Source organism: Mixophyes fleayi, chromosome 1, assembly GCF_038048845.1.
Source record: "Mixophyes fleayi isolate aMixFle1 chromosome 1, aMixFle1.hap1, whole genome shotgun sequence".
In the NCBI taxonomy this organism is placed as follows: domain Eukaryota; kingdom Metazoa; phylum Chordata; class Amphibia; order Anura; family Limnodynastidae; genus Mixophyes; species Mixophyes fleayi.
Window position 1 is genome coordinate 193,551,922 of NC_134402.1, and position 144,179 is coordinate 193,696,100.

General features: G+C 41.2%; 2 protein-coding genes across 4 annotated transcripts; one reads left to right on the forward strand and one right to left on the reverse strand.

Moving 5' to 3' along the window:
- The first annotated feature begins 728 nt into the window (after nt 1-728).
- Nucleotides 729-87,435, forward strand: IL12RB1 (interleukin 12 receptor subunit beta 1). 2 transcript variants are annotated; one of them, XM_075204703.1, is made up of 15 exons: nt 729-1,085; nt 2,347-2,473; nt 5,101-5,270; nt 16,302-16,453; nt 17,124-17,202; nt 32,042-32,152; nt 36,255-36,337; nt 39,367-39,571; nt 40,930-41,103; nt 50,044-50,133; nt 50,742-50,897; nt 51,546-51,692; nt 53,806-53,902; nt 78,301-78,376; nt 86,361-87,435. In XM_075204703.1, the coding sequence occupies exons 1-15, from the start codon at nt 974-976 to the stop codon at nt 86,736-86,738; spliced, it is 2,157 nt and encodes a 718-aa protein (XP_075060804.1). In that variant the 5' UTR covers nt 729-973; the 3' UTR covers nt 86,739-87,435. The 2 variants fall into 2 exon arrangements, with proteins under 2 accessions (XP_075060804.1, XP_075060805.1); XM_075204704.1 differs by lacking the exon at nt 50,044-50,133.
- A 29,963-nt stretch (nt 87,436-117,398) lies between these two features.
- MKNK2 (MAPK interacting serine/threonine kinase 2) lies at nt 117,399-137,769 on the reverse strand. 2 transcript variants are annotated; one of them, XM_075204706.1, is made up of 14 exons: nt 137,672-137,769; nt 133,860-134,037; nt 131,140-131,227; nt 130,850-130,951; nt 130,612-130,709; nt 128,618-128,697; nt 128,458-128,531; nt 128,193-128,297; nt 127,895-127,950; nt 127,095-127,190; nt 124,713-124,907; nt 124,457-124,621; nt 123,789-123,832; nt 117,399-123,377 (listed from the first exon to the last, which is right to left on the reverse strand). In XM_075204706.1, the coding sequence occupies exons 2-14, from the start codon at nt 133,908-133,910 to the stop codon at nt 123,131-123,133; spliced, it is 1,401 nt and encodes a 466-aa protein (XP_075060807.1). In that variant the 5' UTR covers nt 133,911-134,037; nt 137,672-137,769; the 3' UTR covers nt 117,399-123,130. The 2 variants fall into 2 exon arrangements, with proteins under 2 accessions (XP_075060807.1, XP_075060806.1); XM_075204705.1 differs by having other exon boundaries at nt 117,399-123,383.
- Nucleotides 137,770-144,179: the final 6,410 nt, after the last annotated feature.

The window sequence follows — 144,179 nt, forward strand, 5'->3', positions numbered from 1 at the left end:
TAAAAAGCAAGTAAAGCACCTTTTAAGTACACATTGGATATTCTTTTCAATTCTTTGATCATCATGTTTGTTAGCTGTCCTTCTACAAATCATTACCTCCTTTTCAAAATCTCTCTGGGATTTGCAAGAAATATAGTAATAAAGTACAGCTGCCAGTTACACAGACACAGAGGGACATTCCAAAGTCTCTCTGCTCCCTACATCATATGCCATGTGACTGTGGGTTCTGTGGTAGTCCATGACACTGTGTAGAATTATAAATCATTAATAGCAGTTTGAATAAATAAGCAAAAGAAAATGGTAATTTCCAACAGTCCTGCCAGTGTGATCTGTGTAAAAAAACAAACCTAATTTATTCATGGGATTGCTGCTTTAATGCAAATTGGACTGTGATTTAGTTGAATTTCTTTTATCTTCCTCTAGATAAACTGAATAAAAATTTTGATTCAGGATTGATCTTTTATGGTATGTCTCATTTTAACTTAAATTACTAAGAAACAATGTAAAATCATGATAGAGCAGTACTACTAACTGAATATTCTTGTAACTGTAAGCTTCAAATATAAGTACAAGTATAAAAGTACTACAACTATCATGTGATTAACAAGCAGTAGTGACTTAAGACACTTTCCTTTCACATCCTTGTCCCACAGTTTCATAAACCGACAGTTCTCTTGTAAGTGTCCCATATGTGGCTTGGCTGTGGTTTCAGTATGTCACAGCTGCTCTACATACACCTCCTCACAATGCAGTGACATTTTATTGCAGACCACAGCTGTGGCCACCGTCACTTTGTCAACTACATTCTGAATTGTATTATTGGAGGCATAGTTTATGAGAAACCCTATAGTAGTGAAGTGATGAGCTTCTGTTCTGGCTCTGTCAGCTCATTTTCTGCTTTTAAACATGTTTTCAGTCAAAAAGCACACAACGGCATGGTGACCCATACTATTACAGTGCTTGACTGTACACCATGAAGATGAGGATGTCAACACTGACCTGTTATGGTTCCATGACGACAGCTGTGATTAAAACAGTATGCTGGATACTGCTTTTCATTTTTACTAGTGCGGATCTACAGACGGGTAAGTCTGTGTAATGAATCTGGTGCTTATTTTTCCTATTTTTAGCAAAAAGTGATATATGAAATTCATATATAAATAACATGTTCTATTTTAGAGTGTGATATTTTTTCATTCAAAGTGATAAGGTACTATAAGGGAAATTCAGAAGTTCTAACACAATATAGAACATGTGGAGCACTGAGTCAATTCCCTTCTCTACGTGTGCACTATTGGCATTGAAGAACAGTTGTTCTCACTTTAAGCAACCTGTAGGGGCAAGCAGTAACAATTCCACATGTCGCATAGCTTACGTGTGTCCTAAAATTGATATGTTTTAATCACTTCTTTACAAACAAACAAATCATTGGAATAATGTCTGAGCAGGCTGTGGAAAAGCAACTGTCCGAAATCGACATATTCTCCTTCCTCAGCCTAAACCAGGGTGGCAGAAAACAGTCCATAAAGTAGTAAAGAATGTCCTTGAGAAACAGTGGCTTACAGCAATCATGCAAACATGGAGTAAAGTGACAGCAAGTGACTTTGGCTTTAAATACATAAAAAATACTGTTTAATTATATTTAAAAAATGCAACCACTTGTTGAATGTAATCCACCTTCTAGTTACTGCAGAGCATGGTGAAAAGTTAATACTTTGCATGCATAGTATGGCATCGTAACGACTGTACACAGCCCTGTACCTGACAATATTGCCTCAGGTCCACCATCGAATGATGTGTGCTTAGCAACACAGCCACATGCCCACTACTGCCTCATGGCAACTATATTCCCATGCCCATCATATAATGCCATGAAGGTGTCATGCCCTGCCATACACATCCTGTTGTCCAGCATGATAGCAACACAGTCACCACAGTCCAATGCCTACCATATAGGTATTGCTCCAGTTCACTAATTGAACAGCTCTGTTCTAAAGCATTCAACAGGCTTGTGCTTAGGGGCACCCCCTAAATAGGTTGGAAACAGTTACCTCATTGGTGATGCACCACGGGCAGAGACATTGTCTGCACAGCATCCTGACATGCATGAAAGTTCTGAAAGACAGGTCATATCTTTGAGCTTGTTTGTATACCTGCTGGAAATAGAAATATAGTCTATAGTCTCCCTAAATCTGATCAGTTGTTAGATTGTCTTTGATATCACAAATTAAACTTAACTCACTTACAAACTTAAAGGTAAAGGAAGGAACATTTACAAAAAAGTCAAAAATACAGGACCGCATCAGATATGCCTTTTTGTTATTTTTCTAACTTATATTTTTACAGGTATGCACAAGAAATACCCTACAGATCTCATGTGCTACCAGAACTACACCTCGACCGAGAACTTTTGCTATTGTAGCTGGAGAGCTGGAGAAGACTCAGTAAATGCTATTTATACTTTATATTACTTGTAAGTGTCAATCGCAGAGTAACTACTTCCTTGTAAAAATCCCCACCCTTAACAGATTCTATTCAGAGTTCTGTCTTTTTATTTTTAAGTTTAATTTTATTTCAAGAAGCTACGGAAGTTATGCATTTAATTTCCCTCTGCTCTGAAACTTTTTCTGTCTAAGGTAATTTAAACACAGGCTATTTTCATGAGCCCCTTCTCTTGTGTTCAGGTGCGCTCCAGTGTTTGTTAAGTGTTGCTTGGATGCATCTCAGAGTAAGATCCAATGCATGCATTAGTGCTGGAAACACAATGGATGCATGAAGAAATCACATCATGGGGTAAATGTATTAATGTCCGGATTCTTCAACTCCAGCGTGTTCAGCGTCTTCGGCAATTAAATTTAAAGCGGCGCTGCATTGTAAAGGGAAGTTTCCCTTTACAATGCAGCGCCGCTTTAAATTTAATCGCCGAAGACGCTGAACATGCCGGAGTTGAAGAATCCGGACATTAATACATTTACCCCCATATCTGTAGGTACTTTGGATCATTTCTGAATACAATTAGTTATCCTGATTCTAAAATGCACAGAGGCTACAAACAATTAAGTTAGCTACCTATTGCCACTTACACAAAAGATTCCTGAGTTATAATATTTAAAACAGTCTATAGCGTGACTTAAGAGCATATATGGCTGACTGTAGCAGACAGGTAGATGTTATACAAATAGTTTATGGTATCTGAGAGGAAGTGGTTAAATGATTAACAATTCAGTTTTTTTCATTGTTCTCATTGTTTATACCTATGTTTCTGAGAACAACCTTCACACATCTGCAGCCAGACTAACTGACAGTGACTATACTCTGCAACATGAAGAGCACTTTGAGGTCTATAGCATTTAATAACATGTTTTTAGAAGTATGACAATAGGGCATGGCTGGCCTAATATTAAACTATTATGCCACCCCATTCTTTTACTATAATCACCATGCTAAAATGAGTACTAACAGAGAATATTATAGGGAACACTGGAGGTTTTCTAAAAATAATGTGCTTACCCACTGACTTTTAGGGGTATATTTATAAACTGTGGGTTTGAAAAGATGGAGATGTTGCCTGTAGCAACTAATCAGGTTCCAGATATAATTTATTTAGTACATTCAACAAAATGACAGCTAGAATCTGATTGGTTGCTATAGGCAACATCTCCACTATTTCAAACACGCAATTTAGTAAATATACCCCTTAGAGTTTGAATGACAGGTATGCTGCTTTTTCTGTTATCCGTAATTCTTTCTGTAAAAAGTCAGGCATGCATGTACACTATGGCATAGGATCACTGATCGATCCATTTACATTCTATACAACGTACTGTCAATGGAGTGCAGTGCAGCAAAGGCAGGCGGTATACAAATTTCTCGTATGAGCACAGTTTAGGAAAGCCATGCATGTTATAATCCACCGGATCCATCAGGTCTCCCAATGTTTGTTAGAGTAGGCAGGAGCTATGAGAGAATCACTGAACTACAGCTGACATTGAGAGACTCTCCTCACTCCTGCTGAGGCTAGGTTTTTTCGCACAGACTGCTTACTGTAGATAACATGCTGCTGGTAGGAATGGGGGATACGGAAATCTGAATTTATTATTAACAGAATGAGTTTTCTTTAAAAAAGAAAGAGCCAAATACTGGTCCCAGTGGTACTCTACTAATAACTTAAATTATAGTCTGAATATGTTCGGTTTACTACATTTTTGTCATTTATCCTTTAGCCAGTTCTCTACCTAGGTACATATTTTATTACCTAGACCTAGTAGAGTTATGTTATGTACCAAACTATTATGTGGAACAGTATTGAATTCTTATGCAAAATCCAATTATTTTACAATTGCACAATGAAGCTACTAATCCTACTGGTTTTGCATTGGCCTTTTATGACACTGTGAAATAGCTGTGTAATATACAGCTTGCAATGGGTGGAGGAACTCTATGCAATATTAACTTATATTTACATTTTAAACAAGTCAAAATATAAAACTAGCAAATGTTTTCAAGTATTGGGAAAGAACATTTTTAAATTAACTTTTGATACATTTTTCTTGGTTACGTATATGTATAGGGAGTAGACAAAATGATGGGAAAAATCTGAATATTTACTTGCAAAAGTAAGATTGAATTTAGTAGGATAATCTGATACATTTCAATGAGTGAAGGCGATCTCCATTTAGACCACAGAACCTTTTTCTGTCACACAAAGCGACCTGATTTTTGCATGTCTGGTGAGGTAGCAGTGGTGTGGTGCCAGCCATTAATGTCAGTGGGACACCTTTTGTACCATGTAGGCCAATCTTAAATGGGAATGCACATCTGTAACCACTGTAATAAAACAAAAAAACATGACATAAAAGCAGTCTATGTTTCCTTCGATTTGCGGCTCTTTATATACATAACAGACAATTTTTCTTTCACACAAGAATATGCTGCACCTCTCCATTTTTTTCCAGCTTGGTAACAATCCCCAATATCTCTAGGAATAAAAATATTGACTAAAACATGCCAAACTACAGTGCAAAGTGTGATCACTGTATGCAATTATAAATCTGGAAGACATAGCATTTGTTAAGATAACAGACATATTCTCTCATCCAGCAACCAAGAGCAGTTAAAATGGGACGGTTATGATGCAGGAAATCGCACATATCACATCTTTAAAAGTTATGAAGTGCATATGAAGAAAAACATCTCTGTGTCAGTAGCAGCAAAGGAAGAAGGAAAAGAATATTGGTCTGCTAATTTCACTGTACTTCTGGACAAAGCAGGTGAGTAATATCTTTTACTATGTTGCTCTCAGCAATTACAGTTAGTGAGGTGACATCTGTGTCAGTATTATTTTATAAAAAAATGTTTTATATTATATTGGAAGACAACTTCATACTGAATGGGGAAGCAGGAACGTGGAACTACCAGTATGATCAGGGGAAGTCTGGGTTTGGACATGGCAAACTATGACCTACACTCCTTTACCAAATTGTATAAAAACTCATTAAAATTGAATGAGTAACTTTGCCATTCTTTAAACTCCAAACTATGTACCTTTATCTACCCCACTTACCATAAATTGAAGAAATTAGATTTTAATGTAATTACTTTGTAATTAATTTGACATTTTGCAGCTCAAAAAGGTTTATAAAGTTACATTAACTTTGGCAAAGTAAAAATGAGAGATGGACATGTCTCTTCCTAAACGGTAACATTCACTTTTTTTCATTATAACTCAGCAGTAATAATATGGAAAGTTGTAACAGGGCAGATGGTTGGCACCCTAAAAGTAGTGTAAGGAAGGATTCTACAGGCCCGGTGGTATGGCAGAGAGGCGAAGGTCCCCCCAGTAGTGTTGGAATACAACAAGGAACACAGGGCTAAAACTGCATAAACTTGTGGGTTTATTATCTTTGTTTGTGGCCTAAGGCTTTACCACAGCAGCAGATAAGTGGTGGTAGTGTAGAAAAGTAATAGCACTATACTATCAACATGCAATGTTATTCAACATGTCATAAACTAAACAACATTTTAGAAATCTTGGTTCAACAATATGCAAACATAAATTGACACAACCCATAGGTCACTGAATAAATATATCCCACTTTAAACTTAGGCACTGTGCATCAGTGAAATGGATTTCACTGGATAGATACTTTTAGTGCAGTTATACAGATCATACTTATCACACAAAAATCAGTAGAGATGCAAAAAGGAGTTGTATCTGTTATAATCCACTGGTTTAAGCAAAGCATCAGCTGACACATGAAGCTAGTTTACTTGTACAAGTTAAAATCAGTAGCTACATTAATGCATGTATGACTCCTAAGCTCTGTAACCAACAGCAATACTGCACAATAAACGATTTCCAGTGTAAAGGACAGTTTTCACTTAGCAATCCATCTAATGGACAAAGCAACTCTCTCCCAGCCACTGTAGGGTTAAACAACTTGCAATTCTCTCCTCAGCATCCATTTTAGGCAGTGTCAGTCAGCTTGCAGATAACTTTAAATACAGCAGATTTGGCTGGAACAAACTCTTCCTTTAGCCAGTGCTATAACACCTCTCAATAGCAATATTACAGTCTCCGTCAGAGGTTTTAATAACAGTTTGATGTCTCACTTAAATAACTTGAACATAGCAAAGCAAAAGAAACTTATCTGTCTTTATATGAGTCCTGCTGACATCTCATGGGCAGTAGCACGTTAGGTCTTTTCCTATACTACAAAGGTGCTTACTTCTGGGCTGGCTGCAAATATCCCTCAGAACAACAGTTCAGCCATAGCATTTAGTGGCTCTTGGTGGGAAGATCCTCCCTTATCTCCTCCCCCTTTTCCCAACAATCTCCTAAAGCCTTCTAGTACATTCTTGGGCTCCAGAGAGCAGCCTGGGCTGTAGTTTGCAGTCTGTCCACCGAAAAATGTCTGACACAATTTGCATTTAACTTCCTAGATGCACTCTGGGGAACTATAGTTTTCTGAATGAGTCCATACAGTAATATACCTGTGATTTCAGGGTATTACATTAAACACAGCAAGTCTTTCTTGGTTAAACAAGGTGCAAGAAATATTAGGCCATTAATGGAAGTGTAAAATTTCAGTATATGTGCTACTTAAAGTACAATTGTGTAAATTGCAACCTATTGATTAAACAATGTCATTTAAAATTGTGCTGCTCCACAGTAGCAGGACATCTACTCCAGTGATAGGCAACCTGATACACTTCAAGGGCCCTCCAACCTTCTACAGGGCCGTATATTATCCTTAATATCAATAACAAATGAAATATACAAAATATTAAATCAAAGAAATATAATAAACAAATATAATAATCCAATGTGACTCCACCTACTTATGACTAATAAAACTCTGTCTAAACATGCAGTTCATTATCACAAAGGAAGGAGGGAGACCACATGGTACGGACTTTATGTCCCTCCTCCTCTGATCTCAGATGTGCTCTTGGTCTTCCATGACTTATCTGCGCTGTGTACAAAGGATTTGGAGAAGTTCATGTGATGCAGAAGTTGCAAATTCAGTCTTATTTTCTGCTTTATGACCCATCAAGCATCACCCGCGGCCCAAGCTTTTATTCAATAAGAGCTGGGGCCCCAGATAAAGCTTTCTGGCGCCTAAATTAGAGAATAAAAGCTGGGGCTAATGGGGCATAAAGCAGGAAAAGTACTGATGGAGCATGTCGTGAAGTATTCCATAGCAAGGAAGGACGACAATAATATATGAAATATACAATATTATAAATGACTACTCATCCCAATATAAATAGTTTTAACAGGTAAACCTAGTGTGTGTCAGTACCCTCCATGGAGTACTTAGATAAAGCTACAACAAAGACCCAGCATGTGTATATTATAGACATTTGTTGTCACCTAGAGTGTACGTGCCCACACAGCTCGGTTTCCTGTCTCTATTCACCCAGCCAGAGAATCTCTCAGGAACAAAGATTAAAATCAGGATTTCAAGATGAGACTATAAACCTGCATCAAATGGATGTTTCAATAGCATCATGTGTTAATTACAAAGAACTCAAATTTCCATCAAATTGGCCCAACATGTTATAGTTACACTAAATATGAGTCAACATTGAATGCATTGCACCAAATATTGCTTGACACCATATATTGCTCAGCATATTACACTTGGCTCCAGCTACGGCTTATTATAGTTGGCAGTGTATAAACCTCAGCATACTGCAGCTTCTAACTTTTGTACAAATGAATGCCTCATTATATGGTGGTAGTTAGATTTAGGACAAGTTTGTTGAGGTCTGCTTACACTGTAAGTGACCCTGCCTTGCTGCTTACTGTACTGTGATTATACCCATATGCTGATACAAAGTGATACAAAGACATGCAGTCAGCCGGTTTAGTGAAGGAAATGGGCAAGCATAGATAGTAACAGAAAACAGCAAATTTTTTGATGCAGCAATGCAACTTTCCTGTTGCATTGGAGGATGGGAAATACAGTAGTGTATATATATATGTATATATATATATATATATATATATATATATATATGTGTGTGTGTGTGTGTGTGTGCAGGGGTCTATGCAATAGGTTGGTTGTGCATTGGGATTAATATGATGGAGAGGTGCACCATATACAGATTTGTAAGTTGGCTTGACAAAGGCTCTCCCTTTTGGTGTACGCCTTTCATAATGACATCTGCTTCCTGGGAACCCTTGATAATATCGTGGCTGGGCAGGATCATTATGATCAAAAAGAATATCCTCTCCAAGTTATTACTGCTTTCAAACCCTCCCAATAGCTGACCCACTTTTGATGCTTACTGAGACACCTTCTCTAAATTTATATAGAATGGGAAGCCTCCAGGACTTAAACAACCAATGCTAAAAAATTTAATTCTAGCAGGAGGTGGGGTGGAGGGGTACTATGGTTTTCAGATACCAAACTTTACTATTGGGCTACCCATTTAGCACAAATCGCGGCAACATTTACTCTCTTCGGCACTACTTCATGGTTAGAATAAATATTTAGCTTTTTATCCCCTCTCCTCCCTGTGAGGACTTTCCAAATCACGTGAGCTAATTCTATTTATCTGCCAAACCTTGAATTTGCACTGAAGTTATGAGAAATATGATCTTCAGAAATTAATCACTCAACCAAAATCTCCCCAATCACACCCATATGAGACAACCCTCATTTTTCTCTTGGACAGTTACCTGGTCTTTCTGAACACAAGGCTCTTTGAGTACCTTGCCCATTCCCTTCCAATTTAAGACATTTTTCACACACTTACCCCATTTGAAAAATTATGTTTGTATGCTCCTCTTGGACGGGGGACGATTTCCATATATATTTATAAAATGCTCCTAGATGCAACATCTAACCCTATCAGAGACATGAATTAGAATTGGAATCGTATCTAGGTCAACTACCTGAAGAGGATGAATGGCAGGAAATCAGGAAGAGCACATCCCATGCTTCCATATCCACACTGATTATTACCATTGGTCTATACCCCCGACAATTTAAGTAAAATGTTTCTTACAGCTGTAAGCCGCGGTTGAAACTGCGGCCACAGACCTATGGCTATTCCTCCTCTCTTATCCCCTACAAGATCTTTCTATACACTACATAAAACTAGTCTCACACATCTTTGACGCAGCAAAATGTTCTATTGCTTCTCAATGGAAGCAGATACATCCTCCTCCCCTTACTCATGTCAAAAACTGTATCTGGCATATTGCATGCATGGAAAAAATTACCTATTACCTCCATGATATACTAGATTTTTTAATAAAGTTTGGGGCTCCACAGCATTTTAGAAAAGATAGGAACAGCACCTGTCACATCTAGAATATTCTTCAGAGTGGCTGCGTCTACCATTTCCGTCCGACCCTGACAATTCCAATGGTCTAGAAAATAAATATCTTCTTGGTTTTTTCTTCTGTCTCAATTTTCAATTATCTGTGATCCCCCACCTGCTCCTTTCCCACCAAGCCCCCTTCCCCTTTTTTGTTCTTCTTTTTTTATTCCTGTTCATATTTTGAAACAAAATGGACCTTGTACTTTGTATTTTCTTCTCTTGTTGTATCAGCAAAATATATGTAACTGTTACTTGTGTCTATTAAAAATAAAAGGTATAAAAGATGAACAGATAAGAAGACCATCACACTTATCAGATCATAGGGACTCAGGGAAGGTCAGCTCAGAGTCAAAAAAAATCTTTATTACTAATAATAGATACTAAAATTAGACAATGCAGCACATCCAGACATGAAACTACTGCTAGTCCATTTTAATTTCTACCCAGGGACAAGTAATACTTTCTTTTTAAATGCTAATGATTGCAAAAAGTTGATTCTTTTAGTGAGAGACTTAACAGATTACATAAATATACTAAACTCTAACGTGAATTTTCATGTTGGAGATTTTCCCCTCTTTCATGTACGTTATTAGGCTTTCTGTTTTGCTTAGAATAGTCAATTCTGTTTTAATTATATTGTTTTATAGGTAAAACTGAAAATGAAACCCAGCAGCTTCAAAGTTGTTAAGGAAATGTAAATATTAGTCACAAGTACAACATGCGTAGGAATGAGAGACTTCGTCACTTCTCCTCATTCTTAAAAGATGCAACAAAAAAGTTATCTTATGTCAACAGGTTCAATGAGAAAGACATGATCTTACTCTTTACATTTTTGCAAAAGGAAAATGCATTAGCCTGTTCTTTTCCCCCATATATTGATAGCATTACATATTAATGTTTCCTAGATGTTATCCTTCATTTTCAGAAAAATTAAAAACTAATAGTTATTTGTACAAAAACCTGTAAATTTTCTTGGTATCAATATATTTGCAGAAATTGTCATAAATTACAGTATTCTATTAACATATTTAGGGCCTGAGTCATTAAGGCAAGTTACCAAGCGCATCGTGCAATTGTTTTAAACTGCATGTAAATTGGCTCTGCATAGTCCCCAAGTCAAAAAGGGACAGATCTAAAATCACCTGTAGTGTTGACTACGAGTGTATGTTTACTCTGCTGTACTAGACCAGACACTGCAGGATGTGTACAATACCTATGTGGAATATAAAATCTCAAAAGAACGCACAGAAAAATATATAGATTTATTAGATTAATGTTACCTGTTAATATTATAGTCATTTATACATTTATACATGGAAATTTTTAAAAAAAAGTTTTTCTTTTCTTTAAAAACATTTATTAGTTCTGCGTGTGCCTGAGTTTGACTTGGACATGGCTGCACGAGAATGCCCTTACTGAACATTGCCTACGAGCATCCACCCTTTGCCCACACCGTTCACTTCCTGCAATTGTAGGCTGTAGTAAGTGTCGTTTGCGCTCGGAGATCATTTGGACGTGGCTGCGTTCTGTTGTGTATTGTCTAGTTCTGAGCATGCACAGATTGATTTTGCAGACGATATGCACAAAATCAGCAGATACATTCCTTAATGACTCAGGCCCTTAGAGTTTAATAAGACCTCAGATCATTAGATTAAAGCAGGAAGATATGTTTTCTTAAATGACAGTCATAGAAACATAAAATTTCACTGCAAATAACAATTACTTGGCCCGCCCAGTCTGCCCATGTATCATCCTATGTTAACCTCAAACCCTACTTGATCCTTAGTTCTTTGTAAGGACACCCTTATGTCTATCCAAAGAAAATTTTAATTGTATTACTATATTAGCCTCTACAACATCTGATCGGAGGCTATTTCACTTATCCACTACCCTTTCGGTGAGGTAATTTTCCCTCAGACGTCCTCTGAACTTATATCCCTCCAGTCTCAGTGCATGTCCTCGTGTTCTAAAATTTCTCTTCCTTTGAAGAATATTTTCCTCCTGTACCTTATTCAAACCCGTGATATATTTGAAAGTTTTGATCATTTCCCCCCTTTTCCTTTTCGGCTCCAAACTATACATATTAAGATATTTGAGTCTTTCCGGGAAAGTTTTGTGCTGTAGGCCATGCACCATTTTAGACGCCCATCTTTGTGCAGTCTCTAATATATTTATATCCTTCTGGAGATATGGCCTCCACAATTGAACACAGTATTCTAGATGAGGCTGTACCAATGACCTATACAGTGGCATTATTACGTCTTTCTTTCTGCTACTGATTCCTCTCCCTATGCAACTAAGCATTTAATTTGCCTCATTTCTCATTACTTTCTTACATTGCTTACCTGCCTTAAAGTCACCTAAAATAGTGACGCCTAGATCCATTTCCTCCTCAGCACTTTCCATTATAGTGCAGTTATTACTGTATTTAGCCTTTCGGTTTTTGAGATCCAAGTACATGAATTTGCAATTCATGTCATTAAAATGTAGTTGCCACTCTCTTGACCATTCCTCTAGTCTACCTAGATGATCAATCCTTTGTCATACCCCTCCCTCCTGGTGTGTTTACCCTGTCGCATATCTTTATGGCATCTGCAAAAAGGCATATATTCCCTTCAATGGCATTTGCAATGTCACCAATAAAGATATTAAAAAGCAATGGTCCAAATACGGATGCCTAGGGTACACCACTGGTAACCTTTCCCTCCTATGAATGCGCTCCATTTACTACAACTCTCTGGTTTCTATCCTGCAACCAAGGCTTTTTCCATTCAGCCATCTTGGAATACAATCCCAAGCTTTCGAGTTTATTTAGCAGTCTGTGATGTGGGACAGTGCCAGAAGCCTTGATCTATTATCTTGATCTATTACTATAGTCACTCAGTCAAAAAAGTCAATAAGACTTTGACATGAGTAAATCCAGTAAATCCATGCTGTTTGGGATTCTGTAAGTTACTGGATTTTAGATATTCTTCAACTCTTTCTTTTAAGAGTGTCTACATCAATTTCTCCTACTACTGATATAAGGTTCACTGGTCTGTAATTTCTTGCCTTATCCTTGATTCCACTTTTATGAGAGTTCTGTTAGGACATTCTTGTCTCTAAATCTACTTGTATCTACTTCATTTTTATGAAAATACTTGCAACTTAACTGTGGCCCCTTCCCCTCTTTTTCTGTAGTGAACACTGAGCCAAAATAGATATTAAGATGATCTGCTATTACCTTGTTTCTCTCAATAAGACTCTCAATCTATGTCTTTAGTTTTATTATTCCTCCTTTTGTTTTTCTCCTTTCACTCATATACCTAAAAAAAGTTTTGTCTCCTTTACCTATTAACTAGGCCATTTTCTCTTCAGCTTGTGCCTTTACACATCTGATTACCTTCTTATCCTTCTTCTGTCTAACAAGATACACCTCTTTGCCTTCATTATTCTGAGTCTGCTTATATATCCTAAAGGCCATCTTTTTTTGTTATCACAATATCTGCTACTTATTTTGCAAACCACACTGGCTTCCTTTTTCTTGTGCTTTTCCTAACCCTTTTGATACAAAGCTCTGTTGTTTATAGTATGGCACTTTTTATTTTTTCCCACCTCTCCTGCACTCCTTTCAAGTTCTTCCACTCTGCCAAAGAGTCACTTATACATTTTCCCATCTCTACAAAGTCAGCCATACTAAACTTTAGCACCTTTGTTTTAGTGTGGTATGAGTCTGCTATCATACTGCTTGATGGCCACTGGATCGTAGGTTCTCACCCAAATTTACACCAGATATTCTGTCACCATTTGCAAGAATTAAGTCTAATGTTGCATCTTTGCGATTGGGCTTCCTCACCATTTGCTTGAAGGATGGCCCCTGCAAGGAATTCAGAAGGTCCCAACTTCTAGTGGAAAAGTCTTCTGCCAGTTCACATCAGGTAGATTAAAGACATTCATGATTATGACCTGGTGGACTAGTATTTAAGCTTTGTTTTTGTATATATTGTTACTCCTCCTCTGATTCTTCCCACTCTGTCCTTCCTAAAGAAAGTATATCCGGTTATAGCTATGTCGCAGTCATGATTTTCATTGCACCATGACTCCGTAATAGCCAGATCATCCATTGTCATTATCGCACTTAATTCTGGGATTTTATTTATTTCTTGTTTGTGCATCTCCTATTCTTAGCTATGTTCATCTCTCTGGCTATGTTTATTCTTTTTTGATCTGTATTGTCTTTTGTTGCTGTGGATATGTTTCCTGTTCCATTAGTCTGCAGAAAGAATACCTCTTGGCTGAGGGAGCAGATTACTTTATTCCTATTTAGTTCACTGATCCATCTGCTAGTTTTAATAGTTCCTGGTAAAGCTTCCAAACTCCTGATTTAGGATTCTGGTTCCCATTGAATATGGGTCACTTTTGTATAAGCCCGTACATTTTCAGATTACATGACTACGGTCTATCAATCCAAATCTCTCCTCATTACACCACTTCCTTAGCCACACATTGAAGTTTCTGATACAATGAATCTGTCTTCACCTTTGTAAATGGCAATACTCCTGAAAAAATTATAGTGGTTGCCATCTGCTCCAGAACAGTCCCTAACTTTTTAAATTCATCTTTTATGACAATGCCTACAGCCAGGGCCGTAACTAGGGCTGTGTGACAGGGGCGACTGAAGGGGGGTGCAATTTAGGATTATTTTAGGTTAATTTGGTTAAAATTGAGGGCTAGGGCGACGGCATTTGTCTTTCTCGCCCAGGGCACTAGAATTCTAAGTTACGGCTCTGCCTACAGCATTAGCCAGGTAAATTTTCCTTAGGTAGACAATGACATCCACCTCCTCAGCTTTTCTTGCTGCTTTCCAAATTCTTAACCTGCGCTTTTTATTCCTTGGAGCTGTGGCTCCAGGTAAGCACCTTACTTGTTTTTATACTTCAGTAGCTTTTCCCAGATGTATGCCTCTTATAATGGAACCCCCCAAGAGAAGTTTTCTGTCTGACGTTTAGAACGCGCATGCGTGGAAGGAGCCGTTTCCCCGCTGCTAGGCAACGGGACGTTCCACGGCTTGTCTGTTAGTGGTCAGCTACGTCCTGACCGCCGAATTACTTTTCTGCTAATCATGGCTAACCTACCTTTATATAAAGTAGTAGTAGTAGTATTATTGTATCACTTCCTGCTCCAGCGTTCCTTGTTGTACCTGCATTCTATTAACATTAACATGCTATTAATATTAACATTAAGACTATTAACATGCTAGTGTTATTGGCTCCTGACTTGGCTTGTTCATTTCCTTTGGATCCTGTTCTGGTGCCTGTTTGTTTGTTCTGGTTTGACTTCTGGCTTGCCATAACAATACTCTGTATCCCCCCTGTGTATCTTGTTACCGGCTGGTTTTGAACTTGGATCGTTTGATTACTCCTGTCTTCACCTGTCACTATGCTGGTGACTGTCTCAAAGAATTGCGCACCCTTTGCAGCTAATTCCATACTCCCTTGCATGGGTCCTTGGTGAATACCTGGGGTGCGTTACGACTCTGCGACTCCATTATTAGTTGTGCTAATTCCAGCTAGTGGCTACTTCAGTCTCGCTAATCGTGACAAGTACCTACATTATTTGTACATTCTAGCCCTGCAAGAGCAGCATATGTGATTTCCACTGTCATAGCTTGTGGGATGTGTCTGTGTTGTTCTGGAAATCTCCCCCATTCAGAGTACACAGTAGTCCAGGCAGAATGTCTTCTGGAGGCACTCTAAAGCAGTGGTGGCCTCAAGGATACAGACATTCTACATATCTCAGCCTGTAGTTTACCTATCCCTTCCTGCAACAATAAAAAAGCCAGAACATTTTTGGAAGTGGAATAAAGAAAAAATGAAGAAAATAGTGATGTCCCCCATTATATAGATTTCTTTTATTCATGTTATGGTGGATGGTCAGCACCGTGACAGGCATAATAATAGCCACGGGAGCACATGCAATTCCTATGGGTTAAACACCATTATTGGCCATAAATCCAGAGAAATAATTGCCTGTAAGGGCCCTATTGATCTTGCTGCATAATGTTTTGTTCAATTGAATTCAGTATTTACAGAGCATGAAAAAATATATCTAGCTCAGGAAACTTGTTGGATCAGTAAAAATATAATAGTGTGATTAAGTATTGGATATTTAATGGCATATGTTGGATATAGTTAATCATGTTACAAAGGTGCACTGCAAAGTTTATATAAATATATTTCATATGTCTCACATATGTCATACAATAAAAACACAATGTTTTACAGTATCTGATTAATTCATCTTTAATATCAAAGGGCAATACAAGTAACTATTTCTTTGGATATTAAAATGCTATTGGGGGTTGCTTGGATTTGGGGCTCACAAGAGGATTCTTTGGTGATTTTAATCATCATTTTGGGCCTGAGCATAAAATTCTGTACGTGGGTTGCCATAATGTAATGTTTATTAAAATTGTATTTTATCAGTGAAGCTAGATCCACCAGACCAGAAAAATTTCACCATTAAAAAAAAAGACGGCTATGTGAGCATTCACTGGACAAGGATTGATCGCTTTTCAGACTCCATGAAAACCATAAAGGAAGTTCAATGCAAAATAAATGAACATTCATTTAGGATGGTAAGATAAAGAATATCTATGTATTTGAAAAATGGATCTATGAATTGTAGTTGTCAACTTCATTAAAAAATATGTTTATTCTAAAAAATATAAATTCAACTATGTACTATTTTCAAAAGGTCTTATGTGACTTCAGTTGTAGTTGCTTGTTCTTAATACAGATGGTAAGAGTGGCACTGTGGTTAGCACTGCTGCCTCACAGCACTGGGTTCGATTCCAACTAGCTAGCTGTGTGAAACTTATGTTTTCACTATGTTTTATTGGGTTTCCTCTTGCAGCCCAAACATATACTGGTAAGTTTATTGGCTTCTGACCAAATGCACCCAGTGTGAGCAGATTGATTTACAATATCCATTTGCCAATAATGAACTCTCTCTGCTGTTTCATATCTATTTACCTCTATTGGGGACTGTGGTGCCCAGAGGCAAGACCAATGCAAGAGAACTCTTGAAGGACAGTAGTTTGTATACATATATTCAATTCAGAAAATATTTGTGATTTTTTTTGTCTCTTTTATGGTTTTATGTTTATAATGGATTACCTTGCACTGTTTCATATGACAATTGTTTATTATAAAAGCCCAGTGTATATTTTCTACATATTTCCTTCTGATTATTTCTAGAGATTATTGAACTTCTACATTTCTATCAGATTTTTATTGCTTTCCTAGGATCGTTGTTTGCTCTACAAAACTAGCAATCCACCCAACTGCATTCTAGAGGCCGAGATTGAATTACCCATTTGCCAAGGTACTGCTATGATTAATGTCAGGTGATCTAATGATATTGTTACTGCAATAGAATGTCCGAAGGCTGTTTGAAAATGCCTAAGTTCTGTGTCTACTGTTCCTGTGTTTGGAATAGGTGTTATACTGTCATGGAGCAACTATCATAGGTTAAAGGGGTATTTAATTATGTTGAAGGCACCATCAAAAACACTTTTTCCAGAACTTGTGCAAAAAATATTTGTAATTGAGTTTTCTAAGCAGATTCAGGCCCCTTGCCCACTGACATCAAAACTCATGCATATACCCTTACAAATTACTAATAACTGCTTGTGACTAGCTGAACCAAAGAGCCTTTGCTGCTCAGCCAATCTCAAGCAACTTTCCCAGTGGCTGAGTGGGTATTCACCCTCCCAGTCTATTCAGTTCAATGTAATTTTGAGATGGGGCTCCATAAGGACAGCACGGTTGCTTAGTGGTTAGCACTTCTGCCTCACATCACTGGGGTCATGAGTTTGATTCTCGACCACAGCCTAATCTGCGTGGAATTTGTATGTTCGCCCCATGTTTGCGTGGGTTTTCCTCTGGGTGCTCCGGATTCCTCCCACACTCCAAAAACATACTAGTAGGTTAATTGGCTGCTATTAAATTGGCCCTAGTCTGTGTTTCTGTGTGTGTGTTAGGGAATTTAGACTGTAAGCTCCAATGCAGCAGGGACTGATGTGAAAGAGTTCTCTGTACAGTGCTGCTGAATTATTGGCGCTATATAAATAAATAGATGATGATGATGATGATAATGATGATGATAAGGAGCATTTGCGTTAGTACCAGCGTAGTATGAGGATAATTATTCCATTTGGACTGTTTAATAAAGTGGTAAAGAAGGTTTTTTCCCTCATCCATCCTGACCACGTGGGTTTCATTCCAGGGCATCAAGCCCCTTATAATACTAGAAGGGTTATTGGTCTGATACATGCGATACATAGTGATTAATTTCCCTCCCTACTTATGGTGCTCAACGCTGAAAAGTTGTTCTACCACATTTCCTGGTCTTTTATGGATGGTGTGCTCGGAGCAATGGGATTCTCTGGCAGGTTACTGAAGGGCAACTCGGCCCTATACTGCTCTCCATCTCCATGCTATGATATCTGTGAATGGTCTGACCTTGGTTCCCTTTGCTATCTTAATTGGCACGCATCAAGGTTGCCCCCTTTCCCGACTTATATTTGCTTTTGTCATCAAGCATGCCAACCAAGAGATAACTGGCATTTCCGTGGGCACCTCTACCCATAATATTGCACTCTACGCTGATGACGTCCTATTGTCCATCACTCATCCGACTACTTATTTACCTCACCTCTTGGTTGAACTGGGCCTATATGGCCACTTTTTGGGCTCAAGATCAACTCAAAAAGACAGTTGTCAGCACTTATCCTTTACACTGCATATCTGTGTGTTTCTAGCAAAATGAAAACATGAGGTATTAGTTTATATTTTGATCAAAACATTTAAGCCTGCCGCCCAGCGTCAAGGGCTCCTCATTATATGCAGGTCCTACACTGACCTATATGCTTATAGGTGAGGTGAGTGCATTTGATTTTAAATGCATTTTAATGGTCTCCTGGACAAAACCATGTTACAATGCAAGCGGTGCAAACTAGTTTTCTCTTTTGCACATAAGCATGAAAAAACAGACAGTATTTAACTTATGTGCAAAAGAGAAAACTAGTTTGCACCCCTTGCATTGCAACATGGTTTTGTCCAGGAGACTGAAATAAGATACGTCTTCATTTAAGATCCTTAATGAATCAGGCCCCAGATTTCTTCTGTGGCCATTATCGCACTGCAGCATTTACACATTGGAATGGAACTATATTCATTGACTTTTCACATCATATAGGGGGCAGATCGTTTAGTTTTTCTTGAGCCTTGCTGGGATCCCATGGACTGTTGTTTTATCACGGTTGCCCATCTTTATTATCTTGAATGGGTTCTCTGATTCTTTTTATCTATGTAGATCATTTTAGTTCTGGCCAGAACTAAGCACTGTTGTTTTATTTGTGAATAAATTTATATTAGATTTTTATACATATTTATTGTGATACTCATTGCGCAGAGGGAGTTATTTGTGTATTAAGACTTAGGTTCTGAACCTCAATATTTTTGCCCCTGACAAGATACTTATTCTTGAGTGTTCTTTCCCATTTCAGTGGCGCCTTCAAAAATCAAGTACCTCAGGGTTTTTATTACTAAACACTACCACCACCTTTTCATTGCTTTATCTCTTCGAGACCTTCCTTATCCACCCGCCATATGTTTTTAAATTAGTCCAAATTCACATCTCTAAATTTATTTGGTCAGGTAAATGCCCCCAGATCTGACTTAAAGTCCTTCAGAGGTCCTTGCGGAGATGGGGGCAGGGGATTCCAGATTTCCAGTGATACCATCTTTCAGCCCAACTTGTCAATGTGTCCTGTGGTGTGGTTCGGCAACTTCTAGAGTCTGGTCTAAAATTGAGGCTGAGGGTCTGAGACTGCTCTCGCGTCTGCTCTCTTATGGCTCCCAATGGCTTGCCGCCCATAACACTCCCTACTCCAGCCAGTCATCTCACATTCTCTATCCATCTGGAACGCCTCCTCTCAAAAACATGGCTTTTCGCCTCATCCCTCTCCTGTGATACCATTATTAACTCCCCAGATTTTTCTCTGGAAATTATCCTTAAAGCATTTCAGCCGTGGCACTCGTGGGAAATCAGATATCTTATTCATCTAATTTCTTCCATGATTTTACCTCAATTTTCTGACATTCAATCTCGCTTTCACATCCCCTCACAGTTCTACCAATTTCTACAGCTATGCCACTTCCATAATACAGTAAAAGCTCACATTTCCTCCTGCCCACCTACTACTTTTGAATCTCTTTATCTACGTCAATCCTATCCAAAAGGTCTCATCTCTATATTATATCGCCTACTTGCTCCCCCTACTTCAGGCTTCCGGGACCCCCATGAACTAGCCTGGGAAGGTGACCTTGGCGAAACACTGTTAGATGAGGAATGGTCTGAGATCCCTGAGAATACTGCCTCCAGATCTATCTGTGTCAGAATAAAAGAACGTCTATAAGGTTTTGGTTCACTGGTACTATGTGCCTTTGACTCCACTGACCGGTGTTGGTAGGGGTGCTCTCATGAGGGCTCTTTCCTCCATATCTGGTGGACGTGCCCAAAATTGACACATTTCTGGATGGAGATCAAACATTTGATTCAATCAATTTTCCAGGTGGATGTGTCCCTGGAGCCAACATTTTTTCTTCTTCCTCTGGGAGCCCCCTTGCCGTCCTGACATCAGAACAAGTTAGAAATTCTCTCGGCAGCCACCTGCCAAATAGCAGCTGACTGGCGGCAGCAAACTCCCCCATCCCTTCAGAGTGTAATTAATAGAGTCTTGCAGACGTAGTGGGGGGTATTCAATTGTTCCTCCGAGCGCGTTAAAACTATTACCGTTTATACGGTAAACTTGCGCGTAAAAAACGTTATTACGGTAGTTTACTCGCTGAATTTCAGCTGCGAGATGAAATTCAGCAAGTAATTACCGTATAAACGGTAATAGTTTTAACGCGCTCATTCCGGCAGCGCCCGGAGGAACAATTGAATACCCCCCCAGTGAATGGGATATATGACCAGAATCATTTACAACTCATTCAAAGCTTTCGCAAAGGTATGGGACCGGTGTCCTTCTTTCAGGCTCAATCACCATTCACATAACTTTGTACTGCAATCTACCCCCCCCCCTCCCTCCCTCCTGCTTTTTTTGCTAGCTTCTTGCATCTCCTAACTTGGAACTAGCCACTCCTCCTTTCTTTTCTCTCTTTCTTCTCTTTGTCTTTTTTCTGCCCCCTTTTACTCTATAAGAAAAACTCTTGGTCATTCTTTCTAGTCATCTATAATCCTTTGCTGATGTAAAAAGTTTTACGCCTACGCTGGTCGTAGACACTGTTTGATTATTTCTGTAACTAGTATTTGTGAACTCTTACCATCAACTGTAAACTATTTCTCATTTAACATTGCAAAAATAGAACTTTAATAATAATCAAATGCAACAGTGCAGTGAATAGTAATAACTAACAAACAAGATGGCGGCCTCACGTGCATTCACTGGCGTCCAAACTCACATACACAGAGTGTGAAAAAAATAAATCAACAAAGATTCCACACAATAATCACAGTCCTACCAATGTTAAATAGATTGTGAGATTAACTAGTTAACGTTGTCGCACTTATAGAAATGTTGGTAACTTGCAATAGATCTCTGATACTTGGAATGTATGTATATATCTGACAGGTAACACAGTCTCTCATATATGTACACATTTATGTAACTTATGAAAGTAGAGGTATAGTGTTCTTTTCTTAATGCAGCATTAATGGTGTTACAGTGTTTGGTGTGTTATTAGTTATATCTCTCCCTTCTGGATGGCAATGATGGTCTCAGCAAATGTTGGGTTGTAGACTAACTGCAAGCCAGACCTTGCTAGCTGTCCCTCTCTGCTCACACACAATTTGCTCATAGTGGGAGTCACCCTCTCCGCACACTTTGCTGTGTAATCTCTCTCAGGCTGCTTGATAGTTGATTACCTGCAGGGATACAGCTACAAGTCTTTTCTGTTGAAAGCTACACCCAATATCTCTTTTGATAGCTCTGATGTCTATCTCTTTGTTTGTACTGTTCCCTCCTGCAGATTTTCCTATCCAACCTCTCTCCTTCCCCTGCTGCTGTCACACACCTCTCAGGCTGCCCGTTGCTCTTCCTGTCAGTATTCTACTTCCTTCCTGTCTCTCCTCCCAGATCAGACTCACTGGCAGGGCTGACCTCTGCTTGACCCTGCATTTCCATAGCAATATGAGCTCCTGTTCAGCATAAGACAGCCTGGTTACAGGTGAGATGTTGCCAGCAGCCATAACAAAGAGCAGGGAAAGAAAAAGGACATGTGAGTATTGATTTTGCTTATGTAGCCTGGCGAGTGTGGTGGGTGAAGGAAACAAAACTGCTCATGGGTGCAGACTTGTGAGGTGCAAAATTATAAAAGGTGAAGAAGGAATAGGATGCTGAAGAGAAAAGAGTTGTAAGGAGAGAAGTGTGATGAAAGTGAATAGGAGAAAGAGAGAAGGTAAATACAGGTGTTGGAGTGATTTGAAAAATGTGGATTAGCTAGGTTAGGTAATGAGAGAGTGGTGAGGAACAATTGCTCCAAGTTGTGGAGGGCAGTTGAGCAACAGATGACTGCTACTTACCTCACCTGTGGAACTGCAATTCTTTATTTTCTTTCTTCTCTGCTAGAACATTGCAGTTCTCCTCTGTGGTTAGAGATAGTACTAAAATTGGTACAGATAGATCTTTCTATATCAGTTGTACCTTATTCTCAGCATGTTACTAGCTTGTCCTTCACCGAAAATCACTGACCCTGCTATACTATACCAGTGACTGTGACATTGCTGCCCTCGTGTGGTCATTTATGAAACTGTTACCCTTCACTTAGCCAGTTTCAAACACATTTACATCAGACTCTCTGGGCCTGATTCATTAAGGATCTTAACTTGAGAAACTTCTTATTTCAGTCTCCTGGACAAAACCATGTTACAATGCAAGCTGTGCAAATTAGTATTCTGTTTTGCATATAAGTTAAATACTGACTGTTTTTCATGTAGCACACAAATACTTGATAGCTTATTTGTACACTGAAATTTAAAGTTGATATTTGTGTGCTACATGAAAAAACAGTCAGTATTTAACTTATGTGCAAAACAAAATACTAATTTGCACCCCTTGCATTGTAACAAGGTTTTGTCCAGGAGACTTAAATAAGAAGTTTCTCAAGTTAAGATCCTTAATGAATCAGGCCCTCTGTCTTTAAATTTTACACTTTAACTTATCAATGGATTCATTTGATACAACCTATTTACACTGCAGTTATGAATTATCCATTATAAATACCTGCAAGCTCTCTATGTTCACGACACCTTCCCTTTTTAAGAGATGGCATGGGGATTGACTCAGGTCATTGCCCAAGCCATCTCCCACAGATCCCACCTGGTTCAAATGGAATAGCTGTTAACTGGGTCTTAATAGGTTCTCTGGGGAGAAGGGTTAAGAAGGGGTTAAACATCTCATTTAGCTGGGACTTCTGGTCCTACAATAGCTGTGGGCTAACCTCTGCATTCTTACCTACACTCTCTGTACCTCTCACTGACCGTGTCTCTTTGTGGGTGCTGCTTGAGAGAACGCGTCTCTCCCACAAAAACTCCTGTAAGTGGGAAACCCTTAATCCTGGCACAGCGGAATACCTACGTCTACTCTGCCCTGCTTACCCGCTACAAGTGGGATACACTATGTGATTCTGATCTGCGGGTCTAAGGAACAGGACACTCCCCTCCCCCTTGGACTCATCTATCAGTTTCACAGTTTTGAAAATAACTGTACTCTGTATAATATAAGGAAACCACTTTAAACCTATCTCTGACATAATATTCCCAGGTTGACACTAACATTTGTTTATTCTTCTCTCTCTGCTGACCCGGGTAGTCCTTCAACCTGAGCAATGATTCATTTTCAATAGTCCTCCCCCAGGCCCAGACACAAAAAATCTATTCTACTCTCCCTCATCTCATATTCTACTCTCCCTCAGCTCTCTAAATAGAGTGAACCAACTTATATACTGCAACTCTCTGTCACTAAACACCACATACTTGTGATTTTATCTGTGCCGCATAAAACCAAAAAATTTGCACCTTTCACACTGTTATGTTCGAAAAACGAGACAAACTGACTCACATATTTTCACCTGCACAGTCTGCACCAGTCTCAGACTTGGACGCTGAAAAACCAACCACCCGCGGAGTGATTATGCTCCACTCCCGAACTCATAAAACTGATTCATACCACGATCCAATCAGAAATGTGAGCTGTAGTACAAGATCTCAGAACTGAGATAACATCTATGGGCTCATGCACTTACGCGCTAGAACATAGAGTGGACTACATATGTAACTACCAGGAACCTGTCAAGCGTGAGCTCTTAGCTGTTGGAACGGAGCACAATAAAAGAGCACCTTGAAGATGTTGAAAATTGCACTAGACGGAACAATGTCTGTTTCACAAACATTCCCAAATCTGTTGATGAACTAACTAGAAGGTCTATTTCATCAATGTCTTTCCGACATCCCAACAGAAAGCTTCCAGTTGGTCAGAGCTCACAGTGCACATAGAGCAAAACCTCCATCCGATCAACCTCATAGAGATGTAACAGTAAGCTTGTACTATTTTAAAGTGAAAAATCACCTTCTAGCAGCAATCGACAATGCTCCAGTAATTCCTTACTCAGGCGACAATCTACAAATTTACCAAGATATTGCACCTTCCACTCTACAAAAGCAAAGGAATTTAATCAACATCACTCAAGCACTATGAAGCTACAAGATACGCTATCACTGGCACACCTCTAAGTAACACACAAAGACACCCACTATAGGATCAAAACACCCGAAGAAGGACTTAATGCACTCAAAGACATTGGAATTTCTCCTGCTTCAGCTACATAGACAACCTCCTCCCCCAGGAGACCTCTTCAATCTGAGTGGTCCAAACTGTAATCAATTTCTGGGACCAGTATGAGACTTGTTATATAATGAGACAAATACAACCTCTCTGCCCATTTATTTGTGGTGTATCTACCTCTTCCTGTTTCTTTTCTCTCCTTTTCTCTTTTCCCTTACAGAAACCATAGAACTTCACAGTGACTGTAACAACACTTGGACATTGATTAACAATTTACAGGTTTCCTTATCTCGTTGATAACTCTTTACAATGGTTTTTGCGGTATGCTCCTCCTTCTCCTAGTTTCTGGTGCCTCAATCATGTTGTTACACAACTACATCATTTTAGCTTCACTGGACCTGGGGAGATGGAGTGGCAATACCGAGTACCACTATCTTGCCATAGCTCTCTGCTGTCCTTTGATAGAGGATTCCTAGGTTCTGTCCTCTCCCCTTTTTCCCCCATCTTCTTCCTCTAAAAAACTATTTTCTTCCTGTTTCTGTCCCCTTGAGCTGTTAGGTCTCAGGTTCTCCCACTTCTCCATTTATCTTCTCAGGTAATATTTACATTTGTAACTTGAATTTTCCAGTTATTGTTTATTGTTATATACATATAGCATTAGTTGTTAATGTTACAAACTTGTTTATTCGACTGTTAGATTCATTCTTGAACAAGTTTTCCTTATGCATTAAGTATTTCTAAACCCATTTTATAACTCCTGCTAGACCAGCTGTCGATCGGTCAGCCTTCATATCTTAATTCCTGTCCCCCACTCACCCTCTCTGTGTTTGTTTCCCATTATGATTCTTTGCTACATAGTTACCCATTGTGCCTGGCCCTCCCAGGCCCAATTCAGTCATTTACCCAACAACACAATCCCCCCTTTCATTCTTGTACCCGCAGCCCGCACTACACCCCCAGCACACAGGAGGTGACTGCAAACTTGCATTAAACCTGGTTTCCATCAATCGGTTACCTGCCTTTACCTTCCCCCAACCCCTTTTCCCATACTGAGTAGCCTGGCCTTTCATGCTTCACACCCTATGGGAAATGGGCTTTTCTGGACCCTTCCTTAGTGGCGTCTCGGCACTTTACAATTACCCCGTGGCATCAATTCTTGCTAATGGATGCTTTTCATCTCCCATTTACATCAAAAATTGCACCAGACAGGGATGTCCTTTGTCTACCCTTCTATTTGCCCTAACAATGGAACCCTTCATAATAATCCAGATATCACAGGTATCGAGAAAGGCGTCCATGACCATAAATTAGCCCTCTATGCTGAGGACACCCTCCTTACTTTAATCAATCCTCATATCATTGTTCCTATTGTGTTAGATGTGATTGATAAATATGGCCAACTCTCGAGCTTTAAAATTAACCCTAATAAGACTGAAGCACTCCCCCTTAACATCCCCCAGCATCTCTTACATGTACTGAAATCTAATTTCCAATTTCGTAGGCAACCACAAAAATTGAAATATCTAGAAATCCATCTCACCAAGCATTACAATCAATTGTTCACACCAAATTTCCCACGCCCTTAAAAAAATCTTCACTCCTGGATTGGTGGAGTGTCAGCAGTTTAGATAAATGTCCTCCCCAGACTTCTCTTCCGTTTTTAAACCCTCCTGATCAGAGTCACTTCCAACATCCTCCAGAGCAGTATAATACGCCTTTTCTGGGTTTCAAGGAGACCTTGAGTCTGCCTCACAGTCCTTTTTGGAGGATTGGGCCTTCCCTCCCTCCATAAATATTATTTGTCTACACATTTTATGCAAGCAGTGCTAGCTCACTCATACACCCACACTAGACTTTGGGTGGACATTGAAGGTCACTTGCTCCACATGCACTCCTACCTACTCTCTTTTTTGGATAGATCCTAAGAATCTCCCTAATCTTCAGAACTCCCTCTAACTCTGCAATTCTTGTCAGATTGGAACTTATGTACACGTGCTTTTTGTCACGCGCCGTCCCTGTGTCTCATCCTCCGCACAGGGACGGGCGCTCCCTTCTGATATCAGACGGCCGGTTGCTAGGCAACCAATCCTCATTTCCGGGTCCCGGCAGCCGCGCGTCCGATCCACAGTATCCGGCGGTGGTGTTCAGCGTCACCACCACCGTAGGCAGCCCTGCCCCCTGTCTCCCCCTATAAAAGGCTGACTCTGACACATGATGGGTGCCAGAGTATTAGGTCCCATCCTTGCTCCAGCGTTCCTGTTGTTTGCTATCTGTGACTCCAGTGTATTACCCGGCTTGTCCTGACCATTCCTCCTCTGTGCTCCCTGTGAATTGTCCTCGGCTTGTTATTGACCATTCTCCTGCGCTCCTGATACCTGACCCGGCTAGCTCCTGACTACGAACATTGGATTCTCCCCGTGGCATCTATTTATATCTCGGTTCTGACCCGGCCTGCCTGACACCGCTTCCATCCTTGCTTCACTGGTTGCTCCCTCTGAGGACCGCGACCTGCGGGTTCCCGCAGCTAAGACTATACTTCCTTGCAGGGGTTCCTGGTGAAGACCTGGAACACGTTAGACTCCGCGCCTCTTTGATGAGTAGTGCCAATAACCAGTAAGAAATACTCCTGAATCGTGACACTTTTGATCTAGTATTAGACTGCCCCTGTACTAGGTATGTCTAATAAATAACAAGACTGTGATTCCACCTAGTAACAAAGAAGTCAGAACCGGTTATAACTGCATATGTAGTAACCTTGAACCTGTCTGAATCTGCATGACAAGCTGCAACACTCTATGACGTTCAGTTGATTGTGAGTCGCCATTTAGTTTGGTTGTGTTTCTATAGAGTGACAAAAAAAATGCTAAGTTTAAAAGTTGAACAACGTGTCAATTTGAAATTTTTAGTAAAATTGCACAAAACACCAACAGAATGTTTTCAAATGCTTACTACGGCCTATGGAAATTACTGCCTGTCTCATGTTTGAGTGGCACAAAAGATTTAGCGAGGGACGTGAGAATGTCGAAGATGATGAACGCTCTGGACGACCTTTCACTTCAAGAACCAAAGAAAATGTAGAAAAAATCAGTCAGATTGTTTGAAAAGACCGCTGACTCAGTGTTCGAATGATAGCTGAATGCGTGAGGTTCTTAACATGACAAAAGTTTGTGCAAAGATGGTCCCAAGGGTTCTCACACCAGAGCAAAGGAACATCGCAAGGAATGTTGTGTTGACATTCTGCAGCAACTTGATACCGATACAAACCTGTTTCATAAAGTAATCACTTGGGATGAGACCTGGATCTTCCAGTATGATCCTGAAACCAAAAGACAGTCAATGCACTGCAAAACACAGTCATCACCAAGAATGCAAAAAGCTTCTCAAGGCAAGTCAAAATTCAAAGCAATGCTCATTGTTTTCTTCGATATCAAGGGTGTAATTTTGGAACAATGGGTTCCAGAAGGCACTACAGTTATTCAGCATTATTACAAGGAAGTTCCTCAAAAGCTGAGAGAAAGAGTAAGAAAGAAACAGTGGAAAAATGGTTTCTTTCTTCACCAGGACAATGTGCCTGCTCACACAGCACTTTCTTGGAAGCAGTTTGACCAACAAACACATTACTACACTTGAACATACTCCATATTCGCCCGATTTAGCACCTTGCGATTTTTATTTTTCCCAAAAGTTAAATCAGTGCTTAAAGGGACACATTTTGAGTCAGTTAATGCTGTGAAGAAGAAAACGGCAGATATGTTGAAACAAGTGACAGAAATTGATTTGCTCCATGCCTTCGACCAGTGGAAAACAAGACTACAGCGATGTATTAGTGCAAATGGAGAGTATATTGGAGGGGACACACATTAAATTTGTAATACCAAGGAATAAAGGTGAGTTATTTAATCAGTCTCATTATTTAACACACACACCTCGTATGTCCCCTCTTTGGAATAACCCGAATTTTCTCCAGGACTTGTCCCCTGCACCTTTAAATGCTGGTCGACTCACAGCATTCAATTTTTCCATGACATTGTGCCTACAAATTCCTTCCCCAAGTTCTCTGGACTCCGGAATCGCATTGGACTAACATCATCGGCTTTCTATCAGTATTTACAGATCTGTCATTTTTCTCACAATAATATCAAATGCAGGAATCCACATCTCCCTTCCATGCTAGAAGCTTTTTGCCTTGGTAGATCCTTCTCCTGTGGCCTCATCTCAACTTTTAACTATCTTTTCATTGAGCATGTCCAACTGACCAAGGAGCTACATGAGCGTAAATAGGAATAAGACATGGGTGAATCTCTCAACCCTAAGGATTGGTCCCGAATACTTGAAGGGGTCGCTGAAAGCTCCATTTGTACACAATTCAAGGGAAGTTCATATAAATTCCTTTTCCGATGGTACCATAAAGGCTTGGAGCCATATACCCCAATACTTCCAGTTCCTATTGGCCAGGATGTGGAGCAGAAGGCACTCTGTCCCATATATCCCACATATGTGGCGGCATTGTTCCAAAATTCCAAAAATTGTACACTTCTGTAAAGAGGTCCGCCACCTGATTGCCGAGTGCCCTTATCACGCATGTTTACCTTCCACATAGCATATCTTAGCATCTCCTCCCACGCTCAGATGTGAAGCGATTCAATGTGTATGAGTTCTGCTTTTGTGAATGACAGTCTGCACATCTTTTGTAGATTCAATTTTATAGTCTAAAACAGTGGTTCCCAAACTTTTGCAGTTCGCTGCACCCTTAGAGTCTCCATAATTTTTTCAAGGCACCCCTCCAAAATAATTACTGAGCAGTCCTGTTTTAGAAGTAGTTGGGTCAAAAAAACGTATTAAGTATTTAGGTCAGGACAGAAATACTTATTTAGTTGTATGCAAAAATAATGCGCATAGATCCAAGGAACAAATATTTTTATATATTTTTTTCAATTATATTTCAGTCAAAGAATAATTGACAACTAACTCACACTGTGACCTCCTTCATTTCCACACACTCTGCCCCCTCTGCATCCAGTCACGCTGCCCCCTCTCACACTGCCCCATCTGCCCTCTCTCACGCTGCCCCGTCTGCCCTCTCACTCTGCCCTCTCACGCTGCCTCCGCTCACTCTGCCCTCTCATGCTGCCTCCTCTCACTCTGCCCTCTCACGCATCCTCTCACTCTGTCCTCTCTCACGCTGCCTCCTCTGGCTCTGCCCTCTCACGCTGCCCCATCTGCCCTCTCACTCTGCCCTCTCACGCTGCCCCGTCTGCCCTCTCTCATGCTGCCCCTTCTGCCCTCTCTCACGCTGCCCCGTCTGCCCTCTCTCACGCTGCCCCGTCTGCCCTCTCTCACGCTGCCCCTCTGCCCTCTCTCACGCTGCCCCTCTGCCCTCTCTCACGCTGCCCCTCTGCCTCCTCTCACGCTGCCCCTCTGCCCTCTCTCACGCTGCCCTTCTGCCCCTCTCACGCTGCCTCTCTGCCTTCTCTCACGCTGCCCCTTCTGTCCTCTCTCACGGTGCCCTTTCTGCCCTCTCACTCTGCCCTCTCTCACGCTGCCCCTTCTGCCCTCTCACTCTGCCCTCTCTCATGCTGCCCCTCTGCCCTCTCACTCTGCCCTCTCTCACGCTGCCCCTCTGCCCTCTCTCATGCTGCCTCCTCTCACTCTGCCCCTCTGCCCTCTCTCACACTGCCCCCTCTCAGCGGCCCTCTCTCACTCTGCCCCCTTTCACGCTGTCCCCACTGCCCCCTCTCACTTTGCCACTCTCTCTGCCACTTTCACTCTGCCCCTCTCACTCTGCCTCTGCCTCTCTGTCCCTCTCTCTCTGCCACCGTCTCTCACTCTGCTCCCCTCTCACTCTGCCACTCTCTCTCTCTCTCACAGTCTCTGGCCCTTTCTCTATGCTCCTCTCTCACTCTGCCCCCCCCTCCGCCACACTGCCCCCCCTCCGCCGCAGCCAGCCAAAGGAAAAATTAAAAAATAAATAAAAAAAGCTTACCAATCCGGGCTGCGCAAAACACAGACAGTGCAAGTGTTCATTCAGTGCCAGAAATGGCAGCCCAATGGTTTCTCTTTAAATTGGAATTTAAAGTTTGGTCTTAAGAAGGGACCTGTACTACATTTTTAAGCATTATTCTGCAGTGCGGCACATCACATATAATACAAAAAAACTTCATAGTGCATGAAAGGGTTAAAGCAGCGGCCACGACCAGCCAGAGGAAAAAGAAAAAAACTTACCAATCCGCGCGGCATCGGGACCCAGCATCATCCTCCTCTCCCGCTGCTTGTCACTGATTGTTGGGCTCACTGCAGGAGAGAGGAGGATGCTGGGTCCCGGCGCCGCGCGGATTGGTAAGGTTTTGGGTTTTTTTCTTTTCCCTCTGGCTGGTCGCGGCACCCCAGTGACAGCGCCGCGGCACCCCTGGGTGCTGCGGTGCACACTTTGGGAACCGCTGCTCTAAAAATAGAAAATAGAGCTTGGGTAACAACTGTGTCAATTCATTCTACTCTGGTTTGTTTGTTTATGGTAGAGAGTTTGAAATTTTATGCAGAACACTTAGATCCAAATTTTTCAAATTTACCTAAGTATTATGTTAAGTATTAAGTATTATGGGAAACCCTTCTTTACAAATCCTGAGTTTGCCCCTGGTTCAATGTAGAAAAATATAAAGTAATGCTTTTAGCACTTGGTAACTTGTACTACCTGTATAGTAAATAAACCTATGTACAAGAAATACATAGAAAAACTTGAAAGAGTTGGGTCTTATCAATAAAATGATAAAATTAAAAACTGGGGTTCTTTTCTTTGGGGAGAAAAGGTGCATTAGAGACAACCTACTGACTGTCTGCAGATATTTTCTTGTCCAGCAAGCCCTTCACACCCAATCCTCTACAGATGACAAGGGGCCCCAAATGCCATAATGTTTTCACAGTATAGAAAGCGATTTCTCACTGTGGAAGTAACAATAAATGTGGATGTGGATTTAAAAATTGATTGGATGTCTTAGATGTATTAGTATTAATAGTTATAATGAGCAAATTAAGCAACTATGCCGACTTATTCAGGAAAGGACTTCATGAGGTCTGTGAGATTAATCTGGCATATATCTGGTGGTTTGTTTTAGATTCCTCTGAATCAACATGTATAAATGGTTGAACTTGACAGACTTTTGTCTTTTTCAATTTCCCTAACTTTGCAAATGATATATATGTTATATTCTTGCATTGTGCAAGATACTTTGGAAAAATATATATATTGTTCTTATCTCTAAAGTATGCCAAAAATAAAATTAAGTGTCAATTTACAATATAAAAATTGACTTTCCACAGAATCTTGCACCTTGGTACTTGATGGTCATAAAGGGCACCACATTCAGATCCGACAGAAGTATGAAGAAGGTGTATGGAGTGAATGGAGTGACTCAGTGTTTGTACCTGCAGGTGAGCTCAACCCCCCATAACAGATAATTTTCCAGCCACAGGAGAATTTTACATTTCAACACCACATCACTTCACATGTCAACATCATAGCTTGAATGGCTGCTGCAATAGCAACATTGCCATTACAAGACTCCACTAGGAGCCCCACAAACTATTAAAGTGGTGAAATAACAATGGAGCAGAATACAAATAATAAATAAAGCAAGTTGGATGTGTGAAAATAATTTCTTATATAGGTGCTTTGTGCGCATTTATTGATTCCCTCCTTATCAAAAGAAGTTCAGGGTTTCATATTCTATCATGACAAAGTAGTTTAAAAGCACTTTACAAATGCAGTTGCGGTTTTGTAAAACATCTTTAGGGCTTCAGTCAGGGAAGGGCTGGCAGACTTTGGCCCGGGGGGGCAAGCACACCGCACTGGCCCATAAGTTGCGGCCCATCCTTAAAGGGTGGTTTTTGGTACAATATATATTTATCTATATAAAAAGAGGCTATTTTAGTGTTACTTAATCAGGCGCGGGCTTGGAGAGGGAAGCCCGGGGGGCACACAGGCGGCTGCATCACATGACACGCGATGCGGCCGCGTCATTGAAAACAGAATATATTGCATCAGGGGGGTGGCCGGCCTACCCCCCGGCCCTAATAACGGCAAGAATGGGCTCCTCAGGGTAAGTCCTCTATTTGCCTATTACAAACTTTATTGCTGGATTGAGCGCATCTGCTCCATTGGATCGGCTATGGATGCCCATGCTATATTTCGGATCCACCCTTCCTAAGGCTACTAAGAGACATTATCTCTTTGGACATTTGACACATCCTTGTATTCCTACCAGAGTACCAGGTAGTCCACTTTTTTCCTTGACTGTGGTAATCCTCTAATATGGATGACTTTTATGTTTATTATATATAACCTCACGGGTTATCTAAATGTATGTTACCATTGCTATGGAATACTCTCAGCAAGGTACCTGCTGAGCTATTGTTTGAATACACTGAGAAATAAATGCTGATTATATCATACTATAATTTATTCAGCATTTCACTCTGAGACCATTTGTCAAGGAAACGCTCGTTGAGCTTCATACCTATTGTCACGCACTTCCATTGTTACCATTACTACACCTCTGGTTTTATCATTTATTATTGCTTTTTATTTTTGAATTTTTTATTTATTTTTTGTGCCATAGGGGACTACTCCTTCCATATTACTTACTATTTGATAAATAGACCTATTTCCCTCCAACTAACCCTGACATTAAATTTAATAGTATTCCCATTTAATAAATAAACCTATTTTCCTCCCTCCAAACAGCCCCAGCAATAAATTAAATAGCATTTACATTTAATAAATATAACCATTTCCCACAACCATACCAGGCATTAAATAATTCATAATCACTTTAAATAAATAGACCTAATTTTCCCCAAACAGCGCTAAATTCAATTAATAGATCACAAACCACCCCAGCAATAAATTAAAGGTCCAATCACACCATCTTAACCTCATAGCCACTATTAAATTAAATTGCCGCATCATCAACACAAATAAAATAGCAATACACACACACACACACACAATACACTGGCCCCTCACACACACACACACACACAGTATATATGCCCCTCACATGCACACACAGTATATATGCCTCTCACACACACACACACAGACAGTATATATGCCCCTCACACACACACAGACAGTATATATGCTCCTCACACACACAGACAGTATATATGTCACTCACACACACACACACAGACAGACAGTATATATGCTCCTCAGGGCCGGATTAACCATAGGGCTAACTGGGCTACAGCCCAGGGGCCTCGGGCATCCAGGGGGCCCTTTTAAGTGCTCAGCAGCAGTATTGATCGGTCGGGGGCAGGGGCGCCCCCAGCACGATCAATGCTGCTGAGCACTTTCACTGCAGTCCTTCCCCGGCGTGCTGTAGTCTCCTTACTGAGGAGATCTCGTGAGTCTCACTCTCACGAGCTCTCCTCAGTAAAGAGAATACAGCGCGCCGGAGAAGGACTGCAGTGAAGAGAAGGAGGTAAGTGCCATGGGGGCGGCTCGGCTCACCGGGGGGGAACCCTCACAGGGGAATGGAGGCCCCCTTAGCCCAGAGGCTTCCATTCCCTTAATCCGGCCCTGCTCCTCACACACACACAGACAGTATATATGCTCCTCACACACAGACAGTATATATGTTCCTTAAACACACAGACAGTATATATGCTCCTGACACACACAGACAGTATATATGCTCCTCACACACACACAGACAGTATATATGCTCCTCACACACACAGACAGTATATATGCCACACACACACACACACACACACACACACAGACAGTATATATGCTCCTCACACAAACAGACAGTATATATGCTCCTCAAACACACAGACAGTACATATGCTCCTCACACACACAGACAGTATATATGCTCCTCAAACACACAGACAGTACATATGCTCCTCACACACACAGACAGTATATATGCTCCTCAAACACACAGACAGTACATATGCTCCTCACACACACAGACAGTATATATGCCACACAGACAGTATATATGCTCCTCACACACACACACAGACAGTATATATGCTCCTCACACACACAGACAGTATATATGCTGCTCACACACACAGACAGTATATATGCCACACACACACACACACACAGCATATACGCCCCTAACGCACACAGACAATATATATGCTCCTCTCACACACACACAGTATATATGCCCCTCACACACACACTATTAATATAGCCCCCCACCGCACTTACCTTTCTCCATCCGCGCCGCGCGCTCTGCACTTCTCATTCTTCCGACATGGGACGGCACCAATCACATGGTGCGCATCCCATGTGACAGAAGAATTCTCAGTGATAGGCAGAATGCTTGGCCTATCACTGAGCGGGAGGGGGACCGGCCCAAAACACACTTTTTCTGACTGGCCCAGGGGACACATGCCCCCCTGCCCCCCGGGCCAGCCCGCCTTGGCTTCAGTTATTTAAATTGATTATGCTCAACAACTAAAACACAATCCACAAATGTGATTTTAAGTAGTGGAGTGTTTAAGACTATTGATTTGAATGGATTCCTTTTCAAATAGGAACTGACAACCTAGGGCAATGATTCATAAAATATATGGCATACTACAATGTAGTACATTTCCTTTAATATCCTTAGCCACCCAATTGCTATAAGGGGTGTCCCTTTTTTGATAATCTCCCCATTAGCTTGTGAAGCTGGAGGGCTCAAACCATCCCTGCACTAGAACTACATACTTAAACTAGGGTTCCAAATATTTTTAATTTTAGTTTAGAAAGTTTAGTAAAGCTGGAATATCGCGTCCATATTTCCTTGAAGATTCCAAATAAGGAAAATGGTTATGAACCTAACCACCATGTCCTATTTATTTATGAAATCATGGGGGAAAAAATAAGTAAATTGGTGGCCTCATTAGATTAATAATGATAAATCTTTGTGGATTGCTAATTTTGATGGAAAACTGCCATGCCACAATATACAGTCTCAATGACCATCATATTCAGTTACATATCTAGCATAATATAACATTGCCCTCCCCCCAATATACAGGTACATACCACCATATATCCAAATAATGACACTGTATAGCCTAATTAGGTCAACATAAAGCACCCATCATACCACCATTCACACTCACCATATGCCATCACACAGCCACATGCTCAGACAGTGCTCACGTAGCAATGCAGTTAATATGAAAACATGAAGCTTTAATGCCATCATTGGTTACAGAGATAAGGTTTGATTTCCGATATGGAATTTTAGCAAATTAGAGTTCACTATACAATATAGTGAACTCTGAATTTACCTGTAGGAAAATCAACCTCATTACTGTAACCAATGACACAGAGAAGATTTCTGTTGGCAGGTGAAACCTGTTTACCATGTAACCGCTAAGTGTGTATCCCACAGTGTGTCAAACATTGGGACTTTTTTAGCTTGTTTGACTATTTTGCTGTCCAATGCTAACTAACAGATTATAATGCCTGGTAATCATCAGCTCTGAGTTCAACATCGCTGAACTTTTTCAGATATTGGTTATACCTTGGAGCCAAGTTACGTACATGGGAAATTAGACAACACTGGTATGAGAAACATCAAATTAAAGTGGAAGGTACGTGTGAGTTGGTATGGCTTTTATTATACAGTAGAATCTATACAACTATAAATCTATCTTGCACTGCTCACAAAAGCAAACACACAAGATTTGATATTCATTTGTTTGTTGTTAGGTAGTGTTCTATCGTCTCTCTTACTATATTTGCATGTTAGTGCTTTTATGTATTGGTTAGTATGACTTTGTTAGTGTTTATTTCTAGATGCCAGTCTACACTACATGGCCAAAAGTATGTGGACACCGTTTCTAATTAGTGTGTTTGGCCATTTCAACCAAACCCTGTGCAAATAGATGCACACCATTAAGCATAGACCCATGCAATTTCCATAGTCAAACATTACAGTAAAATGAGTCATACTGAAGAGATCAGTGACTTTCAATGTGGCACTGTCATAAGGTGCCATCTTGCAACAAGTCAGTTTGTCAAATTTCTGCCCTGCTAAAGTTGCTCCTGTCCACAACAAAAGTGCTGAAGTGGAAACATCTAGGAGCAACAGCTCAGCCACGAAGAGTTAGGCCACACAAAAAAAAAAACATCTTTCCATTGCTGTGAAGCCACACGCAAGTCTCAGATTACATTCCGCAATGCCAAACATAGACATGGAGTGGTGTAAAGCACACTGCCATTGGACTTTGGAGCAGTAGAAGTGTGTTCTTTGGAGTGAAAAATCATGCTTCACCATCTGGCAGTCTGATGGACCAGTTTGAGTTTGGCGGATGCCAGGAAAATGGTGTGGAACAATTTAACTAGGATTGTGGTGAAGATAGTTCACTCAAATTTCTTAGATAGATAGCAACAAATTTAGTTGCTATCTATCTAACTATCCAGCAATGCATACATTTTATGGGGTTTTAAGCCAGGTAAATGGGACAGCTTTACAGACCACAGTTGGGAACCATGCAAGGCAACTCTTACTTCACATGCAGCAACTCAAAGCAATTCACACAGTGTTAGAATAAATGGTAGGACATGGCTTCACATAAAATAAACTATAGGCATCAAACACTATTGAAGAAAGAGCTACGTTAAGAATTTGTTGAGATCTGCTACTGTTTATCTGGTGCATTCATTTCCTTCGCCATGTATGGTATTTCTACATCAGAAATCGAACAGTAAAACACACATTCCTTTCACTTAATCTGTATATGCTGGTCCAGCCATACCTGGTGTATAATATTTTGAGACATGTCTGGTGCCAATTACAATATGTAGAGTCATATCTGGTGCAAACTACACAAAGGGCTATTACTAAGCTGCGGGTTTGAAAAAGTGGGGATGTTGCCTATAGCAACCAATCAGATTCTAGCTATCATTTTGTAGAAGGTACTAAATAAGTGAAAGCTAGAATCTGATTGGTTGCTATAGGCAACATCCCCACTTTTTCAAACCTGCAGCTTAGTAAATCTAGCCCAAAGAGTTATATATGATATCAAGTAAAATTTGGGGACTCATGTCTCTTTCTAAGTATAATGTGCTTAGTCTGATCTGGTGCCAAGTATAACATGATGATCCTTTTGAAGTAAAAGCTGTTCTTACCGACCCTCCGGGGTCCCACCAGAGCAGCCTTCAGCCTGCTGGCTGATAGTGTTGTTTCATACCGTGCACTGAATTTTGACAACGAATCAGAGTTCAGTGCAGGGTCGGAACCTGATAAGGCTGTCAGCTACCTAGAAATCTAAAAGAAGGAATTGTTTTAAGTGCGTGTTCGGGGATGATCAGTAGCCGGAGCTGTTAATAACATTATCTTTGAAATAATAAATAATAGAGGCTGGGCGGCAATGTTCCTTCTAATTTTTGAAATGCATGAATGGAATGTTTTTGCAGTGAGCAAAACTTTTTTCAGGCATTACTAACTTTTTGTTGTAACTTCTATGTCATATAGCTGTGTTCTTGGTATATAACTATATTCTTATGATAGCTAATGAACATACTGTATATTTAAACTGATGTTTTACATTTTTCAAGGGATCGAAACTTGTGTAAAACTAATGAATGCTGCAATGTGTTAAACAGGTTGTTCTAGTATGTAAAATATCTACACATTGCAAGCTTTATATGAATACCCATCTGTACAATAATTAGATGTGAACAATTTTAAAAGATTTTGGGCCTGATTCATGATGCTGTATCTAGCATGAAATAGCTCTGCACATGCTCAGAAACAGACCTTACTCCAATTATATGCAATTCATGTCCAAGTGCAAATGACACTTTTATGACTTTCCGCAACTTGTAGGGTAGAATGGGGATGTGAAGGAGTGGATGAACGTAGGCATTGTACAGTAAGAGTTTGCCTAGGGCGTTCCAAATCAGATGAGGATGATTCAGGTCCTGGGTTTCTCTAGAGTACATTTTTTTTAGCCGTATAATTTGCACCAGCTACAGAGTAGGTGTAAGTGATGGCTGATAGTGATGACTGTCACGGCACCATCTTTGTATTAAAAACTATATAGTATTATGAGTAGTTAAAATATTTTATAACATTTTTTGTTTTTTTTAATGCGTTCTGATGGGACTTTATATTGCACATATGCATGTCTATATCCTGCACTGTCTTACCAGATTCAGCATACTTACCAGATTCAAATTGAAACGTATCTTGAGATCTGCTTGGATTTGAATACGGTCGGAACTATACACAAGTTCTGTGCTCTTTTTTAAAATGGAAGTTGTGTGCAGGTTGCATCCAAACATACATCAGGCCCCTTATCTTTATTGCTACCTTACCTAAAATATACAATCAATTTATAGAACATTTCTCTTATCTGGCAAAACCCCAAGTCTAAACTTGGGTTTTTGCCAGAGTCAAATCATGGGACCACTGTACAATACAGACCCTATTCTCCTAGCGCACAATACAGACTCAATTTGAGTATTAGCTAATGTACAATATAGATCCCTTTGCCTGGTGATGTGCATTTGCACCAACACATGTATAAACTGTTTAATGACAGGTATTGAGTATTACTGATAGTGGTTATGGACACTAATCCATGAATACATTTGCGTAATTTCATATTTACAGCCTAGTACTGAAGAGCAAGGCGATATGAAGTATGACATCAGCTTTACCTTGCTCCCATGCCCTTATGCAACAGTACGCCACCAGACAAAAGTCAATTGGTTTAATTCAAGCATATCTGGAGCATCTTATAATGTTACTGTTACATCTTCTAATCAAGCTGAAGAGGCACCTACATGGTCATCACTGATTAAAGAGGATTGGAAAGGTATGTAGATTGTACAAATTTTTTATGTAAAAGGATATCTTTTGTGTTTTGATGTGAAATGGGTCTCCAATCAACAAAGACTTTTTTTTAAACATAATATTAAAGTAATTCTATCGTTTTCAAATAAGCATTGTCTAAGCGATTGTGTTGTGTTTCCAAAGCACAAAGTAATTTATTTTAGCACATGCAAATTTAGCAGTTCAATACATAATTCTAATTACAGTACAGCCAATACCAAAAGATACATACATATCGCTCCCGCATGCGCTCGCTAAGCTGCGCTCCACTGGCACCTGCTTACAGTACTTCACTCCAGAATACTGTGGTCAGAGAAGACTTGGCTAATACCAGCTAGAGCTGTATTATATACACTCAGTGTTACAGAGAGAACAATGCAGATGACGTGGCTTGCTTCTATAGGTTCAGGCTTCAGGAGGGTCCAATGTAAACAGGTCATAGGCTAGTTCAAACAACCCCCTCCAAGGGTGAGGGTCAACATTCCAGATGATTCTCCCACCCAGAAACCAGTCTATTTACATATTACAGTCAGTATCACTTTAGACATTTATTTCCCTAACATCGCTAACTAGAGTATGCAATGTGCGATCTCTTCGGCGAATGAACCGGACAACTGCTGATGAATAGAGGATTAAAATGATACCAGACATGGCACATTTTCTATAACCTGAACCTCAAATAACACTAACGTGTACATATAATCATAATATATAAACTAATAATAAACTAAATACTATCTGCTCATAAATCACTGTAGAACGGAACCAATATGAATATGAAATATATAAATAACTAAATGTTAGAGTGCGAGTGTGTGTGTGCGTATTTTACCGTGCGATCGCGCTATGCCACGTACTATGTGGCATACTGATCGCAATCGCATGGCAAAACAATATTAACCAATATACTTTCGTTCATCCAATTATACGACTTCGACAATAAAAATCTTTTAATGCTTTATTGTACAATAACACTGTTTCACTTTCTGAGTTGGCTCTCTCCTAAGAGCAGTGTCTTCACAGGGCTCCTGCCACTTACAGGACACACAATGGGCCCTCTCTTCAGCTCCTCTCTGAGCTCTACGTACAGATAGGTGTGGTCACATACTTATTTAATCCTGTGGGTGAAGGATTCCATACTCAAAGACATGACAGGTGGCAAATTAGCCGGTAACCACCACAACATGATATCCCAATTGTAAATTTGTGTTGCAGGTCTGCGTTGCCATACATGAATACTCTCCATGAACGTCCGAGAGTTTCCCAAATTTGTAGGCAACTATGGTATTTTTGTAGTTTTGTAATTGTCCCTTAATGTGCTTAATATGATTCATATTTTAGGAATACCTTTTAAAAGTGTCAATTTATCAGGAAAAAATTTAACAATGAAGTGGAAATGGAAGACTTCAGAAAAAGCAAGTTTATGCATTGAGTGGAGGTCTGTTACTGGGAAGGAACATATTTTTAGCAACCTCGCAGGAATTTATGAGAGCAATCAAGCAACTATACCTACAGGTAAAACTTTATAAGTAGTTCCACAGCATGAAAAAGCAAAGGGTGATCGAATTCCAAAAGTACCTTACATTACAATATTCTTATTGTATGTCTAGGTATAGACATAGAATAGGTATATAGGGGAGTGAAGCTGAAAGGTTTCGGCCAGGAGGTGGTATAAACATAACATGGTACAATTCCTGCATGTTACAACAAGACTGCAAGTCTCAAAGTGTCTCATACATTCAAGTAGGAATAGACTATACATTTTACATTATGTTGCTACAGAAATTAATGGTAACTATTAGAGATAAGCAGTTTGGATTCAGAGAGATATGACAGATCCACATTTTGGGGTACCGAGACAAACTGAGTCTCGACTTGGTTTTTTGCACTAAATTTGATTCTGAAAATGAGGCAAAACGGAATTGTATTTAATTATATTGTGGAGCAGTGTCTGAAGAATTGCAAGGTAACAGTCATTCTTTCCCTATCTCATTGGGTGTTCACCTTTTGTAGTGGGAGCTACAAGTAGCTCCAACTTCATGTAGCTTTACTCCTGTTGTCAATCATGAATCAGTCTACAGATCAAGAGCATCCCAGTACTAGTTCTGGTAATAGTAATGCTTTTATAACTTCTACTAGCAAAAATCAGCATTTGATGCATGAATTAAGGGAAAAGTTACTGATAATTGTTGCGATTTGTCTAAAAAAAATTGAAAATTGCTAACATTCCATACACTGCCTGCAATGGCAAGAAAATTTGCAGACCATGGCCACTTCTTGCTAGCAGTGATCCTGTTACTCCACTTACATACTTACATGCACTAGAATGCCCATTGAAAAAGTGTGTGCCCAACACAGTCATGAATCTTCTGTAACTTCCCCACATTCTTACTGTGAGTGTAGGTCTGTCACCTCAAAAACAGCCACATCAGTGCGTGAAAAGGCACTGAGGCTGGAGAACAAATTGGCCATTCACAGAGTCCTGATGAGAGTCAAAGGGTGTCCATAAGTGCTCTATGTGATTCTGGCATTTCAGATTCTGACACTGTAATTATAGAGCAGGTTCTCCCCAAGATGTATCAACCATTTTTGTAAATGTGATGATTAATAGTAATGATGATGATAAAGACATAGAATTTGAGGATGCTACTTTGAAAGTTGTTAATGTGCAACAGGATAAGGGGGGTATTTGTGATCTGACAATGATGATCATATTGTACTTCAGAGATGGATTAAGGTTTCGGGGGGCCCGGGGCACTTAAGACAGGGGGGGCCCCTAAGATCTAAAATTAAGGGCATAGTGACACATCCTGCATTACATCACCTACAGCCCACAGTATGACACTTACAGCTCTCCCAGAGGGCTCGCTTAGGTTGTCTGCATAAGAAAAATCATTGCTTCCACAGACTAAAATACTGTACATTAAAACAATCATCAAAACACCACATTAAAATGGGTATTGACACCACACATTAAAACTAGCATTGATATCGTACATTAAAAATACCATTGATAACGTACATTAAAACTAGCAATGATACCGCACTTTAAAAATAAAATGTATAATGCACATTAAAACTAGCAATGATACCGCAAATTAAAAATACCATTGATAATGCATCATTGGGCGTGGCCAGGCCACCCTCCTACAGACAAAAAACCTGCATTGTTGTGTGCACCATTGAACAGTCACCAAAAATTGGGATTGTCCCACTAGAATCACAACATTTCACAGACTTTGCTGTTCTTCTCACTTTCACCACATGTGCTGCAGGTTTCTTTAGTTGCGGCTTGTCTGGATCCTGGAATACTAGGGGACGTATTTGGAAAACAAAATGGGTACATTTAGAAAATTACAGCCACCCCTGGCGTTAAATCAGTACCACACATGATTAATAATTAGGCCTTCCTCCAGCCCCAACATTAAAATAATAGTATTCACATTTAATAAATAAACCTATTTCCCTCCCTACAAACAGCCCCAGCAATAAATTAATAGTATTTACATTTCAGAAATATACCTATTTACCGCAACCGTCACTGCCATTAAATAATTCATAGGCACATTTAATAAAGGAACCTCATTCTCCCCAAACTCACCCCCACATTCAGTAGCGCCCAAACCACCCCATCTTAAATTAATTAATTGTCCCCACTATTGTGCCCCCCTTTTTTGCTCATGCTGTGTCTCTCACCCTTTTTCTTACTGTGCCTCTCTTCCCCCCTATTTTCTTACTGTGCCTCTCTTCTCCCCCTTTTTTCTTACTGTGCCTCTCTCCCCCCCCTTTTTTCTTACTGTGCCTCTCTTCCCCCTTTTTTTTTCTTACTGTGCCTCTTCTCCCCATTTTTTCTTACTGTGCCTCTCTTCTTTCCCTTTTTTCTTACTGTGCTTCTCTTCTCCCCCTTTTTTCTTACTGTGCCTCTCTTCCCCCCCTTTTTCTTACTATGCCTCCCTTCTCCCCCTTTTTCTTACTGTGCCTCTTCTCCCCCATTCTTCACCATCAACAACTATATCATTAACCTCCCCATTATTAGTATGTAGTCCGGCATCCAATTCTCAAATGCAAACTGACTCCACTAATGCAATCCATGATTCCCAAGTAGAAACCTTGCACCCTAGAGCTTCTCCTGTTGAGGGTGAAAATGTTATACAGAAGAAGAAGGAGTATAGTTTTAAATAACAATTGTCTGCGAAACAATGGTTTGCAAGAGGAATAAAGTAAAAGAGCCAGCATCCTGTTGCACAGCAGATCACTAAAGCCATGACAGCTCTGTTAGCATTGTATGTGCATCCATTTTCAGGCATCATTAATCAAGTTTTAGCAGATTAGTTGAGGTCATGTATCCATGCTACTAAATTCTATTTTGATTCCATTTTTCCCAAACTGCAATTATCAGCTGTAGCAGCAGGTTAAACAGAAAGTTAATTCCTAAAGAAAGTTAAACCCTAAAGTCAATCCCTAAAAATGCCATTTAACTATGGATATGTAGACCAGCGGTACTGGTCAAACAAAAGACTATATATGACCATGACAGTCCACCACGTAGGTGTCTCCCTTTCAGCAGCAGCAGCAACTGTAACATCATCATTATCACCCTCATCTATTCAGAATAGTTGTGCCTGGTCATTGACAGCAAGATACTCTCTGTATTGCTGGCTTCTGTAAGAAACAGTGTTTTCTGTTGGAAAATCTCAGGCATGTCATAGCAAAATGGCTCACCCCACTAAGACTCTCCTCAGGAATCCTCATTGCTGATAATGGAGCGAACATTGTGTGTGCATTATGACTGGGTGAAATTCAACATGTACCATGCTTTGCACACACAATAAACGGTGGTGTTCAGAATTTCTTTAAAAATGAGAAGTCAGTGCAGGAGGTTCTGTCTATGGCCCATAACATTTTTGGCATTCAGTAGAATATTGCAGCAGCTGCAAATATATTGTCATGCCACCAACTGAAGCAAGATGTACTAACAATGTAGAATTTCACACTTTATGTGCTTCATCAAATGGAGGAACAGCAAGTCCTACACTTAAATCCATGAAATAGGAAGAGGTAGATGGACGTGTTACCTTACTCCACCATACTGGAGAATCATTTTGGCTTTATGCAAGCTACTCAACTCATTTGAAATTGTAACAAATAAAGTAAGTTCAGACACAACCAGCCTGAGTCATATCCATAATCAAACTACTGGAAAAGCAGCTAGAGAAGCTGAAGGAGAATATGGAAGTAAGTGATTCTGCTAAGTATGTTGGCCTTGTAGGTCAAGTTCTTTATTCGCTTTTACAGAAGCCAGGTTTGCAGCATCTTGAAATTGGATCACTACATTTTGGCTTGATCTTAGTTTTAAGTCATATGTGATGTCTTTCTTTACAACTGACCCAAATCTTCCCAGATGCAAACAGATTCTTGTGAGCAAGTGTTAGGATCTGTTGCAGCTCTCTGCATTGCATGGTGCTTTGCTTTGCAGCCCCTGCCTTCTGGACTTTGGACTTTATTATTATGTGCATTGTATATATTATAGAAGTACCTCTATTTACCAGAGGTGCTGCTATTGTGCTTTTCCTTTGTTAGTACTAGGGGTTAACCTGTCTCATTTATTATGTCCTGCACCTGGGTGTTCCCTACTTATACCTGCCTCTCTCTCTCTCCTGTGCTGGTCATTGTTGTTTTGCTGCCTTCCCCTTTGGTTTGTCTCCTGGTTCCCCTGTGTTTTTGGACTTCATATTTCTTCGGATCCCTCTTTATCTCACCATTCCTCCTGTATCCACAGTACTCCTTGTAACCAGTATTCAGTAATCTCTGATATTCCTGTGCAGTTTCAGCATTATTTGGTTTGTACTATTTATCTGCATTTTGATCAATAAACAACTATATTCTTTATCACATCCTGGGTTCCATAACTTTTACTTACTTTGAAGAGTGACAGTATGACCAGCCTAAAAAACAGCTTTGGAGCCGTGTGAAGATCCTGTTTCAGGTTTTCTCCTGGAACTTTTTTGCAATTGTTTTTGCAAAAAACAATTCCCTGGTTTTTCAATTGTTTCCTATTGCAACATGTCTGCCTCACTTACTACTGAACTACCATTGCTACAGACTCTACAAGCAGACATAATTTTACTATGAAGTCAGCTGGCTCAGTTTTCTGCCTTACTTATGGACCCACTAAGGAGACTGTCAGATTTTGTTTCACACAATTCAAATACTGCTGATTTCCCTTATTCAACTTTCTCTGCAACTGAGTCTTTGCAAACTGCACCTCTTAATAATGCTATTACTAATTTGCAGTTTACCCAGAACTACGGAGTAATAAACTCCAGGTTCACAGGTGGTCCATGCCTTCCCCGACTGAAAGGGAACGGCGGCGCAGAAAAACTAACAAATTATGTCTCTACTGTGCCAGTAGTGTTCACTTCTTACAAAACTGTCCTCTTTGCAGACCACGACAGCCTTGAGAACCGTCTTCTGTTTTTTCCCCTCCGCATTCTGGATTTGTTTGCTCTTCATTTCCCGTTGCCACATTTCAGCCTGTTCTGTTGCCTGGAATGAGGGCAAATCTGGTAAACCTATTTACTTGTCTCGAGATGCCAGTTCCTGCCGCCTGATCTGAGGTGCCAGTTCCTGCCGCCTTCCTTGAGGTGCCAGTTCCTGTCGCCAGTCCCGAGGTTCCAGTTTCTGCCTCCAGTCCCGAGATTCCAGTTTCTGCCGTCAATCCCGAGGCACCAGCTTCTGCCGCCAGTCCCGAGGCACCAGCTTCTGCCGCCAGTCCAGAGGCGCCAGTTCCAGCCTGCAGTCCAGAGGTCCCAGTCTCTGCCTCCTGTTCCGAGGTCCCAGTCTCTGCCTCCTGTTCCCAGCTTCTGCCTCCTGCTCCAAGGTTCCAGCTTCTGCCTCCTGTTCTGAGGTCCCAGCCGCTGCATCCAGTTCCGAGTCGTCAACCACTGCCTCCAGTTCCGAGTCACCAGCCGCTGCCTCCTTTCCTGAGCTGCTCCAGAGAGGGCCTTGCCCCTACAGCCTGCTCCAGAGACTTTGCCAGTCAGTATGATTGAGCCTGAGTTTCCACTTAATTCGGTTTCAGTCCGAGTTGCACTTAATTCAGTTCCACCCGAGTTGCCACTTAATTCGATTCAGCCCAAGTTGCCACTTAATTCAGTTCAGCCCGAGTTGCCACTTACTTCAGTTCAGTCCGAGTTGACACTTAATTCAGTTCAGCCCGAGTTGACACTTAGTGCTGTCTGCTCCGAGGCTCCTCACAGCGCTGGCCGCTCTGAGGCTCCTCACAGTGCTGTTGACTCTGAGGCTTCTCACAGTGCTGTCCAGTCTGAGCCTCCTACCAAGTCGTCAGCCCAGTCCAGGCCTCCTGCCAAGTCGTCCGGGCCCCCTGCCAAGTCTTCCGCCCAGTCCGGGCCCCCTGGCAAGTCGTCCGCCCAGTCCGGGCCCCCTGTCAAGTCGTCCGCCCTGTCCGGGTCCTCCTCCAAATGTGCCCAGTCCGGGTTCTTCTCCAAGTGTGCCCAGTCCGAACCGCCTATTGCCAAGGATCTCCAGTCCAAGCCGTCACTTATCTTTGAGGGGCACCTTTGCCAACTTAGTGCTCTTCTGAAGTTTGGTGCTTCATATATTTCTACATCACCTAGTCTCATTAGTGACCCAAAGAGACAGGTACTCTTTTTGATTTCCCACTTCAGAGGGGAAGCCTTGGAATGGGCAAATCGCTATATGCAGACTAACCATCCCATCCTATCGGACTTGCCACTCTTGTGGTAATTGGCAGGTTTACACCTTCTCCTGCAGTGTCATCTTGTGGGTCACCTGTGCATTCGGCAATACCGCCCAGACCATCAGTCCTAGAACTACCTTTGTTCTCCACCCAGTTGGTTCAGATTCCTATTCCGAGGAAATCCCGTAAAAGGAGAGGACATAAGATGAGAAGAGGGTCTGCAGGGCTTCAACTTCGCTCCGGCATAACTTCATTCGACTTCCTGCCCATGGACGAGGACTTTTACACCGGGCCCCCCATTGTGGACTATGATTCTGATGAATTTAAACATTAATTGAGTGTCTGGAATCTGCCCTAAAAGAGAGGGGGTGGTTGTGTCAGGATCTCTGCATTGCATGCTGCTTTGCTTGGCAGCTTCTGCCTTCTGGACTTTGGACTTTATTATTGTGTGCATTGTATATGTTATGGTGGTACCTCTATTCACCAGAGGTGCTGCTATTGTGCTTTTCCATTGTTAGTACTAGGGGTTAACCTGTCTCATTTTTTTATCTCCTACACCTGGGTGTTCTTTACTTTTGTTTGTCTCCTGGTTCTCCTTTGTTTTTGGACTTCATATCTCTACTTCAGATCCCTCTTCATCTCACCATTCCTCCTGTATCTGCAGTACTCCCTGCAACCAGTATTCAGTCATCTCTGATATTCCTGTGCAGTTTCAGCATTATTTCATTTGTGCTATTTATCTGCATTTTGATCAATAAACACCTATATTCTCTATCACATCCTTGGATACATAGCTGTTACTTACTTTGAAGCGTGACAGCAAGCAATTGGCTCAAGTCACACATAACACGTTCCCTGCTTCAGCTTCGCCTAAAAATGTGTCAGAGGAAGCTTTCCTTTTCAAAGAGTCACAAAGATGGTGAGTCAACACAGATGACTATGACATCTGGTCAGGCTTCAAAGAAAATGACCAAATATATTGAGACCTCTACCATGGCTCCAATCTGATACATCTTGCCGGGGATGATAAGCAAGTTGATGTCTGTAATTAATGTTGAGGGTTTCCTCAGGGTTCATTCAACCCTTGAAGCTGGATTTCAGGTGAAACGCGTAGGTATTATATATAGAAATCCACTTGCTTATCATCCCTGCCTGTCTACAAGCCGGCTCCAGTAGCTCCACCTCGCAGAGCCTCTATTCACTTGCTAGAGACAGCGCAATCGCAGGACGCGCGATGGAGAGAGAAAAACTCACTGGCCGGCCACAACATCACAGCACGTCAGGATGTTTCTCATACCAGTGGCAGCAGTGGCACCTGCGTATGTTAAGGGATCCATTGGAACCGGAACCCGGAATTACCTCCACTAAGGGTTTTAACATCCCCCTACCCTGAAATAGCACCACTGAGGACTATTTGGCTGCATCCACCCATGACTATTACATCAGGATGCTAACAGTGAGTGACATTTGTGCAAGACTTGTTTTAAGTTATGCCTATATTATTAGTGTTGCTGGATTGCATGCATGATCTCTGGAACTTTACTATATGAATTGGAATTTTGTTTCTCCTGCCACATCATTGTTAGGTTGGACAATTTCTTCTTATTGCTCCCCTATAGGCTGTATTTGTGAAGATTTTATATGATGGACTACTACTTTTGAGATTTGGACTCATGAGCATTTGAATGGACTTCATTACATTCTTATGCATGTTTGCATATACCCGACTACCTTTTGTCCAGACCATATATGCTATATGTGGTCTGTTCTTCTTCTATTGTAATAAATATACTTATTAATTTTACCCTGATTATCACACACTACTGTGCCAGGGAATACGGCTTCTTCATTCTTTCGGCTATACCAGTGGAAGGGACCCACCCCTTACACTAAGTATTCCGACAAGAGGCAGCACTATACACAACACAAAGTCAGTGTCATGGAATGGCAGAGATGGCCGCTAACCGGTATTAGCGCAACTGTACAGGGAGGTGCGGAGTCTAACGTACCCCCGGTGTTCACCAGAGACCCCTGCAAGGGAGTTTGGGTTTAGCTGCAGAGGGTACGCAGGTTGCGGTTCTCCAAGACAGTCACCAGTGTAGCTACAGAAGTAGACAGGCGTAGTCAGACAGTCCAGGTCAAAGTCAAACAAGCAAAGCGGCACACAGGGAGGATCCAGAGAGTAGTCAGGTCAAGCCAAATAATCAAATCAGCCAAACAACAAGGTACTAATACGTAACACAGGAGAGTAGTTGGAAGTAATCTGAGTCAGAACCAAAGAACACTGGATCAGAAGTTTCAGGAGACGCTGGAGTAGAGAGTGAACCAATACTCTGGCGCCCTAATGGTGTCAGAGGATGCTATATTTATAGTAAGGTGCACCCTGATTCGGTTATGGAGATTCGGCGGTCAGACACGATGACCACCAACAGGTGAGCTTGGATAGCGTCCTGTTGCTAGGCAACGGTACACGGCTGTCAGGAAGGCACATGCGCCCGTCTCCTGCACCAAGTGTCAGTGCAGAGACGACGCCTGACAGGCAGAAAGCGCGGTTCATCCCCAGTCATCGATTTTTGCTGGTGGTAAGAATGTTACTGCCATACATTTTAAGATACACAGCACAATAAAGACTAAATTTAGCCTAATATATTTTTACCTGACTGTGTGGTAATATAATAATAAAAACAACAACAACATGAAATATTTTTAATTTGTTATTATTTTCTTTCTTACAGGTTCTTTTTTCCCAATGCAGTGTTACCGAATTAGCGTTCACAAACTTAATGAAATTCACAGAACTATGGGGACAACATATTACTTCCAGCGTATGTTTCATGTAATTTAACCAACTACCTATCTACACCTGTGCCTTTTCTCTTTGCACCTATGTGCCATTTGTCACATGTCTTCAAATTCTTTCCTGTTTTATTATTCACCCATGACATTATTTCTTAATCCCTTGCTTATGCATTCTTGCAGTATCATGTTATGCTTTTTATTCCTTCTGGTGTGTAATAGTAGTTTGATGAATGGCAATGAAACTTAAAACACAAATTGTAATTTACTGCTGAGATGTATCAAATAGTTCATAACCTTGAAAAACATGCAGCAACATTGTTGGCCATACTCCTAGCAGTTCTGTTATCTAGGAAATTGCAAGGCAGTCATTCTAGTCCATAACGTTTTTGGCACCTTTGCATTGCATGTCCTCAAAGATCCCATTTGAGAAAGCTGTAACCACCAAAAAGAAAACAATTTTTTTTAAAGATCTCTGCTTTTCTTTAAAAGACAGTTTAGACATTAGTTGATTCCTGTGCATTTTTTAGGTTAGTAATACACAGATCTTACATTAGATTTCAGTAGTGAGTTACTTTATTGGTCTGTATTAAATATCCTCTGAAAATCCACTGAAATTTGCATTGTTCTTTCCCAGCTTTATTGAGCATAGGACCAGGAAACCTGACAGTGATGAATGTTACTGCCCAGTCTGTCCTACTAAAATGGGATGCATTTGATCTTCGTGAATGTCTAGGGCTTTTAAAAAACTGGGTGATTAACCTCACAGACCTCAACACAAACATCTCAACAGGTGAGTTGATATATATCATATTTTGATTAGTGATTAATTGAGTGGTATATTAAAGTTGATGTCATCTCCAATTCTCAAGATCTTTTAACAAGCATTTTATAAAGGGTGAGAATCAGAATCATTTAGTCATGTTGTTTAAAATACTGTAACACAAAAGACAGTGGGTTGTAGGATCAGAATATTAAAGGAAATATGAGGCAAATGCATGCATAGTATACAGTATATGACAGGTTCATATAGTATTTCCACGTTCAAGAAAATTAAAGCAATAAGTTTATTTCCAAAAAAATGTTGATCCATCACTACCTCTTGAAAACGTTATTGTTATTAACAATTATTTATATAGCACCAGCATACGCTGCAGTGCTCTACAACTGGGAACAATCATAATAATTATAATACAAGGCTTGGTACTAAAAACAGACAAAGAGATATGAGATCCCTGCTCGCAAGCTTACACTCTATAGGAGTTTGATGCATAAGTTAAAGTGCCACAAATTGCATGTTGGTCCCGCCAGATTGCAAGGGAAAACAAGCTTAGCGTTTGAAAACAAAAAATATTAAAAAATAAAGGTAGCAAGATTCACTTTTCTCCAGATCTAGATGTCTCATAGTGTATTGACTCAAAATATTGTGGATTATTTTAAGGAGAGATTTCTGAAAATGCATCAGTCACTCAGTACCTTGTACAAGACTTGCCATTGGGATTCAGTTACACCTTTGAAGTTAATGGAGTCACCATCTATGGAGAGCACACCGGGAGCAGTTTTAAGTCTGTATCCAGCCCTGTAACAGGTAATCAGCCAAGTAGACATAATCAAAGATGTAGTGAAGTTGTATTTTACACCACAAGATTAGAGAAATATCATTTAGAAAGTAGAAAAATACACAGAAATTAAGAAAAACCTGTTCTCATTGCAAAAAAATCTTGTTTTTCAGAAAAGTCCATAAACATGAAGATCATTAAGGGGTGAATGTATTAAACTGCGATTTCTGCAAATCACTGATATTCGGCAACTTTTACAGCTAAATTTAAAACAGCAATGTCTTTAAGGGCTAAACTTGACCTTAAATACATAGTAATATATTTATCCCTATGAGTCAGATTGAATAAAATACTTAGATCATTTTTTAATAAAGTTTTGTTTTCTATCAACAATTTTTTTTTTTTCATTTTATTTTGTTCCCCGACCTATACTTGGGGGTATATTTACTAAACCGTGGGTTTGAAAAGTGGAGATGTTGCCTATAGCAACCAATCAGATTCTAGCTGTCATTGTGTATGTTTTTTGAATGCACTAAATAAATGATAGCTAGAATGTTATTGGTTGCTATAGGAAACATCTCCACTTTTTCAAGCCCCCAGTTTAGAATATATAATGTTTAGAGTTTAATTTAAAAAAAAACAATGTATTTAACTTGCAGACAATTTTTAAAAGGAAATACATAATTGCCTATTTATAAATGTATGTACTATGTAGTTAATCCTGAAGTGGACTATAAGACCTTATATGCAATGCTGGCAAAAAGATAAAGATCCATTTACCTCTTCCCATTTATCCTATTTCAGGATTTCCAAGTTCATTTGCATTTTGTGACTAAATTCCAATAAAAATAGAAATTTCAATAAAATTGCAAAATTAAATATTGTTATAAGATATAAAGGACATGTGGTAGTCCTACAAAAGAGAGAAGAGGATCAAAACAGCTAAAAAGAGGTTATAAGCATAATATATAAACAATAGAAGTTGTATTTAAATGATCGAATTCATAAACAATTGCATTTTAAATTGCTTGAGATTGTTAGAATGCACAAATAATTACTTCATTTTAGTTGGTCAATCTCAGTAATATAATTGGTTTCAAGTAATGGTTTATAAAAATGATCAAACTTGGAAGATCAAATATCTGTACAATCTCTCGGATAAATTACACTGTTTTTATAAATTCGTGCAACATACTACATGTAATGATGATTGTATGATCTAATTAAATATGATTGCATTGCAAGTAACTATCAATGCATGTTTTTTTGTGAAATTATCCTTGCAAGAGTTACATTGTCTGCAAGCATTGTAAGCCCAAACATAAAACATTTATTAGTAGCTTCTATAGTGGTATCGTAAGTGGTCAGAAAGGTTTAACTGCTTTCTCCCCTTTAAAAAGAATCCCCATCCCACCCTGACCCAACTTTACAAGCAACTCTGTTGTAATCGGTTTTAATGGGGATACTTAGCAAATAGCCATGTTGTAGTGCAAAACAGGCTGTCACTTGTATAACTATAGCATTTCACAGAGTTCCTGGATTCCAGATTCCCCATTAACAACTTATAATATTGCTATAAAGTGACACAACATTTTTCAGTATGTATCAAGAAAATAAGGAAGATTTTCTTTGCTTGGTTGTCTCTTAAGCAAACTTACCTACTATCCTGGAATATCCTGAAGACCCCTGAATTTCGGGTAGTTCTCCCAGACACCAGGGAGAGCAAACCTGGCATTGTAACATGGTTTGTCCAGGTACAAATTAGCACCTGGATTTTCTCCTAATTCTAAATGAAGCCCATTCTCTTTCTATTGGGTTACCCATTTATAATTCTAGCTTGACTGTAGTTTGGCAGTCTTGGCCTGTGTTTAAAGCTGATGGAGCACTGTATATGCTATATTGTTAAGTAGGTGCTAAACTGTTATAATATAGCTTATTATAAGCTATAGATGTCAATGAAGCTTATGCAAACTGGAATATAATTATTATGTCACGTAAGAATATAACATTCTATTAGATAAGTATCAATAATAAAACACTTCTCTCTAAAAGGGGTGAGTTGTGATTTTAGGTGGAGAAATATTTGCAAATATTGTCACAGATAAGCTCTACATTTTTTTTCATTCCTAATTGTTTTTGTAGCCGAGAATGATGATAGCAAGGGACTTCCTGGGAGAATTGCGCTGATCTTACTTGTTGTATTGGCTGTTGTAATCATCATATGCTTTGTTATAAAGAGGTAAGAGACACTGGTATAACACAGCATCCAACCAATGGTAGGCCAGTCATCATCTTTTAACATGAAAGGCTCATTTATCCTAGAAGATTATTTTATTAAATAGTAGACACTTGAACGAAATGCATTTTACAAGGATACACTGATTACAAACTGATAGCATGTAACGTGTATTTCTTTTGCACAACCTTGATGCATATATTTTTAATATTTATCAAACTGATTAATCACAGTCAGTAAAAGTAACACTAAATCTAAAAAACAGGATGCCTTATATAGAATAAAATTAAAAAATATATACCAGCAATATTCCTGATTTGTTTTCTGGACAAACCCGATTCCATCTGGAAATAAACACAAGGCTCAATAGATTTCTGGTATGGTTGTGACTTAATGTGGGCATTGCTGTGTGGATCGAATTATGGCTGGGCTTCATTGGGGTATATTGTCCTTCTTTTTCATTTTGGATTGTTGAAAATAGGCAAATAATACTGCAAAAAATGTCAATAACTTTATGAGCAATATTGGTATATTGGTAGTGATATCTGGCATCTGGTCCAATAATAAAATGTTCATGACCCCTATATGAGCCAATAATATTCCAATCATAATAGCTTACATTTTTATCAGGTAAATGAATAATACGAGTGTTATCAGCCAGTGTGTGCAGTTATTTCCCAATTGCAGACTCCAGTTATACCGAAGTGACCCAGCTACTTTCCCATGTCCCAAACAGCCAGATCTCATAAAATGTGACCATTCAAAATGTGTGGCCAAATTGTACACTGATTCTTTTATTCAGTGATCCCTTCAGCTTAACAGAATTTGGGATGTTTTGTGTAATATTTACATTTGCTCTATGTAGCCCTTGTACAACAATTCTAGATGTTAGGGTAATCTCACCTCTTCTAAAATGTAGTGTCTAGTTGAAGATCATGGCAAGGTCTTTCAGTGCTGGCTCCAGAAACCACTGCCCGACTACCTAAAGATGCATACTTGCCTTCTTTCCAGGAATTTATTGGAGTCTCCTGAATGTATCTTTCTCTATATGGTTGTCAGCTCTCTGTCAAACATGCAGCTTTCTCTGAGACTTGCAGCTCTCAATAAGGGATTGGTATACCTTCTCATGAACTCTAGCCTCACTATAGTGGTGCAGCTCTTTCCTTGCAGCACTTATTCCCACAGTAATCACCCATACTGCCATACTGCATCCATCAACTCCACTTGATGAGGTGGCAGTCCCAGCAATGGCTCTGCGTATCTCCTCTGTGGCTGTATCTCTGCACTTTCCCTTCTTCCTATTCTGCTTCACACATTTTGTTCGGTGGGCTGTGATGTAATTTCCTCTTCCTCTGCTTGAGCATTCTGGGTGGTATATTGTCCAGTGCTTCAGGCAGTGTTTGATGGCTGGTGGCTTCTCCGTGCTTCAGCTCCCAGGACTTGGCCTTCCTATGTAGGTGAGAGCTGGGTATGGAGGGCTACATCTGCACTTTAGCATATGCAAAATAAAATCATCTCCACTATTAAAACTTCATCTCAAATATTTAATAAGCCACTTAACTTTTACAAATATATTTTGAATGCTATTTTTAGCTCTTTATATAAGATATTTAGTGGTTATTTAACATGTGACCTAACATCTCACTACAAACAAAATTAAAATCCATCCAGTTTAGCATAGTAAGTGTTCAACAATAAATATAAATAGAGGTAATGGATGTCAAAGGAAGTAGATGTCAGGAGCTGTCCCTGTGCTCGTCTGTCCGCACAGAAATGAACACCTTCTTTGCTCCCGGAAGTCACATCCGGTTGGCAGGCAACCAGACGCACTAGACCCGGCCGTCTGGCAGCTCCCTCTTCGCAGGTGCGTCTCATGCTAGGCAACGGGATGCTACTCGGGAACCCGGCAGCGGATGCTGACGTCAGCCCACGCCTGTAATTAAGTACTTTCCGTTCCCTATTTAAAGAAGTGTCACTCACCGGACTGTGAGTGCTACTTCTCGTGTGTTTAGGAACCGTAGCCATCCACCATCCTGAGGGTCTGCGCATGTGCAGCCCTTTCAAACCTTCAGTATCTGTTCCTTTTAGTTAATTGGCTGATCAGGCAACACTCCCTATTTAAAGCACCTGTGGTCAATACCTCGTTGCCTGATCTTGGAGTCTCATTCCCCATGAGCCTCTGAAGGTGTTCCTGTGTTTCCTCGTGTATTCAGCTCCTGCTGATTACTGTTGTTCGTTTGTGGTTTCCAGACCACTTCAACTCTCCTGTGTTTCATCGTGACTGCACCAGCTGATTCCTATCCGCTGCCTCTGTGCTTCTACAGTTTCCAGTCCACTTCAACTCTCCTGTGTTTCATCGTGACTGCACCAGCTGATTCCTATCCGCTGCCTCTGTGCTTCTACAGTTTCCAGTCCACTTCACTCTCCTGTGTTTCATCGTGACTGCACCAGCTGATTCCTATCCGCTGCCTCCGTGTATCTACAGTATCCTGCTTGTCTCAACTCTCCCGTGTTTCATCGTGACTGCACCAGCTGATTCCTATCTGCTGTCTCCGTGTATCTACAGTATCCTGCTTATCTCAACTCTCCCGTGTTTCATCGTGACTGCACCAGCTGATTCCTATCCGCTGCCTCCGTGTATCTACAGTATCCTGCTCACCTCAACTCTCCCGTGTTTCATCGTGACTGCACCAGCTGATTCCTATCTGCTGTCTCCGTGTATCTACAGTATCCTGCTTATCTCAACTCTCCCGTGTTTCATCGTGACTGCACCAGCTGATTCCTATCCGCTGCCTCCGTGTATCTACAGTATCCTGCTCACCTCAACTCTCCCGTGTTTCATCGTGACTGCACCAGCTGATTCCTATCCGCTACCTCCGTGTATCTGCAGTGTCCTGCTCATCGCAACCCTCCAGTACTCCTCGTGTCTGCAGCCAGCTGATCCGCTGTCTCCGTGCTTCCACAGTGTTCCTGCTTGTATCAACTCGCCTGTCTGCATCGGATCAACGCTCCGCTGCTTTCATCTCGGCTAGACCGCCTCTACTCTCCTGTGTTCTCCGGGTGTCCAGTTCTATATACTACTGCTTCCTGAGTATTGTTTATATCCTTGCTGGTCTACCTACTGTGCGCTGCACCTACTTGGTTACCGCTTCCATCCTCCTGGGACTTCGCATCCTGCCGGCCTCCAGCCGTTCAGGTATCCCTGCACCTCTCTCTGACAGCCTGCTCTCCTGAACCACGGTATGCATACTTCTCATTGACTGTGCTGGTGTATTGCATATCTAGCTGGACTGAGTTGTTCTCCTCCGGAGTTTCCTATCCACTGAGACTATTGCTATCATTTGACTGTGTTACCGTTTAGCCTGGATAGTTCTCGTGACTTTGTATATTTGTGCAGTGCTGCTCAGTTATTACTATTTTGTGCATATCATCGTGGGATCAAGTTCAGTGTGCCCGTGTATACTCTGCATTGCATTTATCTCCCCGTGCTTCTCCTCACATATATATTTCAGTGGTACAACTTGCTAGAGGCAGACCACTGTTCCCTGTTTCCTGAGTCACCAGTGTTCAGTATCCTTACACATAGCAGTGGTACAACTTGCTAACGCAGACCACTGACTTCCCGGATACCTTCACCTGGATTCCATTCCCTCACCTAGACAGCGGTACAACTTGCTATACGCAGACCGCTGACTCTCATCACCTCCTCGTTACTCCTGGACATTCCTCCTCACTATAGCAGTGGTACAACTTGCTACCTGCAGACCACTGACTACCCTCACGTTTCCTTGTCCATCCAGTTCCTCGTGTACAGTTATCTATATATTACCAGTGCTGCTAGTCATAGACTTTCCACGAGCATTCTCTTACCATCTGCTGTCTCCTGTTCCGTGATCACCCCGCTACCAGAGTACCATATTACCACCTATACTGCACTGGTAAGTCCATCATCTGGTGATACCTGGGTAAAGACTCCTAGTGCCCGTGACAAGAAGGCTCTGGCACGACTAGGGTGTCAGAGTATTAGGTCCTCTAGCACCAGGCGTTTATGTGGTTCCACAACATCTGGTTTGACTCCACAGTTCCTGATTCGACTTTCCCTGACACTTCTTTGGATTCTTCATTGGGCTTTGTAAGATTTTCCTGGCATTTGACTTCGGCTTGGCAGACTACCCCTTTGGATGCTCCTTGTGTACTATGCTGTCCGCACGGTTTGACCACGGCTTTCCAGACTATCCAACTACTTCAATCTATCTCGCTGAGTGCCCTCCTGGAGAAACGGGACCTGAAGGTCTCTCGCAGCTAAATCCAAACACCCTTGCTGTGGTCCCCGGTGAAGACCAGCGGCGCATTAGACTCTGCGCCTCCAGATAGGTTGCGTCAAATTCAGCAGATAGTATAGTATCCTGACACTAGAACAGTTCTTGCCAAGATGTGAAATTCTGCTCAAATACTTTCAAGACAGGGGTGAATGTAGACGTTAAAGTGGCCATGGGGAGAATTCTGAAAGTGGCCATATGTAGATGGGATAACACAAAGTAGGCAGGTTTAGTACACCATTAGCCCTAACTGCGTAAGTGGTGTGGTGGGGGGGCAATGCAAAATACAACTGTATAGGGAGTCACATCAATGGCAGATGTAGTCATAGTAGGTGAGACATTGCCTACTTGTGGTTTCTCCACCTACCCAGTGCAAATTCAGCATACTAGTGCATTGGTTACATTAATACCATGGCCCCTAAGAATAGGTTCCACCCTCCCAATGCCGTCTGTGCATATTTTGGGGGGCAGGGATGGCTTTCAAAAGAGTGAGAGATTTTATAACCGATACTGGAAGCCATTGTGACAGGATGGACCGCCTATGCCACCCCATCTGTTGTTGCTGGAAACTGGTTGTCCTTACTTTGCCACCGTTGCCTTTCATTATCCCAAATGCGCCCTCTTGTCACAGTAGGAGGGGCGTACAAAGGCTGCCACCACTGGACTCCTATACCGTCATCCAGAACCGGGTTTCTTCTGGGTAACTGACGCTGCTAGCTGGGCTGGTATTCCTGACCTCTTACTATGGATCAGGGAAGCTGTAGAAGGATCCCCCTGGCCTATCACACTGACCAGGGCTGCATGGGTAGCAGGCAGAGCGGTGGTACCAGAAAGCTTGGGTCAAAACCTCAGAAACAGCCAAAGAACGAATTAGATTAGATTCGATTTAGGGTCTAATCTGCAGGTCACAGGAATACAGCAATATTAAAGATGTTTCCAAGCAGGTCTTTGAAGCAAGTGATGTTTATTTGCTCACACTGGTTGGAGGTACCAGTGATCAGGTCAGATGAATTCAGAAGAACCAGTTTCCAATACAAGCTAGTGCCTTTTATACAATTTAGACATTTAGACATGGATTTACATGCAATTAGAGATGGATTTACATGCAATGCATGTAAATCCATGTTTACACAAACATGGATTTACATACATTGCAAAGGCCATAATATTTACACTTAGCTATGAAATTCTTAAAAACCTTGTGTCACGGGCACTAGGAGTCTTTGCCCAGGATATCACCAGATGATATTCTTACCAGAGTAATATAGCTGGTACTATGGTCCTCTGGTAGCAGGGTGACAACGGAACAGGAGAATCAGCAGATGGTGAGAGAATGCTCAGGGAAAGTCTATGACTAGCAGCAACTGGTAATGACTAGAGATATGTACACAAGGAACCAGATGGACAAGTAAACGTGAGGAGAGTCAGTGGTCTGCGTACAGCAAGTTGTACCACTGCTATAGTGAGGAGGAATGTCCAGGAGTAGAGAGGAGGTAGTGGAAGTCAGTGGTCTGCGTATAGCAAGTTGTACCACTGTCTATAGTGAAGGAATGGATTCCAGGTGCAAGTAGGTAACGGGGAAGTCAGTGGTCTGCGTACAGCAAGTTGTACCACTGCTTATGTGAGAGGATACTTGAAACTGGTGTCAATGGGAAACAGGAGTCAGTGGTCTGCGTTCAGCAAGTTGTACCACTGCTATATATATGTGAGGAGGGGCACGAGGAGATGAATGGAATGCAGAGGATACACGGGGCACACGGAACTTGATCCCACGATGATAACCACAATATAATAATAACTGACAAGCGCTGCTTGAAGTATACAAAGTCACTATAGAGATCCAGGTAATAGGAAACAAAGTCAATAGTAACAATAGCTTCAGTAGATGGAAGACTCCGGAGATGAACACAACACAGTCCAGACGGATATGCAATACAATAGCAAAGTCAATGGAAAGTATGCATACCGCGGTTCAGGAGAGCAGGCTGTCAAGGAGACGTGCAGAGATACCTGAACGGCTGAACGCCGGCAGGAGGAGAGACCACTGGAGGATGGAAGCGGTAATCAGGTTGGTGCAGCGGACGGAAGGTAACCGGTAATCAACGGAGCAATACTCAGGAAGCAGTAGTAAGTAAAACTGGAAACATGATGAACATGGGAGAGTTGAGACTGTCTGGTATCCGGCAGTAGTAGCGGAGGCAGCGGAGGGAAGGCACGCTGAACACGGGAGAGTAGAGGTGGTCTGGAATCCGGCAGAAGTAACGGAGGCAGCGGAGAGCAGACACGCTGAACACAGGAGAGTAGAGACGGTCTGGAATCCGGCAGTAGTAACGGAGGCAGCGGAGAGCAGACACGCTGAACACAGGAGAGTTGAGGCGGACAGGAATCCGGCAGCAGTAGCAGATAGGAATCAGCTGAGTGCAGGCACGATGAACACAGGAGAGTTGAAGGAAACCACAAACGTAGTAAACAGGAATCAGCTGGAGCTGAATACACGAGGAAACACAGGAACACCTTCAGAGGCTCATGGGGAATGAGACTCCAAGATCAGGCAACCAGGTAATGATCACAGGTGGTTTAAATAGGGAGGATTGCCTGATCATCCAATCAATTAAAAGCAACAGGTACTGAAGGTTCCATAAGGGCTGCACATGCGCAGACCCTCAGGATGGCGGACGGCCACGGTTCCTGAACACAGGAGAAATGGCACTCACAGTCCGGTGAGTGACACCTTGCTGTGATTTCCTCTTATTTCAGAGGCAGGATACATACTAGCAAGTCAAAAGGTCTGACATGAATACCTTCTTCTGACAGTCGCTAAATACACATTCCCACAGAACAACAAAACCCCAAAACAAGCCACTTCCCCACATCGCAATATACCAAAGGCTTTGTAAACAAAGGTTTATTGTATCAAATATATACATCAGACATGAAGCATTTCCTCTAGAGAGGCTAAACCAGTGATGGGCAAACTTTTTCAGGAGCGGGCCAAATAAAAAAGAAAAACTTTAGGCGGGCCACTATAATTTATTAAAAAACTCAAATATCGAAATATATAATACAAATTCTTTGAATGGGACTGGAGGGTGTTATATAGCAGTGTTACCTCTATAAGTGCAGCGATCGTACAGACACAGCACTTATTTCAGCAGGTTGTTGCAAATTCGTCTTTCTGGTGAGCCACTAACTGACAACACAGCAGCCAATCGAAATCCGCCTTAGTATATGGCCCAGCCCATCTTTTCTCACATGACTTTCAGCCATTAGGGGGCGGGCAGGTGTTTGAGTGATTGACATACGAAGTGTCCTTTTAGGAAGGAGGATGAAGTGTAATGGAGGAAATAGCTGGGAAGGCATAAAAATGAAGGTTCTGACACACAGGGTCGGCCCTAATAATTTTATGCATATTTTAATGAATTTGTTTTAAATATTGGCCGGCCGGATAGAACCTCTAAGTGGGCCGAATCTGGCCCGCGGGCCGTAGTTTGCCCATCACTGGTCTAAACAGAAAAACACATTTTCTTCCCTGGTCTCAGAAATAACGATTTCCTATCTCAAAATATACACAATATTAAAAAATAAGTGCATTGGCAATTTATATAAAGAAGCGCCCTGTGCTATTTCCTTTAAATACATTTATACCATAAATTATTTAAACGTGATCCAATCACAGTCATCCTTGCACGGGCAGCTGCCATAATTTCTATCTGAATCTTTCCCAACCCCAGAAACTCTGCTGCTGTGTGAAAGCGTCCCTTGGACATATGGAACCCTTTTACTGTCCCCTATCTTCCCCATTTTCCCTAGGAGTTTAAAACACAGATCATATTGGCACCACCTTTTACCTGTACCCAAATGTTTTAGGGTGTCACAACCATGGTGATGTGCACACCCCCTGCCCATTAGTAGAGTTTCCATCCTCCCATTGCCCTTTGTACCTCTTCTTACAGGGAGGGGTGAAAGAAAGGAAGTAACAGCTGTTATACACTTTGTAAGAAAAATGGGAAACTACACTTGGGGGTACATGTATGATGCTGCAATTTTTTCAACTCGCCGGAAATCGGCGACTTTGCATTGAAAATTTAAAGCGGCGATGGCTTGTAAAGGCAAGTTTGCTTTTGCAAGCCATCGCCGCTTTGAATTTTAGCTGCAAAGTCGCCGATTTCCGGCAAGTTGAAAAAATCGCAGCATCATACATTTACCCCTTACTGTTAATTACTTTTCTTCAAAGTCCTCCATAGTAGCCTTTACAATTGGTAGGATTCACTTTTGCTTAGGTAGAGAGACGTCAAACAAAAACAACCACAGACAGTATATAATACAGTTCCTGTTCTTCCTCCTTGTCCTTGAGTACTTCCCAAGCTGTCTCTGAAACATATAAAATAACATGGGTATTAATTTGGTGCTGCTATGGATAAGGAAAGGATTATTTGCATTTTTCCTCTTCATTTTCCTCCATGGCGAACTTTACACTGGGATGTACCCAAGCAATATATAAGGAGCGCCACATATAATAAAAGAATAACTTAGCCACATATGCTGCATAAAGGAGGATATAGCTACCATTCAGGTTAAATGGTACATCTGGTACTTTCTGCCCATTCCTCTAGTATGCTTGTATGATCAATTCATCCACCTGGACATGGCTTGATTGTCTGTAAGTATCACAGACACTTTTTTTTGTGATACTTACAGGTATGTTGTTCTGAACTCCTGTGTCCTACACAAGAATTTAAAGATGGCTCTGACAATATCTAGTGTATCTAGTTTGTTTTCTTTCTCACCTTTAGGTTGTGGGAAGAAAGCTAGTAATGTAGATACTACTTTTGGTAGAAATGTCAGATTGTCTCTCTCTGAATAAAATTCTGGAAAGCACCACAGTTCTTTCAATTCCCCAATTCTCCTAGCAGAGGTCACTGTCACTAGGAACTTTTAAAGTCATCCATCTCAATCATACTTCTTGTAGTGGTTCAAATGGATCATCTGTCAGTGTATTAAGAAATAGATTGAGGTCCCATGTGAGGTATCCTTTTCAGTGTTTTCAAAATATATGTTGTAATTAGTTCTTCCAAAATTAATTTGGTATCCAACAGAACAGTTAGTGCACATATTTTTCTTTAAGTGCAACTAAATCCAAGCCTTTTAGTAATTCCATCTTGCAAGAAATCTAAGATGTGTTGTATAGTATTTGGGTTCACATTAGAGGCCACAGAGTTTATCCATATCCTATAGTTAACTATAGAATAATTAAATTTTCTTGCTTGTAAGGGTGCCCAGATCACTAATTCCTTAATCACTGAGCAACTCCTGGTCAATCTACAAGCCATTAAAGACTAGATGTCTCTGCATTTCTAACACTATTAGAAACCAAGGGGTCGTGGCCTAAATGTGGAAATAGCTACTATTTCTGCTTTCTCTTTTTGATTTTCTTCAGAACATGAGTAATGAGTGGAAATTGAAGGAATATGTTCTCTAATTGGAACATCCATGGAACTGCTAAACTGCTCTATTCCTTTTGTTCATGGAACTCTATGTTGAGACAGTAAATTGTGTACTTCGGCATTCTGGCTTGTTGTCATTATATCTTCTTGTGGAAGCACGCATTTGTTTGTTAGTGACTGGATTACTTCCTGGTTTAGACTCCACTTCTGCAGATGTATCTGTCTGCAACTGAGGTAATCGGCTAGTCTGTTCTGCTTGTCTACTGTACATAATACTGACAGTGCTTTTACATTCTTTCTGCCCAAATCTTAATTTTCTTTATTTCTAACATCATTGTTTATAAAGGTTTATGACTGTCTAAAGGTATAGTCAGACAACAGTAATGTTGTCTGACTATACCTTTAGATACATGAAACCGATGATGGAAGTGTTGGATTGTTCTCCAAACTGCTCTTATCTCCTAGATGTTTACAAGCAATTCCTTCTTCTTCTGTGACCATGCACCTTGTGCTATTTCTTCCTGAAGGTGTGCTCCCCATCCTACAATACTATTACTTTAGAATCTGTTGTGAATATAGATCATTCTGACTCTGAAAGTGACTTTTCACCCAAGATTTGGGCTTCAACACCAATCGGAAAAACTCAGTGGTTGTTAATTAAATATTTATAGTACGATCCAAAGAAACAGGATTGTGATTACCTTTCTTTAAGCACTCCAACTGGAGAGGCCATATGTGCCAACTTGCCCACAGAACCTTCTAATATCAAGATAAACATTCTCAACAGCCCTTTTCTTATTGTTGTCAGATGATGAGTTTGGAATTGATTGGATTTTGATACGTCTTTCGTCTGAAAAAGATATCTTATTCCGCATGGTGTCTATTTGCACCCCTAGAAACTTTATTTGCTGTGTTTGTACAAGATGGCTTTTCATTTTGTTAATACAGGGAGGTTAGCAACTTGGCTGTTCTGCACTTGACTATATTCTTTGATTTGCCCACTATAAGGATATCATGTAGATACAGCCATGTCTTGACACTTTGTTTCCTTATTTCTACTAACAGCGTGACTAGCACTTTGGTAAAAGTTCCTAGTGATGTCCCCAACCAGAAAGGCAGGCAGATGAACTGAAAATGGTGCCCAATTATCCAAAATCTGAGGAATTTTCTGTGACACATTGCCACAGGGAAATTAAAGTAGACCTGAAGGTCTATGAATGTCATGCAGTCTCGTTCGCTGATGGCCTTGATAATACAATACATTAATTCTAAATATGTATGGTATGTTCAAATTTGCCGAGTCTAAACAAATACAATACTGTGCAAAAATCCCCTGAAGTTTTCCTAACAAGGAACAGTCTAGAATAAAAACCCTGCCTTCTTTCTCTGGAGGAACCTGAGAAACTGCCTTAATCATCATTACACCTTGCAGACTTTCAAATAACTCTTCTATCTATCTTCTATTGTCTTGTTTGATAGCATTTTAGACCAAATAAAGACGTTTCACTTGGGATAGTAACTGAACTCTATTCTGAATCCATTCCTTATTATGACCAATAGTTGTGTGGGTCCAAACTGATGTAAACTGGGAAATTCTGCCCTCTATAGATGTTAATGGGGACTGCTGCCAACAATAGTCATTGTTATGATCTGTGATTTGTTTTGCCATCTTTAGGTCTGAATGAACAAAAGGATTGTCTAGATGTAGTAGGGAAATTCTATGTGGTATATTGCTTTCATGGTCTATTATTATTATTATTAATTTTTATTTATAGGGCGCCACAAGGTGTCCGTGGCGCCGTACAGGGACAAAACGAATTACAATACAAGGTGAGACAGCACAGTACAGTAAACAGTAAGCACAGTAACTCAGTAAGCTCAATGCACAGCTAGAGAGGGTGGGGAAAGGGGGAGGGAGGATTGGCAAACAACGGAGCCCAAGAAGGAGGGCGCGGAAGACAGTGAGACCCCCAGAGGGGACGGAGGGAGGAGGGTCGTCGAGGAGGAGGGCAAAGTAGCTGGAGAGCAGAGTTAGAAGTGGTGGAAACAGGAGGAGAGATGGCCCTGCTCAGAGGAGCGTACAATCTAAGGGAAGGGGTGGACAGACAAAGAGACGCAGGGGAGAGAGGGAGAATAGGGGGGCGGGGAAGGGGAAAGAAGGAGGAGAGGCAGCAGAAAAGGTAGGGAGTTAAGTGGGAGACTGAAAGGCTTTAAGAAAAAGGTGGGTTTTTAAAGCCCGTTTAAAACTGGACAGATTAGGGAAGTTCTGATGGAGGGAGGGAGCTTGTTCCAGTGGAGGGGGCAGCGCGGGCGAAGTCTTGGATACGCGCGTGGGAGGAGGTAATAAGGGGGGAAGAGAGGCGACGATCAGAGGCAGAACGGAGAGGGCGGGATGGAGTGTGAATAGAGAGGAGGGTGGAGATGTAGGGCGCAGTGGAGTTGGCGAGGGCCTTGTATGTGAGTGTGAGGAGTTTAAAGAGGATTCTGAAGGGGAATGGGAGCCAGTGAAGGGCTAGATAGAGGGGGGAGACAGAAGAGGTGCGGCGAGAAAGGAAAATAAGTCTAGCAGCAGCGTTAAGAACAGATCGAAGGGGAGCAAGATGAGAGTGGGCGAGGCCAGTGAGGAGGAGGTTGCAGTAGTCTAGGCGGGAGATGATCAGAGAGTGGATCAGACATTTGGTGGCATCTTGGGAGAGGAAGGGCCGAATGCGAGCGATGTTACGCAGCTGGAAGCGGCAGGATTTAGCAAGAGAGAGGATGTGGGGGCAAAAGGAGAGAGAGGAGTCGAGGATGACACCAAGGCAGCAAAGTTGGGGGGCAGGGGAGATAGAGGAGTTGTCAACAGTGTTGGAGAGGTCAGGAGGGGATGAGGTATGAGAGGGAGGAAAAACTATGAGCTCAGTTTTGGCGAGGTTAAGTTTGAGGAATTGGGAGGACATTCAGGAGGAGATGGCAGAGAGGCAAGCGGACACTCTAGAGAGGAGGGAGGGAGAGAGATCAGGAGAGGAGAGGTATAGTTGAGTGTCGTCAGCGTAAAGGTGGTGGTTAAAGCCGAAGGAGCTGATGAGTTGACCCAGGGAAGAGGTGTATAGAGAGAAGAGTAATGGTCCGAGAACAGAGCCCTGAGGGACCCCGACAGGAAGGGTGGACGGAGGGCAGAGAGACCCAGAGGTGGTGACAGAGAAGGATCGGTCAGCAAGGTAAGAGGTGAACCAGGACAGGACTGGGCCGGAGAAGCCGAGAGACTGGAGGGTGTGGAGGAGGAGGGGGTGGTCAACGGTGTCGAAGGCTGCAGAGAGGTCAAGGAGGATGAGAAGGGAGAAGTGGCCGCTGGCTTTAGCAGAGAGGAGGTCGTTGGTGACTTTAGCCAGGGCAGTTTCAGTGGAGTGAAGGGGGCGGAAGCCAGACTGGAGAGGATCAAGGAGGGAGTGTTCAGAAAGGTAGGAGGTGAGACGGCTGCAGACAAGCCTTTCGAGAATTTTGGAGGCAAAAGGGAGAAGAGATATGGGGTGATAGTTCGAGAGAGAAGTGGGATCGAGATTAGGTTTCTTAAGAATGGGGGATACGAGAGCATGTTTGAAGGAGGAGGGGAAGATGCCAGTGGAGAGGGAGAGATTAAATAGGTGAGCGAGGTGGGAGCAGGTGGTGGGGGAAAGGGAGCGAAGAAGGTGGGAGGGGATAGGATCCAGGGCACAGGTAGTGGGGGGGGAGGATGAAATGAGAGAGTGGACTTCCTCACCCGTGGTGGGGCGGAAGGAGTGGAGGGGAAGGTGGTTGGGGGGGAGGACGGAAGAGTGGGAGGGGTGGAAGGGAGAGTGGAGGAGGAGATTTCGAGTCGGATGGCCTCGATTTTAGAGGAGAAGAAAGAGGCGAAGTCGGAGGCAGTCAGGGAGGAGGGGGGTGGGGGAGGGGAGGGGGCCAGGAGAGTGCTGAAGGTGGCGAAGAGGCGGCGGGGGTTAGTGGACTGGGAGGAGATGAGGGATTTAAAGAAAGATTGTTTGGTGAGTGAGAGGGCAGAGCTGTAGGATGAAAGAATGAATTTAAAGTGGAGGAAGTCCACCAGGGAGCGGGATTTTCTCCAGTGACGTTCGGCGGTACGTGAGCATTTTTGGAGGAAGCGGGTAAATTTGGAGTGCCAGGGTTAAGGGTTTGGAGCAGCGGGGGTGGACGGAGTGGGCAGGGGCGACTGCATCCAGAGCGGAGGTGAGGGTGTGATTGTAGAGGGAGACCGCCTGGTTGGGGCAGGCCTGGGAGGAAAGGGGTGAAAGGAGGGTATCGAGAGAGGAGGACAGAGAGGCAGGGTCAAGAGCGTCGAGGTTGCGTATGGACAGAGTAGGTTTGGGCAGGGGGAGGGGAGCAGGAGAAGAGGAGAGAGATAAGGAGAGGAGATGGTGGTCGGAAAGAGGAAAGGGAGAGATGGAGAAGTCAGAGAGACTACATAGGTAGGAGAAGACAAGATCAAGGGAGTGACCAAGGCAGTGGGTAGAGGAGGAGGTCCATTGGGTGAGACCAAGGGAGGAAGAGAGGGTGAGCAGTTTGCTGGAAGCAGGGTCGGTGGGGTTGTCGATGGGGAAGTTAAAGTCACCGAGAATGATCGAGGGGAGGTCGGAGGAGAGGTGGTGAGGAAGCCAGGCAGCAAAGTTGTCGAGGAAGAGGGAGGTGGGGCCAGGGGGGCGGTAGATGACAGTGACGCGGAGGTGGATGGGGTAGAAGAGGCAGATGGAGTGGGCTTCAAAGGAGGAGAAGGAGAGGGAGGGTTCAGGGGGAATGACACGAAACGTACAGGTGGAGGAAAGGAGGAGGCCCACTCCACCGCCTGGGCAGGCCCCAGGCCTGGCGGAGTGGGTGAAGGAGAGGCCACCATAGGAGAGGGCAGCGGGGGAGGCAGTATCAGAATCGGAGAGCCAGGTTTCAGTAATTGCAAGAAGGTTAAAGGAGTTGGATATAAAGAGGTCGTGGATAGCAGTCAGCTTGTTGCGGACAGATCTGGCATTCCAGAGGGCACAGGAGAAGGGGGGAGAGGAGAGGGGGGAGATGGGGATGAGGTTAACAAGATGAGCAACGCGCGGGGGAGGACGGGGAGGTGTGGGAGAGGTAGGGCGGGGGAGAGTATGGGTATGCGGTGAGAGCGGGGAGGCATAGTAGGGAGAGAGAGTAACAGAGCAGCGAGATAATGGGGACAATGAAAAACAGGTAAGAACAATGGCAGGAAAACAATGACAAGGTGGAAGAGAATAACGAATTAGGGCGTGGAAGAACAGTACAGTGAGGTAAAAGGACGATGAGAACAGGTAAGAATAATGACAGAACAGTAAGATAATGAGGACAGCGGATAAGATAGTGAGGAGAGCAGGAAAGAATAATAGCAGGGAGACAATAGCAAGATGGAGGACAATAACCAATTAGGGCGTGGAAGGCATGGAACGACAGAAAGAGAGATGATGAGGACAATGGAAATAAGCAAGAATAATTAACAGTTAAAAGGTAGTTAGTGGTAAGTATAAAATCAGTAGAAACAAAATAATGGCATATAAAATAATCAGGTAGAATAGTAACAGGTACCAATCGAGTCCAAGGTGCAGGCAAAGGAGATGATCCAAGGGGATGAAGGAGAGTCACTGTGAGAAAGACGGTTCAGTGGAGCAAAGTAGTGAGATGATACCTAGAGTTGCTTGGGAGCAGGACGAAGACGAGGTCCAAGCTGAGGGGGTGAGGCAGAGTCACAGTTCCAGGGAGCTGAGGGGGTGAGGCAGAGTCACAGTTCCAGGGAGCTGAGGGGGTGAGGCAGAGTCACAGTTCCAGGGAGCTGAGGGGGTGAGGCAGAGTCACAGTTCCAGGCAGCTGAGGCAGAGTCACAGTTCCAGGGAGCTGAGGCAGAGTCCAGGGAGTTCCAGATCCAGGGAGAAGTTTTCTAGGTAGCGTAGAAATTTGGGATACCTTTGGAAATCGAATTTAGTCTCAAGGGTCGTATTTAATGCGTCCGAGTCATGGAGGGCTAGGGCCTCTGACTTGGAGTTATTAATTTTGTAATTGGACACTGAACCAAATTCTGCTAGCTCCCTGAGCAAGTTGAGAAGTGAGACTATGGGGTTGGAGAGCATTAATAGAACATCGTCCACGAATAAGGACAGCTTGAAATGGTAAGTACCTGTTGAATCCCCTGTATATCTGGGTGTTGGAGAATTGTAACTGCTAGGGGTACTATACAAAGGGCATAGATTAGGGGCGATAAAGTGCCCTTACTCAAGGAGAAGGCAGAAGATAATAACCCATAGGTCAGTACAGATGATGTGGGGCAGTGATATATAGCTTGGATAGCAGTGAGAGATGCTCCCTCGAAGCCATAGTGTCTAAGAGTGCGGAACATGCAGGATCTTGAAAGCCTATCAAAGTTCTTCTGCACATCTAGGACTAGGATGAGGAGGGTATTTTGTGTTTGTTAATGTGTGCTATGGTCCTCCTGGTGTTGTGCAGGGCTTGCCTGGTGGGGACAAAGCCTTCCTGGTCAGAAAAAATTAGAAGGTTTAGGTGGGAGTTTTAGGTAGGTAGCTAGTATTTTAGCAAATAAGTTTATATCTGCATTGAGAAGCGAGATTGGACGGTAATTGAAGCACCATGTCGGGTCCTTGTTGGGTTTTGGGATTAGAACTATAGTAGAACGGATGGTTTCATTGTGGAATTCCCCTCCCTGCATTATGTGGTTATACATCGAGGTCAGTTGGGGTTTTAATTCTTTGGAAAAGGTCTTATAATACGACATCATAAGTCCATCAGGGCCTGAGGGCCTTGTAGCTGTTTTGGGATTTGAGGGCAGTGTTACGTCCTCATTCGTGATTTCACAGTTGAGGGAGGTTATCTGCGGTGAAGAAAGCTTGGGTATGGGAACATTTTTCCAGATAGGACTTTATCGTCTGGGTATTTGGGTCCTTGGAAGACTGTGTAGGACTAAGGTTGTACAGTGTCTCCTAGTAGGATCAAAATGTGTTGTTTATAACTCTAGGGTCAAAGGACAGGGCTCCTTGTCTAACTCTCAATGAGGGGATGGCCTGCGAGGCACGTTTTGCCCTAAGCCCATTATCCAATATTGAGTTCGCCTTATCACCTCGTTCATAAAAGGTCTGTTTTAACCATGTAACTTGGCATTCCATACTGTCACGAATCAGAGTAGAAATACAGCTGAGGAGTCATGGATAGGTGGAGAAAACAAACAATGTTTATTGCTGGTGAACAGTTGATGAGATAATATCTTGCAGAGTTTACCAGATATACAGCTGATGCAGGTAAATAGGAGGTGAGGTAATATTCCAGACAGCATGCACAGGGAAATACACGGATAAGTCCCAGGTACAAATAAGGAACAGGTCAGCAGATAGTATGCTGAGATAGATCCCAATGCAGCATACAATCACAGGAGCAGGGTAGGAGAAAGGATCACAAGGTGGAACCACAGGATATGACATCAGGATGACAACAATAACCAGCAATGACTGCTGGGAGGAACAGGTATATATAAGGGGAATGAGACACACCCAGATGCATGAGATAATTAGTGAACATACAGGTTAACTCCTTAAGCACAAGAATAATGCACAATAGCAGCACCTCTGGGGAAAAGAGGTACTGCTGGAACACAAAATAGAAATACAAAACAGAATGACAAAAGGCAGGAGCTGCCATGCAAAGCAGCATGTAATGCATACGCTGTAGGCAGATCATGACAGTACCCCCTCCCTTAAGGGCAGATTCCAGACGCCCAATTACCAAAAATGTCTGAATTCATCGGAATCATAGTCCAGAATTGGGGGCCCGGCAGAAAAGTCCTCGTCCATGGGTGGATGGGCAAAGGAGACTATGCCAGCTGTCAGTTCAAGCTCTGTAGACCTTGCTCTCTTCTTTCGCTTTTTCTTTTTGCGAGAATTCCCTGGAACAGCAGTTTGAACCAATTGGGTGGAGCACAAGGAAAACTCTAGGCCAGGTGAGATGGGTGGACCTGCTGACAATACAGAGGCCCCGTAACAAGGCATAGCGGGAGGTGTTGGTGAAAACTTGTTGATCACTGCCTCGACAAATAGTGGTAAGTCAGAAAGAATGGGGTGATCAGACTCAACCAAAGGGTTTGCCCATTCCATAGCCTCTCCTCTAAAATGTGCCAACAAAAACAAAACTTGCCTCTTTGGGTCACTGGCAAGGCCAGGTACTGAGGGGAAATAAGAAGCACAAAACCTCAGTAGAGCACTAAATTGAGAAAGGTGCCCCTCAAAGGTAGATGACAGCTCACACCTGGCACCCTTGGCAACGGATGGTTCGGACTTGGCAGCAGGCTTGACAGGAGACCCGGACTGGGCGGCAGACTTGGGAGCAGGCCCGGACTGGGCGGCAGACTTGGGAGCAGGCCCGGACTGGGCGGCAGACTTGGGAGCAGGCCCGGACTGGGCGGCAGACTTGGGAGCAGGCCCGGACTGGGCGGCAGACTTGGGAGCAGGCCCGGACTGGGCGGCAGACTTGGGAGCAGGCCCGGACTGGGCGGCAGACTTGCCAGCAGGCCCGGACTGGGCAGAAGGCTTGCCAGGGACAGCGCTTTGAGAAGCCTGAGGGCAGACAGCGCTTTGAGAAGCCTGAGGGCAGACAGCGCTTTGAGAAGCCTGAGGGCAGACAGCACTTTGAGAAGCCTGAGGGCAGACAGCACCAAGTGGTAACTCGGGCTGAACCGCATGGACTGGCAACTCGGGCTGGACCGCATGGACTGGCAACTCGGGCTGGACCGCATGGACTGGCAACTCGGGCTGGACCGCATGGACTGGCAACTCGGGCTGGACCGCATGGACTGGCAACTCGGGCTGGACCGCATGGACTGGCAACTCGGGCTGGACCGCATGGAATGGCAACTCGGGCTGGAGGGACAGAACCCCCTCTGGAGCAGACTGTAATAGCAGCGCCCCCTCTGGAACAGTCGATAAGAGCAGCGCCCCCTCTGGAACAGTCGATAAGAGCAGCGCCCCCTCTGGAGCAGACTGGAAGGGCAGCGCCCCCTCTGGAGCAGACTGGAAGGGCAGCGCCCCCTCTGGAGCAGACTGGAAGGGCAGCGCCCCCTCTGGAGCAGACTGGAAGGGCAGCGCCCCCTCTGGAGCAGACTGGAAGGGCAGCGCCCCCTCTGGAGCAGACTGGAGCTCAGGAACAGAGACAGCGGCTGAAGACTCAAAACTGGACACAGTGGCAGGAGACTCGGAACTGGACACAGTGGCAGGAGACTCGGAACCAGACACAGTGGCAGGAGACTCGGAACCGGACACAGTGGCAGGAGACTCGGAACCGGACACAGTGGCAGGAGACTCGGAACCGGACACAGTGGCAGCAGGCTCCAAGCTGGAGGCAGATGATGTGACCTCAGAGCTGGAGGCAGATGATGTGACCTCAGAGCTGGAGACAGAGGCTGGCACCTCGGCACAGGAGACAGAGGCTGGCACCTCGGCACAGGAGACAGAGGCTGGCACCTCGGCACAGGAGACAGAGGCTGGCACCTCGGCACAGGAGACAGAGGCTGGCACCTCGGCACAGGAGACAGAGGCTGGCACCTCGGCACAGGAGACAGAGGCTGGCACCTCGGCACAGGAGACAGAGGCTGGCACCTCGGCACAGGAGACAGAGGGAATGGGTGCCTCAGGACAGGCGGCTGGAGCTGGCAGATTGGGTCTCTTCGCAGAGAACAGGAATGCTGGAGCATAAACAGATTTGGAGTGCCGAGAGGAAACAACAGGAGATGGTTCAGTAAGCTGACGTGGTCTACGGACAGGACAGTCCTGCAAGAAATGTGCATTGCTGGCACAGTAGAGACACAGTTTGTTGGTTACTCTGCGCTGTCGCTCCACTTCGGTCAGATGGGGGCGTGGCCCACTTGTGAACCGGGCATTAGTTAAACTGCAGTTGTTAGTTAAATGCAAATTTGACATGGTATTATTGCAAGGTGTTGGCGGCACGGATTCAGCAGCAGACAGAGTTGGCTGGGTCAAATCAACAGCATTAGATTTCAGTGAAACCGTCTCTGATAGTCTCCTGAGTGGGTCCAAAAGCAAAGCGGAAAATCCGGCCAGCTGGGAGCGCAACAATATAATGTCCATTTGTAAGGTTTGTAGCAGGGGTAATTCCATGATTGGTAAAACAGACATGTTGCAAAAGACAAATGAAAACTTGATTGCATAAAAAAAAAGTCCCAGAATAAAACAAAACTTTCACCTGACTCCAAAGCTGTTTTTTGGGCTGGTTATACTGTCACGAATCAGAGTAGAAATACAGCTGAGGAGTCATGGATAGGTGGAGAAAACAAACAATGTTTATTGCTGGTGAACAGTTGATGAGATAATATCTTGCAGAGTTTACCAGATATACAGCTGATGCAGGTAAATAGGAGGTGAGGTAATATTCCAGATAGCATGCACAGGGAAATACACGGATAAGTCCCAGGTACAAATAAGGAACAGGTCAGCAGATAGTATGCTGAGATAGATCCCAATGCAGCATACAATCACAGGAGCAGGGTAAGAGAAAGGATCACAAGGTGGAACCACAGGATATGACATCAGGATGACAACAATAACCAGCAATGACTGCTGGGAGGAACAGGTATATATAAGGGGAATGAGACACACCCAGGTGCATGAGATAATTAGTGAACATACAGGTTAACTCCTTAAGCACAAAAATAATGCACAATAGCAGCACCTCTGGGGAAAAGAGGGACTGCTGGAACACAAAATAGAAATACAAAACAGAATGACAAAAGGCAGGAGCTGCCATGCAAAGCAGCATGTAATGCATACGCTGTAGGCAGATCATGACACATACGTTCTGCATGTATTGTATGTATCTCCCCCCTGATTTTTTGTATACTTTGAAATAATGTTAATAATGATCATGGGTAGACCTTATGGAGTGTTAATTTATGGAGTGTTACAGAACACTCTTTTTTTCCACCTGGAAGTAAATTGAATAATGCCCCCCCATATAACTGCCTTATGGGCCTCACAAATTGTGGATGTAGTAACCGCTGAGTCAGAGTTTAGTGTGAAATATTGTGTAATGGAGGCCGATATAGTCTCCTTAAAGTGAGGAAGTTTAAGGAGCATCTCGTTCAGTTTCCACGAAGTCCGCCCTTGGGGGTTTTGGAAGAGGTTGGTCATCAGTGACAAGATGGAGTAGTTGGGCCAGGTATTTGGTGTGATGTCTGCCCAGGTAATGTGTCGGAACGTTTGTGTGTAACTGTGTGAAACATATTGGTGCATGAGTAGGATTTATGTGGGAAGGAGTAAAATGTGTAATCCCAGGAAGTGGGTACAATGCGCACCAAATATCAAAGACACCAGCCTCTGTGATTTGTGTTTGGAGGATTTTCGTGTGTGGTGGTGTCCAGGGAAGGCGACATAACCGTGTTAAAGTCACCTCCCAGGAGAAGTAGCCCTCTGCGTGTGTGATGAAGTACAGAAAAAAAGTGGAGAAGAAAGGCCGACTGACCTGTGTTGAGAGCATAGATGTTGGCGAATCTGATGTCTAAATGACCCATTTTCCCTGTGAGTATGAGGAAGCGGACCTCCGGGTACTCCTTGGCTTCTGATAAAACGAATGGAATGGAACTACGGATCATAATCATAATTACCACGTTTTTCTTGGAAGAGTGAGAGGCGTAGTGAACCATGGAGAAACTACGTGAGGACAAGGAGGGGTGGCCACCAGCCTTAAAGTGGGATTCCTGTAAAAAAATAACATTGGCTTTAAGTTTGTGAATGGTAGCATGTAACAGATTATTTTTGGGAAGTGTTGAGTCCCTTGACGTTTAATGATAAGACTGTAAATGTCACGATGAGTTGAAAGTGAAAAGTAGTGAGGTGAACTGTGTTGACACCTGAGTAGATAGAAGTGGTGGGTTTGAAATAGAAAGGAAGAGAGAGTGATATAGGAGAGTATAGGGAAAGAGAAAAAACTGGTGGACTAGAGGAAGAGTGCGTTGAGATAAAAGAGGGGGGAGTGGTTTAGGGGGGTGGATAGCGGTGCAGGGGTATAGGCCTAAACCTAATGACACAGGGTTTGCCTACAGGGAAAGGGCCTAAAAACCAAAGTAGGGGTAAGCTAGGTGGGTGACAACTATATATTGTGATACTGTAGAACACTAGGGGTGGGAGTGCAGCTACACAAAGATCGTTTGTGAAATACAGAAGAAGTCTCGAGATCTCACTTTTTAATTCCCAGTGTGTGTGTGTGTGGGGGGGGGGGGGGGGCGAGGCCTGGAAGGTAGTAGAGTCCTTAGAATGGGACCGCAGGGCTCTGTGAACCCTTTCTATTTGGATGGATGAGGCTGACAGAGAGGGGTCAAGTGAGGCAAAAAATTTGCTGACATAAAGTTTTAGGTCCATGGACTCCACAGTTTCAGGAATGTTTTTGCGAAGCCATAAGTTGTTTCAGTGCTCTCTGTTTTCCAGATCTTCCAGTTTATCTCTCATGGATTAATTTTCATTGAGCAGGAAATCCAAGTCGTGGCCCGCTTCACTTTGAAATTTAAGGGTATTGTCCATTTTGTTTTCTAGAGACATAATTCTCTTAGATAGGGTGATTATTTCCGGTTTTCCGATAATTGGTGCGTTCCACAATCAAGGTACGAAGTTCAGCAAAAGTGGGTTTTTCGTGAAGGGCAGCATATTACCTGTGGGTTCCGGGATCCCTTGTGCTCCTGGGGTAGAAGCGGGGATGAAGAGGCAGGTTTGTCCTGTCAAGGGAAGTGTTGAGTGATCTCTCCTGTCGAAGTTTTACTCCCTCTCCCTGCAGTCTTACTCATGTTGAGACTGTAGTCACTTGGTAAATGTATGTCGATAGGTAAGTATCTAGACTTAATTGAGTCTTAGAACATGAGGCTTTCTGGTTACAGGCGAAAAAGTAGGTTAGGTTTTTGTTGGCCTACAGTGATTGTGGAGATACTGTCCTCGGTGACCCCTATGTGGGTCGAAAACAGATATCATATATTGTAGTGAATCAAGTAGTATTAATATGATTCCACTAGATGGAGCCTACGCACCAGCAGAATAACCAGGTACACTGCCAAAGTCATCCCAATTCAGTTGCACAGATAAAGGTTGTTTTGAGTGTCTGTATATGGTGAGTGTCTGTATATAGGGGATAGTTAGCACACTTTGGTTAAGCCACATACATATTAGTGAACACTTGCAAGTGTATGAGGGGTATGGGAGGTCAAATAGTGTCTTTGCTGTTATGACTGCCCCAGTAGCAATACTCCCGTGAACAGGGCACATACAACTGTTCAAAACACGTTAAGGCCCAGCAGATGTTGGCAAAAGTAAAGGTATAACAATAGACAGTGCTATACTTGCTGTTATTGCCAGGTTCTATCCTGGTCCCCCGATCACTCTCCTGTGTTGTGGATCAGTGCAGGGGTCCCGCTCAGTTGCTGATCCCCTGATTACTGAAGGGTAGAGCGCTGAATAGGTTTGGGTATCCTTACTGAGAAGGTGCCAAGTATGCCTGTGTTGCTGCATTAGAATGCGTGGGGTTAGGAATCTTAGGATTGATGGAGGGCAAGATGGCATCCAGGTCTGCTGGAGCAGGACAAGTCGTGGCCAATCTAGCGAGGGTTCCGGAGCATCAGATTCCCTATGTTCACGGCAACTAGTACTAACTAAATGTGCAAACACAATAAAACACTAATAACTTAGGGGCTTGGAGCCGGTGTTCTTCAGCATTTTGGGATTGGGCTTAGGCTCCATCTTGTTGAACAACATGAGGCTGCTGAACATTGATTTTCCTGGTGCCCGGCAATGACAAGGTGTGCACACATGAGCAGACACCGTTATGCTGGAGCATGCTTTTCAAATTTGTATGCACATACCAATGCTGCTGTCGAAGATAGCAACGGCAGCTCCGGGGTCACCATCCAGATCTTTTAGCTTACCCCTTGCTAGGGACAGGAAAATACATAGAAGAAGGGAGGAGCTGGATTACATACTGTCTGTGTATATTTTTGTTAGACCTATCTCTACCTAATATAAGAGAGACCTACCCATTGTAAGGGTTGCTATGGAGCAAAGAGGAAAAGCAGATGCAGTGACTCAGTGTAAGGAGGGAACATCTCCTTTGCAACCTGTTGTGCATTCATTTGGTTGCCTCATAATTAGAAGCAGGGAAGAAACCTGTGTATTCTGACCAAACTTTCTTCATAAAGAAAAAATATCACACTGTGGGATTTATTTAAAATGGTATATGTGCAGTGTAGAAAATACAAGCAAATACATTTTTCCTATAAGACTTATGTTCTTTTAGAACACTTAATTAAATATAAATGAGATACCACATTATGTTGTCTTTGCACACAATATAAAATGAATATCAAACAGTGCATGCAGATTATGCAGTATATAATATACACTTTATAACATGCATTTATTACACACAGTGCATTAGCATTGATTCTCCCCATATCACGTACCTCTGTATTGATTCTTCCCTATATAATGGCCTAATTGAATTGATTGTTCCACATATAATGGTCCCCCTGTATCGATCCCCTATGGCACGTGGGAAAGCTATATTTAATATATTTAATTTGCCACTGCTAATGAGCAATGTTATTTTAATATTTCAGGCTTATTATATACCCTGATCTTCCGGATCCAAGTAACAGCAATGCAGCAACATTTGTTTTCAGTGATAATAAATATGTAAGTATGGCAAATTATTTCACCATCTATTTTTATAAATAGCATATTCTCTTATACTGGCATCTCATAATCACTGTAGTAAGAGTTGATCAGTTGGAAACAGTCCTTATGTTAGGTATTTAAAATAGACAAAATGATCCCTAAATTAACAACTCAGCAGGTGTAAATGAGTGGGGTGTCAGGGCCTTGTCAATAAATGATAAAGCCCATTTGAGACCCCCTTCACACAAGAAATCGATTCCCTATGTTGTTTTTACTCCAATTAGTCTATAGTGTATAACCACAGTTTTCCAATTATTGCTATCCTTTCACCCTTGACCTTGGTAGTTTTTATATGCTCCCCTTTATAGGCTTTCAATAGAACAGATGGACTAGAGCACAAAATCTACCAAAAGGTTATACACACTTGTGCAAATATGCACATAGCCCCACTATCTTATACTGCACTGTCCCTGCATTAGTTGTCTTATTGTGGTCCCCCTTCTCTTCAAAATCAAGCCATCCCAGTGGAGGACTGAGAGGGAGTCCCTCCCCCAGGCCCCTGCATGGTTCAGCCCATCTCCAAGTGTATTAGCCAATAGCAGACCAACCCCCACAGTTCCCAACTGAGTTGTCTAGCCCTGGGAGCATGGGAATTTCTGGGGGTATAAAGACCATGTCTATGGTGGTCTAAGGAGATTTGGGGGTAAGCCAATGCTGAGGAATAAGGTTCCTATATGGCTAATTTGTGTGAGAAGATTTGTGGGCAGCTGGACAGTAAGTGACAGTTGATTATTGCTTTAATGTGGACTTCAGGGACTTCAGACTGCCTGCTATTAGTGCGATGTGTGGGATAAGAACCCTGGGACATGTACAAACCTGTGGTAACATTAGTTCTCTGGACTGCCATTCTACTTCTGCGAAGTCAAGTCTCTGGAGAGGACTAAAAGCCAGTAATATTATTTGGTTGTTGTTTATGTGTTTCCCTTATATGTTATTGTTAGAGATGGGCGGGTCCGGTTCTCCGAGAACCGAACCCACCCGAACTTTGGGTATCCGAGTACCGAGCTGAGCAGCTCGGTACTCTCCCGCCCATTCCGAATCCAAATCGAGGCCGAACGTCATTGTGACGTCGTCGGATCTCGGGACTCGGTTCTCGCGATACTTCAACTTTATAAATACACGCCTCCACAGCAATCCATCGCCATTTGACAGAGGGAGAGAGCAGGGTGTAGTCATAGGCTAATTAGAGCAGCGACAGAGAATACAATATTGTTCTTGCAATTGCTCTAACCAAAATCGCTAGTGCAGAGAGGAGGATAGAGGTTTATTATTTTTTCTTCATATTTGGCACTCCCCAGCGCTTTTGGGGTGTCCCCCATAATTGTGCATTAATATTTCTGGCTGTCAAAAGTCATATCTGTCAGCAGTATCTACTAAATAATTTGTAGCACACCTCAGTGCTTTTGGGGTGTCCTCCCTAATTGTGCATTATTATTTCTGGCTGTCAAAAGTCATATCTGTCAGCAGTATCTACTAAATAATTTGTAGCACTCCTCAGTGCTTTTGGGGTGTCCTCCCTAATTGTGCATTAATATTTCTGGCTGTCAAAAGTCATATCTGTCAGCAGTATCTACTAAATAATTTGTAGCACACCTCAGTGCTTTTGGGGTGTCCTCCCTAATTGTGCATTAATATTTCTGGCTGTCAAAAGTCATATCTGTCAGCAGTATCTACTAAATAATTTTTAGCACTCCTCAGTGTTTTTGGGGTGTCCTCCCTAATTGTGCATTAATATTTCTGGCTGTCAAAAGTCATATCTGTCAGCAGTATCTACTAAATAATTTTTAGCACTCCTTAGTGTTTTTGGGGTGTCCTCCCTAATTGTGCATTAATATTTCTGGCTGTCAAAAGTCATATCTGTCAGCAGTATCTACTAAATAATTTTTAGCACTCCTCAGTGTTTTTGGGGTGTCCTCCCTAATTGTGCATTAATATTTCTGGCTGTCAAAAGTCATATCTGTCAGCAGTATCTACTAAATAATTTTTAGCACTCCTCAGTGTTTTTGGGGTGTCCTCCCTAATTGTGCATTAATATTTCTGGCTGTCAAAAGTCATAACTGTCAGCAGAATCTACTAAATAATTTTTAGCACTCCTCAGTGCTTTGGGGTGTCCTCCCTAATTGTGCATTAATATTTCTGGCTGTCAAAAGTCATTTCTGTCAGCAGTATCTACTAAATAATTTTTAGCACTCCTCAGTGCTTTTGGGGTGTCCTCCCTAATTGTGCATTAATATTTCTGGCTGTCAAAAGTCATAACTGTCAGCAGAATCTACTAAATAATTTTTAGCACTCCTCAGTGCTTTTGGGGTGTCCTCCCTAATTGTGCATTAATATTTCTGGCTGTCAAAAGTCATTTCTGTCAGCAGTATCTACTAAATAATTTTTAGCACTCCTCAGTGCTTTTGGGGTGTCCTCCCTAATTGTGCATTAATATTTCAGGCTGTCAAAAGTCATAACTGTCAGCAGAATCTACTAAATAATTTTTAGCACTCCTCAGTGCTTTTGGGGTGTCCTCCCTAATTGTGCATTAATATTTCTGGCTGTCAAAAGTCATAACTGTCAGCAGAATCTACTAAATAATTTTTAGCACTCCTCAGTGCTTTTGGGGTGTCCTCCCTAATTGTGCATTAATATTTCTGGCTGTCAAAAGTCATTTCTGTCAGCAGTATCTACTAAATAATTTTTAGCACTCCTCAGTGCTTTTGGGGTGTCCTCCCTAATTGTGCATTAATATTTCTGGCTGTCAAAAGTCATAACTGTCAGCAGAATCTACTAAATAATTTTTAGCACTCCTCAGTGCTTTTGGGGTGTCCTCCCTAATTGTGCATTAATATTTCTGGCTGTCAAAAGTCATAACTGTCAGCAGAATCTACTAAATAATTTTTAGCACTCCCCAGTGGTTTGCGCTCAGAATGGATTCAAAGCAGTCCACATATGATCTAAATGAGCAACCAGGTTCTGCCACCAGTCCTGATGTTAGTGTTCCCAGTACGTCATCTGGCCAAGGCAATGTCAAACAACAGAGTGTTTTCAAATTAGTGCAAAAAACAAAAACCAAAAAAAAATTTACTGTATTGAAGCGAAAAAGAAGTGTAACTGAGCAAAAGTTAAGTGACGATAAAAAAAAAATTGCAAGCATGCCATTCTACACACGCAGTGGCAAAGAGAGAATGAGGCCTTCACCTTTGGCTATTAGTGGCAGATCCCAAAAAGTTACCCAGCCTACAATTGGTGCACAACTACTGTTACGCGTCAAAGCCGAGCTGCAAGATAACAGTGAGGCATTACAGGAGAATATTTGCTCCGATTCACAAATGACAACAATCCCTGTGGAGAGTCCATCCAACAGTGGGATGTCTAATCGTGAGCATTCTGCTGATGTGTGCCTTAATAGCCCGAGTGTAGCCGGTGATACCCAAATTGAGGATGCCACTTTGGAATTAGAAGAGGATGAGGGGGAGATTTGTGTAGGCGACGAGGGCGCTAATGAGGATGTTGATGAGGATGAGGTTGTTTGTGTAAGTCCTGCACCAGTGGCAGCAGTTCTGGCACGTGACAAGAAAAAGGCCATTGTCATGCCTGGGCATAAAACAAAAAAATCCACTTCTTATGTGTGGAATTATTTCTACCCAAATCCAGACAACAATTGTATAGCCATTTGTAGTGTATGTGAAGCCACAGTCAGTCGAGGGAGGGACCTTAACCATCTTGGAACCTCGTCTATGTTACGCCATTTAACGAGAGTTCATGGCAAAGTGTTGGGAAAAGCTGAAAGTTCTTCCCAAAAGAATACAAGCACTCCCTCATCAGCTAAGACCCTCCGCTCACCGACATACCGACGGCTACAAAATACACCCACCACACCATCCTCATCAATATCCTCAGTAGCGCTCGGAGTTAGCCCGGCATCCCACTTAAGGCTGGATGACTCCGGCACTATTATTGATTCCTCTGAAGAAAGCGTTAGTCCTGCTGCTGCTGTTGCTGCTGCTGGGGGTGAATCGTCATCCCAGAGGCAGGTGAATAAAATGAGCAGTCCTACATTTCAGCAATTAACTGTGAAACAATCATTTGCGAGGGGAAGCAAATATGACAGCAGTCACCCAGTCGCCAAGCGAATCACAGACGCCATGGCAGCAATGTTAGTGTTAGATCTGCGTCCAATCTCCACAATAAACGCAGCTGGTTTTTCACAGTTAATTGAGGTTTTGTGTCCGCGTTACAGAATTCCATCGCGACACCATTTCTCCCGTAAAGCTATTCCACAACTATACCAAAAAGTGTGTAAAAATGTAGAGATTGCGCTGAAAAATGCCATTCTGCCCACTGTTCACTTAACCACAGATATGTGGACAAGTGGAAGTGGCCAAACCAAAGACTATATGACTGTGACAGCCCACTGGGTTGGTCATTCACCTTCACCAGCAGGAACAGCAGCAGCATGTACACCACTACGTAACATTTGTCACAGGCAGGCCACTCTTTGTATCACCGGCTTCACTAACAGGCATACGGCTGACAATTTGTTACGCAAACTGAGAGATGTGATTGATGCATGGCTTATACCACTCGGACTCTCCCCAGGGTATGTCATTTCAGATAACGCCAACAATATAGTGCGAGCATTACAGCTGGGTGATTTCCAACAAAATCCCTGTTTTGCTCACACCATCAACTTGGTGGTGCAGAGCTTCCTACGAAAAAACCGTGAGGTGCAGGAGATGCTTTCGGTGGCCCGTAAAATTTCAGGCCATTTCAGGCATTCAGCCACAGCATGTAGGAGGTTACAGCAGCTCCAAGAGCAGTTTAACTTGCCCTGCCACCAACTTAAGCAAGAGGTGGTAACTCGGTGGAATTCCACCCTGTACATGCTTCAGAGGATGGAGGAACAGCGCAAAGCCATCCAAGCATATTGCACAAGTCATGACATTGGGAAAGGAGGGGGGATGTATTTCACTCTTGCACAGTGGGGAATCCTTTCAGTGCTGTGCAAGGTGCTGAAACCATTTGAAGTTGTGACATGTGAGGTCAGTGCAGACTCTGCTAGTTTGAGCCAAGTCATTCCTTTAATTAGACTATTGGAAAAGCAGCTTGAGAAAATGAAGGAGGAGCTGAAAGCAAGCAATTCAGCAAAGTATGTTGGCCTTGTCGATCAAGTACTTAATTCGCTTCACAATGATCCTCGAGTTATTAAGATCTTGAACTCGGATCAGTACGTTTTGGCCACTGTGCTTGATCCAAGGTTTAAAACCTACATTGAGTCTTTACTTGTAAATGAGCGAGATGTGAACTTTTGCAAGGAGCTATTGCTCAGCAAGTTGGCCGCTGAACTGGGCCTCGGCTTGACGACGTGTCCTCCTTCACTTTCTCAAGCTGTTGCTCGTAAAAAATTAAATTTCCAAAAAAGAAGCAGGGAAGACACAGGGGGCAGACCAGAACAATTTAACATCTGGGCTGGTTTGAAGGATTTTTCAAAAAAATGTGTCACTTTGCCCATAACTCCATCCAATATGAGTATAAACATGCAAAGGATGGTGGAGGATTACTTTCAAGAGGTAGTTGATATGGAAATGTCAGACAGTCCCTTTCCTTACTGGGAAGAAAAGCAGGCCATTTGGAAACCCATGTACAAACTTGCTTTGCAATACCTAAGCTGCCCACCCTCCAGTGTGTACTCTGAACGAGTGTTCAGCACAGCAGGGAACTTAGTCAGTGATCGCCGTAGAAGGTTACTTCCCAAAAATGTGGAGAAAATGATGTTTATAAAAATGAACTACATCTTCCACGAGGAAGGCCTTCACCATCCAAGACATCCAAGCACTGACTGTTCTCTAATGGCGGATTCAAGCGGCGATGAATTGATAGTCTGTGATGATGACGTACACACTGATGAGGGTGAGGATTAAGCTGAAGATGATGCCGATAACATCTTTTTAAAACTTTCTATGTAAGTGTAGGGTGCAATCTACCCCCAAAGAGGAAAGGGACTTGTGGCATTTCCATATCACATACCATCTTGAAAGGCTGCTGTTAGGGCAATTTATCCTTAAGGGTAGGGTGTCATAGACAGAGTGACCCTAAACTGGCTTTGTCCATTTTTCATAATATTGTACAGTCTATAATGGCTGAATTTTTGGGTATTTTATACAAGTGGAGGGGGGCCTAGAGAGACAGAAACCAAACTGGCTTTTTCCATGTCAATTAATATTGTACAGTCTATAATGGCTGAATTTTTTGGTATTTTATACAAGTGGAGGGGGGCCTAGAGAGACAGAGTGACCCCAAACTGTCTTTCTCCATGTCAATTAATATTGTACAGTCTATAATGGCTGAATTTTTTAGTATTTTATACAAGTGGAGGGGGGCCTAGAGAGACAGAAACCAAACTGGCTTTCTCCATGTCAATTAATATTGTACAGTCTATAATGGCTGAATTTTTTGGTATTTTATACAAGTGGAGGGGGGCCTTGAGAGACAGAAACCAAACTGGCTTTCTCCATGTCAATTAATATTGTACAGTCTATAATGGCTGAATTTTTTGGTATTTTATACAAGTGGAGGGGGGCCTTGAGAGACAGAAACCAAACTGGCTCTTTCCATTTCTTTACATATTTAACTATAAGTGTAGGGTGTAATATACATTCAAAGACGATGGCTGCATTGCCAATATGCATAGATGGAGAGGAAGACAATCTGTTTTGTGTGTAGAATAGGCCTACCAACGAAGAATTAAACTGTTTTTTTGGATGATTTATTACCTCAACAATTAGATTACTTGTCTCTAAAACAGTTGGAGCACTAAATTGGGTTAATTTAGGCCCAAAAACATGGATTTTCCCAAAAAATAGCAAAACAAAACCAAACAAAACCAAAACCAAAACCAAAACACGCAATAGCGGTTTTGCAAAACCAAAACCAAAACCAAAACACGACGGTAATCCAGATCCAAAACCGAATCCAAAACCAAAACACGGGGGTCAGTGACCATCTCTAGTTATTGTGCACTTTTCTAATTAGTGGGATTGTTGTGATAGTTACTGTGAACTTCCTTGACTTAAAATATACAGATTTATTTTTTAAATCTAAGCAAATATTCTTATCATGTTTTGGCACCCAGCCTCTATCTTTATTAGTTCCTATAAGGGTTTCAGTTAAACCAGTTTACCACTCAGACACAACTGAGGGAGAATCAGACTAAATTGTCCCTCGATATTGCATTTATAAGAAGGTGATGCCTAAAACCAGGACTGAATTAGTGGAGTAGCAATCAATCCTTTTCCATTCTATTATTTTTTTAGATGGGGGCATTTCTCCTCTCTGTAATTTCCCAACAGTATTCTCACATTGTGTCAACTAGATTCCCAATTTGCAAGCATATTTTTGCTAATCAAGGACCATTCACTAGGGAGCAATAGGTTATACTTTGTTGACAAAGGACTGTAATGGTATGGAAACATGTTACAGATATCTTTAAATAATGGATCAACTTCAATTTAGTAATGTTAATTAAGATTATCTTAATTTACTAATATTCTGAACAGAAACAATTTTATATTTTGTATTATATTTTTATATAGCTCCATTTATATTATGCAGTGCTGTACAGATAATATGTAATAATTGTAACCATTCCCTGTCTCATGGAGCTTACAGTCTAAATTACCTACTACTGGATGAAAGTGGAGCACCCAGAGGAAACCCATGCAACCACAGGGAGTATACAAACTGCACACAGATAAAGCCCTGGTGAATAAGCCCATAACCCCAACAGTGTAAGGCAATGCTAACCACTGTGCTACCATGCTGTTCTGACATTAATTTAACTGAGTATAATTCACTTAAATAGTAAGTGGATGATACTATTAATATTGTCAAAATGTGACATGTCTAAGTAATCAGTCAGTAACCTGCCATTAATACCAGTTTGTAATTGCACTTTTAGATTGTTAGCCCAAAGTACCTTATGGACACCAGCTGTGAAGATAAGCATGTAGACCCGTTGATGATTGAACCCATTGGAGAGACTGAAGCTATCAAAGTGACTGTCAGGGAAACGGAGGTCACTGATTTGGTTATCACCAAACATCTGTCTGACAATGACCTTGTGGTCATGACTGAAGCTGAAGCTGAAGCTGAGACAGATTCCCAGGTTGAATACAGGAAGCAAGTGGTTCCCATGACTCCAGGAAGTGAAAGGGAATCCGTTATTCATTTTTTTGGAAAATTAAAAGATGACTTAGCTCACCAAGCTGAGCTCTCAAAAGAAACTGATGTCTTGCTAATCCTCAATGTAGATACAAAATCTGTTTTAGAAACATAGTGGAAAATCCAGCTAAACTATAAAACATACTTAAAGGATTAACTAAACTACAATACTGAAAATGTTGCAGAATGCAGTGTCAAGGTGACAATTTGATCCCTTCTAGCAAATTGTGTCCAAGTTGCTTAAATATCTTAAATATCTTACACAAATTATACAAAATGTGTAATTTAAGCAAATCATTATGCAAATTATGTGGTAATAAGCAATCACCTGTAATCACTCAGCACACCACTCACTATTTAAACAAGAACAAGGCTGACAGCCCATATATAGCAACCCTGAGGAAGCCAGTGTCATTTACAAGGATGGAAACACATTGGTAACCCTTCCTTTAGTGGGAAAACACTTGTCTCCACTTCACCATACTAAAGCAACTGCCGTGCAGCAAAGAGCATCATTCTGTGGAAACCGTGCTCCATTTGCAGAGCAAACAAAGACTCCCTGAAGGAACACAAGGGAATTCTGTCGGACACAGCATCTTCATTACAGCAGGTGTGGATCCATGCAACAGAGTACTCAACTCCGCAAAGACTGCATTCCACTCTTGGAACACACAGGCCCTGAGTCATTAAGGAGAGCAAGGTGTAAAAAAGGAGTACTTTGCACCTGGGCAAAACCATGTTGTATTGGAGGGGAGGTAAATTTAAAATGTGGGGACAGATTTATAGTTGGGTAGGGCATGTCCTAGATCAACTTTACATTTCAGTGTAAAAATAAAGCTATCAAGTATTTGTGTGCTACATGAAAAAAACAGTCAGTATTTAACTTATGGGCAAAATAATGTACCTGCATCTCAAACACTCTTGGATATACAGCACCCACAAGTGCATCTCCTGTTCTAATTAGACTTTATTGGCGTCTGCCTCTTAATCTTTCCCCATAACTGCTGTTTCCCCTCAAAGTGTGTCCCATACCTGTAATAAGATCTAGGTTGAATCCTGACAGATGACCAGCATGGGAAGAGATTGTCAAACAAAATCCATCGGGTAAAAAATCCGGTGTGTATGGCAGCTTTTTTCCCTGTCTCTCAGATAATTAATACCACATACCGCACATAATGTCAAATATATTCCATGCTGCAGGCATGGTAGTATGTTTATCACCTGATTTGCCCAATAATTGGCTGAAAACACAGTAGTGAGTACCCAGACTAACAGAGTAATCCTAGCCACACCACATCGAGCGGGATCTGCCATTGAAAAGATATAACACTTGTTTAAACTACCACCAAGGTGGAGATCTTAAGGACTTTTAGCATTAAAGCAATAAGAAAGATCTGTGTCGGTGGGAAATTTCAAATACAGCTCACCACGAGAAACTACTACCAACACAGTCTGGAACTGCAATTTAGGAGTAATTTCCCTTGAGACCTACCGATCAGGAGGCAACTACCCACTCGAGGCAAGGACTGTACAGCTGAGACCTTGACAATACTAGTACATACCTCCGTGCCACATACATACCACCAGTTAAAAAATTGACATATGAGCTTTGTGAAAATACCTGTAAAAATAACTCATTATAACTCAATTTCCGATACAACAATTTACTAAATTATTTTTCACCGGCAAACTTGCCTTTACAAGCCAGCGCTGCTTTAAATTTTAGCTGTAAACTCACTGATTTCCGGCGAGTTGAAAAAAACGGACTTTCATACATTTAACCCCTAGTCATATAACCATACCTTCTCAAACACCCTTAAAACATAAAGGTTGTTGCTTTAAATACTCATGATTATGGCATATTTTTAGTACGTGAGAAGAACTAAGACAAAATACAAAACATCAATGCATTAAAATTTACAAGTTCACCAGATGCTTCCATTTTTTACATTTCCATACCCCTTCTGCATCGTCTGTACCTCCACCTCTTCTTTTGTCCCATTCATAACAAAAATACAATATACCCAAAGCCATTCCCACAAAATCTTTAACTTGGAGCGTTTCATTTTTAAAGATGCTTACATTCTTGTTTCCCATAAGACCTCCTTTACACAGCCACAAAACCCTGTCTTTTACCTTCCCACAAGCCCCCACCCAAAAAGCACCATTTCTAATGACATCTTTCCAATTCCTGTAAACTCTTTACGCAAGGGTCTGAATCCTTTCCAGACTTTTTGCGCCCATCCACAACTCCAAAAAAGATGTATCACAGTCTCTTTTCCTCTACACCCCTTTTTAGGACATGATTCAGACTTTACCAAGTCCATTTTCTTTCTCTAACAGGCAAGGCTCCATTTAAACTTAACCATACCATGGGGTAAATGTATCAAGGTGCGATTTTGCAAATCCAGCGATTTTCTCGGGAGAGTTGAAACTCGCAGATATAAGAAGCTGAGATTTCATGTAAAATCTATACAAGTCTCAAATGTATGAAGCTGCGATTAATCAAACTCAGGAGAGTTTGCTTTAAAACACGCCACATACAACACACTGCTTGCTAGCAGAGTGTTGTATAAACACATCACTGTTACACTGCCCTGTCATACTACCAGAGCTCTGGCAGCTGTTAAAACTGTAATGAATAGATAAAAGTTAAAAAAAAACAAAAAAACAGTATGGGGTCCCCCCTCTCTTCACTGCTGGTTCCGTGAAAATCGTGGAAAAAATTTGCATGGGGTGCCCCTAATTTTCACTGAACCAGCACTAGGCAACCCAGCTAGGGTTGGTGGCACCACAGCAGGGGGACACGCGGCAGGGGTCCCCCTGCCATGACAACCAACCCCAGACTGTTCAGCGCTGGGCTGGATTCCCTAGGGAGTGAAGTCCACCAAAAAAACGAGCGGGCCCCCCCTGTATTTATTATTTTTAATAAAAATATCTGGTATAAATGAGGGTGTTTACTGTCTTTATTGTGGGTTTATTCTTTTTATTAAATGTTGTGGTTTTAATGAGGGTGTGATGGTTTATTTAACATTTTCTTTTGTGGAACTACAGGTCCCAGCCAGCCGTGGGTGTCAGGGCATGTTGGCACTTGTAGTTCTCCAAGTGCCAACATGCCCTGGGTGCCATGGGTATGGTGGTGCTTGCAATTATACAAGTGTAAGCATGCCCACACTGTTTATGGCACCCGGGCTGGCTGGGACTTGTAGTTCCAAAAACCAAAATGGCACCTGTTTGTTTTTTTACACCTATTTCCCCATTATTACCCTACACCCACTGCCCAGGGGTGTAGGAAGAGCCCTAGTGCTTTCAGCACTGGGCTGGCTTTTCCTGGAGGGGGGGCCCGCTCGTTTTGTTTTGGCGCACCCCAGTCCCTAGGGAATCCAGCCCAGCGCTGAACAACCTGGGGTTGGTTTGTTATTATGGCAGGGGGACCCCTGCCACGTGTCCCCCTGCTATAGCGCCACCAACCCTGGCTGGTTTGCCTAGAGTTGGTTCAGTGAAAATCGTGGGGGATCCCACGCAATATTTTTCCCGATTTTCACGGAACCAGCAGTTGTCTGGCAGCACTAGGGTTAATAGTGAATAGAGAGGGGACACCACGCTTTTTTTTTCTTTTAAGTTTTATCTATTTTTTACAGTTTTGACAGCTGCCGGAACCTCCGGCTATATGACAGGCAGTGTAACAGTGATGTGTTTACTGCTAGGATGCAGCGTGTTGTATCTAGCGTGTTTGAAAGCAAACTCTCCTGAGATTGCTTAATCGCAGCTTCATACATTTGAGACTTGTATAGCTAGAGTGGCAAACAGTCGGGAGTTTGATCTCTCGATTTTGGAAATAGCGCTTTTGACAGAAACACATCTCTGGCGATTTTACATGAAATCTCAGCTTCATACACATACTTGCTAACTTTTCCTCATTGGCTTCAGGGAGATCCCAGCGGAGGTGGGTGTGCAGGGGCTGGGCTTGATGTATCGCATCATTTTGGGGCTAAGATGAAGCGATATTTGTGTCATTAAGCCCCGCCCTCCCGCCACTTATCTATTGCAGGGAAGGTTGCCCTGCTCTCCTGGGAGCCCGGGAGGTCTCCCAGAAATGCGGGAGTCTCCAGGACATTTCGGGAGAGAGAGACTGAAGTATCTTTTACATTTCTGTCTCCATTACTGAAGTCATGTTGTCTTACCTGTCAGTCTTTGATTAAATCTTGGTCTCCATGAAAATAGCCACGTCCATAGGCATCAATACATGGACATAGGACACAATTTCTGAACTGTGTCATCATGCCATAGATAGCAAAGCCAACCACGTCTTGTACTGGCTCAGCATCAGGGAGAATGCCAGACTCTTCAGGGAGTGAGGGAGATCACCCCTATTTCAGGGAGTCTCCCTGATATTCAGGGAGAGTTGTCAAGTATGTTCATACATCTGCGAGTTTCAACTCTCCTGAGAAAAACTCTGATTTTGCGAAATCGGACCTTGATATATTTACCCTTAGATCTTAATTTAACCTAGTAAGATTGGTCCATATGATTTATAAAAAAGAGACTGTTTCTGCTCATTTTGTATAATTAAAAAGGTGGAGAAAGGACTCCATTTACTCAAACACTTGCCTGTGAACATGAGTAGAAGGCAAGAATACATATCATCATGTTCCCATCTAGGCCTATATAAAATAAAACACCTTCCAAGAAACACCAGTTCACCCAGTCAGAGGTCATCTCTGCATCAATAGACAGCAGTAATAGACAGGCCTTCTTTATAAAGATTCACAGCTCTGTTGGTATTGTCTCTTGACTTTCTAAATTATATTAAAAAAAACCTGGTATAGATGAATCATTGTTATAAGTACACTTAACCTGTTGGCTAAAGTGTTAGCATATTTTTTATATGCCATTTCACAGTTGATGCCTGCTAGTGAACAGAGCAATAGATACTTGTCCAGTTTGGGTTCTACAACTAGGGGAGCTTCTAGTGTTTATGTGTGACACTCCTAGCAGTAGGTGTTCGAGTGTGGTGCAGATCTTACCTGGTTTCTGGATGCTCTTCTTTTAGTCACAACACGGAAGTGTAACAGATAACCCCCAGGGCCCCAATACAAGTAGGACACAAGTAGGAAAAATTAAGTGACGTCAGATTTATTATGCGGGAACAATACATTACTAAAATCTGTCTGGACAAAGAAGGATTGGCAACAAATACAATATGAATACAGTTTACTAATTATAAATTAAAGCTACTCACATATATTTTTCTCTTAATATAACTTGTTGCAAGCTGGATAGATGGTGAGCTCTTTTTAAATAGAAAATATAATCATACAGGAAAAAATGCAGCAGACCTTTGAAGTTGTAGAAGTTGCTATGTACTGTTTTCTGTTTCTATCACCTTTAGTGTAGTACTAAAGTGATTTGTGTTGCAAGGTCTCATTAGCTTTGAATTGCAATGTCTTTTAAATAACTCCGTAGTAGTAGTTTTACAGGCGTTTCCTAGGTGTACGTTTAGCCATTTCATCCTCTCTTGCAATACATTAAACACATTTAATTAACATTTGAACTCAATATTCACTGTATTTCAGCAGTTTGCTGACAGTTTAGGTAAATCGCACAGTGGATTTAAACACGTTTTTAAAGTTATGCACAACAGATGAGTTGTACTTGTAAAAATGAACGTTGGTAGGACATATGGAGGCTAACCAGAAGATGCAGAATGTCTCTGAGGCGACAACCACAAGATGGAGAATGTCTCTGAGGTGCCACTTTGTTACAGTTTAAAATGGAGGTTCTGTGTGACTGTCAGAGTAACTGTCACTACATGCACCAGGTAAAAATATATCTCACTGTCAATTTATTCACTGTCCCATCCTCTTCTGTTATCTATTTATCAATTTCTCTTTATAATGCTATCTCTCTGACTTTTCAATGTCAAATTTCCTTCCCACTGTGTCTCACCACCTTTATTCACTGCTGCTCATCTGTCACTCTATTCATTTTCCTGTTCACTGCTGTTGTCTCACTCCAGTTTGTTAGCTGTCTTTTTCTATCTGTTTTTGTTAGGTCCGTGCCCCAAACATAAACTCCTAGAACAGGTATCAGAGGTCTTCACCTATAGCAACCGCCTTTCCCGCAGAGCAAGTCTTGCTCACAGGTACTCATATACCCCCTGGTCTTAACCCTTAGTAGTAGGAGCTTATGTTTGGCAAGCGCAGTGCAAGTGGTAGGAGGATACTTTGAAGGCAGTCCAGGGGAGCAGACAGACAAACGGAGTCCAGTGACCAGATGGAGATCAGGGCAACAGACTGGCAAGTAGAATCCAGTAAGTATCCAGGCAGACGTCAGGTTCACAAGCGAACAAGCAGTATCTAGAAGTCAGGCAGAGGTCAGGGTCGCAAGCGAAAAGGCAGAATCCTGTAATCAGGCTGAGGTCAGGGCAAAAGGAAAATTAGCGTAATCCGGTAAACAGGCCAAGAGTCACAACGAGAGATCAAACAGCAGTGAAGCAGAGTATCCCCAGGAATATGGACAACAACAGTGGAGCAGGTCTGCAATAAACCTGCCTTATAAACATAAGGGAGCCAATGAGCAGAGGAAGCCACAGGGGTAGTAATCAGCATCAGGAGAATGTAATTAGAGGCCCTGTATGGACATGCATGCCCAGCTTTCAAACTACCTGGGCCATGGCTGGATATTTGAAGCATCGCGGCTGTTGCCCTGGTGACAGCTGGGTCGTGTGGAAGGAAATTACGGCCCGGTCGTAATAGCGACAGCCGGGATGCGAGACCTTAGCAGACAGCAATCCCCTGCGGCTAGCAGGGAAGTCACGGCTCATGACAGTACACCCCCCTTGAGGAGGGGTTACAGAACCCCTATATCCTGGTTTCCCATGGACCTGTTTAAAAAACTCTTTAGTGAGTTTGTCTGCATGTACATTCTTCCAATACACGAGAAAATGATTCTGCCCGTGAACTCTTTTAGAATCCAGAATCTTCTCTACCACAAGCTATTCACAACCATGAACTTTGACGGGCCGGGGTCTACGTGATTTTCGTGGTTTGAACTTATTAGTGATGGAGGCAGGTTTTAGAAGAGAGCAGTGGAAGGAATTTGGTATCCTCAAGTATTTAGGAAGTTTCAATCTGAAGGTTTATTTATTTAAGATTGATTTGTTTAGAAATGACAAATGGTCCAATGAAGTTAGGTCCGAATTTTCTGCAGGACTGCCGGAGTCTGATGTTTTGTGTGAAAACCCACACATTGCCACCAACCTTAAAAGAGCAGGTACTGTGACGTAGATCGGTGAAGAACTTAGAATTAAAGAAGGCCCGCTGTAGAGCAATGTGAATATTATTCCAAATCTTTTTAAGGTGGGCAGCTAATGAGTGGATCTCCGATAGACCTGTAGTTGCCATGGAGGCAAGGGAATTAGCCGTGGGATGGTATCCAAAATGACAGAAAAATGGGGGAAACTTTAGATGAGTGATAGGCCTTATTGCAGGCAAACTCAGCCCAAGGAAGGAGAGTGGCCCAATCATCATGGTTTTTAGAGATGTACAAGCGCAGGAACTGCTCAAGAGATTGATTCAGTCTTTTTGTCTGCCCGTTAGACTGCGAGTGGTAAGCAGACGATAAGATTGAGATTGATCCCAAGTAAGGCACAAATCGACTTCCAAAAAGCTGCTACAAACTGGCAGCCCTGATCAGACACTACATCAACAGGAAGGCCATGCAGGCAGAAGATGTGTTAAGCAAATAACAAGGAACGTAGCGAACACATGGAAGCTTGAGCAAGGGGACAAAGTATGCCATCTTGCTAAACCGGTCCACTGTTACCCAGATTGTGTTATACCCAGAAGACTGTGGGAAATCAACAATAAAGTCCTTGGACAGATGGGACCATGGTCTAACAGAAATGGGTAAAGGCATGTGTGAGGATACCGGGTTTAACATAACCTTCTGCACCACACAACTGGCCTATCTGGTACCTATCCAAGGTTCAAAATCACCCAGGCAAATAATTTTATTTAACAAAATGGTAGCACCAAACAGCAATTCACATATTTAAATAAAATAACTTGCAACAAATAACACTAGTCTGGCACAGACAACATACAGGGTATAATGAAAACACTTCACCAGTATCACTTTCAGGGCCTGCTGTCTATCAATCCAAGCTTCTCTCTTCTCCCTTCTCTCCTTTAAGACTACCAGCCCTAAGTCATTGTCACTCCGCTTTTGACGGACACACAGCTCCCCAAGACCTGGAGAGGTAGATCAGGGCAACGACAGTACTCCAGGTGCCGATTGTCCCGTACCTGTCAGGAGCAGAGATCTATATCTCAACGCCAGCCTGACTTCAGCTATCACTTGGTAGTGAATGCCAATTTGCTGTTCTCTGTAGCTCTCTTTTAAGCCCAAAAATGACCTCATCAGCAATTTCAGGAGCTGCCTGATTGGTCCTTTTCTGTGTTTACCGTTTCACGGGTAAACATACAGACAAAGGGATAGCAAATGAGTCACTCCTGATTTAATTAGGATCAGGTATTGTTCTGTGGCTATACAGCAGAGTTTGTTTAAACAGGAAAGATCACAATCCAGACACATTTACATTTAAATACACAATGCAGTCATCTGTAATTAAACATAGAGCTCTGTCTGTGGGCATTTTCTCTATTTTAATACATGACACCTCCTAGATGTACGTTCATACAGGACTGGTGGACAATAATCCTTTTGCCTAGACTGAAACAATGGACTAGTCTGCAAGATAACAATACATGCTAGCAGACATTTTAACTACCTTCAAAATAGAATATATACAAGCTTAAATATGACTGACAAATATGAGGAACCAGAGGGATAGAAAAAGTATATGTTTTTATAGTCCGCAGTTACCTCCTTTTCGCACAGCATCAAAAGTCCGAAAGGAGATATTCGAATAGACATATTCTCTAGTGTCAACCATTAAGGACGTCCACCAAACCACACTGTACAAGTTTCCAATAGTTTTAGAAATGTCAGGATGACCAGAACAAAGAGTCTGTTAGCAGGAGTTTCAGGTGGTAGAGGTGCTAGATGTTGAAGTTGCCGGAGGGTCTTACCCAAATCTTGGTCTAAAGCAGCAAGAATAGTTGAGGAATGATGCAATGATGGGAAGATGCTCAGCAATAAAAAACTCACAGGACAGAAAAATGCGAGATAGAGCATCCGCCTTGAAGTTTCTGGATGCTACAGCGGCAGGAGGCCAGTTGACAGGATCTGCTCCTTTGGGGGTAAGAACGGTGATTGGTGCCACGATGATGGAAAAAGAATGAATAAACCTCTTATAATAATTTGCATGGAAAATATAAAAACAGAGAAATCTTTGTATGGCTTTCACGTTCGTAGGGAGTGCCCAATCATGGATTACTTTGACTTTACCAGGGATTATATACCCTAGGAAGGAACTTGCTTGACCTGGAAGTCATAATTCAACAGTTTCGATGGTGCTGATGAAGCTTAAGAAGCACCTCCTGGCATGTTGGTGGTGCTTGGCCAATGACCGCGACTACATCAAGATGTCATCAAGATAAACAACAAAATATGATCCCAGGAATTCGCGGAGGACATTATTGAGCAGGTCCTGGAACACTACTGGCGTGTTGCAAAGGCCAAAAGGCATCACTAGGTACTCATAATGACCTGTATGGGTGTTAAAGGCTGTTTTCCATTCTTCGCCATCCTGGATGCGGACTAAGTTGTAGGCGCCACGGTGGTCAATCTTAGTAAAAATCCTGGCCTCTTATCTGGTCAAAGAGAACAGAGATGAGTGGAAGAAGGTAAGTGTTTTTAATTGTGACCTTGTTTAGTCCCCGGTAAATATACGGTCTCCGGCTGCCATCTTTCTTGACTACAAAAAAGAAACCAGCACCAGCAGTGTTACGTCTCTAAGATTTCTATCAGTCAGTGTTAGCACTGGCCCTCCCAAGGCATGGAGTCTAACAAACCACCCAGTTTCCACCAAGAACCGCAGCAAAGCGGGATGGATTTTGCTGACCTTTAGACCCTTAGATTAGCCCACTGATAGATGATAGACGGTTGGTAGGAATTTCGGCAGAACCAGGGAGAGCAGACTCAGTAGCAGTAGCGTAGTACAGAAAAGCAAAGCAGGATTTAGTTAGCTGAAATGCTACAGCACACAAACAGAAGAATCCCAAGCTGTAATCAGTGGAAGACCGCTTCAGATACACTGAAGAAAAACTGCACAGTTGACAGGATACACTGGAGCTCTGACAGTCGTGTGGTCAGTATGGATAGCTGGGTCGGATACACTGGAGCACAGACAGCAGAGTCGTCAGTATGGATAGCCGGGTCGGATACACAGGAGCACAGGCAGCAGTTGTCAGGATCTGCCTGCAAGGTTATGCATTACATGCTACTTTGCCTGGCAGCTCCACCCTTTTGACTTTATTAGTGTGTATTTGCAGCAGTACCTCTGATCACCAGAGGTGCTGCTATCTTGCCTTTCATGTTTGCAATTATCCCATGCACCTGGGTGTGTTCTCATTTCCCTTATATATACCTGTGCCTCCCAGCAGTCATTGCTGGTTATTGTTGTCCCATCCTGTTGTCATTTCCTGATGTTACACCCTGTGGATTCTTCCTCCTGCTTTGCTCCTGTGATTATGCTGCATTGGGATCTCAACATACATTCTGCTGACCTGTTTTCATCTGTAAACCTGGTACTTTCCTGTGCATCTCCCTGTACTTGCTGCCTGGAATCTTTCCACACCTCCTGTTTACCTGCAACTGTGTATACCTGGTAATTTGTACAAGACCATTATTACATCTTCTGTTCAGTCTCTTCAGCAATAAACTTGTATGTTTTTCACCATTATTCATGGCTCTTTAGCTGTATTTCTACATTGATCCGTGACAGCAGTGTTGTCAGTATGGATAGCCAGGTTGGATACACAGGAGCACAGGCAGTATAGTTGTCAGTATGGATAGCCAGGTCAGATGCACAGGAGCACAGGCAGCAGAGCGGATGTCCAGAAGCAGAGGTCTAAAAAGCCAAAAGGTCATACATACTGAAACACCAGAAAGCAACACAAAGGTATACACAGAGAGACAGATGCCAAGTGGTAACTTGTTGCTCTGACACAGCTACAGTGTCAAGGTGAGCCTTATATCCTCTGCAGAGCCACGCCTCCCAGCCACAATCATGTGACCGCCAGAACCAGGAAGTGCTGACCTGTACATAGAGACAGAGGAATCAGCAGCACAGTGGCAGGTAAGTTTTTCACAACCAGCTTGTGATTTAGAGGGCCTAATGAAGCCTTTGTGTAAATTCTTCTTTATGTATGAATCCATAGCCTTGGTTTCAGGAATGGAAAGGGCATACAGACTACCATTAGGCAACTTAAACCCAGGAACAAAGTCTATAGCGCAATCAAATTCCAGGTGAGGGGGAAAGAGCTCCACCTCTTTTTTTGGAGAAGACATCGGAAGAGGTAGTAACTCAGGGCTGGCTTGATTGACCCAGAGAGGAGGGGCTAGACAAGTGGAACAGGAAGAGCTCCACCGGATTATCTCCCCTTTACTCCAGTCAACAAGCAGGTTATGGTGTGACAGTTACAGATGACCCATGATTAATGGTACACCCACCATAAACTGCAGAGGATGTGTGCAATCTTGCCCCAAGTTAAAGGATTTCCGTCCAGACCATATACAGAAATAGCTGATTCAAGTGGAACTGGCTGAATGCCCATGGTCTTAGCAAATCCTAGGTCCAAGAAATTTCCTGCAGCCCCACTGTCCAGAAAGGCAGAGAGAGAGAGAAAGTGTGCCCGTCAACTGAAATCTGAGCCAGAACTAATAAAGAATTCTTGGAAGAGACAATCTGCAGGCCCAAGTGAATCTCTTGCTTATTCAATTCGCCTGATCATTTCCTGCTTTGTTGGGACATGCACAAAGAAATTGGCCCTTATTGTCACAATACAGGCATAAGCCTAAAGAACCTTTTTTCGAACCTTGCTCCCTCTACGTTGCATAAACTTTGAGAACTCTCCTCCATCACAAAGTTACTTTGAGATCACAAGATCAAAAATAATTTTTACCAGCTTATTATCCAGGAAGGCCAAGCCCACAAGATCCGGATTTCGATTCAAGGTCATGCTTGGCTCCAGCACACTTTGTCACTGCCCTAAAACTGTCGCTTCATATAGATAGGCACTCCTGTGTTTCCCACCTCCCATACTTTGGAGTGTATCCCCCCAATGTTACTCTTTGTCTGCCACCCCCCCCCATCCCACATTTCCCAAGTATACAGGATGTACTGACTTGTACCTTTGGAAGACTTACTTTGCCAGTCAGGCTGTCTTCTTTCCCCTTCTCTCTTCTGTCCCTTACTACTTCTCTCCTCCCTCCCTCCCTCTCTATTCCCTGGTCCAGACTATCACTAGTTCTTATCTTTTTCCACACTGTATTCTCCATTGCTCTGAATTTTGCTTGTGTCAGCCATGATCCTGAAGGTGTTAACTCTTAATGTCAACGGCCTTAATAGCTCCCAAAAACATATGCTACTTCTCCAGTGTCTCAATCACCGAACCCATACATTGTTATGCTTCAGGAAACTCACTTTAAACATGTTCACCCAGGATTACAATGTAAATCCTATCCTATTGTCTATTTTTCTACATCTCCGCCCAGCATTTCTTCCCCCCTTCATTTTTCTCCTCCCCACCCTCCCTTTCTCCCTTTTTGTGTTATTATGGTTGTATATCATATTGTTGTTTTTCTTACGTATGTTATTGTTAAACCCCTAATAAATTTTTATTTAAACAAAAAAAAGAAATCCTTGTTCACAAACCTACAATAAAAAAATAGGAGTTTGATACTTGTGGTTAAGTGTCACAGATTGTATGTTAGTACAGCTAAATTGCAATGAGAAAAAGTGCTTAACTAGCCTATATGATAGTCACAGATCACAGGGGTCAGAAGGTTGTTTCAGTGTAGAAATAGATTAAATGTAAATTATGTGTGAACTGTGTAGAGGTAATTAGGTACAATAGCCTGAAGAGGTTAAGAAGATGGTTCGGGAGTTTGACAAGCTTCACTAAAAAGGTGAGTTTTCAGGTAACACTTGGAAGGTTTGAAGACTGGTGGAAAGTCTTGCTGTATGTGGGAATGGCAGGCAAAAAAAGTACTGTATCCAGGAATGATGGTGTGTAATGAGTGTGGAGGAGAGGCACAGATTTTGGGCAGAGTGAAGATGAATGTTAAAATGTATGTTGGTGCAGTCTTGTTAATGGCTTTGTATGTTTGAATTGCAATACTTTTACTATCCAATACAAAACTTAATGCATAGCATTGACACTATTTTGACTACCCAAGTCTAAACGTATGTTGAGATGTAATGGTGTGGATCTGATTAATTCCAACATTTGTCATTTTTACAGGATAGACATACTGTTTAATTTAAAGAATTCTAAATATTAAACCAATAATTATTCTTCACATATAATCATATGTTTTTATAGCATTTGATGACCATGACAGAGATTTTCTCTAAAAACAAAAATGTACCAAACCTACCGTCACAAAAAATCCCTCTTATACCATATGTATAGAATATGGAGGGGTAAAAAATCGCATTACACCTTTCTTACATTATTATCTAATTGTTCTAGAATAATCCACATTGACCTTTAACTTCTCAATTCATGGAATGCTCTGAAAAATTCCTTGCGTGAACTTTTGTAAGCTTTTTTGACAAGAAAATGTGCATGGGGTAAATTGCCTCAGCATGAGCCATGCCTTATATAACAATATATCAAATATATTCTGCAGATATGGGAATTTTATTATTCTTAACCTCTTCTATAGAAGCCAACTTGAATTTAGGCTTAGGGCCTGATTCACCAAGGCACGTATCTGCCGATTTTGAGTGTATCGCGTGCAAAATCACTCTGCACATGCCCAAAATATATTCCAATATATTACCGTTTCTTTCAACTATGTTTTGCAGATTGCATGCTCAGAAACTACCCTTCCAGTGCCTTAATGAAGTCTACACAATTTTTATCCCCTTTTTAAGCCAAAAAAGAACTAGTAAAGATATCTTCTTACCGTCCAATTACCTTGTTAAATCAAGATTTTAAAATTCTTGTAAAAGTAATGGTGAATAGGTAACAAAGTATTCTTCCTGATTTGATTACTTCTCATCAGTTGGGTTTTACGCATGGCCGGCATTCTGTGCGAGGGGCACGGAGTGCTATTGCAGCGATTGTTAAATCCACATATACAACTAAAGCGACTGCTGATGTTCTGTTAAGTATAAATGCAGAAAAAGCATTTGATAAAATTAGGGATGTGCACCGGCGACTTTTGAGGTCTCGTGTTTTGTGTTTTGGATCCGGATTTTCGTTATTTTTGAGGTTCGGATTTGTCTCGCAAAACACTTGACGAAAGGTCTCGGTTCGGATTTAAGGTATTGGATTCGGATTTTTTTTGAAAAAAACATAAAAAGTTTAAAAATCAAGTTTTTGGGCTTATTTTCACTCCTAGGCTATTATTAACCTCAATAACATTCAATAACAAGCATTTCCACTAATTTACAGTGTATTCTGAACACCTCACAATATAGTTATTAGTCCAAAACGTTGCAACAAGGTATCTTTCTGGACTGCGTAGAGGAGTGGGTCACCACAATATATATTAAAAACCCTGAACTTTTATGATTCGCACCAATAATTGTACCTGGACTGCGTAGAGGAGTGGGTCACCACAATATATTAAAAACCCTGAACTTTTATGAATCGCACCAATAAATGTACCTGGACTGCGTAGAGGAGTGGGTCACCACAATATATATAATAAGAAAACCATCAACTGGTTTGATTCGCACCAATAAATGTACCTGGACTGCGTAGAGGAGTGGGTCACCACAATATATTAAAAACCCTGAACTTTTATGAATCGCACCAATAAATGTACCTGGACTGCGTAGAGGAGTGGGTCACCACAATATATATAATAAGAAAACCATCAACTTGTTTGATTCGCACCAATAAATGTACCTGGACTGCGTAGAGGAGTGGGTCACCACAATATCTTAAAAACCCTGAACTTTTATGAATCGCACCAATAAATGTACCTGGACTGCGTAGAGGAGTGGGTCACCACAATATATATAATAAGAAAACCATCAACTTGTTTGATTCGCACCAATAAATGTACCTGGACTGCGTAGAGGAGTGGGTCACCACAATATATTAAAAACCCTGAACTTTTATGAATCGCACCAATAAATGTACCTGGACTGCGTAGAGGAGTGGGTCACCACAATATATATAATAAGAAAACCATCAACTGGTTTGATTCGCACCAATAAATGTACCTGGACTGCGTAGAGGAGTGGGTCACCACAATATATTAAAAACCCTGAACTTTTATGAATCGCACCAATAAATGTACCTGGACTGCGTAGAGGAGTGGGTCACCACAATATATATAATAAGAAAACCATCAACTTGTTTGATTCGCACCAATAAATGTACCTGGACTGCGTAGAGGAGTGGGTCACCACAATATCTTAAAAACCCTGAACTTTTATGAATCGCACCAATAAATGTACCTGGACTGCGTAGAGGAGTGGGTCACCACAATATATATAATAAGAAAACCATCAACTTGTTTGATTCGCACCAATAAATGTACCTGGACTGCGTAGAGGAGTGGGTCACCACAATATATTAAAAACCCTGAACTTTTATGAATCGCACCAATAAATGTACCTGGACTGCGTAGAGGAGTGGGTCACCACAATATCTTAAAAACCCTGAACTTTTATGAATCGCACCAATAAATGTACCTGGACTGCGTAGAGGAGTGGGTCACCACAATATATATAATAAGAAAACCATCAACTTGTTTGATTCGCACCAATAAATGTACCTGGACTGCGTAGAGGAGTGGGTCACCACAATATATATAATAAGAAAACCATCAACTTGTTTGATTCGCACCAATAAATGTACCTGGACTGCGTAGAGGAGTGGGCACTGGGCACCACAATAAAATATATAAAAAACCTTCAACAGGTCTGCATTACACTACACATACGGCTGCTCCTCCATCCTCTCCATCATATACATGTTGGAGTTTTAGCATGTGACAACCTCTTGTTTTTGATAATGTCAGTGCATTTTGAATATTTTTCAATTTGCCCCACACCACTGAATGTACTTTATCTATGATACGCATCTATCTATCTTGACTGCGTAGTGTGGTGGCCCCGGTACCCAACTTGATACCGGGGCCACAATAAAATAAATACACCCTCCACGTGTCAGAATTCCACCAAACAAGTATCTGGACTGCGTAGTGGGGTGGCCCCGGTACCCAACTTGATACCGGGGCCACAATACCTCCTCCAAACATGCTACAGACAATTCGTCATTGAGATCCCATTAAGTATGTTAAAGACAGACAGGGTCCAAGTGTTATTAGTTGACTTTGTAAAGAAAAAAACTGTCCCTGTTGCACATAGTCGTGCAATGAAGACTTACTTTTTCATTTAAAGGCACGATCTTTCAAGTGTAGTGTTTGTAAGTCTAAGTCATATTATACTTTTGGTAAAATTGGTTTTTTTGGTTCCTCTTTATGTTAATTAATTAGTAATAGAATTAAAGTAGGAAATAGAATTAAATAGAATTAAAGTAGGAAATAGAGTGGTATAGAGTTGTAGTGTGGTATAGATAGAGTGGTCCACACAATATAATAATAAAACCCTCAACTGGTCTGAATTCCACCAAACAAGTATCTTGACTGCGTAGTGTGGTGGCCCCGGTACACAATTTGGTACCGAGGCCACAATATAATTAAAAAACCCTCCACGTGTCGGAATTCCACCAAACAAGTATCTGGACTGCATAGTGGGGTGGCCCCGGTACCCAATTTGATACCGGGGCCACAATACCTCCTCAAAACATGCTCCAGACAATTCGTCATTGACAGACCCCAGACAGACAGGGTCGTAGTGTTACTGTTTGACTTTGTAAACCCAAAAAAATGTCCCTGTTGCACTTGCACATAGTCGTGCAATCAAGACTGACTTTTTCATTTAAAGGCACGATCTTTCAAGTGTCAGAAAGAGAGAGAAGACACAGGAGAGGAGAGTTGTAGCTGGGGACCTGGGGTGGAAGCTCCCAGGCTCCCCCAGCATTGCCTGGAAGTCTGAGCGTGGTGACTGAGCCAGGGCAAGGAATGTGTGCCCTGGATGAGGGGGAGAACTCCATGCCACTATAGTGAACCCAAGAGAGAGGGGGACACTGCACATGGAAGAGGCCCTGGAGTGAGGGCTGCTACAAGAGGCATGGTAGCTGTAGTGTCAGATCCTGAGGCTGAGAGTACACAGAGTGACGTGTCAGAGCACAGGAGACATTATCCCCGCAGAGGAGGGATGAGCTGCAGTTGAGAGGTCTGCTGTTGAAATAGGACATGCACACTTTAACAAACCAATCATTTCAGCGACAGGGCCTACCAAACAACTTTGACTGAAATGATTGGTTTGTTTGGGCCCCCACACCAAAAAAGCTATTCATCTCTCCCTGTACAGACTAAACAGGCTCTACTGAGGCAAGATGTCGTCCTCATCCTCAACCTCTGATTCCTCTCCCCCTACAGTGTCTACTTCCTCCTCATCACACATTATCAATTCGTCCCCGCTGGACTCCACAACCACAGGTCCCTCTGTAGTATCTGGAGGGCAGTGCTGTACTTCATTGAGGAATTGATTATTCATTTTTATAAACATCATTTTTTCAACGTTGTGAGGAAGCAACCTCCTTCGCCGCTCACTGACCAGGTTCCCCGCTGCACTAAAAACTCTTTCCGAGTACACACTGGAGGGGGGACAACTCAGGTAAAATAGAGCCAGTTTGTACAGGGGCTTCCAAACTGCCTTTTTTTCCTGCCAGTAACAATATGGACTGTCTGACATGTCTACTTGGATGGTGTCAGCAAAGTAATCATCCACAATTTTTTCTATTGTGACAGCATCCAATGCAGCGAGAGTAGACATGTCTGCAATGGTTGGCAGGTCCTTCAGTCCGGACCAGATGTTATCAGCATCCCCGCCAGTGCCTCTTTTGGGAAAACTGAGCTTTTTCCTCGCAGCCATAGATGTGGAAGAAAATGAGGGTGGAGCTGTTGGCATGTCACGGTCCTCTTCAGAGGACAATCTCCTGACCAGCAGGTCTTTGCACCGCTGTAGATTTGTGTCCGCCGGAAACAGAGACACAACATACGCTTTAAACCGAGGATCGAGCACGGTGGCCAGAATGTATTCCTCTGACTTTAAAAGAGTGACCACCCTCGGATCCTGGCAAAGCGTACGAAGGGCTACATCCACAAGAGCTACATGCTTGCTGTAATCGCAATGGCTTACCAGCTCCTCCCTCACTTTCTCCAGCTGCTTCTGCAACAGCCTGATCAGGGGAATGACCTGACTCAAGCTGGCAGTGTCGGAACTGACTTCTCGTGTGGCAAGTTCAAATGGCTGCAGAACCTTGCACAACACGGAAATCAGTCTCCACTGCGCTTGACTCAGGCGCATCCCCACTCCTTTGCCTATGTCGTAGGTGGCTGTGTAGGCCTGAATGGCCTTTTGCTGCTCCTCCATCCTCTGCAGCATATAGAGGGTGGAGTTCCAGCGCGTCACAACCTCTTGTTTGAGGTGATGGCAGGGCAGGTTCAAGCTTTTCTGATGTGCCTCTAGTCTGCGGTAGGCACTGGCTGAATGCCGAAAGTGTCCAGCAATTTTGCGGGCCACCGCAAGCATCTCCTGCACACCCCTGTCACTCTTGAGGTAATGCTGCACCACCAAATTAATGGTGTGGGCAAAACATGGGACGTGCTGGAAATTGCCCATATTTAATGCCCGCACAATGTTACTGGCATTGTCTGACACCACAAATCCCCATGAGAGTCTAAGTGGGGTAAGCCACTGGGAGATAATTTCCCTCATTTTCTCTAATATGTTGGCAGCGTTGTGCCTCTTATTAAAGCCTGTAATGCACAATGTTGCCTGCCTTTGCATGAGCAGCCATTTTGTAGATGCTGCTACTGATGCAGCTGTTGCTGTTGCTGCGGAAGGGGATGCATCTACCCAGTGGGCTGTCACAGTCATATAGTCCTTCGTTTGCCCAGAACCACTTGTCCACATGTCCGTGGTTAAGTGGACAGTGGGTACAACCGCATTTTTAAGAGCACTGAGGACACTTGATCGTACTTCTCTGTACATTTTTGGTATCGCCTGCCTAGTGAAGTGGAATCTCGAGGGGATTTGGTACCGGGGACACAATACCTCCATCAACCCTCTAAATCCCACTCCACTGATGGCGGACACCGGGCGCACGTCTAACACCAACATTGCAGTTACAGCCGCAGTTATACGCTTTGCAATAGGGTGACTACTATCGTATTTGGTGGTCATGGCAAACGACTGTTGGACGGTCAATTGTTTGGTGAAAGACTTAGCGGTCTTACGACTTCCCCTCTGGGAAGATGACCGACTAACAGCAGCAACAGCAGCAGTGGCAGTAGTAGGCGTACCGCTGCAGGATTCCTCGGATGAATCCCGTATTGAGGAGGACTCAGTCTGGCTGGTGACTTGGGCTGCAGGACTGAATCTGATGGAGATTGTGGAGGAAGTTGACGAGGAGGGTGTTGCTGGTGTGTATCCAACTGGACCACGGGATTTAGGTGTCCCTGTACCGATGAGGGTCCTAGCCCCAGTTCCTGAACTAACCACTGAACTATGAAGGTTATTCAGGTGACGTATAAGGGAGGATGTTCCTAGGTGGGCAAGATCCTTACCCCTGCTTATTTGAGCTTTACATAAGCTACATATTGCCATACATTGGTTGTCTGGATTTGGATAAAAATAACTCCAGACCGAAGAGGTGCATTTTTTGGTCTTCTGACCAGGCATGACGATGGGCTTTTTCATCCCATGGACATCAGCTGTTTCCCCCCCTGGTGCCTCATTTACAATAACCACATCACCATCCTCATCATCAAGTTCCTCCACAGCGCCAGCTACATCATCAATAGCCTCCTCCCGAGCCACCTCTTCCCGTACAGTGATGGGAAGGTCAGGCTTGACAACCACCAACACGCTTGGACTCGCCTTGGGGATTTGTGATAATTTCTCTTTAGAAGGCAGAGTTGTTTGCTGTTTTGTTGCTGACAGCATAACTCTCTTCAATTTTTTGTAGGGGGGGGGAGGAGGAGGAGGGCTAAGATCCGTGGGTGAAGCTGAACCACTAGTCATGAACACGGGCCAGGGCCTAAGCCGTTCCTTGCCACTCCGTGTCGTAAATGGCATATTGGCAACTTTACGTTTCTCCTCAGATGATTTTAAGTTTCTCTTTTTGCTACTTTTTCTTAACTTGGGCTTTTTGGATTTTACATGCCCGGTACTACGAGATTGGGCATCGGGCTTGGAAGACGACGTTGATGGCATTTCATCGTCTATGTCATGACTAGTGGCAGCAGCTTCAGCATTAGGAGGAAGTGGGTCTTGATCTTTCCCTACTTTATCCTCCAAATTTTTGGTCTCCATTATATGTAGCACAAGATACTGCAGAATGTGTGAACTTGGTAATATTGCAGTACCAATGGACTTATAATGCTGGATTGGTTTTGCAAATTTGGTTATAATTATTATATATATTTTTTTTTTTTTAAATTTTTTATTTTTTTTTACTTTTTTTTTATTTTTTACAAACTTGGGAATAATGGGGAAATAACTATGCCCTTAGAAGCACAGAGCACAGGACACAGCACCACTGGACTGAACAGGACACGGCACAGGACCCAGCAGCACTACGGAACTCAGCAGGACAGAGCACAGGACACAGCACCACTGGACTGATACTGCAGAATGTGTAAACTTTGTAATATTGCAGTACCACTGGACTTTTACTGCTGAATGTGTGAACTTGGTAATATTGCAGTACCAATGGACTTATAATGCTGGATTGGTTTTGCAAATTTGGTTATAATTATTATATATATTTTTTTTTTTTTTAATTTTTTATTTTTTTTTACTTTTTTTTTATTTTTTACAAACTTGGGAATAATGGGGAAATAACTATGCCCTTAGAAGCACAGAGCACAGGACACAGCACCACTGGACTGAACAGGACACGGCACAGGACCCAGCAGCACTACGGAACTCAGCAGGACAGAGCACAGGACACAGCACCACTGGACTGATACTGCAGAATGTGTAAACTTTGTAATATTGCAGTACCACTGGACTTTTACTGCTGAATGTGTGAACTTGGTAATATTGCAGTACCAATGGACTTATAATGCTGGATTGGTTTTGCAAATTTGGTTATAATTATTATATATTTTTTTTTTTTTTTAATTTTTTTATTTTTTTTTACTTTTTTTTTATTTTTTACAAACTTGGGAATAATGGGGAAATAACTATGCCCTTAGAAGCACAGAGCACAGGACACAGCACCACTGGACTGAACAGGACACGGCACAGGACCCAGCAGCACTACGGAACTCAGCAGGACAGAGCACAGGACACAGCACCACTGGACTGATACTGCAGAATGTGTAAACTTTGTAATATTGCAGTACCACTGGACTTTTACTGCTGAATGTGTGAACTTGGTAATATTGCAGTACCAATGGGCTTATACTGCAGGATTGGTTGTGAAAATTTTGTGGTAATTAAAAAATATTAAAGTAGTTTTTGGTATTTTATAAAAAAAACTTTTTTTTATTTTTTTAAACACAGGGGAATATTGGGGAAATAACTATGCCCTTAGAAGCACAGAGCACAGGACACAGCACCACTGGACTGAACAGGACACAGCACAGGACCCAGCAGCACCACTGACCTCAGAAGGACAGAGCACAGCACACAGCACCACTGGACTGATACTGCAGAACACAGCACAGCACAGCACAGCACAGCACTAAACAGCACAGCACTAAACAGCACAGAACTAAACAGCACAGAACTAAACAGCACAGAACTAAACAGCACAGAGGACCACCTAACACACCCTCCCTCTACCCTGATCAATGCCCGAGTGAAGATGGCGGCGACTAGCGGGGAATTTATAGGATCCGAGTATCGCGAGATCCGACAACGGGATTATGAGTCAGAGCCTCAGTTTCACTTTTGAATTTGGCGCCAATACCCGGATCTGTCTCGGATCCGACTCGGATCCGCAACGTTCGGGTGGGCTCGGATTTCAGAAATCCGAGCGCGCTCATCCCTAGATAAAATCTCATGGACGCATTTACAATTAATATTTAAGTATTGGCAGTTTGGAGAGGAATTTGCCCAGTTTGTCAAATACATATATAATAACCCAATTACTTATTTCTCTGTAAATGATATCTATAGTGAATGGATAACTATGAATCGTGGTACGTGGCAGGGATGCCCACTATCGTCTTTGTTTTTTAATCTGGCTTTGGATACTCTTTTACGTATTTTGACTGAGATGCCAGATTTCAATGGTATTTTCTGGGGGCAGAGGAAGTAAAAATGGCACCCCTTGCCAATGATCTTTTGTTGCTTATTTCTGATCCACATCTTTCAATACAACTGGTGTTTGACAAGCTTGCAGAGTTTGGGAATGTTACTTGATTTACGATTAATAGGGATAAATCTGTGGCAATGGTCTTGGGGTCAGCTACAAAATCTCATGGGGTAAAGCTTTTAAGTTTAAGTGGACATCCCACTTGCTTAAATATCTGGGGATCCAACTTTCTAAAAATATACATAATCTTTATTCTTTGAATATTAATTCTATTGTTAAAGAAGTCATTGCTGAACTTCGGAGGTGGTTAGCTTCCCTTCTCATACTTAGGTCGAGCAAATTTGATAAAAATTACTATCTTTCCAAAACTTTTATACCCGCTACAATTTTTGACGGTATTGTTAACTGCTTCAGATGAAAAATTGATAAATGAGGAGTTTCGCCGGTGTATTTGGCAAGCTAAGAGGTCTAGAATTGGCTTGCTGCAGTTACAACATCCTATATCGACAGGGGAAATTAATTTTCCAAATCTGACCACGCTGGGATTCTTAGGTATGTTCGAGAGTGGCTTAATGCCAGAAATGTTTGTTAACTTGGAAGCTAATAGTTCTTTTGAGTCCAATTGTAGTTTGAATTCTTTTTTGCATCTCCCTAGACAAGATATTTTGGACAAATGGATTGATAACCACCTACTATTTACTGCATGTAAAGTTTGGCATGCAACTCAAATAAAATATGATCTTAACTGTACTTATTCACTTTATTTACCATTTTTTTTAAATCCTGCCTTTCAAGAGGGGAAAGCCGTAGGTCCATTTAATACATGACAGAAGAAGGGAATTTTTAATATTGGATCGTTGGTGGATCAGCAAGCTAGGAAAATACTTACTGTAGCTCAGATTATTACCAAACTTTATTTACCTTATACTCATGTTTTTGCAGTACACCAGGCTCAACATTATGGGGTAAATGTATTAACATGCGGGTTCTTCAACACCCGTGAGTTCAGCGTCTTCGGCGATTAAATTTAAACCGGCGCTGCATTGTAAAAGGAAGTTTCCCTTTACAATGCAGCGCCGCTTTAAATTTAATCGCCAAAGACGCTGAACTCGCGGGTGTTGAAGAACCCGTATGTTAATACATTTACCCCTATGTCTCCTTTGTTATTAAATATCTTTCAGCACAACATTGGATTAATGAACTAGATACAGTAATTTCCAAGCCATTGTTAGGTCGAGGGGCTATTACTGTCCATTATAAACTTTTACAAACAATGTTAGACTTTACGAAAACTTGTTCGGATTTATGTCCGAAATGTTACACCTCAAAGGCTTCATTTTTTCATTGTATGTGCGAATGCCCCTATATTAGGCGTTTTTGACGGCATGTCTATTAATATGTATCTACATATCTCTTGAATTCTGTTCCTCTGTCACCTGAATGGGCCGTATTGGGAATTGTGATGGTGTCTTCCCATATAATGACTGCTACTATTGATTATTTCCGCTGCCGCCCAAAATAGTGTTCTGCAAATGTGGACAAAGGAACAACCGCCATCTTTAGATATATTTCATGCAAAACTGTTTATTGTATTTAGAATGGATTGGCTTGAGACCTCTTTGCATAAGGAGAGTAGAGTAAGCTTTTTTTTTTTGAAGTATGGGAAAGTTTTATTTATTGATTCGTTAACTTAAAATCACAAATCTCCGCATGCTTCAAATTAAGAGTTGGTATAAGAAAATAATAATTTTAAATGACCCCCCTATTCAAATACTTAGTGAATTGGGATGTATCTTGAATGGAAGCTCTTTTAGAGAAGGTATAGACTCTATTTAGATAAAGTAACAGATATGATATATTGATTATGTATTGAAATTAACTTATATTTTAGATATTATAATAAGTGGATGATGAATTATATAATCATGTTGTGTGATAATTTACATGTTTTCAAATACAAAAAATGAATCCATTGGATTACTTTTGATTTGTATGCACTTTAGGCTTGTGACACATAGGCAGTGTGGGTAATGTTCATACAGTGTACTGGCGGGCATATGACAGAAACGTCACACTTAGGCTAGCTACACACTACAGAATTGTCCGACCAATGTGTTATCATGAACGACTGAATAGAAAAAAAAATTCCAGATCAGCATGCTCAGGCATGCATACGCACTATACATATTTTACAAGAGTTACCCTCTGATCTGTGCTCTTCATCTATCATAACAATTAGGTAATTCTTTTAATTCCCTCATTTTTTGCTATTTTACTCATGAATCCCAATGCTTGCCAAAATATTTTTCCTGCTCTCTCTTCATGGCATTATCTTTAGGACTATGTCATCCCTCACCCATCCTGCAACACCTCTGTCCATATTGCCCCTTCATTACTTCACCTCTAGTTAACACTCATGAACTCTTTTCCTATTTAAATTCAATAACTTTAACAGCTTCACCATGTCGTCAAAAACTAAAAGGACACACATCTTACAATAATCTTTCCTACCTTTCTCCCTGCTTCTATTAGCTGGTGATATATCGCCTAATCCAGGTCCCCCTCACTTCTCCCACAGTCATATATCTGAACGCTACAGGAATCCAGCAAACCTCAAATGCATCACCTGTCTCCCCTCTACCAAATTGCTTTAAATGTGCCCTTTGGAATGCACGCTCTGCTTGTAACAAACTTATCTCCGTACATAATCTCTTCCTCTCAAACTACCTAAACCTTCTAGCAATAACAGGTGGTCTCCAATTCACTCACACCAGGAGGCAGACAAGGAGGGGGGGGTTGGACTACTTCTCTCCCCACAGTGCACGTTCACAGTTCTCCCAAATGTCCCATCACTCACGTTCCCATATTTTGAAGTACATACTGTTAGGAATTTTAACCCGTTCTCTATGCGTGTTGCTGTCATCTATAGCCCCTGTAAAAGACCTGTGGTAGCGCCTCACATGCGCATGCTATCCTCTTATTCTGTTCTCAGATACATTTGTTATAAAACTCGCACTTTTATGCACTTTTTCTTACACAATGTTGTCTTACTCAGTCTTTTGACCACACTAAATAACACTTAAGCTTCCCAGAATTATTTATCCAATAACTACTGTATCTCAGCAGTACTTCACAGTATATATTCATTATAAATAACTAATACTTACAACATATGTAAGTATTTAAATCAAAGTATTTTACTGTTAACACAGAAAAGCTTGTATTCACAGTTCACACATACATCATAACGTTGTTCAAAATAACATAGTATATTACTATAAAATTAACCCTAGGTTCACCACAGTTATTCCTTACACTATCCTAGCTTTACATATCTATCCTCGATAAGAATCAGTATTTATAATATTTATTTAACTATCACAGATATCAGATAATAGCTACAGTCATATGTATATAGTTAAATCCACATTACAGATACACATATAGCTTTATATGTATATATTATCAATGATACTTATCGAATCCTTGTATCCTGGATCCACTTCTTAGTCTGCAGGAAACGTTCTTGTAGTATAGAATCTTTTCCTGTAGCTTAGTGTAGGTTTTCTGTAGATCTTTCCTGTAGTGCAGTATAATATGTATATTTTCTGTAGTATAGTGTGTCCCTAGTGTAGTACAATGTAGTATAATATGTGTATTTTCTGTAGTGTAGAGTATCTATATAATTTCTGTAGTGTAGTGTGGCCCTACTGTAGTGTAATGTAATGTTTGTTGTCCAGGGGCAGCAGGCAGTAAGAGAAAGGGGGTGTTCCTGGTCCCAGCCTCCCCAGCAGCAGCGTGTGTGGTGATTCTTGTGTCCAGGGGTGATGATGTCATCACCCCTGCTGGTTCTCCCCACTGTGTATGTGTCCAACAGTAAAAAGCAAGTGACCCTCCTAGTGCCCCAACACCCTCCTTGGTCTCTGGTCAGTTTCAGACAACATCTTTGATACCCGTGTGTGGGGTTTTACAAACACATGCAAAATAGCTAATGTTGCCATGTGGCTGGAAGGAGGGGAGATAGTTTGAACAATGCATGAAATGGCTTGAGAATGATATTATAGGAGAAGATTCTTCAACAGCCCCCCTGGACCACACCAACAGTTTCTTGAACACTTCTCTGCATGGCTCCCTCACTTCTTATCCTCTCACATCCCCACCATCATCATGGGTGATTTCAACATTCCTATTTCTAATCCACATTTCAATGCTGCTTCCAAACTACTCTCTCTCTAACATCCTCACTTTACCTCTCCCAGTGGATTGAATCCACTACTCATCAGGATGGCCACTGTCTTGAACATGTTTTTACTAGACTATGCTCAGTTTCTGATTTCCATAACACTTCTTTTGCCCTCTCAGATCATCACCTTGTTAGCTACTCTCATCCCCAGTTCTTTACCCTGCCCAGTGTCAAACTGTTCCAAGCCTCCTCACAACTGCAGGAATATCAACTCTATTGATCTTCAACAGTTTTCCACCTCTCTCCAACACCTTCTCTCCCCAATTTCTACATTTAACTCCCCTGATCGGGCAGTACCCCATTTTCACCAAACCCTAGCAACTGCTCTGGATCAAGTGGCTCCAGCGACACTACATACTCTGCGTAGACTTCGTTGCCAACCGTGGAACACTAAAGTAACACGAACTCTACAAAAACTCTTTCGTAAAGCAGAACGTCACTGGTGTAAATCTTGTACCTCTAATGATTTCATCAAATATACTGGTATCTACCACTCCTACAAATATTCTCTGGACACTGCAAAACAAACATACTTCCAATCTCTCATCTATGCTCAGTCTTCTAAACCCAAACGCCTTTTTAATACTTGATACCATTTCAAGTCTGTATTAAGTCATCTCCCTTGACAAGCAATCGGCTCAATTCCTTTGCAGCACCCTCTGACACTCTCTCTTAATCCCACAAATGAAGAGGAAGTTTCTACTCTCTTCTCATCTTCCTACTCTACCTCCTGTCCTCTTGATCCCATTCCCTCACAAATTAGTAGGTCCCTGTCTCCTGTGCTCATTCCACCTTTAACTAAAATCTGTAATCTCTTTCTACTGGTACTTTTCCATCACTATTCAAGCATGCAGTCATTACTCCTATTTTAAAAAAACAAAATTCTGACCTAAACTCTCTCTCAAATTACCGCCCCATCTCTCATGCCCCTCCAAGCTTCTCGAGAGAATTGCCTACACTCGCCTCACACACTTTCTTACAACAAACAACCTACTGGATTCTCTTCAGTCAGGCTTTCGCTCTCAACACTCCAGAGACTGCGCTGACCAAGGTTGTCAATGATTTGATCACGGCAAAAAGAAAAAAACATTACTCTCTTCCAATTCTCCTGGATCTCTCGGCTGCACTTGACACTGTTGACCACTCATACAAATGCTACAATCCCTAGGTCTTGAAGGCACGGTCCTATCCTGGTCCTCATCCTACCTAATCGCTCTTTCAGCGTTAATTTCTTTGGATCCACCTCTGCTCTGCTTCCTTTATCAGTTGGAGTACCACAAGACTCCGTCCTAGGGCCTCTGCTATTCTCTATCTATGCCACTTCTCTTGGAAAATTAATAAGCTACTTTGGATTTCAGTATCGCCTCTATGATACAGAAATCTATCTTTCCTCTCCTGATCTTTCACCATCTGTGTTGTCTCGCTTTACTGACTGTCTTTCTGCCATTTCATCTTGGATGTCTTCTCTCCAACACAAACTTAATCTTTCAAAAACTGAATTAATAATATTCCCACACAAAAACAGAAACTTACTGCCTGACATTTCTATTTCTGTTGATAACATGACCATAAATACCACCCCGCAAGCTTGCTGTCTAGGTGTAATCCTTGACTTACATCTATTATTTATTCCCCACATCAACTCTATATCTAAATCATGTTACATACATCTAAAAAACATCTCCAGAATATACACATCTCATACAGGACACTGCAAAAACCTTAATTCATGCATTCATCTCCCGCATCGACTATTGCAATTCTTACTGGTCTTCCCAAAATCAGACTTGAACCCCTACAATCTATTTTGCACGCAGCGGCTAGATTGATTTTCCTTGCAAACCGTTCTTCCTCTGCTGAGCCACTATGCCAGTCTCTACATTGGTTGCCTGTATTTCAACGAATCCAATATAAAATTCTTCTACTAACATACAAGGCCATCAGCAAAATTGCACCAACATACATCTCCTCACTTGTCCTAAAAATATCTCCCAAATCGACACCTCCGTTCTGCACAAGATCTGTGTCTCTCTTCCACTCTCATCACATCCTCCCAATCCCGGTTACAGGACTTTTTTTTGGGCTGCACCCACTTTGTGGAATTCCCTCTTTCACACAGTAAGACTTCCTCTAGTCTTCACACGTTCTCTGAAAACCCACTTCTTCAGACTAGCTTATGATATTCCTCAATCAGAATCTTAATCTCCCTAAGTTACCCTATTGCCACCCTCTACACAGCCAACACAAGACCAACATTGCTGTGTGACTGATCACACAGCTCACTCAATACTTTTTACCTTTGCATTCTAGCTGGTCCAGTGTGCAATATGATGTATCACATGCCCTTGTGTTTCAAACTTCCATTGTCCCAGATTGTAAGCTTGCGAGCAGGGCCCTCTTACCTCTCTGTCTGTATTACCCAGTATTGTAATATTAATGATAGTTCCCAATTGTAAAGCACTACGGAATTTGCGAGCGCTATATAAATAAAAGTTGATGATGATGATAACCGTCGGCTGAAAAGATCGTGACTCTGTAAACTCTATGAAGATCCAAAATTCATAAACACTACAGGATTGTAAGGATATCATTCCATAGCTGAACGAGAGTTATAGTTCTGCTGAACAATCAAAGCATATAGTCAGTGTTTTCAAACGACTATCGTTCATCATCCAAGTGTACACACTAATACAATATCAGCTGTTTATTGGGTGATTGACCAGACAATTCGCTGAAAACACCATAGTGTGTACCCAGCTTTAGCCTGCCTTCTATGTACAGGAAAATACTGTGTGCTCCAGAAGATGAGGGACATTTTGTGTACCACAAGCTTCAAGTTTGTTTTCCCGTTTCATTCTTAATTTTAGCACTCCATATTTATGTAGCTAGTTCTTTTTGCACTTTGTTGTTTGTCATTGTCATTAACTGACTTTCATAGCTTCTTAGCCGTGTCCTTTTGGTATTGTGCAGCAGTAAGTTTCGCAGGGATTACAGTAGCAAGACTCATTTGTTCATAGTTTTTTCTTGTATCCACTTTCCAAATTTTTAAATACCAGATGTGACACTAAAAGCCTGACTTTCCAGAAAAAAAATAAAAATAAAACTAAATTAAATAATCAGACAAGTGGTATTTCACCCTCAATTTGGTTAAAACAGGAAAAAAAGCCTTCTATCCATTAATTGCACCGATTTGATTTTGGGTTTAAATTCTACTTTATTTTAACTGTATCTGCACTGGACCAAATAGCCTTTAACATATCAAATGCATGTACTTCAAGAGTTCACACTCCCGATGTGATTAACAAAATAAAACCTGCTGTAAACAATATTGGTTCAATACTTATATGAAATTAATACAGTAATAATCTGCGATAATACTCAGTTAAGTATGGTTTCAAAAGTTAAAATTTGTGTGATCACTTAATTGTCAGCACTAAGAAAGGACACCCTTGCTGTAAGCTTTAAAAGAATAGAGGTCCCCTCTGCGTTCAGTGTCCCATCGAGCCAATCCCATAGGATGATGGCCTTGAGCTTGAGCTTTACATTAATTCAAATAGCCTTAAACCATGACACAGGGTGTAGATTATCCCTTGTAATAATACACTTCATTGTCTCATCTATAAATATGTTTGGCATAGTTTCCCTTCATGAGGCACCAATTACACATTTCAAAACACTTTCCCCTCCCATCCCCCAGAGTGATTGCAGTATTTCTGTGACAGCTCTGGGAACTGAGAAATACTTGTACCCTGCCCAGGTCACAGAGATGATCAGAGAAGCCCGAGAGCTCCAAAATGACATGTTCAGTAGCAACACCTACCACTGTACAGCAAGGTGAGCAGCTATCACGGGACTGGCAAAATAAATTAGCCCCTAAAGTACAAATAAGTTAAAAAATAAACACGATCTTACATTAATTTTGAAATTAAATAATGCTTATTTAGTGTTATATTCACCAAACATGACAGAACACAAGTTATGAGTTGCATAATTTCAACACATTTTATTCAGATCTTACAAAAAAAATACAAAACTTCTGATGGAATTGGAGATAACAAAAACCTCAATTTAGCTGCATCAGAATATCAGTTAAAATACAATAAAGTGCTTTTTTTCCAGATTTTTTTTTCATTACTCATTTCTTTTATTATTCTTGACCACATTTTACCATCACTTACAAAATTCATTTGTCTATCAATACCCCTTGTTTCTTGAAGGTATTCACAATTCCACAGTGCAACAAATGTTGTGCATAAGCCTTTGGCAGTTTAAATGAGTAACACAGGTTAACATTTTTCTTACTTTTTTTTTTTTTTTTTTAAATCAAATATATTTTTACAATCCAAAAAGAGTCACTCACTTTCAACAGATGTTTGGGTTCCATCAGATTAACACCTGTACTACACTTCTCTAAAAAGTTTTTTTTTTTTTACAGCAAACTGGCAAGTATACTTTTTTGTATATAGACAATATCTATATATCTAATACACCCATGTGGAAACTTACATTTATTACCAGTTCTGTAAACTATTGTTGGAGAGAAAAATACAAGTTGGAAAATAAACTGAAGGCCCCCCCCCCCACCCACACACACACCCCTCCCCCAAAGATTGTTCTGTTTTACGTGCACCCTCTGCACGTAATTCCTCAGAGGGAGACCAGATAAAAGTACTTTAGTCTAAAAGGGTAGATGTACACATTGATGCTTACTTTGCACCTGTGGTAATGTTCAGCCTGAGCTTTATGCACTGCAGCTAAAATGGCTGTCATATTAGAGATCACTGATCTCTATGGTTAACAGTGAAATCACTACACAAGGACACCTTCCGTAATGTTTGACGGACCATATATGCCGTTTGTATGAGCCCTGAGTATATCAACATAAAAAGGCAAACTGATCAAATATTATATTTTAAAATGTGTGTAGAGCTAAATATAATTAAAAAATGCAGTTGTTACTTTATTTAGTGTTTTGTTCTGATACTGCTCCATCTTTAGAGAGCTTCAGCCTAAACCCATTAAGGGTTAATAGGGCCCTTAGTTTGTAAATAAAAGTATTATAAAGAGAAGAATCATCATAACAAAACAAAAAATAAGATCATAAAAAATATGTATATATTTTGGAACCTTGCCAATTAAAATTATATTTAAGGTCCCACAACAAATTGTTATATGATTGACCATTTTTCTTTGAAGCACGAGTGACATGAATGTCAATTAATTGTTCTACACAAGATGTAACAAAATACTACCATGTGTCTGCTTTTATTCAAATATGTGCGTACATATCACATTCTAGATATAGACCTCTTTACATAAGATATCTATAGATTTGCATACACCTATGGGGAAATAAATCTCTCGACCTATGATTAGGGAAAAAATATAAAGGAGATTTAATTCAGATACCTCTCGATTACAGGAAAAAAAAAAAAAGAAAAGATACAACCCCCACCTCCAAGAAAACACCTTTGCAGAACAGTTCCCCATATCCATACCCCTAGTTTATAGGAGGTGAAATGAAAACCAGGTCAATAATATAAAGATTCAAGTGTTCTTAATATAAGACAATGTTATCTTGATTTACCAATCAGAAAATGACCAATAGAAATTGAAGATGTGCATCTTGGAATTAACTTTTCAATCCCCTAGACATTTGGGGAGTTATGTAAAGTGGATGACACACTTATCAGGACTGCATGGGATGCACAGTAAAACCTGTTGCTAATGGAATGTTTGGATTCCAATTTAATTGTCAGCAAACACATGTATACATGCAAAAACACACATACATAATACCAGGAGAATGCCAAAGAATAAAGAGAGGGGTTTAGAATGCAGACAAGTTATACTATAATTCATGAATAGCAAGCTCAGGCCTATGTACATTTATGCATTAGACACCTCACCTAATACTTCCCATGTCAAAGCACAAGTACACACCTATACAGGACTTAAGCTACAAGGTCTACAAGTGCCTCATTTGGACCCATTGTACTCCTTTAAATTATATGGCAAACTGTAAATTGTGCAGTCCTGCTATCTGCACTAAGGCACTTATTTTTCTAGTCATTTACATGGCAGCCTCAATATCAGTACTCTTTAAAAAAAAAAAAAAAAAAAGAAGCTTTTCCCAATGCCAACAACAAAGAAATAAGATAATTGTTCACATTATGAACGTCCACTTCCCTGTGAGTGGTAATCCCTGCACAATAATATAGATAAATACACTTATTGCTGTATTTTGCACATGGATGCCGACATTGTTTATAAACCACTTAACTCTGGGAGGCAACTATCTTCCAAAAGTGCACTATTGCTCAGGGAGCAGTCGGCCTAAGTGACAAGGACTAAATGAATCCTCCCCAACGAATACTAAATTTTACCAGGGATCATATTATGACAAATCATTTTACAAAAAAACAGTACATGAGAAGGATAAAAGAAATGAGATGCAGGTAAGTGCCACAGTAATCTCAAGCTTTTAACCAATACCATTTAAGGGGGGTTGCCTTTTTCCTAACTCAGGTTGGGGTTTATTGTTCAAAATCAAATCACGATTTAATGGAGGCAGATAAGATGGCCAAACACTTGGAAAATTAGTAAAATTGTCTGGTTTAGAGGAGTGTGGCCCAATATTGCTATATGTGTATGCTTTCACAGATTGGGTACCATGTGATTCTGTTTCACTCAACTGCAAAAAAGACCAAGGGGTAAATGAATGAAGCTCCGATTTCTGCAAGTCGCCAGAAATCGGAGAATTAGCAGGGGAGCTTCATACATTTAGCCCCAGTTCTGTCCAATTTGGATATCCATGGGTGTGCTGAATGTGGACTGGTTGCAGTCATTTGGTCATGAGGCTCCCCTCAATATGCGTAGCCAGCTTTATTCAACAAGAGAAAGGGCTTCATACATCTTTTACAAAGTACAAATAGAACATGCCCTTTCCTAAACTGTACAGACAATTCTACAAAACAAATAGTTCCAATTCTTTACATTTCAGAAGTGAACATGTTTTTGTCCCAAAAAATACGAACTCCCTTCTCTCAGTAAGCAATCCAATGTCATACCTCAGCCAACTAGCAATGAGTCTAACCGGTACCCACGTTCCCAGACCTGGCTGTTCTGGAGCTGTTTTTGTATCAGATAAAAGTGTTCTGAACGGCTCTTCATTCATGGGCAAACTGTGACACCCTACAATCTAATACCATACCCTATTAATACTTCAAAACATTGTGTGGGTGTATATATTTCATTTTTTCCCCACACACATTAAGTTACCAATTCAGTAATATTTACACAAATCAGCTATCTAAACACTTTGGGGGGTATTCAATTGTTAGCGAGATCCCTGGAAAAACGAGCGCTTGAAAAATATTACCGTTAATACGGTAATATGCGCGTAAATACCGTTAATACGGTAGTTTACTCATTGAATTTCATCTCGCAGCTCAGGGAGCTGCGAGATGAAATTCAGCGAGTAATTACCGTATTAACGCTAATATTTTTCGAGCGCTCGTTTTTCGGGGATCTCGCTAACAATTGAATTAGCCCCTTTGTGTGCCATAACATCAGTATTATAAGCCAAGTTAGACATAACACACTTTTAAAGGATGCAGCCTTGCACACTTTAGTTAGCATACACATTTTCAATTCCACACTTAATTAAGGCAGTTTTGATGTGACTCTAGCAATTTTGTGAATTAGATTGGCCAATATGCTCACAGGAGCGTAAACACCAAAAATCTTCAGTAGCTGCATTTTAAAAGAAAACCCCCCAAAACGTATTCAATGCTACATTTTAACTTTTATCAAAAAACTCCCCTTTCCTGCTACCCTCAATCCTACCAAGTCTCAATAGCAAAAGGAGGAGACTTATTCACAGTTGATAACTCAGGATAACAGTCCTGGGATACAGAATACTACAGTTTATCTTTGGTAAATATTTCACTTAAAGAAGAGCTTCACTCAACAAGATTAGAATGTAAAATCACTCCACAGCCAATTGGTGCTCTCAACACAAGAGTCATGTTGCAGGAGAAATGACTGCTGCAGAGGAAGAGGGTACATTGTCCCCACCAATGTGCTAGTTGGAAGGGGGTGTAACTATCTAATCTTACAGTAGATGACTTTCTTCTTTAAAAGGGTTTCCAAAGTCTTGATTCCTTTTCCTTCTTTTGATATGAGGGGAAAAAGGAAAGAAACAAAAAAAATACATACACAGATTACACATACACACTCACAAGCATTCTCACACACATACACACTCAAACTCACACATATACAGATTATTTACTTGTATACACAGTACTGTATGTATGGGAAATTTGTCTATATATGCACAAAATATATGAAATCATTCGGATAAATCAATGCGACCTGTTTCTCTAACGTCACTGTATGTCCAGGGCACAGGGGGCAATGGTGCTCTGCAGTATATAGAAAAACAAAAATGTGTTCAGGGCCACACTCCAACTTTCCAAAAACTTGAGGATAGAGTGGGCACCACTCGTTAGAAATGTAATATTTTAAAAGCACAATCACCCCATGTTTTTAATTCCTTTATAACAATCTAATGCAAATATAAAGGATTTATTTGGAATATACCAGTTGCAAGACGTTGCCTAAAAGGTGTTACCTAGTCTACTTGCTTGCAGACTTCAGCTTTCAAAGTGAACGACAATTCCCCCCCCCCCCCCCCCCCCCTCCCTGTCTCTTTATTTTGTCCCCAAATCCTCTCCATACAGATTTGGGGGGCATGGCCTACTGAGAGCAGTGTAGCTGATGTTGTTGGGGCTGTGGCCAAGTCCACACAGACTAAAAATAAAATATCAGGCTTAAGGGAAACTGGATACATTCCTCTAACATTTTTTTCGTAGCCTGTACAAAGATATGTAAAAAGCAATGCATAGCATATACATTTCCCTGTACTAGACAATTAACAATGATTTTTTTTTTAGGTTAGAGTGCCTTTAAACAATAGGATTTCTCCTTTTCACAAAAATATCACCCATAAATGTAACTACACCCATATACATTTGAAAATCATGCACCTGCTTAAATGTTAGGTTGACCAACACCAGCTCTTAGTACATGAACTTGATATGTATATAACATGTTTTAAGGTATTATTGCCCCTTATTTTTCCCAAAATTTAAAACAGTAAGGGGATGATTTAATTAGATTCGAGCTGTCCCCTAGGGGTACAAGAAAAATTAGCGAATTAAGCCCTATTGTCAGACGCGATTATCACCGCAGGGCTTGCCCTTGAATTACTCTCTGCACACTTAACACAAAAGAACAAAGAGTGAGGAAACTCACATCTAATTGAATCGCCCCCTAAAAGTGCCATTGCCACAGTTAACATTTAGCTTTTTCCTCTGCCAAAGGTACTATGGCTGTCCATTGCAAATTATTAAGATGCATACACCTTTGATAGCAAAAGATAGATGTGGAGGCAATGAAAATCTAAAAAGGTTCTAGTGCTTAAAGCTCTTTGAAATGAGTGCACCTCTCAAACATTTCAATATTAATAAACCATTCCCAAAGAATGTGAAATTGCATTTACCTACTCAATCCTCTTTTCTATTAATGTCCCATTGCTGGGCAACAAGAGGATCAGAGAAAAACACTCCTTCTGAGAAGCTAATCAGTATCAGATGCTTAGTTGTATACTTGTCAAAAGTAAATGAATCACTGGACATGCATTCAGTCACTGACAATAAGGAGGGGTGCTAGGCTAGGAGGTGAGACACCCCCTTTGCTTCCCTGCTGCCTCCTCTTGGCCAGCTTGGATTCAGAAGGAGGGGAGAGTTGCATGGAGCAAGAGGTAGCTTTTACCACGATGGGGCATGAGGCAGAAGAGTCTGCTCCTTGTTCTTCTTCTTCTCGCTCCATCAGCTGGCGGTTCATTGCAATAGCTTCAGCGGCAAATGATGTTAGATCTTTGGCACTACTGTTCCTGACAGAAAATGTACACAAGGTCAGACTTCAATTCATATGCCAAGTACATTGTCCATAAAAATTCACATATTTTGTTGTTTACTAACAGAGAGCTTAAGATAATGACATAATGCAGCACATTTAAGTAACTACCTTTTAGCTGTTTAGTGTAGTCAGAACAATGAAAGCTGGAATCTCATTGTTTGCTATGGGTTACAGTACATTATTGCTCTTTGTACCATGCTATTAATTAAGCCTCAATATGTCAGTCCCTCCTAGGATTGCCATGAATTAGTGATTTAAGTAGTTATTTAGTAATGGCAGTGGAACACTAATAAAAGACAAGGATGTTTCCTGTCTGAATGTTCAATTAGAAATGTATTGTGTTTCATAAAAATACTGATAAAATGCAGCTATTACTCACCTTTGGAGGATAATCGGAGTTGGGAGTGTATTTTCTGGTGCACACTGCAAGGAAAAGTAGAATGGTCAAAATATACAATGGGAAAGTCTAATTAAGACACAAATCAAACATTTTCTGTTTCAGAAACATGCAATTGAGCATCCATTGTATAATCTATTCACATGCAATAAAAAGGAGATTATCTGCTCTACAAAACAAGTTGTGTATAGACATAATGGCTGGTATGAGCCACTTCAGTAGCCGTTCAAAGCTCTTCACTTTCACAGAACATTGTAAAATGCAGGTCAAGTTAGAAGATGTCTGGCTGTACATTAAATAAACAGCTAAGAGAATCAAGAAACATAAGCAGGGGCCAAATAGAGCAGAGAGGGCATGTGTCCTAGAGACCACCATCATCAGGGCTCAGGATTTTTTTTATGGCTCTGCCACATTTATATATATATATATATATATATATATATATATATATATATATATATATATATATATATATATATATATATATATATATATAATGTTTTGTATTTGACTTGGTGAGTTGAGAATTAGCAAAACATTATTAAAAGTATTACTGGATTCATATTCAGTGCTGGAAATCACTATTTTTTCTGCCCTGTACACCCCTGTCACTAACCCACTGTCCTGAGCACAAGATGTTCATGACTTACCCCTTGTACCCATGGGTGTTGTAAAACTTGTGCTGCACTCAGTCTCTTCTTCGCATCTCGAAGCAGCAATTTGGAGATGAGATCTTTGGCTCCAGAAGATATGTGAGCCCAGTCTTTATCTGGAAACTCATATTTACCTTCCTGAATACTCACAAACAACATGTTCTGTTGAGATAGTTAAAAGAAAGTTAATAGGGGGGGAAAAAAAAGGCGATTCTGGCAGAAAAGTAGACAATAGGAGTGTGGTCAAATTTACCTGGCAAGCTGGGCAGGCCTCTCCTCTATCCCAGCCACAGTCACTTCCACAATGCCCCACAAATGGTGGATAGCCACTCAACATAATGTACAAGATCACCCCAAGGCTCCACAAATCGCATCGTTTGTCATATATAGAGGCTTCCTCATTAAATGCTTCGACCACTTCAGGCGCCATATACTCTGCAGAACCACACTGTAGGGACAGATGTAAAACATTATTTATGCTGCTTTTATTCCAAAATAGTAGCAAACAGAAGGGAGCTAAAAAGGTAGACCTAGAAATCATGCTTTTTACTGCTACTGGGTAAATAGTATCCGTTACGTTTCAACTCTTATCTAACATCAATGTAATGCAATGTAGTAGCAGACAAGGGGTTATAGCCTTCTAACAGGGTCACTTTCGGACACTGGTGTTTACTCTCCAGCCTCTGGGCAAATGCCAAGGGACGTTTTGCTTTCTGAGAATTGGCAGGGAGGAAGAGGTACAAATGAGGGAGAATGAAGCTCTTGGCAGAAAGTGGATACACACTTATAGAATAGGTTGGGGAAAACCAGAGAGGTCAAGGGTAGAAACAGATTAACAAAATATGTGGGGTGTATATGTGGAGAAAAAAAAAAAAAAAAAGATTCCAGGAAGCCCAGCACAGCATTTAGTTTCCAGCTCGCTACATAAAAGCTGTTAGAGCCAAGTCAGTCTTCTGACTCTCCAGGAGTGTAGAGTTTCAGGATCAGCTCACATGAGAACAGGTCCATCAATTAGTGTATGAGTCATTCTGACCGACTTGCCCATGCTGAATGACAAAACCATTCCTCTCATGTAGGAAGATACTTTCCATGCTACTAATTTTCTACAAACTACCTCATACACACTATTTTTTTTAATTTCCACTAGACTTATTTGGTGAAGGTCCTGACCCCCAAATTTACATGATTAGTATCTGCCCGACCTTCACTATAACTAGTGAAGCAGGAACAAATAGAGCTGGGACCTAACACCTCCAAAAAGATAAGATGCAGAGAGGACGAGTGCTGTATTCATCCAATCCAAGATGTGCCCCACACAGAAGTAAAGATTAATATGCCAAAACCTACAGAGCCCAAAAACTATATTCTACTTGTACGCCCATTAGTTTGAAAATATCTTTAAATATGAATGCTCAAACTATCCAGGTGTATAAACAGCGGCTTCAATGTTGTCAGTGCAAATATATATATAAAGATAAGGGGAAAAAAAAGAGGGTTATGTCGCACCAGTAAACAAGAGTAACTCCTCACTTATTACCATGAAGGATGATCTTTATTTCCTATAGGTACAGAGGGTGCACCAACCATCAATAGATAATATGAACCAAAAACAAAAAGAAATGGCCCAGGTGCACAATACTCTCTATTATTTGAAAAGATTGGGAATAGAGAGATGTACATAAAACTTAACTTTTATTAATACAAACAAAAAAAGCGAAATAAATCCGACTATCCTCATTAAAAACAAATGTGTGTGTTTAAAATCCACTGATAGAGTGGTTCTGCCTCTTGTTGTAATTATAAGGGATTAGTCCTAGGTAGTATAGTGGGGGATTGCTAATATAATATGGTAGTGCTGCATGAAGGATTGTCTATCTATACACTATTGTAAATAGATCCCGGTATAATAACCACTTTAAATGCAGCAAGTTGCAGCTATAAATAGGTAGGTATAGGCAAGTTCTACTAGAGAAAAAGTAGTTGCCACGACTAAGCACACATAGCAAAACGCGCGTCGGCGTTCCACTGATTGAGTTCTTGTCTCTTCACATTGTAGGGATTGTTGTCCTATACTGCTCCAATATATTCCAAGTTAGAAGGAGCAATAGTTAGGTAGCTAGCAATACACGCTAGGGACCATTGCCGCATACCGCTCCATTAGATCCAAAGTGAGAAGGAGCAATAGCTAGGTAGTTAGCAAGACACGGTGCTTTATTTTAATAGAAGGCTTTTTTTCTAGTAGAACTTGCCTATACCTACCTATTTATAGCTGCAACTTGCTGCATTTAAAGTGGTTATTATACCGGGATCTATTTACAATAGTGTATAGATAGACAATCCTTCATGCAGCACTACCATATTATATTAGCAATCCCCCACTATACTACCTAGGACTAATCCCTTATAATTACAACAAGAGGCAGAACCACTCTATCAGTGGATTTTAAACACACACATTTGTTTTTAATGAGGATAGTCGGATTTATTTCGCTTTTTTTGTTTGTATTAATAAAAGTTAAGTTTTATGTACATCTCTCTATTCCCAATCTTTTCAAATAATAGAGAGTATTGTGCACCTGGGCCATTTCTTTTTGTTTTTGGTTCATAGTGCAAATATATATGCCTGTTTTCTCACCGGAGTTAAAAGTTCTGGGGTGGATATGGGTGAGCAATCACTGTTCAGTTTGATCCCACTGCCGAGGTCAAAGTCACAGATCTTCACTGGCGATACCTAGTATACAATAAAAAGGATTTTTTTTATTAACACATGCATTAAATACATGTATAAAAGAGTATTCTACCTTTGCCTTTTACCAAAATATTCACAATCTACATATATGCTTATTCTGTATGTCTACTTTTATTTCTAACAGCGAGTCCTCAGCATCGTTATCATTTTCTACCAACCAAATTAATTGCATTAATTTCTAACAATTAATGCAATTCACTATTTTTTTCAAATAGGTTAAGCCAAAATAAACTCTCAGATCAACATTAAAGAAGAACTCGTACCCTTTAGATTGTAAGCCCAAGTGATCACAGCCTACTGATCTCTTTAATGGTAGCACTAATTTGTTTCCCCCGATTGTACATCACTGCAGAATATGTTATCAAATAAATAAAAGTTTATTATCATTAACTCGTCACTGACCCTAAAAACTCCTCTTCCTCTTCTATGAGAAAGAAAACAGAGGGGTTAGTCCGTTGTCTGAAACTCAATAGGTCAGATGCACTGCTGAGAAAGGCAGCAGAATTCCTGACACTTCAGTGATCATGTTGAATAACTGCTCACAGTATGAGGTCTCAGACTAGGGCAGGGTGTGATGAGGGTGGGAGCCAAGGACTGCTTTTTGTAGCAGGGAGAGGTTTATTCTAATGGAGACCCAGGCTTTAGTTCTTATTTAGGTGCAATTCATTTTCCCCACACACACTCACCTGATGCGGACTTTCACAGAGAATGTTTTCAGGTTTCAAATCTCGATGTGCTATACCTACAGAAATACAAATAACATGTTTAAATTCAATTTAGAAGGCAATTTTACTGGAGTATTACATCACACAAGTAGAATGATGGCGATCCTCAATTTAGGATACCCACTTCCCATAAAGAGCACAAGCCAGTCCAGTATTTTGCAAATAAAATTTGACAATGACAATGCTATTGGAAGTGGCCAGTTATGTTGACCATTTCACACTTCATAGACATTTTGGCACAGCAGTGTTTTCAACATACCTTTATTGTGCAAATAGTTCAGAGCACCAGCAATATCTCGCACCACAAAGCTGGCTTCTCTCTCATTGAAGTGTCTGCGCCGGTGAATGTGATTAAGTATGGAACCTGTGAGCGACAACGCAAATGGTTAAATCTTTTGATGTACAATAATTTTCCCACCCCTTCTCTACAAATCACAAATAAAGAAAATGTTTTTCATTTTCTTGAACAAAAGACTGCAGAGATTTTGTTGAACATGAGAAAGAATTGGGTATATAACACTCACCACCACACATCTTCTCAAACACCAAGTAGAATTTTTCTTCTTCCTCAAAGAACTCTATTAGCTCTAGTACATTGCTGTGACAGACAAAACATGTGTTATAAACTTTAGGTCACTCGTTTAAATAGTAGACAAATCATAAACGTGTAATCTACACACTCACCTGTGGCCCTGACATTGATATAACATTTCCACTTCCCTGAAAACTCTGTTTCGGCTATGACCAGGCCGCTTTTCAATAATCTGAAATAGATTTCATTGTTAAAACAAAATTGCAGAAAATAAAAAAACAATAACAAATAACAATAATAAGAAACAATGATCTAACAAATCTTAAGAAAAAAAACACAAAATAAATGCTTTCTAATTAAACCAAGGACAGAATTCTATTTAGGGACCAAAGCGAGTTAGTGCAAGTTTGATTGTTGTAAAGTCTTAGCTATGCCCATTATATTTATCCTCATTTTGTCAGAGCTGCTGTAACCAATACAAGGATATGAAATCAATGTTCACACAGACTGTTAGAATACATTATTGAGTGTAGGAAATACATAATTCAATAGCAAATTCACTGTTCGTCAGGACAATGAAGAGTTAACATTAAAAACTTCATATACAAAAGAATAAATAAATAAAAAAAAAATAAAACAAAAGTGGTAACCCAGGCTGGCTGGACCATATGAGCAACCAATCCATTGTGGACTTAATTGCACTTGGGCATAGGTTGTCATTTTAACCCTTTGACCAGTTAGGCTTTTCTCACCCCCTTACTTTTGGGCTGCTCAGATTCCAACGTGAAGATCAGTACCATTAGTTTGCTTTTAAATACAGTCACGGTAGGAGCGGATCTAGACAATAACTTTACCAGGGGCGATTTGGGGGGGGGGGGATTTAGGCTCTGCCCCCTTTCTGATGTCTAATGCTGCCGGCGGCTGCACAGTATGTGCAGGTCAGCTCGGCAGTGCAAGTGTGCTGCCCCGCTGCTCTGATTGAGTTTAAAACACAATCAGAGCAGCCGGGCAGCACACTGTCACTGCCGAGCGGACCTGCACATACTGTGCAGCCGCCGGCCGATCGCCCCCCCCCCCCCGGATCCGCCACTGAGTCACGGCAGGAAAAACAAAACCAAAAAAAAAAACGATCCAACATGGCAAATAAAAGGGTTTCATTTTCTTCTTGAACTCTAATCAAAGCAAATGTGTATTTTTTGTAAACACCATAAAACATACTTTGTGCCTCTTACCATCAAGCCATCTTTTCAAAACAGCAAAAAGCAGGATTCTACGTATAAGTTTTCAAAATAAAATCTGCACTTAAAAAACGAAAGTGCATTTTTTATATTTGTATTTGTTTTGTGCAGTCTTGAATTAAATGCATAAAATGTGTAAGAATAATATGGATAGATTATGTTTAGATATAATGCATCAATTGAGTTTCTGTAGTGTAGGGGTTGTTCTCTGGTAATCGCACATGAATGCCAGAGAATAACTTCTCAGGGGCCACATCATTAGAAAGACTTTCAAGCAAGAGTATACCTAAATCTGTGAATTCCAGGATTGGAGGGGATAGGGAGAGGTGAGGGGCTTGATGTTGTCAACATGCCCCCTGGCTTGATGAAGTCTGGCAGTAAACAGCAGCGGGGGACTTTTAAATCCTGCAGTGCAAAGGATGAATGCAACTTATCCTTAGTACTTTTAAAAGTATATGCTAAGGGCGAGTTCCATCTGTCCTTAGCACTGAAGAGGTTAAAGGACCAGTATAATGAAAAACATGACAATAGAGAACCAGCATGAAATCAAGGTCACCCTATAGCTGCTAGTCAAACTATGGAGAAGACAACACTGTCCAAATATTGACCGAGTTTCACACAGTAGACTATGTGAATGCACAGAATCACTAGAAAGATGACCATGGATGGTAAAGTGATCTGGTGTCATGAGCTGCATGTGGTCCTGGATTTTCTCTTACACGCAACGGTTTCAATTATTTACAAAGTTCCTTCCTCATGCTGTCTACCTAACAATTCTTTAGGTGGTGTTCTAATTTAATTACAGAAAGATTGTACGTGTATGTATTAGTCAGGAAGAATAGCAAGGCGGGTTTAGAAATTGTGAAATGTAAAGTGAAAGGAATGAACTTCATAACCCAAGGTCTCACCTTCACTGCATATTCCTTATTGGTGATCAGGTTAATGCAGCTCTGGACTCTGGCATAGGCTCCTTCCCCAAGAACCTCATCCTGCAGATGGTACATGTCTATAGAGATCATACATAGAAACTCGAATTATTGCAATGCACAGTGAGCTATATAAGAGACTGAACAACAAAGTGCTTTAGAGGATACAATATGACACAAATTGTGAACTACTTGTCAGAAACACATCAGGAATACTGACCTTCAAACCGTCCAGTGAAACTGTCTGTTGCCCTGCATCGTTTTTTCTTCTTTGTTCTTTTCTTGGCATCGGGAATATCAATGGGAGCACTAGAAGGCATGTCTTTGGGGAAAATGGCAAACAAAAGAAGTACTCATGAATCAAACTAAGTCTCTGTGCCTTTTATATCTAGAGCCTAATGACAAAACTAGCTTCATCATCCCAGGAACCAAGGCCTTGTAACATCCTGACTGCTAAATGAGTTCCCCACTAGTGTAGTAGCTCCTTATCCTATGGCTTATAGTATTTACCAGGGCGTGAGGGGCAGTCGAAATTGAACACAGACTCCATGTTTCTGGACTGTACTCCGTAATTTACCATCTCAAAAGGGTTTTGACCCTAAAACAAAGCGAGAGAAATAACTGTTAAGTACAAAAAAAAGGAAAGGAAGAAACAAAAAAAAAGGAAAGCCTTTCTAGTTCTCATTGTTACTGCAATACAAAGAAAACACTAGAATGCAGGTCCATTATCTTATTTTGATTAAAGAAAAATACAGATACTACATTTCATGCAGGTTATCAGCATCTAAAATTATTTTTAAACACTGTAAAAAAGTATTTTGTATAATGTTTTTATATACATTATCCTTATTAGCCTAACTCCCATAACATACTAACAAGTTATCTGCACATGTTTCCAAATTATGCTGATCCTTCCAATAAAGCTCTGTGCATAAAAATAATCATCTCTATACACAGCTGTACAAAAATAGATCTATCCTTGTCTATGTTATACAAGAGGGATTTCCATGTTCTCCTCTCCAGCGAGAAGGATTTTTGCCAGAAAAACAGCTCTAAGGTTTAGTGTAAATATAAGTGAAGACAACACAGTCTTCTCCCCAGACAATTTTGACAGCCAGATGGCAGTAGGTAGTAGCCGGGTCGGGGCAGTTGAAATAATTTTGCAATATTGAAAAATGTTGGAGGTTATTGCTCACACCTGCCAGGACTGATTAAACGGGTGATCAGTGGTCTAACACACATTACTGGCTATAGTGCTGACATAGTGCCTGTTATAATAGGATAAAACAATGGTTTATTCTTTTATAACAGGTCTCTGTTGGGCTCCAACAGCTGAGTGGCAAGTAAAAACAGCCAGGTGGAGCATCCAGGAAATAGGTGCTGAGGAGAATACTGCAGAACAAGGGGCTATTTAACACAAAATTAATGTTGGGTTATCACTGGCATATTTATTGAATAAAACCCTGATGTGACTTTATTTTTACATTCCAACAAATTCATATCTGTTTTGGTAACAAAACTAAATAACAAATTTACAGACTACCAAACAAAAAAAACAAAAAAAAAAAAAAAAGATTGTTACACAGTTCTGAGTCGAGACAAGTCTTGGACAAGTATTACAAACTTCCTCTGCCTATATCTGCCTATAACTCCTCCTCCCCACAGTCTGCCTGGCAACAAGTTTTATTTTAAAAAGGGGAGGTAGGCAAAGACAGACGTCACTGATAGGACGTGACTAAATGCAGCCTCAAACATACAACGGAGGTGGCCACTGGGGATTTTGCAGGCTATAAACACTTTTTTCACTTAAGGATCCTTTTCATAGAATCTGCTTTAAGATCATCCTGCTAAACAATATTCTGATTTACTTATATATGGCTAAATATATCATAACCATTCAAAACAATATTTCTAATAACGCCGTTAGAGTTTTTATTTCTTAAGAATGACATTCAGCTATTTTAACATTTAATGTCATGCAAGTTGAAATGTATGCCAGGGGGTAAATGTATGAACATGCGGGTTCTTCAACACCCGCATGTTCGGCGATTAAATTTCAAGCGGCGCTGCATTGTAAAGGGAAGTTTCTCTTTACAATGCAGCGCCGCTTGAAATTTAATCGCCGAACACGCGGGTGTTGAAGAACCCGCATGTTCATACATTTACCCCCAGGAGTTAAAAGTAGGTTGTTATAGATTCATGACAAATAAGTAGTTTTTATAGAACTGGCACTAAATAACTAAATTTAAAAATTGGGTACTATGTCCAAAAGGTTACTCTATAAGTAAAGTGTTGTTTACAGTTTGATAAAAAAAAAAAAAAAAAAAAAAATGCTTGTACACATTACAAAAATGAAAAACAAACGTTTGCTTTTAACTTAGTTCTTTCTATTATACCATGACAACATAACAATGTATTTTTTTTGTTTTGCCTTTTTCTTTACCCAATAACTAATAATTTGTAGGACAAAATGTATTAGTACAATAGTACATTTGACCATTTGAAATAGTATAGATAACCTTAAAAAGTTATGGTTTAGAGCAGATGGGTTGGATTTCATTTGCACACATTTTCAGGTACACGGAACCTCAACATCACAAATATGTCCTTGCATCTGCAATGTTACATTACAACGGAGTGTCTTTGGCGGGCCAAGTAATGTTCTTAAAACTGTTTGTATAAGATGAACATAGTCTATGGTGTGCTATAGATGTTACAATACAAATCCTTGGGGGGGGAATCATACAAAGCTGCTTTTCTACCCTTTCTAATAATGCATATAAAAATGAACACAAAAGTGCATGTAACTATTTATTTTCATTATATTGTTAGCAGTTCACACATTACTGTACACACTTTTTGCAACTATTTTATTTACTGAGCTATACACTGTGCATATATTTATATGACTTTAATCCCACCAAACCACATGCTGTTAAGCAGTATTCTCTTTATATACCTATATTTACAAAGACAAAATACAGGCAAATACTGCTGTGCTCAATAGCCCACAACAAAAGCAAAGTCACCAGTATAACATAACATACTTAATGTGTCAAACAGAAGAAAAACATGTTGTTTAGACCATTTTCATGTAACGTCTTAAAATGAAACTTTAATGGCAATAGAATAAGATGGGTTTCCAGGAGAGCTAAAAACGAATGTCAGGCCATCTACCAGTTGCCTTTCTGACGTATACATTTCAATAAAGACCATCCACCTCAACTCACCTTAAAGGATCGATGAAAGCCTTTCATCTCAGGGGTTTTTTTCTGTACCATTTTTGTCAAAAAGAATTCCAAAATTTAATACTAACAGTAGAATATCGTCAGCTGACAATTTAGGGGAGACTGAATAAAGAAAAAATAATTTGGTGCAGTGAAGATCCCAGATGGCTGGAAAGAGACCCTGTGAAAGAGAATGATGGATTTAAGTAAGTGACCTAGATAAACACTGCTATTGCCACTGAAACAAATGTAGAATTCCTGATTTTCGTTATCAACAAGAAAGCAATATTCATATGTGGAGACACACATTTTGTGGCCTTATTGAATATAAATGAAAAAAATGTGTGCCTCCTGTGTCCGTAAAATTTCTAATTTTTAGTGAATTGCATTTTCCTGAATATTAGTTAAGTCTCTGTAGAGAACCCAATTTCTGCAATGCTCGCTCAGCTTAAGAAATAGAACTCCTAGATTGGCCGTCACAAATAGTATCTGAAACAATTTGCTAAACTGCATTCATGGGTATAATCAGAATAAGATGGCTCTAGATTACACAGCATAGCAGTGACTGCATCAGTATATTAGTTACTCTTTATAGAGCCAACGTTTACTGAACCATCACGTGTTATTTAGAATTGGGAAAAGTCTTCTGACATTGAGGGGATGTTCTAAACCCCCAATAGCAATAACTAACGTTCAAAAGGGCTGCACCTATCTGTAGTAACTTATCAGCAGACATTTTAAACATGTGTTACAATCTATAACAAACAAGTAAACAAAGCAGGAGGGAGCAGAGGGCCACAGGTGACGACTCGGAGGACCTCATGTAGCCCTGGGACCATCTGTTGCCTATCACTGGTCTAAACTGTAACTCATTCATTGCTCTATCCCGACTAGCGGTACCTCTGCAATGCAGACATGCAGATTAGCATCTGTGTTTGACAGAACACTATTTTAAGAAATTGCTTTTGTACGGGTTACTAAGCCTACAGTGAAATAATTTTTATTTAAATGGACCTTTCCAAAATGCTCCCGCCCCGATCCCTACTCTCTTGACTGAGTGGCTAAAATCATTAGTCCTACCGGAAAAACAGCCTTTACTGGCCACCGCTTTTCTGGTCTATAGACTGGGATTTGGGAAGGAACAAAGCATCAGCACTGCAGGACTACTGAAGCACTGATAACCCCAAGCCTTATACACATAAAAGAGTGTTAGAGGGACAGGCAATGGAGTCAGTCAGCTGTTTGAGGCTGGACATGGAGATGGCTGTGGATGGGGAAACTGCTTCTCTATAAAGGCTTCAGCCAGAAGCATTGCATAGCCAGGAGTGGAAGGGGACAGAGCCAATAAACCTAACGTGAAAATTTTATTTATTTAAAGTTTGATATCAACTATCAAAAATATTTTCCTCCAACAAGCACAATGACTCAATTAAGATAAAGTGCACTTGATAAATTCTGAAACTCATGACTATAAAGCTAATCAAACATTTTGCTGAGTAAATAAGTAACCACTAATGCTGAAATAAAACTAAGCTTTTTGAAAAAATAAAACAAACAGAATGAACAACTTTGAAATGCCTATGAACTCTCCTTACATAAAATAAAACAAATTTCAGATGTATGCATATGCACACTTAACATAATCTTCTTTTATTTTTCTAGAGACTACTCATCCATAGGTGAATGCTATCTAAATAGTAAACGTTCTCAAACCTAAGCCTCCAAAAGGCATCGAGTTTGCTATTTAAAGCTAGTAAAAAAAAATACATGAGGGGCACATGTCCAGCATGTTTAATGTGCATTTGTTACTAGTGTTTTGAGGTCTTTGGAGGTCACTGTAGGCTTCCCCAATGCACTTACCCACAGTAAACGCATAAAAGAGCAATATATGGAATCTATTACCTACAGCAATCTCAAGCAGATAACACCAGTAGGTATGAGGCATAATAATATCTTCAGGAACTAGAAAGGCTGACAGACTGAAGAACCAGAGAATATATTGTGCCCCTCTATTTTTGCTTACATTAAAGTTATTATACACATTACAACAATATGGTAAGTTAATAGCATGCTCTTACTATTGCCAGAGCTAATGAATACTAATTAAATGAAATTTGCAAGAGGTCAAATCCCTGTTTGGGTGACAGAAGAATTTAATAAAATTTGACAGCCAAATTAAAATATGGATCACATATTTGGATCATATTTATACAATACAGATTTAAGGTCCCAAGAGTGAAACCTGAGCGGAATTTAAGCCAATCTATAGTGGACATCTCACTTATATTTGTTCAGAAAGAGGTTTTTTTTCTAACCCCAAAATAGGCAAATATTCGTGGACTTACACCATGCCATGATGATCTCTCTCAAACTGTGATAATGTAATATTTATATAGAGAATAAAGACAATTTTATGGTAATAGAACTATTTTTATTTGATTATCTTATCTTTTAAACAAAACAAACTACTGACAAAAAGTTTATTGATTCTAGTCTATGATATAAAAAAAAAGTAGGACAGACTTTCACAGAAATACTGCAGCATGTGATAAGCAACTTTTGAGGGGGGAAAAAGCATAAAATTTGACAGTTACAATGGTAGATTACTCTCCATTACAATATTTATTCCGATTTTACTCCACTTCAAATTATCATATACTAAGATTACATTGAAAACACCTCTGATCTGTTGTTTTGGGTTGACACTTAATGTAAATCACTACAAATTGTCTATAAAATTGATAATGTAAGCTACTATAACATATATAACTTTCTACAAACATAATTAATAATCTTGTTACAACCACCCCCCAAAAAAATATCCAAAAGTTTTCTGGAACTTTCTCTTGGCCTGTATATTAGTTTTAATTCACAGTAATGGGTTAATAATGGACAGTGCATTAAAAATTAAAATTCAGTACTATTGCAGACAAACATTGCTATGGGCATAATATATGAGCCCCAATCTCAAACACTGACAAAATAAACACCGTGCGGTCACTATTTTCAAAAACCTAGATCAAGCGGAGAGGCTGAGTACATGACTCTATATACAGCCTTGAAGCTGCAAACCAAGACAAAGGGATTTTGCTTCCAGAGCTGGGGTAGGCGACAGGGTTAACGCTTCATTCTGTTTACATGTCCCATGCACACTATTGCTGGATGCACACCCCTTTACTTGTCGCCCATTTTATCATCCCCAGGTATTATTAGGGGAGGAGCCTCAGCTACAGCACTGTCAACAGCCACAATAAAATGACCTCATTTGCTGCATCTACAAAGGAACGGGATATATCAGCAACACGCAGCCCAGCACGGGCACACAGCCAACCCGAGTGTCCATACAGAATATGGGGAATCCACAGCACTATCATGTAGGGTAATGCCCCATATGCTGCTGCACATATTTCAACTGCATTACAAGCTCACAAATGTATCAATTAGCTCCTGCGCACTAGGTGATACGTCGTAACATGATGCACATATGCAATACAACACTTAATGCATATTGTTTAAAATGTACGTATGGCCCTAGAACAACCATGCACAATTAAATACGTTGCATAAATTGAAAATACACCCACTTAAAATCTACATCTACCCAGGATATGCAAGCTCGGCATATTACAGACATTCGCTTTTTATTTACAGGAATTGAATCGAGATCTGTCCCTGTAACGATAAACATCCCCAAGTACATTGGAAGTTCTTCAGAGCGGCATATCGCCCCCAGATTATAGACGTGCAATCATTCTGCAGCCTCTATCTGTGCCCCTTCTTGCCACCCTCTAGCATGTGCTCCCCAGCATACATACCTATAGGGCTCTGCAGTGGAGGGGGCACTGCTCGCAGCCTCTGAGACTTCCACTGCTGTTTACATGAGAGGGCTGACACCTAACCTAACAGCTGCCTGCCTTATATCATTTCCCTCAAGGGGTGTGCCCAGAGCTCACATGATGGAGGATGTAGTGCTCGGTGCTGACAGGGTGGCAGGGAGGACTCAGTGCTCACATGATGAGGTAGACTGCCTCTTTTGTACGTGCAGCTAATCACTGTCCCTTTCTGCTACTGCCTCCCAGTTTGGCTGCTGCTCCTAGACCAGTTTTAACCAACCTAGCAGCTGCAGCTCCTCCTTTTTCCTGACATCAAAACATATTGCATCACACTGCCTTCAGCTTACAACAGTGCAGAGAAAGTTCGTCTGTAACATTGTATAACAGAGATAAAGTTCTCTGGGGTCAGTGTGAAGTAGCAAAAAAGGCAAAAGGGCCGTGTGTGACATCCAGGGGAGTGCATATCATGATGCAACCTGGCAGCAAGTTTATTTTTTTCTTTCTTTGGGGGTGATAGAAGTAGTAACTTGTTAAAATTAAAGCGTCCTTTTGTGGGTTCTACCTTATTAAAGCATGAAATGATGAAAGTGTTACTGTGTATTACAGAGGCCTCTGCACTATTTCACTTGCCATCTCAGGCTCCAGAATATATAGACACACGTAGTAATGCCATACTGTAATCCCTGAACCTTTAGACCTTGTCTGACTTTACAGCAACTGTTGTGCAAGATATGAGATGCTGTACAGAGCACCTAATGTGCAGCAGAACAGGGCTGCACACTTTCTTCCTGCAGGAACTAAATGTACTGTTGACCCTTTATGCTTGTATTATCTAGAAGGTTCTGTTCCAGGCTTTCCCTTTTGCGCAAACGCATTTGCTTGTTTGATTCAATTTTTCTGAACTAAATGAAGCATAATAATTCCACTCAAAACTGAAAGTTCAGTTTTTGATGGAATATCAGAAGGTATATCATCCAAAAAGTTGACTTATTACCTTGTCTATTCATGCGATTCATAGGGTCCCTCAACATCTTGTGCCTGCCTTTTAGCACTGTATTGTTGTTGGAAAAAAACTGCCTGCTTTAAAAAAAAGTCAGGGCCAGAAGTAGTTGGGAGCCGACTTAGGGGTATATTTACTAAACTGCGGTATTGAAAAAGTGGAGATGTTGCCTATAGCAACCAGTCAGATTCTAGCTGTCATTTTGTAGAATGCACTGAATATATGAAAGCTAGAATCTGGTTGTTTGCTATAGGCAACATCTCCACTTTTTCAAACCCGCAGTTTAGTAAATATACCACCTAGGGGTAAATGTATCATACTCCGGTTTCTTCAACTCGCAGGAGTTCGGCAAGATGACAGCTAAAATTTAAAGCAGCCTTGTAAGGGGAAACTTGCCTTTACAAGGCAGCGCCGCTTTAAATTTTAGCTGTCATCTCGCCGAACTCCCGCGAGTTGAAGAAACCGGAGTATGATACATTTACTCCTAGGTGGTATATTTACCCCCTAGTCTCTGTTTTCTGTATATGTAGTGTACGGTGCTACGGACCCTTTGTGGCGCCTTATAAGTCAAAGATAATAATAATAATAATAATAGTCTCTTTTAAGTCAAGTAGCATGTTGTTCACAGACAGTGGACCGTGCAGGAGCTAACAAAGTGGTGCCACACACACTCACAAGGTATTTTATGACACCCAATGCTTCTTTAATATTGTACCCCGAGTAAATAACTTTTGGGTTTGGATCTAACTTATGATATACCACCGAAAACTGATATTGTTTTTAATTAATTAAAATAAAAGCTAACGCTAAAAGAGTAATTGAATGCTCTAAAAAAGTATAAAGTATCACTGTCTCCAGGTAAGAATATGTTGGAATGTATGGTTGTAACCTTAGGGAAATTGTGTTGGAAATAAGGACATATTATGCAGATTTTAATAAATAATTATTTATTTAAAAAACTAAAATGATTCATCTTATAAATGCACAAAAAATGTATGTTTCCTTGTTGTAGTGGTGCTCGTTAGCTATCTTGCTGTGATGACGCTCTGGTAAATTTTACCATATACATAATTAAACAATCATAGTGCTCACAGAAGGCAGTGGAATACCAGTCTTTGTTTTTTTAAAAAAAGTTGTTATTAGTTATAATACTTTTTCCAGAATATATAGATGTCATCAGGTTCAAATAAGAAAACATAAAGCGTTGTTTAAATATAAGAACCCTGGGTAGTAAGTGGTGCTGTCCAAACTCCTAAGTTTGTGGAAGCCTTCAACTTTTTTGAGTTAATCATGGCCTCCTTGATGATCATTGGGGATCAGGTGATGTCTGCTGTCTCAGGGAGAGTGGTTTTGTTTGTCGATTTTAAATTGACATATGTGGGTCCTATAGCAAAGTTTTGTAAGAGCCCCCATGTGCCAACCAATGGTGAAAAACTCACGCATACACATGGATCTTTAAAAGGAAGGTGGCCCCCTTCAGCTGTGGGGCCCGCAGCAGCTGCACACTCTGTATTTATGGTAGTTACGCCCTTGCACAAATATAATTGTGTCCTGAAGTGATATTTTACTGAGCATCCCAAGTGCCCCCTTAATATAATAAATTAATATTGCCCTTATAAGATAATTATAAATTAATTAAGAAATAATGGTTGTACATTAAATAATATGTCAATGGTGCCCCCTCTTATGTTCGATGGGCCAGATAGCTCAAACAGCATGCTGTTGATTTATCTCGCCTATCAGAATCATGTCTAAAACAAAAACTGCCATTTTTCTGCTAGTTTGATATGTGAGCCATACAAACCACACGCTCATGAATCGCACGGTTTGTATACTTGCCATTTTAGAAAACTTGGGATGGCAATTTTAAACCATGTCATTTCTATTTTGATGACCTATACCATGGTGTCATAAACATAGTATGGCTATGGACTGTTCATTATGGCCCCCACAACTGCCTATCACCAAGCAGGACCAATCATGGAGTCCATATGCAAATCAAACCCTTATAAATAATGGAGTGGCTCCCTTCTACAATTATTAACATACAACATTCCCTGATGAAGCTTGTTGGGTGAAACATTTAGGAATCTCATCAACTATCATTTTTTAGTTTTAGAGCTTCTACATTTACTGCCTTTGGTACTCCACATTAGGACGAAGCGTCCAAGCGCTCTGAGCTGAAAGGAGATCCTGGATCCTGGCAGCTACCAACAGATCTGTGCAGAACATCAGTGCGGCCTGCAGTAGGAGGATGGAAGAATTGGACCAAGCATCCCGCTATCCAGCAAGAGGGTGAGTCTATACTATTACCCCCATCCTGAGAGTATCAGCCGCTACTGTATCAATTCATCCATATGTATGTTTATGATGGACTAGATGCTGTCTGAGTTTATTGGGATATTAATTAACCTATCTTGCATGGAACGGGTATACTTTGGAGTCACTTGGACTATGCGAATTTGAGCCACCGGTATATTTCCTATGTTACTCTTCCTTTTGGGTTTGATATCGATTTGTTTCAGATGTAAATAGTGAACTATTAAGACTGCCACACTATTTCTGTTTTCAGTGTAAGGATATACTGCTTGGACTTGCTCTATTAAATAGAAGCACGGACTGTACCAGCTTTTATCTGCTGATATTAATTTTGTCTTTTGTTTTTTCAGTGCACTGATTCTTGATGTTTTTTGTCTTCTTTTAATATCTGTTTTTGTACAATACCTTGGTTCATACTATTATTTATATGTCTTTTGCTATATATTCTCACCATACTTACAGAGGAAGTTATTAGTTAGGTTTGATTTCCATTTCCACTCACTCTATCATCTACCCTAGGGAAGTCCACGGAAGTTAGAGTATACTATTCACATGCCAATACAGCTCTCATTGTGCCTGGGAAACCTGTGGTTACTTGGGAGATTTGCTACATGGAAGGGTACAGGACAGAAATAGGGGATTGATCAAAACTGGACATCCCCTTTAAAACAACAAAGTAATACTTTCATGCTTTAACAGAAGACTAGTTCAATAACAACTGATATGGCAAAAGTTACTCATCTCAAAAGTAAGATAACGATACCCTCGCTGCCAGTGAGTCTAGTGATCACCATTAAAAAAAACAATTGCCTGCTCTTGTTTGTATTGAAGAGAGCAGGCACACAAGGAGGTATTAGGACTTGCGTCAGTAGTACACTTGCTGCAGAATACAAACACTTTTTTATAGCACCTGGAGCATAGCTGTCGACATTAATAGCAAAAAGGTTATCTTTGCTCGGATCCTGTTTTGCCTGGAGTGTTATCTATGGTGAGAGCAGCTTGAATGTAGAGGTAACCATGCTCTAATTAGTTCATGATAAAGATAATCAAGCATAGCGGTCACCATAGGGTTAAGGAATATATGTATATGTTGGAAGCAAATGGTGATAGCAAATTAATTGGAGTACACAGTTATGCAATCATACTGAACTGTGGATATGGTTCAAAGTAAATCATTTCTAAACTGAGATTTATCAATAGTCTGTACAATTGTTTGTAGGGTGAATTGCTGCTTATGGTACAGTTGTGTCCTCCGATTCAGTTTGGGACTTCTGGATATATGGTTGCATTAATAGTGTCACTCACATTTAGTTTTTGTGTATAGGTTTGATCATCAGCAACTCATATTCTGTCTGTGGTCCCTTGTTGTGCTCCTCACATTTCAGTCTCCCAATTCCATTTAGGATGTTATATATTCCATGCTGAGATGAAGTGGGGAGAGAAAAGAAGATGCAGTGATAGTGAAGTACGTTTTATTAATCTAAAAACAAATTTTACACAAACATTTGATAAAATGAAGAAAGGCATTCCCAGGTTCTTTCTATTGTTGTCCACTAAACCTTCTCCATATATCGTTGATGGTAATAAACATATAGCATTATGTATGGGCAGGGCCGGACTGGGACTAAAAATCAGCCCTGGCATTTAAAGCACACAGGCCCACCTCTGTTGACGAGCAGGAAAAAAAACGTGTGCCGCAGCGCATTTGCGGCGTAGCTACTGTCGAAGTCAGCTTATCGGATAAAGTCATTTCAATTAAAGTCTAGCAAACTTGGTTGTCTTTGTCTGAATAGATGCGTACGGTACGCATCGACGTACCAGGGCACGCTACGGCGTGAAAGGGCGTACGCATCCACTACACGTGGCAGCAACAGTAATTGGTCTTTTACCGTACATTCGCACAAACACGCATACTTATAAAATAGTACACATTAATGGTAGTTGCAACACAGTCAGTTATGTCGAGATATAGTAGTATTTATATGTTATATCAGAGTTACATGCATATTAGTGAAATACACGGAACCACATCATGAGTGGTATCATAATGAACCTTGTTACATATCCTATTGTTTGGTTCACTCTGCAAAGGGAATCGCAGAGTGCATACACAAGTTATGAATGATAGGGAATTATGAACTACTTAAGACTAAGGAATCTTGGCGGGAAGAGCAGAGCATACCCCCTGCAGAGATGACCCCCTCCTTTGGATTCCTTAGGATGAACCAGCCAATGATTGACAACCCCTTGGACATTCCTGAGACCTGGACCAATAGATGCAAGCTATACCATCTTCATTGTATTACTGTATTTGATTGTGTATATAAGCAGCAGCTTATGATCCAGTGTGCAGACATCTTGTCCCCAGACTTCAGGATTGAATGACTGCACTGGATCCAGAGCGCCTGCGATAAGTAACGGCTGTATTTACTATTACTTAGCTTGAGCATATTATTCTACTTATTGCGAATAAATCTTTGTGCGTTGGAAACACAAATCGAGGTTCGACAATCGTTATTGGTTAGCGACAATACGCACATAACAATTTGGGGGCTCGTGAGCTTTGGAGGTTTCGTTGCCGACGATACGCAAGACCAACGGATTTCGGTTCCTCAACAAAGGGTGGAGACGCGTCATAAACGGGTAAGAACGCATTGTGTTCAAAACCTGAATTTTACTCTGTGTTGCGAAACCGAATGTCCGTTTTGCATTATCTAGGGCACGCTAACTAGAACCTAGGGACAAAAGAGAAAACTGTTTCTTTTTTCTGTCATTGTGCGTTTTAACTGTATTGCATTGCTTAGCTATGTGCATTTCCTGCTGTGCGTACGCGAACTTCCGGTAGATTTGCCACATGGTTAAACAATCGTTTTGATAGTTATTATACATGTATAGTATAATTACTTGTGAAAGCCTCTGAGATATTATTACTGTTGTTGGGAACTTTTGATTTTCTGCGCAGAAAAGGTGTATAGTGTGTGATGTTGTAACGTAGATACACTGTTCATTATTCATTGTGCTCAGTTGCTGTCTGACGAGGCGGATTGCCCAACTGAAGGACGGTATACAGGGCAGGTATACCGAATGCGAAAACCGGGTTTTCGCAAAGCGCTACCTATAGATCGCAAGGTTTGCTAATAATTAGTATTGGTAGGCAGTGCGATCTAACCG

Coding starts and splice junctions, on each gene's coding strand:
- IL12RB1 (XM_075204703.1), top strand. CDS start 974: ATGAAGATGAGGATGTCAACACTGACCTGTTATGGTTCCATGACGACA. Junction 32,153..36,254: donor CTCAGTGTTTGTACCTGCAG/GTGAGCTCAACC, acceptor GAACTTTTTCAG/ATATTGGTTATACCTTGGAG. Junction 39,572..40,929: donor GATTAAAGAGGATTGGAAAG/GTATGTAGATTG, acceptor TTCATATTTTAG/GAATACCTTTTAAAAGTGTC.
- MKNK2 (XM_075204705.1), bottom strand. CDS start 133,910: ATGGTACAGAAAAAAACCCCTGAGATGAAAGGCTTTCATCGATCCTTT. Junction 128,298..128,457: donor GTTTGAGAAGATGTGTGGTG/GTGAGTGTTATA, acceptor TGTCGCTCACAG/GTTCCATACTTAATCACATT. Junction 124,908..127,094: donor CCCCAGAACTTTTAACTCCG/GTGAGAAAACAG, acceptor CTGTCCCTACAG/TGTGGTTCTGCAGAGTATAT.